The sequence below is a fragment of the Parambassis ranga genome, chromosome 19 (genome assembly GCF_900634625.1).
Source record: "Parambassis ranga chromosome 19, fParRan2.1, whole genome shotgun sequence".
Classification (NCBI taxonomy): domain Eukaryota; kingdom Metazoa; phylum Chordata; class Actinopteri; family Ambassidae; genus Parambassis; species Parambassis ranga.
Genome location: NC_041039.1, coordinates 5,231,127 through 5,340,535, shown reverse-complemented (window position 1 = coordinate 5,340,535; position 109,409 = coordinate 5,231,127). Strand labels below are relative to the sequence as shown.

At 40.7% G+C, this 109,409-nt stretch overlaps 8 protein-coding genes across 17 annotated transcripts; 5 read left to right on the top strand and 3 right to left on the bottom strand.

Moving 5' to 3' along the window:
- The first annotated feature begins 2,174 nt into the window (after positions 1–2,174).
- plekha1b (pleckstrin homology domain containing, family A (phosphoinositide binding specific) member 1b) lies at positions 2,175–12,645 on the top strand. 5 transcript variants are annotated; one of them, XR_003672270.1, is made up of 14 exons: positions 2,175–2,252; positions 3,167–3,354; positions 4,244–4,300; positions 4,484–4,529; positions 5,047–5,144; positions 5,435–5,560; positions 6,681–6,818; positions 6,906–6,974; positions 7,988–8,052; positions 8,133–8,196; positions 8,360–8,449; positions 9,359–9,432; positions 10,483–10,664; positions 11,108–11,244. XR_003672270.1 is itself a non-coding variant. In XM_028431891.1 (13 exons), the coding sequence occupies exons 2-13, from the start codon at positions 3,214–3,216 to the stop codon at positions 11,376–11,378; spliced, it is 1,239 nt and encodes a 412-aa protein (XP_028287692.1). In that variant the 5' UTR covers positions 2,175–2,252; positions 3,167–3,213; the 3' UTR covers positions 11,379–11,513. The 5 variants fall into 5 exon arrangements, 3 of the variants coding, with proteins under 3 accessions (XP_028287692.1, XP_028287691.1, XP_028287690.1); XR_003672271.1 differs by lacking the exon at positions 9,359–9,432; XM_028431891.1 differs by lacking the exon at positions 10,483–10,664 and having other exon boundaries at positions 11,108–11,513.
- Positions 12,646–19,702: 7,057 nt separating this feature from the next.
- On the top strand, positions 19,703–33,083 carry htra1b (HtrA serine peptidase 1b). Its single transcript, XM_028431861.1, has 10 exons — positions 19,703–20,162; positions 23,417–23,516; positions 23,628–23,742; positions 23,826–23,915; positions 28,889–29,083; positions 29,219–29,251; positions 29,659–29,773; positions 30,089–30,146; positions 31,207–31,302; positions 32,510–33,083. Exons 1-10 carry the CDS (start codon positions 19,703–19,705, stop codon positions 32,676–32,678), a joined length of 1,431 nt encoding a protein of 476 aa, XP_028287662.1. The 3' UTR covers positions 32,679–33,083.
- A 3,549-nt stretch (positions 33,084–36,632) lies between these two features.
- On the bottom strand, positions 36,633–43,036 carry c19h10orf88 (chromosome 19 C10orf88 homolog). 2 transcript variants are annotated; one of them, XM_028431796.1, is made up of 9 exons: positions 42,955–43,036; positions 41,641–41,814; positions 41,375–41,566; positions 41,156–41,225; positions 40,877–41,068; positions 40,583–40,711; positions 40,381–40,504; positions 40,091–40,298; positions 36,633–37,362 (listed from the first exon to the last, which is right to left on the bottom strand). In XM_028431796.1, exons 2-9 carry the CDS (start codon positions 41,781–41,783, stop codon positions 37,125–37,127), a joined length of 1,296 nt encoding a protein of 431 aa, XP_028287597.1. In that variant the 5' UTR covers positions 41,784–41,814; positions 42,955–43,036; the 3' UTR covers positions 36,633–37,124. The 2 variants fall into 2 exon arrangements, with proteins under 2 accessions (XP_028287597.1, XP_028287596.1); XM_028431795.1 differs by lacking the exon at positions 42,955–43,036 and adding an exon at positions 42,198–42,395.
- asb3 (ankyrin repeat and SOCS box containing 3) lies at positions 42,401–45,575 on the top strand. 2 transcript variants are annotated; one of them, XM_028431793.1, is made up of 10 exons: positions 42,401–42,465; positions 42,687–42,891; positions 43,001–43,168; positions 43,257–43,369; positions 43,453–43,585; positions 43,677–43,854; positions 43,995–44,213; positions 44,303–44,605; positions 44,708–44,841; positions 44,943–45,574. In XM_028431793.1, exons 2-10 carry the CDS (start codon positions 42,690–42,692, stop codon positions 45,173–45,175), a joined length of 1,683 nt encoding a protein of 560 aa, XP_028287594.1. In that variant the 5' UTR covers positions 42,401–42,465; positions 42,687–42,689; the 3' UTR covers positions 45,176–45,574. The 2 variants fall into 2 exon arrangements, with proteins under 2 accessions (XP_028287594.1, XP_028287595.1); XM_028431794.1 differs by lacking the exon at positions 42,401–42,465 and having other exon boundaries at positions 42,590–42,891; positions 44,943–45,575.
- A 97-nt stretch (positions 45,576–45,672) lies between these two features.
- On the top strand, positions 45,673–61,900 carry abca5 (ATP-binding cassette, sub-family A (ABC1), member 5). 3 transcript variants are annotated; one of them, XM_028430632.1, is made up of 38 exons: positions 45,673–45,801; positions 46,731–46,900; positions 47,766–47,952; positions 48,040–48,210; positions 48,463–48,560; positions 48,733–48,959; positions 49,032–49,173; positions 49,328–49,516; positions 49,643–49,790; positions 49,921–50,098; positions 50,407–50,465; positions 50,744–51,030; positions 51,186–51,305; positions 51,436–51,574; positions 52,060–52,150; positions 52,357–52,496; positions 52,995–53,114; positions 53,211–53,409; positions 53,525–53,691; positions 54,748–54,875; positions 55,060–55,197; positions 55,280–55,393; positions 55,469–55,639; positions 55,715–55,828; positions 55,915–56,046; positions 56,150–56,218; positions 56,316–56,407; positions 56,806–56,929; positions 57,006–57,123; positions 57,215–57,306; positions 57,408–57,583; positions 57,663–57,738; positions 57,963–58,057; positions 58,235–58,354; positions 58,442–58,594; positions 58,755–58,834; positions 58,923–58,978; positions 59,063–61,900. In XM_028430632.1, the coding sequence occupies exons 1-38, from the start codon at positions 45,789–45,791 to the stop codon at positions 59,201–59,203; spliced, it is 5,034 nt and encodes a 1,677-aa protein (XP_028286433.1). In that variant the 5' UTR covers positions 45,673–45,788; the 3' UTR covers positions 59,204–61,900. The 3 variants fall into 3 exon arrangements, with proteins under 3 accessions (XP_028286433.1, XP_028286435.1, XP_028286434.1); XM_028430634.1 differs by having other exon boundaries at positions 45,678–45,716; XM_028430633.1 differs by having other exon boundaries at positions 45,681–45,805.
- A 2,196-nt stretch (positions 61,901–64,096) lies between these two features.
- LOC114451852 (zinc finger protein OZF-like) lies at positions 64,097–66,548 on the bottom strand. The gene is made up of 2 exons (XM_028430786.1): positions 66,355–66,548; positions 64,097–65,749 (listed from the first exon to the last, which is right to left on the bottom strand). Exon 2 carries the CDS (start codon positions 65,701–65,703, stop codon positions 64,369–64,371), a length of 1,335 nt encoding a protein of 444 aa, XP_028286587.1. The 5' UTR covers positions 65,704–65,749; positions 66,355–66,548; the 3' UTR covers positions 64,097–64,368.
- Positions 66,549–68,488: 1,940 nt separating this feature from the next.
- LOC114451851 (zinc finger protein 19-like) lies at positions 68,489–72,009 on the top strand. The gene is made up of 2 exons (XM_028430785.1): positions 68,489–68,811; positions 70,023–72,009. Exons 1-2 carry the CDS (start codon positions 68,490–68,492, stop codon positions 71,288–71,290), a joined length of 1,590 nt encoding a protein of 529 aa, XP_028286586.1. The 5' UTR covers position 68,489; the 3' UTR covers positions 71,291–72,009.
- Positions 71,995–75,455, bottom strand: LOC114451854 (parvalbumin-like EF-hand-containing protein). 2 transcript variants are annotated; one of them, XM_028430789.1, is made up of 5 exons: positions 75,425–75,455; positions 73,395–73,539; positions 73,066–73,201; positions 72,871–72,986; positions 71,995–72,203 (listed from the first exon to the last, which is right to left on the bottom strand). In XM_028430789.1, the coding sequence occupies exons 2-5, from the start codon at positions 73,498–73,500 to the stop codon at positions 72,160–72,162; spliced, it is 402 nt and encodes a 133-aa protein (XP_028286590.1). In that variant the 5' UTR covers positions 73,501–73,539; positions 75,425–75,455; the 3' UTR covers positions 71,995–72,159. The 2 variants fall into 2 exon arrangements, with proteins under 2 accessions (XP_028286590.1, XP_028286589.1); XM_028430788.1 differs by lacking the exon at positions 71,995–72,203 and having other exon boundaries at positions 72,710–72,986.
- Between the last annotated feature and the right edge of the window lie 33,954 nt (positions 75,456–109,409).

Below are 109,409 nucleotides of genomic sequence, written 5' to 3'. Positions count from 1 at the left end.
GTGCTTGTCTCTTTCTTCAGGTCATCTTGGCAGCAGGCCTTTAGATGTCAAAAAAACTCTCTATGAGTTACTGCGGAGCTCTAAGCCTGGCTGAAATCCCTGTGTGGCATGCTGTGGCCCCTGTGCCAGCATCCACCTTCCTGCCAGCCATCAGACCAGCATTACTGTACCATGCAGGGAGGGGTTTGATATCCAGACAATAAGGAACAGATCTGAGTTTTTGACTGCAAAAGCTCCCCAAGTGGGAGACGGTTGTTGAGAACCTGGCAGAGCTTTGTGGCGGCACCTGGAGCGTCCAGGCGTCACATGGCTTCAAAGAATAAACCGGCACAGTGGCTGGCATCAGGGCTGGCAGGGCCTCCTTTAAAAAACAATTAGGCCTTTGCCATTCAGCAGATAGCAGCCGTAAACTGGCAAAGACAAAGCCAAGAGAAGCCAAGTGACTTACCACCCCCCTCCACCAGTCAACTTGCAGACGAGAGTGACCTCTGATTGGGTCCAATTCACTCTGTAGGCTACCAAAGAAAAGTCAGACTGTGAGGAATAAAATGACATTATCTACATAGAAAAAAGCCTTTTATTAGAGTGAACAGCATTCAAGTGCAAGAAGGTCACTCCAACCGCTTTCTGGAATCCGGCATCCCAATTATTTAAATGACTTCATTTCGAATAAAAAAAATATCTATATTGTAAACTTATGATTGAGCTGCATGTGAGAACATCTTCGATTTTGAAAGGTCACGGTAATTCAACCCACGAGAATGAGCCCTTTTCTCGCTCTGGCCTACCACTCCTTAGCCTTCCATCCTCCTTCTCATTCATTCATCCAGTCAAGCTTTTCCTCATTGTCCCTTTTGCTCAGCTTGCAGGCTCCCCACCACCTCCCGAATTCCATCTTCCACCAGTGGATTCAAGACTCCCTAATGGCGTCAGACCAAGACACCTTCCTGCAGAGCCCTTTAACAGTCTATCTGCTAACTCTGGTCAGCCCCGGTTACACCATTCGGAGCACCAGAATTTTTAATGCCTCATTTTCAAATCATTGTTAATCCTCCAGTCACTTATTATGTGGCAAAGTTTCTTCTGGTTGAATTATAAACCTCAAAACACATTTGAGTCAAGTTTTTTTCTGTGCTGCAGTATCTGTCTGTCACCACTAGATGTCAGAATGTATTAACAATAATTTCTGCTTCTTCCCTTCTCTTCCTTGCATTGCAATCTCATGATGACATCTACGTTTTTAACGTTATGTGGGTAACAGGCTAAAACACATGCAATAAATTGCACAAACTCAGAGAGGACTGCAAGATTGGTGCAAACTTTTAGAGGTTTTGTCAGTCTAATCTGCAATATTTAATAGTGACCCAATGACTTAGCAACAGTTTATCTAGGTTCAATAATATATGTCAGCTTGCGACTACATAATTAGCGGGAAAATCTGTGATTGTAAACTCTAAACAGATAAGCAGCTGGAACCACAACCCATCTGTCAGTCTATCTGCTAACTCTGCTCTGCCCTGATTTCTGTGGGTTTTTTTTAACCTTACAAAGAGCCACTATGCACACAAGGAAATGTCTCACTGATATGAACTGAAGTAGAAACAACACACACACTTACACTTACACACACAAGGCCAGATTTGCTCTGTGGGAAGTCCCCTGAAAGTTGCTATACCAGATGTTATTTCCTTGTCCAGAAGTGTTTCACTTCAAATAAGAAAGGTGTGTGTGTGTGTAAATGTATGTAAATAATGTTCAAATTTGTACACAAAATATCAAAATCCTCACCTCGGGGCAATGACACCCCAGTATGTGCATGTGAATCTGAATGATTCAAAAGGACTATATTTATCTATCTATATGAATACATTATAAACATTATGATATTGATTTTTTAAACGTATTTATAATAATTATGTCAGTAGAAAAAAGTGCTATGTAAGTACATAGCTGATAATTAGTAATTATTTGATTCATAATAAACACACCTTTATTACATAAAATGTAATGAGGTGTACTTGAATATTATTATTATATTATTATTCAGGTGGACACTGTTTTCAGTTATTTCAATTTAAGTCATTAAATTCAAAGAAAGTCACTGATTTTATTTTGAAGTCCGCGCGGAAGGATCGCCATTGTGAACTTTTATTTATTTAAGCATCAAACCGGAAGTCGATAGTGTTTTCCGCAAGTAACTTGACGCTGGTGCCGGACAGCTGCCACACTGGACTCGGACTGAGCCGAACTGTGTAAGTAAACCCTCAACCCGCCGCTTTCATAGGCTGAGTACCGACACACGGGCTACGCTGTGTGTCGGTACTCAGACGAATATCCTCCCGGTGAAGAATAATTCAGAAGTGCAGAGTGTCGAAGAGACGGCTAATGGAGGCGGGAGAGGAAATCGTTCGATGTTTTAGGCCTGTGACAACAGTTTAATCTCAACAGGGGAGGAATTGTCTGTAGTGACTGTTTAAATGGACCATAGTGTTGTTATAGTTGTAACACACACACACACACACACATATATATCTGGCTCTGAAGACTGAAAGTAAAATTAATGGCGACAGTCGTGTAATTAAACAGCTGTAATTCAATTACATGTGGTCCAGTATGATTAAATATGAGTGGTAGAATATGCCTTTCTCATATTTCATATTCATATCTTTATCTTTACAGTATCCTTGCGTCAGCTAGCACTGAGCAATATTGTAATCCTCCTATAAATGTCCTAATATATTTTATAGAGCTTTACAGTGATACAGTTATAAACGTGTAACGCCACATTAATTAAAAGTGACATTCTGTATTTTTATTTATATATATTTTTATAATGATCATACTTGTGTTATTGTTTTGTAATGAACTAACCTCTAAATTGAGTTAATTAAATAATTAAATTAAAATTGTTTCTTATTTTTAACAATTTTATTCACATACCTTTCGAATTTTTCCCCTCCTGAATTTTAGAGAATTTAATTGACATTAAGCTGCATTTGAAACAATATTGCTGAAGTCCATGTTTGACATTAATAATTGAAACAGACAAAATCTAAACATGAACCAATCAGCTATATCTAGAGCTAAAAAAAGGGCACAGATATCATAGAATTCCTCAGACTAAAGGAAAAAAAAAGATCCTACACTTTGTCCCGCCTCCCGGCAGACTTCCTGTGATGCCCCAGGACGGGCTGATCTGGTCGGAGGTTTGCGATGCCTTACGTGGACCGACAGAATCGCATCTGTGGCTTCCTGGACATCGAGGAGAATGAGAGCAGCGGCAGGTTCCTTCGCCGTTACTTCATCCTGGACACCCAACAGGGCAACCTGCTGTGGTACATGGACAACCCACAGGTAAGGCTCCATTTTAAGTGAGTTGCCAGTTTTGTAAACATCTGCTGCAAAAACACTTACTTTGATGGTTAGAACAAGTAACAACCTAGAGAACGATTACACATACCGGAATTTGTTTAGATGAAATAGAACCAGAGCTCTTTGGTCACAGAGATGTGGCCGTGGAGAGCTGTATAACTCAAAAAACATGATTCACACAGTCAAACATGGTGGTGGCAGTATGATGCTGTGGTGATGCCATGAGTCCATACCTGAAGACAGATCAAATCTGGAGGAGAACCAAAGAGGTCGGACAGGATTCGAACATAGCGAAAATTACACCATGTGTCAACAAAAAGGATACACAACTGTCTTATTAGCATATATCATTGGGGGGGTTGTATATACGTTTTGGGAATAATTTTGTATTAAGTATTAGCACAAACAAAAAAATCAACTCAAATTGTATACAAGCATTAAAAATATGACAAATAACACGAAAGACGTTACATATTTTAAGGTTATGTTTCACATAAGCCCTTATCAAACAAATCTGAGCCGTCTGATTGCTGCCAAAAAACAAACAAACAAAAAAGCACCCAAAATCAAGCCAATAAACAGGAACCAGAACAAAACATTTGTCAGGGTAGTAGTACATGAGGAGCATTAGGTTTCCCACAGTTGGGGAACTCAAAAACTGCAGCTTCATACAGAAAGCAGATACAAACCATCAAATGCGTGTCATATTTTGCAGCATTAACTTGTTTAAAATGTTTCTTTTTTGTTTGTTGAGGAAATAAGGTCAAACCAAAGCATATTGTACTACTGCTTTTACTTCTGCTTTTGTTTTACTTCAAATAACATCGAAAATAAAAGTTCTTTTCTTTTTTTCTAATTTGTTCCTGTTTAGAATCTGCCTAAAGGTGCAGACAAGGTGGGATCTCTTAAACTTACCTATATTTCTAAGGTAGGTTCTGCTCCAAAAAAATGTCTATAGTAACATCACATATTTACACTTTCTTCAGCATCATCGCTCATTTCTGATAGTTGTCTGTATATGTGTATATTCGACTACACTTATGCGATCCTTTATGATACAGTATGATGTGACCAGTTAACACATGTGGTTGACACGTACTCTCTCCGTCAGGTCAGTGATGCCACCAAACTCAGACCAAAGGCAGAGTTCTGCTTTGGTAAGTTCTCTCTGACTTTATTTTTGGTCTGTTTATATTAAATATTATATCTTTTACTGCATTACTACAATGTTGAAAACAATAGAGTGTTTCCAGAGGCCTAAAACCTTTCTCCTTCCTTGTTTCCTTCCTTCCTCGTCTTTCCTCCTTCTGCCCTAGCTCCATTTTTTTTTGTTTCCTCCCTCTTCCTCCCGCTTTTCCTCATCTGTTAGGTTTATTTCCTCTCTTTTGTCCCCTTTGCTACTTGTTGTTCCTCTACTGGCAAACAGTAGCTTGTGTCACTCAATAGGAGGAAACTGTACAATGATGATGACCTGACCTGTGTTTGTGTGTTTGTATGTGTGTGTGTCTGTGTATTTGCATCTGGATGGGATGTTAACACACACACACACACACACACACACACACACACACACACACACACACATCCTCTACCTCTGAGAAACATGTATATATTTTTAGATTTCTATGAAGCTGTGTTTCTCGTCTTCTATCAGTTTTTTTTGTCTCCCTGCAGTTATAAACGCTGGGATGAGGAAGTTTTATCTGCAGGCCAATGACCAGCAGGATTTAGTGGAATGGATCAGCGTACTCAACAATGCTACCAAGATTACTGTGAGCCTCACACACACACACATACATATACACATACACATATACAGATCAATAGGTGACCCTGTTTCTCCTGCTGTTGTTGTATGCCTCGGGCTACAGCAGATGGAAAATTACCCATCAGGCCAGAGAGATAGTTCAGAGAGTAAAGGGGCTTGTATGTCCACCTGCAGTTGTTGCAAGTATTCCTGACATGACTATATCCTGCTATGGAATGTGCTATGCTATGTGGCATCCTAACAGTTAAATCACGATATACTAATGTCTTTATGTGTATGTGCTTGTTTTTTTAGGTGCCAAAACCTGGAGAGGGTCACAGCGCCCAAGCTGAAACTCCTCAAGAAATACTTGGGGCTATGAAACAGGTCTCCTACAGGACGGAGATCATAGGAGGGGTCCCTATTATCACAGCTACACAGGTAACCGACTCACACATACCACTGTGTGTGGTATTAGCAGCAGCTCAGCAGGTCTAGTCCTGTCTGTGTTGGTATGCAGCCACAAATCTGAGCATGCAGGCACAAGAGTGACAGCGTGTTTGACGGCTGGTTTCTACGGCAGCTGCATTGTGACAAAACAAGGTTTGAGGGCTTGGACAAAAAAAAATGAATAGAATAAATGCAACATGATATCTCATCAAAGTTAAAAGGCTTATTGTAAAATATTATCTAGAAGAGTACTGCAATATCTCTTTTATATTATTATTTTAGTTTTTTAATTTAGACACATACATGGATGCAGATATATACACATCATTTATACACATGTAAAAAGAAAAGAAAAAAAAAGAAAATAGATTTCAGAATTCCCATAAAAAAACTAGTGCTGCAAAAGAAAAGAGAAGAGAAAAATAAAGGAGAAATAGAAAGTATAATGATAATAATAGCAATGAGCATACTATATCATTTATAGCGGCACCAGCACACCTGTCCATAGATTTTAACATTTCTTAGTGGTATGTTGTAAATTATGCATTTTCCCAGTGGAAGAAGGATAGTCTATGAATGTAACATGGCGACTGTGGGGACGTGTAAAACAGACCATCTTATATAGATTGTATACTGTGATTGGATGGATGAACGATGGAGAAGATGCATGTGAGAACAGTGCTCAGCCTTATCATTGAACTACAGTAAACGTCCAATTATCATAACAGATACAAATCAGATAGGATGTGTCTTATTTTGGTAATATTTGTCAGTGGGCAGAAGCAGAATAAGGTTCTGGTGTTCAAAGGTCAAATTATAGTTGAAAATGATGCCAAGGTTTTTGGCCACAGGTGTAAACATTTTTGTCATAGTGGGCCAAAAAAACTGGGTGGCTGCAGTGTTTAAAGCATTTAAATGCAGGAACTTAGATGACATTCAGCTTTGGACTGAGGTCATGCATTCATAGAGGAAGTATAGTTGTTTGGTTTGAAAAGTACATTTGAGTATCATCTGCATATCTTCGTAATCGATATTTTTGCACTCATCACCAACTGCTTTCAATTTTCAAATTGATTTCTTACATACAGAGATAAACTTATGTTTGTTTTAGGAGCAGGGGGAGGGGCAGAATGGTGCAGAACGTGGAGGTGTCAAGAGGGCTCAGAATCAGCTGCCATACTTCCTATCCAGAGGAGCTCAGGACCAGGCCGTTATCAAGGCCGGATACTGTGTTAAACAAGGAGCTGTGGTGAGACAACACCTCATACCTACTGTGCTGATTTGGTGCATTTCTTAGTCTGTTTTAACTTGCCACTGTTATCCTACTTTTTCACAGATGAAAAACTGGAAGAGGAGGTACTTCATGCTGGATGAAAATGCTGTCAGCTACTATAAATCAGACCTGGTGAGGAAATAGTTTTGGTTGTTTACAGGAAGTCAGCTCCTACCTTGGGTACACATACTGAATGTTATGTCCCATAAACTTTCCCACAACAATAAACCTGTTCTAGTGTTTGTTATTAGCAACAGTAAAGACAAACACTTAGAGAGCTCTGCAATACTTGGTCTGCGTCTCAACACGCAGCAGCATGCGTCCTGAATACCTCCTCATATGATCCACGTGTCGACAGATTAGTTTTAACCACAGCCTGTCTGTGCACATACATATGGACACACCCAGTGTGTATATATGTGTGTGTGTGCCTCAGTGTGTTGATGCCTTTGTAGGTATAAAATACATACTTTTAACGGTGCAGCTGTTGAAAAGTGTCCTTTCCTGATTCACAAAGACGTCAGAGCTGAGTGTGATCGCAAGCATACAGCGAGGTAAAAGGGATACAGGGAGGTGCTTCTGGTTTCAGAAGTATTTCTCCACCAAGTAAATTCAGTCAGCAGAGAGATAGTTGTCTGTATATATGTGTAGAGGGTCTAGTAAACATGTCATGTCAGGTCCGAAAGTTAGTACTCCCTCTTTTAATTCTTGTTTAAAAACATACAAATCAGCTGATCATAATGGGTCTCAGTATCAGGCAAATACCACTTCAGACAAACAACAAAATATAAATGTTGTCATAGTGCCACTTTTTTTTAACAAAAATGAAGCCAAAAAGAAAAAAAACATGTTCAATTGTGTCTTACTGCTTCCATAAATTACAAAAATTAGTTGAGCTGCAGCAGGTGTACAGACCTCTAAAAACAGACGTTTTTGACTGTTTGCACGGTGGTGCTTGACATCGTGTATAACTCCTCATGCACATCTTTGGAATGTGGAAAGAAGCCAGAAAAAAAGGCCTCAACTAGCTGGCAGGTTCAAACCTGGAACCTTGCTTGTTAGAGGACAGCGCCAGCCACTTCATCACAAGAAGATAAAAAGACATGACAGTCTATAATGATTGCCTCTCCTCTTGATTTTCACAGGAAAGGGAGGCACTGAGAGTCATCCCACTCAAGGAAATCCACAAAGTTCAGGAGTGTAAACAGAGGTCAGTTAGTTTCATTGTTAGCTGATGAATCTTCTTTCAGGGAACATACCATTATAGCACCTCTGTCTTGCCGTCTACAGTGAGCTGATGATGAGGGACAACCTGTTTGAGATGGTCACCAGCTCCAGAACCTTCTACATACAGGTAACACTGAGACACTGGATGTCATATCATCAAAGCAGTGTCAAATATGCAACCATCACATAGCAAACTGTGAAGCTAGCATTCCTGAAGGATAGACAGATTTATCATTGAAATACATTTAATTAATTACAGCAAATCAATTTACATCTCCTTCTCTTGTCAGGCTGACAGTCCAGAGAACATGCACAGTTGGATTAAGGCCATCTCGGGGGCGATCGTGGCCCAGCGCGGCCCGGGACGCTCTGCTAACACTGTAGGTATCCTATTAAGTATACTGTAGGTACCCAAGAGTTTTACATATACTTGGGGAAAAATACCTTTATATGGCACAATATTAGATTCATTTTTATTGACAGTTCACTGACATGAAGATATTTCTTTTTAATATTTGATATTTGGACACAACATGAACACAATTTTGACTGGTCTGTGAAGTCACTGAGACCCCATTACTTTATTATATTATATTATTATTATTATTATTATATAATATGATATTAATGGCGCTATTGCCTTTCATATTTAAGCCAGTTTAGTGCTGCCTGCTTGTGGCCATAGGACATTACTGCAGTACACAAAAAGAGATTTTATGCAGAAAAAGTTTACAATTTAATGGCAGGTAGGCGTTATTGAATATGTATGTATTTATATGTTCATTATATTAATGTAATCTACATGATATGTGACGAACACAGATATCTGATCAGTATTTTTTTTAACTTTTTCAGGAGTTTTACAAGCGATGATGATAATGATTGAAATGTTGCTGATTTTATTGCTCTCTCTCTCTCTCTCTCTCTCACTCACACACACACAAATGCACAGACACACATAACTTGCAATATTTATCCGTCTATGTCCGTCTTTTCTCTTTGTTTGAAGAGTTTTCTTCCAAAACTACACAATTGTCCACCAGAACAACAAAGTACCAAAATAAAAATAAGCTTAAAAGCATTTCAAGGCCACAACAGTAAGCTGCATATCTGTCTATAGACATATTTAAATATGCCTATTCCAATATTTAACGTCAGTGTTAAACAGCTGCAGCGTGTTCAACTAAAGTGACCCCGGGACGAACCTCGGTGGATGTGCTTGTGGTGTGTTTGGAAAGAAGCTTTTCACATCACCCGTACTGAGCTGTGCTGTAAACTGTTGTTTTCAGATCCGTCAGGCCAGAAGGCTGTCCAGCCCTTGTATACAGAGGTTTACACCATTCTGCAGTGGTGAATGCAGCACGTATGTGACCCCCCCAACCACCCCCACCCCACCCCTCCCAAAACCTGACGATTCACTGCAGCTTCTACCTTTAATAATCATCAACTCTGTGCTCCAAACATATTTTCTGGGTCCTTCCTGCATCTTTATTTTTAGTAGGCGGTACAAACGGCAGATTGTTGTTGTCTTCAGCTCAGTCTGAACCAGTGGGAAAAACCCTTTAAAATCACAGCTGGACACTGAAGTAACAGCACATGGAGACTTTGTTTGAGGGTTTTTCTCTTGAATATGGGCAAAACCTGACCTCTTTCTACCTACATCCAAATGTGATCTGAGCTCCACATTGCAGATGTGTGTGATATTAGCTTAATATCTTCAGTGATAATCATGTCAAGAGTGTGATGCTGATTCTTTGCAGCTACAGGAGAATGTTATAGAGTTTAAAACAAGGATTACAACCAGTAAAATTATGATAACACAGTAAAATTATCTGCGTTATCATCAATATGAATGTTAACATCACCAGAATTAATGGTGGAGTAAAAAATTAATAGCTAAATTTGGCTATAAAACGACCTTTTTAACAAGACATCTATCTGGTTGCTAGGGGTAACATAAAATACAAAAAATGTATAAAGCAATGATCGGTGTTGTTATCTAAAAACTCCCAGGGTGTAGTTTGATTTAGGTGGAAAACACTGTGCTGTACAAGTACTGCATGTGTGCTACATGAAGCAGGCCTGGAAGTTGACCTTTGACCCCAGAGTTAAGCTTATCATTTCATGCCTCATTTCTAAGTTTTGCTGTCAGCATCCTCACCCATGCAGGTGCCGTTGATTTCTTCCTGCTGTTCCTTTGACATCACAGCTCGTGCACAGCTTGTGCAAACATAACAACATAACACTACCCTCATTTCTTTATAACTTTCACAGCGTTCCTGATTCCCAGCAGGACAAAAACCAGATCCATCAAGAACCTTTTCTTTTCTTTTTTTTCCTGCTAACCCACTGTCATGTTTCTGTTTTTTCCTCTTTCCTGTTTGTGTGTGTGTGTGTACATGTGCTTTTTCAGAGAGTGAGGTGTGACAGTGACGTACTAACCTTCCCCAACAAATGAGCCCACGTCGCCTTCTTCCCGTCCCCTCCCTCTACTGCTCATCGTCCAGTCACCGAGCCCCACTGCCTCTCAGCTTCTTTAGCAACCGCTGCTTTGATCCTGTCCTGCTCCTTGGCAACTGCAGCATCACTTGTTTCGTACGTGTTGCCCGTAACTGCATGTTTTTTTTGTTCAAAGTCCGGATTGACGCCATTTTATTTCAAACACTGTAATCCCTCACATAATTTTATTTTAAACTCAGGTACAGTTTGTACATTTAAGCCTCCATTGTCATTGCTGTGACTTGCCTCTGGCTGCCATCTTGCAAAATATCATGTCTGTTTCATTTAATAAATAAATATTAATTGCATGTTTTGTGTTAAATTGCAGGTTAGAATTTAGAAGTTGAATGTTTCTTTGTTCACCAGCAAGTGAGGTGAACAAATTAATCTTAAACTTCCAGATTATAATCTGCAGATTAATGAGATGCCATCACCTTTTAGTCTCTATCCACCATCCATCCATCTGCCTCATCCATCCCTCACATCCACCTCCTCTTTGTCTCACACCTCCCCTCTGTTCTTCCTCTCTGTCTCTCCAGGAACGCAGCGACCACTCCCCTCCCTCCCCAACATCCACCTCCTCCACCTTCTACTACAGCCTCGATCAGGAATCGCAACACCCGCAGTCCTCCTCCTCCTCCTCAGGGACCACCTCAGCGGGTGCTCAGCCTAACGCTGGACACACACCGCCAGGACAACTTCCTGGGCCTCCTCCCATGGAGGCTAAGCGGCGTCCAGTCAGTGATGATGCCCCTGCCTTCGGCACGCTCCCGCCTCTCCCTGCAGGAGACGGTGCAACCTTCAAAGTGACAACGGAGGAGGAGGAGGAGGAGTTGCAGTGGGGAAGCCTCGTCAAAATCTCCCAGCTGGGGCTGGAGGAGGTGAACCGTCTCCCCACTGAGGATTCTGACATGCAGCTGACGCTGATCTGATGGCATTTCTATACAGTCCTCCATATGCTGAGGCTGCTTGGTGGGCTAAGTAGACGTCCTGTCTGGCCAAACAATCCTCCTAAAAAACATCCCGGGACCAGTTTTTTGTATGTTTGTGCACATGTGGGATTCTTCCTCCTGCTGTTTTCCTTCACTTTGTCTTCCTGTGTGTTTCTCCTGGCAAAAATCTGTACAGGGTTGCAGTGGTTGCGTAAAACATGGCGTGGCGGCCAGGTACTCAGGCGCCGTGTTTTACCAAGAATACAAAGTTTGCCATTTTTTGTTTGTTACAGCCAGTTACTTAGACATTACTGCAAGTGTCAGAAAAGTTCCTCAGTTTACTTTTGAAGACAATCCCGCTTCATAGTACAGACTCTTTATCCCATGTTCCCACCTGGAGGGCCGTCACTTCCTGGCTTCCCTACTCTCTGTGAGGTCATCTGTCAAACAGATTAGCACTGAGGTCCAGATTCACTAAAGTTGCATTCCAGCTATTCAAATTCACCAGCTGACAGTGTCTTTTTCATTACTGGATTTGAAATTAATTTTAAACACAGATTATATTAACAATGCAACTGTTATTTATTGTGGGTTTGGTTGTGCCTGCTAGCACACAGTTTGCTTCTGCTATTAGACCAAAGCCTCATTCCTAATTTTTACAACCTGCAGATAATCAGGGTGGATTGCTCATTTAAAGGTTTTAGTAAAATAATCCAGTTAAAAATACATAAAATGGTGAAAATCCATCAATAATATGACTCACTGTACTCGTTACTGTTACTCATTAACACATACCGTGATGTAATTTTTTTTCTAGTTATAAAAATGTGGTGTGACCAGATTATTAATCTGGAGCTGGAAACTGCCAGCACAAAGCCTGGTTGTGGGAGTTTTTTGATTATTATTATTATTTACAGTGATGAAAATATGTTGTTTACTGACTTTTATACACTAGTGTGCATGATTGCATGCACACACACACACACACCACTCCTTCACCCCTGTGTTCCCTGTTTAATATAAACTGGGTAAAGTGCCTGCATTGTTCTTTCTATAGAGTTAAAAAGATGAGCTGTTTTGACCCTTTTTATTGTGATTCTAAGACCATGTGCTCTATTTATTAAAAGAAATTAAAACATTTTAAATGGGCTGACTTTATATGCCGTGATCAAGCCTTGTCATGTGGGTGTGCGCCCACTAGGCGTCACCGATCCCTCCTTTCAGGCAGCTTGTGTGGATGGAGGAAGCCTACATTCTTCATGCTGCTGCGTCATTGGGTGGAGACTCTCCAAATAAACTCTTCTGAGGCTGTTGTTGGTCATTAGGTCATGATTGCTGGATGACGGCTGCACAGTATCAGTCTCACTGCTCTATAAAGTGCCGCAGTCACATCCCACAACATGTGGAGTTGCGTAAGAAGAACATAAACCAATGTGATTGAGACTTTTATCTGAGCATTGTAGAGAAACACTGACTAAAAAAACATTTGGTGCAACTTCCTGCATTCTTGTGCTAATGTATTTTGCTGTCAGCTATCATGTTTAACAATATAATAACATTTTATTATTATATTATTATTATAATATAGTAAATAAAAAATATGATAAGAAAATACAACATATTGCATTTTATTTAAAATACTATTTATTTTTAAAATAATATTTTACAATAAAATATGTTTATATATTATATTATTGTAAAATAATATTTTAAAAATAAATAGTATTTTACATTTTTCATTTTTTATATAAAATAAAAACAGGAGCATACAAAAAACTTACAACATTACATGTCACAAAAGCACATAAAATAGTTACAAAAATAAAATTTTATTTTAGTGCCCCACAAAAGCCAAGACTTCTGACCTAGCTGGAGGCAGGAGTAGGCCCACCCCACTGTTTCCATATCAACATAGAAATGTTTATTTTCAGTCAACCAGTTTTGACACAGGCTACAAAACTTTATGATAATTTGTAACATTTTGTTTTGATAATGTAAAGTCTATGTGATGACTTAAGGTTCACTTCAGGTCGGCCAGTTGGCTGAGCCAGGATCCAAAACCACAGGGCAGCATTGTAAATAGCTCCTTTGGAGCGAGGTGCTTCTGTCTCACTTGCGTGGATTGTTAAAGAAAAGCTTTTCCAGATGAAGTCTGGATGTTAGTTTGTCAGTGACAGACAAGAAATGTGATGCAGAAAAGCAACAGTGGCTTACATGAGTCACCTAGCTGACAATCCAGATGGATGCACTGCAAGGACCTACTTACAGTTGTCAGTCCTTTTCATCTCTCACATTCTGTCTTGTACCTCTACTTACAGTCAGGTTGCCCTGATCTGTGGCTGTCTTAATGTGAAATTAAGCTGACCCCCCCCCCCCCATTACACAACCTGCCATCTTGTGATTTAAGCTGTGGAGTTTTTTTTTTTACATTGAACTGTATTATTTAATGAAGCCACAACTGCTGTTCAGCACGAAACAAGAGAAATGGGAGCGAGGGATGAGGACATATTTTAAAATGGGCCCCTGCTAATGGACTTCAGAGGGAAAGGGCCATGTGTTCCTTCAGAGAAATAGAGAGAGAGAGAGAACATTTACATTATTATTAACCCCACCACCCACCCACCCACAAACACCAAAATTAAAAAAGAAGGAGCAGCAATCCTTCTGCTGTCAGTGTACATAGAACCTGTTTGATCCACCACTGGTTTCTGAATGATTCCAGATTCCTGGTCATGGGTTAGAAAAGTGTGCTCTATCCTCAGACGAGCTCCTACCAAACCATTCAGACTCTGCACCACATCAGTCCAACCCTGACCCAACATCTGGTTCTTCCTGGTCTTCCACATTATTAACTTTGCAGACCCAAACAAAACCTTGAGCAGAACAACAGTTGGTATTTTTCCAGCTACATATTTAGGCTCAAAAACAAACAAGGGAACAGAGAAATTTGGCATTAAAACAAAGAATATTAATCATCTGTGGAAGCTATAAAACACTAAAAACATCAGCCAATCCTCCGGGACGACCCTGCGCTCTAAAGAAAACTAGTGAGAGATGTGTCTAAAGAGCCGAGAACAACTGCAGAGACACTAGTGAAGGATTTAACCAGGTCTGGACCTGAAGAGTCAGAGAAGATATTCACTAGAGTCCTGCACAGGAATGGACTGTCAGGTTGAAGACCAAGCAGAAAGACACCTCCAACACCTTTGGAACTATACAGTCCCCACTGAAAGAGGTTCAGGTGGTAGATCTAAGAGAGATTCGACATCCAACACACTGCACAAAGCCTCGACTTAAACCTGATTGTGACGTCGTTGCCATTGTTTGTCCCGACTCTCACCGTCAGCATCAAAGCTCTGACGTGTTTAGAGGAGGACTTCACTGGACTGTTTGGACTGATGGAAGCGGTGCGAGCCTGAGTCATCTTCACAGACAAACACACATATACAAATACATTGGGACATGTATGCGCTCTACGCAGGCCAGACAGCTGCACGTACTCCAAGTCTTTTTCACGCTCTGTTTTTCACTTGGACACATATAAATCACAACATTACTGCTGACTGACTCAACTTGAGTGGAATTAGATTGATAGATTTTACACTCACACACACTCTGTGTGTGTGTGTTTCTGGGAAAAGCAAATTGTTTGAATGGCCTCCAGCAGTCTTCACATCATAAATAGGAATGATGAGCTGTCCAAGTGAAGCTGGAGCCAGAGAGTCAGGCAGACCAGGGACATTTCCACTCAGACATTTGTTTTATTTTATCTGTTTAATGTTAACATTGAAGCACTTTACATGCAACTATTTAAATAAAAAAAAGTATGCGTTCCAATGTTAGAGATTCCGGTGTGTTTTGTGATTGAACATAATCTAACTTCCTGCTTAATGTGCTTTGTTGTAAGGCTGAGATTCTATAAGAACCATCAAAATCCCTATACATGGATCCACCAATCTCTACCAAGACCTATAGCCTACTACTAAACTTGTCAAGAATGGTGAGTGTGAGGACCCAAATGCAGGACTAGATGCAGTAAGAGGTTAACATAGGTTTATTATTTCACAGTCAGGTGATCCATCTAAAACAGGCAAAAGTGCAGACTCAAAAAGGGCTAGACAAAGACGGAAAATGCAAAAGACCAAGTTGAGTTCATACCCAGGAAACTGAACCAAGATACTAAGGCTTGAAACACAAGATGGCCACACAAACCACACAAGATGGTCTGAGAGGAAAGCTCTGAAGGGAACACGATGAGACACAGGTGAAACACATTTGGGCGGGGCAGGCAATCAGAGGGAGGGAACACAAGAGGAAGTAAAACACATAGACACACAAGGGAACAGGGTTTTTTTTTTTAAAAAAAAAAGGAAATAGCAAATCAACCCAAGAAAAATACAACACAAAAATAACCAAAAGCTAAGATATAACTAGAAAACATGAACAACAAAAATACCAGATCATGACAAAGCTACTTTACTGACGATACCAGGCCTCCCAGAAACAAGCACAATTTTCCCTTTATGACCCATTGTTGGAATTTCTATAACCCAATCTTCCAACACATCCTCACAAAATACAATGCCACATTTGGTTGATAATACATGGTTATGTTTATACTAATGTAACATATGGACAGATTGCCTAACATCATCCAATCGTAGCACAGATATACCTGCAAAGGTCTGCATAAGGAGGTAGGGTTCAGGCCAGTGGGTGTACATGCAAAGTGGCATACTTTCATTCAAGTTGGTGAACACTTAGCTGCCAGAGAAATACACACACATACATTTTCAAGGACTGAAATATCAACCTTGTGTTGAGAAATCATTAGTCACCTGACATCTATATGGGCCATCTTAGAGCCCATCCTTGAAAGTAAACAGGACCACTCGGAATCAGACACCTCAATCATCAACTATGGGCTAACTTTATCAGTTTACACGAACTAAGGATGAAAGATGCTTTTTTAAAAGCCGAAAATCCCAAAACAAAACGTAAACACAAAGAGAAGAATATTCACAAACACAAAACAAAGCTCAAACGAAAGACAGAAACCTCAGACAAACAGTCAAAGACATAAGACAAGACAAGACAAGATAATCCTTTATTAGTCCCACAGAGGGGAAATTTCTTAGGTGAGAGTCAGATTATACAACCACCATTAAGACATTACCACCCTTTAAGGATCAGTGGAACCAAATGGTCTAATAGATTTCTCCCAGAACTCCTTCTTTAGCCGGTGAACCCTGATATAATCGATGCAGGTCTTCCCATTTCTATGGTGACGTGGGTGGCCACAGCAACACACACAAACAGTAAGAAAAGAAAGATGGATGAAAATCCCTTTCTTCTCCGGGACCAATGTGCTGCAGCGGGAGAAGCCGAGTGGCCCACTGGGTCCAAAGTCAGGAAGAAAAGTCATGAATCATCTGACAGGGCGATGGTCCACAAGCGTCTCTGCTGGCCTCCAGAGGCTGAGCCGCTCATTACACCACTCTCATGACTGATCACTGCATGCTATGCTTTTCCATTGTTCCTCCAGCACACTGTAGAGAATAAACATTACTTTATTTTTCTCTGGTAGAGTCATATTTACAGTTACAATGTGGATTTACAATGATACTATGAAGTCTATGCTTTAACTGAGCGACCCTGCAAGCATTTGATTAACACCTAAAAGTGAGGATTGGTATGTTGCAGCAGCACACAGACCAGGGTCCATTACAGGAATCCATCAAATCTGGAGGAGCATGACTATTCCTCAGTATTTGGCCTCAAAGTTATCAAGCAATAAGCATTAAAATATAACAAAAACACATTTTGTAGTTCCACAAGAAAAAAACTACTAACAGACAAGAGTTTTATGACAAGTTACATATTGTGTGGAAACATATAAAAAAAAATCAAATTCAGATTGTTAAAAGATGAAATATGAAGTGAGAATGATGAGGGTATGACATACAGCAATGATCCCTGGTTGGAAAGACACCAAGAACATTGTGGTCATTGTGGCACACACAAAACCACGTTCATAAAGAATGAGAGCACTATATCTGTTTGAAGCCACTTTTAAAAACATTCAAATCACTCACTTTGTCACATTTGTGGGTCTCACTCTCACCGTCTCTCTCCTCCCTTTATCAATAAGATTTATGGGTCACCAGCTTTAGTCCAACAAACACTTCAACACACACACACATACACACTCATTCTCTCTTTCTTTCTTCAGGGATCAAACTCTGGGTGTTTTCCTTTGGCTTCTTCCTGCATCAATAACTGGAAAGTCTGCAGCCGCTGGAGAAGTCTGACCCAAACAAAACAGCAGCAGCTCTGTGGTATAAGTTAAGTGGAACAAGAAGGAAAGGGAGCCGAGGGGAGGCAGTGCAGGAATATGCAGAGCTGATTGTTGGTCAATAATGTGTAAATATTTACCAATCAAAATACAAGTAAAAAATAAGGATGGATATTGTGGCTCCATTTACAGAAAAAAAATAAGCCAAGAAAAACACATGTACAACTCTATGTCCACACTTTCTGCTTCCATAGGATTTAATTGTGTGAGCTGCAGCAGGTGCTGCTGATCATCAGTCCTTATCAGCAGGTGTGCAGACCTCTATGTTTTGACAATTTATTCACAAGTGGAAAAATCATTCAAGACGGCTGTTTATCTTCACAGGAGTTTGTTTGAAGGGTTACCAGAAGAATGACTCTTCTGTCTAAAAAAGCACATGGAAGCAAGACTGAGGTTTACAAAACTGCATCTAAACAAAGACCAACACTTGAGGAACAATGTCCTATGGACACATGAGACCAAAGTGGAGTTGTTTGGTCTTAATGCTCACCACCATGTCTGCTGAAAACCAAACACAGCATTTCAGCAGAAACACCTCATACACACTGTCAAGCAGGGTGGTGGTGGAGGACTGATGGTTTGGACTTGTTTTACAGACACAGGACATGGACATCTTGCAGTCATGGAGTGGACCATGAAGTCTTCTGTACACCAGAGTGTTCTAGAGACAAATGTGAGTCCATCTGTCTGACAGTTAAAGCTGGGTGGAAATTGACTCATACAACAGAACAATGATCCAAAACACAGCAGCTAATCTACATCAGAATGACTGAAAATCAAAGAATCAAGGTTTTGGAATGGACTAGTCAAAGTCCAGACCTCAACCTGATTGTAATGCTGTGGTGGGACCTTAAGAGATTTGTGCATAAGAGAATGTCCAAATACCTCAATGAACTGAATCAATGTTGTGAAGAAGAATGGAGCAAAACTCTTCCACATTCATATGAGACACCATCAAGTCATACAGGAAACCATTACTGCAAGTTATTGCTGCTAAAAGTGGATTTACAAACTGTTGAATCATGGGGGAACTTAGCATTGTACACATGTTTTGTTTTGTTTTGCTTAGCCTATACAGTATGTCATGGTGGGAAAAATGCTGTTATTCGTCTGAGTAGAGAAAACAAATTAAAACAAAGAATACTAACTTTTAAACATGACTCTACAAGTGTCCCATACTGACTGAATGAACAGCATTGTGGCTTCATGCAAAAAGCTCTATTTTAAGATGAAGTAAGACCAAGCACACACCCCAGTCATTATTATTATAATACAGTCCCAAATGAAAACAAATGAACATTTCAGGACACAAATCACTGAGTCCAACAATGTTGCCTGCAGAGCATCAAGAATCCATTAGTTACCCTGTCAAATAATGACATAATGATCACATGACAGCTCGTATGATGTCACAGAAACTTGCATGGGCTCAGAACTATTGATTGTTTGGCATCAATGCTCTTCTCTACACAAATCAGTGAGCCGTTGTGCAACTTCACTATTTAGTTTAAGTTGCTAATGTGTGTGTTTACACACTTATTGGAAAAATCAATTGAATTCATGTATACAGTTATCTCGTCCGTGCACCTTTTTTAATCACAGACTTCCATCACCCCTCCCTCCCCCTTCTGTCACACGTCACACGGGTCCACCAATAGACTCCTCTGTTTATCCTGCAGCTTTTTATAACCCGGAGCAGCCAGAAAAGCGCCTCACTGCATCACTTTGTAAAGGTGCCGTGACCTCCACAGAGCTCAGGAGCGCACTTTAACTCCTCTAAGCCAGCACACAAACACTGAAACCTCAGCTTTCACCTTCTTCTTGAGTTTCTTCTGGACTGTGCCATCATGCGTCTTCGGTTCATCCTGTGCGTAACGGCCCTGTTCGCCGCTTCTTGCTCAGTGGTCAACGCGCGGATAGCGAAGCGCTTCGCCATCGGCTGCAAGGAGAAGTGCGACAAGTCTCAGTGCGCGCCGATCCCCGCTGATTGTCTTGCCGGAGACGTCCTGGACCAGTGCGACTGCTGTCCGGTGTGCGCATCCGGAGAGGGCGAGAAGTGCGGTGGCACCGAAGACAGAGAGTGCGCAGAGGGGATGGAGTGCGTGGTGACCGATGGTGTGGAGGTGTCAGCCACTATCAGGCGGAGGGCTAAATCGGGTGTGTGCGTGTGCACCAGCTCCGAGCCGGTGTGTGGCAGCGACGGTGTGTCGTACCGGAACATCTGTGAACTGAAACGCGTCAGTAACCGGGCCACGAAGCTGCAGCAACCGCCGGTGATTTTCATCCAGAGAGGAGCCTGCGGTAAAGGTGAGTGAAGACATACACTCTGAAGTGTGTTTTTGGATATGAACTTGAATGACCTTTGTAGCACCTAACACACACAGACGTACAACTCTGATATTATAAGATATTAAAATATATTATTATTCTATAATATTATTGTGTTTATCTCCTGATAAATGTTTATTCCTAGACAAATACATTAAAAATAAATATAATACGAATAACAAATAAAAAAATAAAACAATTCTGCTTAAAACAAAACACACATACACACAAAAACCTACAATAAAAGTCAATTAATTTTGAGTTACTGTCCTAAATTGCACTTCTCCTAATGGCCACTAGATGTCTCACCAAGCACCAACCCCTCCCTCTACATGTACATATTTGATATCTACACATCTTGTTGAGTCCATATTTGTTCACCTCTTGACTCCATGTGAAACATCATTAGACAGATTTAATTTTTTTCACATTGAAGGCACCAGCTAGCTTGTAAAGTATCTTTTATAATAAAATATTTGACATTTATTACATTATTATGAGCACAATTGCACTGAACTACCCCACACCTTTCACACAATCTCTCTGTCTCTCCCTCTCTCTCTCTCATTCACACACACACACATATATAAACTTGATGTTATCTTAACAAGGTCCTGCAATTAGGCCAGGATGTCCTGAGTGCCTGCCCTGTACTGCAACTACAACAAACAGTGGTCCCCTGTGAGAGTGACAGAGGCAGACACGCACTTTACCACAGTCACTCATGCAAACTGTGAAGTTACAGCTGTGAACACACCAACTTTATTCAGGCTTTTATTAGAGTTAAGTCAGGTCAGAGTCACTCATTTTAGTCCTTCTGTCCATCCATTTTTTCCCCTCATTCTCTGAAGCATTTTCTCCTTCCCTTCCCTTATCTCCTCCATCTTTGATCTCTTTTTTTTAACCAACAGGGATGGGCAAATTTTTCTTCTCTCTGGTGATTTGAACTTCTTTGGGGGAAAGAAATCTGGAAGCTGTCAAACTAACACACACACATGCGCAATATGTTACATCTTGGATGATTCATTTCTTGGATCTCATTGGTCAATTGTGTAACTTCCTAAACAGACACAGATCTAGGTCAAATATTCATTTAACCCAGATTTGAAGAAGATCATTATGTTGTGTGTGTGTGTTTTCCTTACATTGCATTTTGTATTTTTTCTGCTTCCTGTGCAGACTTGCGGGGCCGTCTGTCAGATTGACAGGCTTGGATACTGTGTCAACAAAACACTGTTGTTGCACGGTGACTCAACTCTTTTAGGAACTGGGGGAATTTCTTCCCAAATGATACCCCCTTAAAAAAACAAGGTGTCATTTGACTTTAAACATGGCACACTTTGTTTTCATTTTCATGTAAAACAAGAAACACATGGAAGTTTATTATTATTTGTTTCACTAATGTGCAGAAACCCTCTGCCGAAGTGCATTCAAGGACATCCGATCAGTCATCACTGCTGCTGCTGCGTAACGATTTTTAACCTCGCTATATGCAGCGCTGTTCCAGACACCTGTAGAGTGTTTGAGGTTGGGATGTTTCTCTTGCAAGTCTGACTGACTCCATTCAGTTAACTTCAAAGCTATAGCAGCTGGCAAACCACCAATCCTCTAGCCAATACACACACACACATCAGTGTGTTCCAGACTGTCAGCTGCAGCTGAGCTAGCAGTGAACACACACACGCACACACAGCAAACTGCTGCTCAGTGTGAAACTTGACAGCAGCCATTTGGGGGAGGTCCTCAGGAAAACTCATCAGTCACATAATCCTAATACTAATACTAAAATGTAACATTAACATGCCTGTACAATGAGAGCATTTCATTTGCAAGGTCCGTGTTTGATATGAAGCCACTGTAGACCAATCAGCTCGAAGGAGAAGCGATAAAAGAGAAAGAACTAATGGATTCTGCTCAGATAAGATCTGATGGCAGCTGAAATATGTGGATGGAATCAGCTGAGATATGGTACAGTATGAGCTGTGACCCGACCCGAGGACAAACAGAGACATGTCCTCACTGGTGTTTTCTGAAAATCTAAAGGTCTTATTTCAATGTGGCTTATTCATCATAATGGCAGAGTAGGTACTACATTGACTCTTCAGCCCCTCTTGCATGTGAAAACAGCCTACAGCTAGCGTGCACGTGTCATAATAACAGAAACATAACATGAGGTCCATATTTCAGTCCTTGAAAATGGAACATTTTAGAGGCAGCATCTCTATGCGGTTGTGCATGTTGGCACCTGTTGCTGTGGAAACTGAAAATAGCAATCGTGGAAAAGGACCAGGTTTTTATTGCCTAACCCCAACCTCGGGTGAAAACAAAACTTAAAACTGCAAGTGAAACCAAAACAGCTAATGGTGTCGGGGGGCCTGAACCTTGAACTTCTAGACGAAGGTCCACCATGCTATCATGGAGTCGGGCAATATATTTATATGTTCCCTTAGCATAAATGTGAAAAAAAACAAAAACAAACCCCTCAAAAAAAACAGCTACATAACTTAATAATGTCCTGTTGTGTTATAGACTTGCACTGCTATTGCAAGTCAAATAGCAGCCTTTTGGGGCCCTTTTAATAAAGTTTGATTACTTTTAATTGCATTATAAACGAGTTGAGTGAATGTCTTTATTGGCGTCTTAATGTCTCGTCCCACATGCTGCTTTTACGTCACACTAAATTAGGAAAATATGTTTACGATACAGACATGCAGACCGGGGCAAGGTGTTTAATAGTCCCAGCAGATCACAGTAGGGTTAGTAAGGGCTTAGCTATTAAACGGAAAGAGAAACGAAAGTCACGACAGATGTGGCAACGGCCTGTGGAGTTATGTAAGGTGACAATGATGGTCACACAGTTGATAGAAAAAAAACAACATTAATCTCCCTCCCCTGCTATCTCCCCATAACATTTAACTCAGTGAGTCATTTCCTTTGTTTTATAAGCATTAGTGGGAGCAATAGACAGTTTGCAGCTGCTCTAATAACCTACAGTTCATGTATAATTCACTCCACATCTGGGTTTACTTTAACAACAGCAGCTACGCTTTGGGTCTCATTGCACCACTCCGAACAAGTCACCGGGTTAAAGTCCGATAATGGATGACGATTGATGATTCTCTGACACCATAGCAAGCTTGTTATGCTTTTATGTAGTCGAACCTGGTCACACAAGCCTGCTACCCAAGTGGATAGGTAATACTCCACTTTAACAGCGTGTCTCCACTGTTTAGGTCAGCAGAACCCAGACAGTCTTCGCTACAAGTACAACTTCATCGCTGACGTGGTGGAGAAGATCGCACCTGCTGTCGTTCATATTGAACTCTACAGAAAGTAAGACCCAGCTATATCAACGCTTCCGTGTGAAAAACCTTTGAAAAATGTTGTTCCTGAAACTGTTTTCTTGAGTCATCGTCATGCCTCCTGTCTTTCTTTTTGCTTCAGGTTGATATTTTCTAAGCGGGAGGTGGCAGTAGCGAGCGGTTCTGGATTTGTTGTCTCCGAAGACGGACTCATCGTCACAAATGCCCATGTTGTGGCCAATAAGCACAGAGTAAAGGTGCGCAAAAAAATTAATTTATATAATACATCACATTTGGTTAAAAGTTGTCTAAGTTTGTGTTTTTGTAACTGGAACTCTAGGTGGAGCTGAAGAGCGGAGCCACGTTTGATGCAAAGATCAAAGATGTAGATGAGAAGGCCGACATCGCTCTGATAAAGATCGATACGCCGGTGAGCAGAAAGAGGAATGTGATGGGTGTTACTAATACCAGATTGTGTATTGTTCCTAATAGAAGTGTTTTTTCCCATGTTTTTGGAAATTCGTAGCTTTAAGGTGGAGTCAATAAGATGCAACAATAGGTGGCGCCACATGCACGTAGCACGTAAAAAGCGAGCATGCCCCTATGTAAACTAGTGAGTGTGCCCCTGCAAACTATGGTGCCAGTGAACTTCATAATGGCGAGTGTCCGTCCTGAACAAGTCAAGTGAACTAGCAATCGAGGTTATTGTGCAAACTTTAACCTCACGCTGATCATTCATCAAACAAGAAATAAGGTGTGTCAGAATGCTAACAGTTAAAGAAAAGCTACCTGCGGTCGCTCCAAAGATATTGACAGGGATGTGGGTCAGTACGAAGCCATCAAAAGGAATAAGGGGTGTCTGCCTGTAGGCAGAACCATTATCCAGCAGAAGGGCCAGGAGTTTTTGCTTTACATTAAAAAAGCATTCAGTTGCCTGAATGAATAACTTAGGGATCCAGATCAAGATCATCAGAGCTCTATCAAATGTCTCCTTCTATTTTAGGATGCTCCCCCCTCTCCTCTCCTCTCCTCTCCTCTCCTCTCCTCTCCTCCCTTTTTTTTTTTTCCCAAAACACGCTTTTGTAACACTTCCTGGAAGGTATGTCTGGTTTTAATTTTAGCTTTAGCACAGTGGGATTTTTGTGGCAAGACATCTCAAAATGACATAACAGCTTATGAAAGTAGGAGTAGGGTCAAGAAACACGGGAAATGACTGACCCGGAGGACAAGGTTTTATACAGGAAGTGAGATTTTCAGTAGAAAATAGTGGGGGAAAAATACCCAGATGTTTTGACCAGATACTGTCTGATATAAGCTGGTTAAAAACTGTAAAAATGCTTTTTTTCAGCTGAATCAGAGAAACCAGGCAATAAATTAGAGGAAATGAAGTCCAGCTGCTAATGCAGAAAACACTTGAGAAAGTTGAAACGTGGAGGATAAAATAATAAAAACTCACAATAATAAATGTGTTGGATACTGGCTAATACGATTAAATAAGACAGCTAGGAGGAACAACTTGTTTTGCATGCCAATCTATCAGAAGGGCAGGTTCAGACCTGCCGATGCCACCTATTTTGCCTCTTCTGATGACATCAGTGTTTTTTGAAGAGTTAGGAGGTAGAGCCCACACACAGGACGAATTAAATTTTACGCAACAAATCCCACAGAGGCCGATGCTGGAGCAGGACGTGCAGGTCAGACAATCTTGGGTTTTTTATTCACGGTGTGTTGGGGCGGCTAGTATAGGGCGTAACTGGAGCTTCGGGAGATGAAACTCAAGCATCAGTGGTTTGTGGTTTACTGCACTTTTCAACCCTCTCTTCTCAAAACACACGCACACGCACCTTATCATAACATGTTAAGCACCAGTCCCTTGATTGACATCTTCTGGCATTATAATTGCTTCTAGAATTTAGGTCTATGGTGTAATCATTGAAGGCAGTCCAAAACACCTAATCAGTGAGTGAGGGGAATTCCAGTGTCCAGTGAAGCAACGCTGGACACCTGCAGCTCAAATCACATCTTATATATCATTGACCTACTGTTGCTACTGAGGCTTCCAAAGCTAGGAGCGTGTGCAGACAGGAGCTGCCCAGATGTTGTTTGTTCTTAATCTTGATTCATTCAGTGAAGCCTCCCGGCGATATTCCACCTCAAACCAGTTCCGATCATTTTCCATGACACGTGTCCATGAGCAGTTCCTTCAAGCTGCTTTTATCTGATCAGCTTTAACAGGCCCGGACATCTGAAAGGCCAAGAGCAGTGTCTCATATGACTAAGTATGTATAATCACATCGCTTAAACTGATGATAAACCTGTTAATGTCTTCCAAAGAGTGAAAGAAGAAAATCATACTTTTATTTTATTAGTTTTCTTGCACAAAGCTTCAATTCGTTGGCATTATTTTTCAACTTTTAGCAGCACCTGCTGCAGCTCACCTAATTAAATACTATGGAAGCAGTAAGAGGGGATTGCAGTATTGAATGTATTGAATGCATGTTTTCTGGCTTGATTTTTGCTAAAAGAATAATGGCAGTTTTTTTTTATGATGTTTTTACACTAGAAACACAGAATTAAAAGAGTTGGGCAATGACTAACTAAAGGGAGAGCAGACAGAAGACAGGCAGTGGAAGCAGCAGCATATAATAAGAAGGTCAGAACAAACAATTAGAGAAGAGGGTGAATAAAACCACTGCTTTGTTGCACTCTGCTGTGTTGTCGTCTCTAAAATTACTACTACAACACGGGCCCCCTTTGGCTTTGTAATCGCACTCCGGACAAATGCTCCCCACCTGCAAACAACAGAGTGGGAAACATGGTCATTTTTTTTTTTTTTAACGGGTGGGCGGAGCTCGGCAGGCTGCGTGTCAGATGGTGGCTTCGAATGCTGTTTGTGGTTCAGTACAGGCGAACAGAGGAGGTTTATATTCAGCAGATGGAGTAAAACTCTGATTAGAACAGCTGAATGAATCCATTCATAACCAGCTTGTTTATGTCTATATAAGCTTCATGGTGTTATTTAGTTACTTAATAGGGATTGACCTCATTAGAAAAATTACCGTTTGGGTATAATTGTATGAGTATTTATGAGTTTTTTTTACTGAATATCTAGGACTATATAATTTATTCATACATTTCAGGTTATAAATTAATAAATTCATTGCAGTAATTAATGCACTCTTGGGCCTGTGTGTAGGGCTCTGTTTTTTAGTTTTGGTCACATACCATGAATGCTGATGCACAGACAGGATGTGTGTAGAGCATACCTGTGGGTTCAGGCATGCTTTTCCTACATGTCAATCAAACATACTTTTAAAAAAAAGTTTCACTGGTTGTATGGAAATGTCTTTATTTGCTGCTTCAATATGTAAAACTCATGCGGCACATGTGACTGCATCTGTTTCTCCTGCCCTCCACTTCACCTTGTTCCTCCTCCCCCCTCTCTCTCTCTCTTGATGTGTTTTCTGCGTCGTTGTTACTAAACCTTCCGAAAAGTGGGTCAGAGTCTTCGGGCTTGTTATTTAACAGAGGAAATGGGCTACATGTGTCTGTCAGCAGCTGGGAAACAAACTGCACGCGCACACGCACGCTGACAGACGAACAGACGTTTGTCATGCTCAGTTGAGTGTGGCATGGACCTAACATCATGGCTGCTTTACAGAATGTCTCAGTGTTTCTGTTACACGTCACTTCTGGGTCTTGAAGTAGGTTAGTAGGACAACGTGCAGCAAGCCTGTTCACGAATGGTCGGCCAAACGCCGAATTCTCCGAGTTTTTATGTATTGAAAGAACTGTGCAGTGATTCATTTACCTCTGGTGTCAGTTGGTCATAACTTTATAACCACAGAGATTCTATAAAACTGTTGGCAGGCAGTACAAGTCCTTCTATGAGGAGCCATGCAAGACATAGTTCATGAGAGTGAGAATGTATGTATGTGCAAGAAAAAATATATGTATGTGAGAATTTACAGTATGTACATAACTAACTAACTTATGGTCATGCAAGTTATAATTAAAATAAATATAATAAAATAAATACAAATTTTAATGGCCATGCAACGGCAACATAATATTATAGATTATATCTAGGAGGATTTGCATGTACAATCCTTCATGCATTATTCATAGACAGAAATGAGAGACATTAGCGAGCGACACTGAGCAAGACGGGGAGTAACAAAATCCCATTAAAGTCTGTTTAAAGAGATTATTACTCACATCCAACAGTGAAAAGTGCAGTGACGGGGATGGAAAAGCTAATATTTAGTGAGTGAACTCCTACTCAAAGCTTTACAAATATAGTACAAATACAAATCTGTTGCAATTACACACAGCTAAAAAAATTACCACTCAGCAACTTTATTTGTGTGTTTTAAGTGTAATTATTCTAAAGATTGGATTGTGTGTTGTAAGGAGGACACACAAAGAGAACATGTAACACTGGTTGTTCATGGTAAAAAGGAGGCTCCAGAGCTCAGATGTGTGATTTGCTGCTTTTGGGTTTGCTCAGTGTATTTTTTTGTTGTGCATGAAGAGAAGCCTCATTCAGTCATTCAGCTGACTCAGCTCTAAGCAGGAAATCCATGTCTGTCAGCAGCAGCTGAGAGACAAACAAACTGCTGTTTACCTCGGTGCAGATGCTCCTGGAGCCATCCCGCATCAGTTAATAGGAATTTACAATTTTCTCTTTATATATATATATATATATATATATATATATATATATATATATATATATATATACATATATACATATATACATATATTCTCACTTCTGAGAATATCTGTAATTGAAAGTGATAAATACATATGTTAGAGTGAGAATATACAGTATGCATACACTCCTCTTACACGTAACATGTACATATATTGTCATATACATAAAATATTCTCACTTTCACATACATGCACATGTAGAGAGACAAGTATTTTCCTTACATACACTTTCTTTACATAAATGTATTTGCACTCATTTTCATTTAAATGTATTCTCACTTTCACATGCATTCTGAGAATATATGTAATTGAAAGTGAGAGTTATGTTAGAGTGAGAATATATACAATAAGATTGTAATTTAGGAAGACGTTGCCTGGTTTGAATCTGCCTGGGGCCTTTTTGAGTGGGAGTTAACACGTTCCCACACGTGCCTGTGTGAGTCCCACATACCAGAGATGCAATTAGGGAGTCTAAAGTGATCGTAGGTGTAAGTGTGACCGGTAGTTTGTCTCTCTCTGATAGACTGGCGTCCCTCTTGCCAATTGACAACTGGGATAGGCTCCACACCCCCACCCCCATGACCATGTAATACAGAAGAAGTGTGAGATTAAGAATTGTAATTATTACTAAAGAAAATATATATTTCTCCTTGTCCCCCTCTCCCGTGTGTGTGTTTGGTGGAGCAGATTAAGCTGCCCGTCCTGCTGCTCGGTCGGTCTGCAGACCTGCGTCCAGGCGAGTTTGTGGTTGCCATAGGAAGCCCTTTCTCACTGCAGAACACAGTCACCACCGGCATCGTCAGCACCACCCAGAGGGGAGGCAAAGAGCTGGGCCTACGCAACTCCGACATGGATTACATTCAGACTGATGCCATCATCAATGTGAGAGAGTAAAAACTCATGACACAATCTGCTAATCTGCTTATTTTAACAGTAACCTCAGACAAATATATATATATATATATATATACATATATAAAGATTAACTCTTTGATAGCTGTTTTTTGTTTCTTGCAGTACGGCAACTCAGGAGGACCACTAGTCAATCTGGTAAGTGAAGAAACTGTATGCTTGATCCCAAAATTGAGAAAAAAAAAACTTTAAATAAAACAAAAAGAATACTGGAAGAGTTTAGAATGCTAGTCACACTCTGAGATTTGAGTTAATCTAATTGATACAGAATTGATGCAAAACAGAGATATATACGCAATCTCATATAAACAAGCAACCAGTACCTTATTAGGAAAGGTAAATAAAGAGAGATTAGCTAACGCAGGGCAAAAGCCCTCTAAGTTGACAGCTGACTCTGATTAAGAGTTTGTTTTCAGCCAGGCGTGTTACTAAACCGTGAACAATGTGGCGTCAGAAACGCTGTTTAACAAGCTTCATGTGGGAATTTGACTTTTACTGTTAGGAGAGTGGAAATTAATGTGTGTGTGTGTGTGTGTGTGCTGCAGGACGGGGAGGTGATTGGAATCAACACACTGAAGGTCACGGCAGGAATTTCCTTCGCCATCCCATCAGACAAGATCAGACAGTTCCTAGCAGAGTCACACGACAGACAGGCCAAAGGTTTGCTATCAGGGACAGAGACGGGGAGGGCTGGCGGGGAAGACAAGGACATGAAATAATCTTACATTTTTTATCAACCCAACAGTTTAAATACACAAATGGCTTTGTTTTATGGATTCTGCTAATTTCCTCACAATTTTGTTTCTTTAAAAAAAAATAGTCTATATGTTATGTTTCAAAGTTAAGACTGTTTCCAAGACAGATAAATGCATTTTTTATTGGACAAAACTCTTAATTATGCAAGTTTAATTGGTAAGTTGCATGAAAGAATAACATGGTAGTCCTTGTTTGAACTGCATTTCCTCCATTCTCCAGGTAAAACATCCCCGAAGAAGAAATACATTGGCGTCCGAATGATGACCCTCACTCCAACGTGAGTTTGTTTTTACATGTTCGCTTTTAGCTGCAGCAGGGGCTGCTGATAAATCTTGATCCTTGATGAGTTGATCATCAGCAGGTGGGCAGTGTTTTGTGGAAGTTCAGGAAGGACTCAAACGCAGACAAAGAAAAAACAAGTCCAATAAAAAAAGTGAGCTTTGTTCAAAATAAAAAAATACCTCATTGAAGGTGCAAGAAGAAAAAAAACAAAAGGTAAAAGGAACAAAACCACAAAAGACACACACAAACAAACTAGAGAAGCAGAGGGGGTTGCTACACACAGAAATCTGACAGTGACAACATGGTATAAATGGGAGCGCAAGACTTAAATACACAAAGGGTTAACAAGGCACAGGTGAATGCAATGAGGGAGAGACAGGCAATCAACAAGGAGGGGAACCACAGGAGGAAGTAAAGCACACACACACAAGGTGTTACATGAGGAAAACCAGAATTTCAAAACAAAACAGGAAATGAATCTAAAAAAAAGGAAAATATGGATCATGACCTCATGGCATTTTATTGACTTTAAACTGCATGACTGCATTTTAGAATATTGAAAAAAAAACAGGTGCCATGCTTTCTTGCTACTCATTTTGTTAAAATGGGTCTTTCTCAATCCCAACTTTCACACATAACAAGGGTGGTGATCATATCAAGACGCGTGACCTCAGCTTTTAGATACCTGCTGCCAAATGACCAGTTCAAACAGGAATGTTAGTCCTGCAGGTCAGAGTCAACGCCTAATCCACTCCTTTGGGGAAACCGCATCAGGAAACACCCCAAACCACTAAAACAGGATTATTAATTTTAATAATACCAGTGGGAATATTAAAAATTAACAGTCTCTGTATCACTTTACATGGTGACTGAATGATGCAGGTACTTTGTGGACCACCCAACAAGAAGACAATTAATAAAAGGAAAAGTTTTACATGTTGTGATTCAGTGTGACTCACATGCATCATCCTGTCTAATTTGATTAACATCAGTGTGTTGCTATCAGCTTTATTATTAAACGTTTGTGTGTGTTTTCTATGATTTTCTCAACTCAGGCTGGCTAAGGAGCTGAAGGAGAGGCAGTCAGACTTCCCAGATGTCACTTCTGGGGCGTATGTCATTGAGGTCATCAGCCGAACTCCCGCTGAGGCGTAAGTGTCTCTTCATCAAATGTGAACATTTATAATATTCATACAGCAACAGCAGATTGCTGTTTCTTCCAAGTGTGAAAAAAAAACAACCCTATGTTGCCTTGTCATGGTACGAACTAGCTGTGGAACTAGGATCAATGAGCCCCGATGGACTGAGCAGGCCCCGCCCACCAGTCTTCATCATCTCATATGTACACACCCACAAGTTCAAGAATAATCACTTTTATATTGTTAAAAAAGTATGAGACAAGTGTGTTGATACAGAATTAGATTTTTATTATATATATATATATATATATATATATGTACTCTTGCATACACGCATTCTCACTCTTACAAATCTCACTCTCATACATACGAGAGTATGTATATATATATATTCTCCATTAACGTACATAGTCTCATTCTCACATACATATATTCTCACTCTTACAGATACCTATATATCTTATGCATACATACATTCTTCTCTAGTGCACACATGCATTCTCACTTTTACATGCTCTGTTCTCTCTTACATACATACGGTCATACTTTGTCACTCTCATACATTCTTCTGAGAATACATGTATGCGTGACTATATATATATATATATATATATATATATATATATATATATATATATATATATATATATGTATTTGAGTCAGACTGTACACATGTGAGAGTAAGAATATAAATATGTGACAACAGCATGTATGTGAGAGTGAGATGGGTCACGATGAGCATTTCATTTCTCTGAAAGGACGTAGATTTTAACTGTATGTGAGAGTTCAGTTCTGATTTTTAAAACTGCTGTTTTGCTTTTGGAAGCGGCCTGAAAGCTGGCAGTGAAAAGAGAAGTATGAATGTTTCCCACCCAGACTGTCCAACTCTCTCTAACTACTTCAGTCAAACTGTAGTTGTGAGCAGATTTCTGCTTGGTTACACTTCAGCTGTGGAAGTGGAGCCTTTTACATTTAAAGAACTCCAGAGTCCACTTCACTAAAACACTGAACAACATTATAAAAAGTGATCCTCTGTTTTTTGAGCTAATACCCGTGAACACGTTTTTGACTGTCAAGTTTCAGATTCTGACTGAAAGATTATTGACAAGACTAGATTTTGGAGGACTTTATCGGTCAGATTACAGTGATCAAGATTACTGATGATGATATTTGTTGATTAGCAATAACTGATTATTCACGTCATTGTTTTTTCTAACAGAGCTGGCCTGCAGGAAAGTGACGTCATCATCAGTGTAAACGGCGAACGAATCACTTCAGCCAGTGATGTCAGTGCTGCCATAAAGCGGGACGACACACTGCAATTGGTGGTCAGGCGAGGCAATGAGGACGTCATGCTAAACATCGTCCCAGAAGAGATCGACCCTTGACCTCTCTACTGATGGAGCCACCAGTCTTTTTTTTCAACCAGTCATGAACTCTTCGAAAAACCCAAGCCACCATTAAGGGGCATGAGTGATGTCTTGGGGGGGGGGGGGGTCGCACGCACCTAGCACTTGTAATTGTTAGCACTGCTACCATGGAAACTCCAATTCTGTCATCATACTTTTCACATTAGCTTTAATTTCTCCTCTAATACACATTTACTTTCCATCATCACAGACCTTTTATGTTCAACTAACATCATCTGTCGCTACCAAGAGGTCACTGCAGGTTACCGTAGTTTCACTGTGTACTGTACGTTCAGGATGGAATATTTTGTAATAGTATTTTTTGTCTCTGTTTGAGGACGATGTTTTCAAAAAAAGGGAATAAAATTATTTTTTAAAAAAGTACTGCTGTGTTTGGTTTTCAGCAGACATGGTGGTGAGCATTAAGACCAAACAACTCCACTTTGGTCTCGTGTCCATAGGACATTGTTCCACAAGTGTTGTTCTTTGTTCAGATGCAGTTTAGTGAACCTCAGTCCTGCTTCCATGTGCTTTTTAGACAGAAGAGTCTTTCTCCTGGTAACCCTTCAAACAAACTCTACTTGTTCAGTCTTCTTCTAATTGTGCTGTCACATTAACACTGAGCATGCTCAGTGAGTTCTGACATGTAGCTCTTGGGGGTTTTGTATTTCTCTGATCTTGGGCTATACCAATAATTTGGCTTTGAAAGCCAAATGAGCAATACTTGGGTTTAGAATATTTTATTACATACACATAACACATACAGGAGTTATTGGATCTCAGCATCCATGTTCTGTTGTCATGGAAACAAAAACAAAACAAAAGAAATATTTTGTTCCCCTCTCTGTGACTCTGGTGTGTCCTCCCTATGTACCATGTAACACACACACACACACACAACCACATCATGACACAATCAGTGTGTGTATAAAGGCCCACTGGTGCAAAGTTGTTGTGTAACACTTGATACAGTCATAATATTCATCCTAATATGGTAATGTGGCCCTGTAGCCAAGTGACACTGCTACTTTACCTTCATAGGGCCCCTCAATCATATAACATGGGTTGTTTTTCTTCCCTGACACCTCAATGGGCCCCTCAATTAAATATCACATGGTATGTTATTACCACGTGTCTTATAGTGCCCCTCAATCAGGTAACCTGTGATATATTATGCCATATGTCTTGGTAAGACCTAAGTCATATGCCATGAGCCACTTGGCCAATTAGCCAAACAGTGGTCTTTAGAGGGCCCCATTCTATGATGTCTGGATGAGTTTTTGGTTGATGAGTCTGAGCTAAGGGGCCCATTAAACTTAAACTGCTGACATCAAACAAGAGGAGAAGGTGAGATGGGACCTTTTCTTTCATTTCACTGGGATAAGACGTGAATGGAACCAGTAACCTGATTTGTCCCCCCCCCCAGAACTATCCACTGCTGCTGAGTCACCATTTAACAAAACATCCACATGTTGATGTGCTCTGCTTATTTAATCTGCAACACATTTCATTTCTGAAGGTTCAGCTCACAGCTACCATTTGCATACCTTGGCAACAGCATTCTTCTATATTTTTCTTCATTTTTCTTTTGCTTGCATCGCATTAATGACTGCTTCAGTAACAATGGAGGACTTTCAGTGACCTTAGTGGTTTGTTTCTGACCTACTTATGAGTCAGCTGCTGGAAACATAGTGGGAAAAAATCAACTAAGTTGATTTTACATTTTGGAAAATTCTTAAGCAACATTTTCCTTTAACTACTCTTCTCTTCCACACAATGTAACCCTAAGTCAACATTGTCCAGTCCTTAGTCATATAATTAAGTTATAAAATGCTGCACTGGATCCCAAAGATACAAATCTAACTCACCCAAAATTTCCTGCTTGATATAGTTGTCTGAAACTTGCCTTACTTTCCCCCTTAAAGCCCGATAATGTTGTTTGACTTAGAGGTCTTTTTAATTGGTAAAGTGAACCCTCATTTCTTGCAGTCACCCTATGTCACATCCCAGATTTGCCAGTAGAGGAAGGGAAGCAATATAAATCCATATAGGTCAAACAATTAAAGATTTATTGTTGGTGAAATGACAAGGCAAAGCTTTCACATCAAGAGGTGGGGGTTTAGCAGCTGCTGCCAAAGGTAGAGATAACTCATACGCAGGTGGGAACAAAGGGCTAACTAAAATCAAACATAATGATCTATACGGAAAGAAAAGTGGATCTAAGGTAGCTAAACCTAGCTCCAGAACACTGCATGGAAACCATCAATACACAGAAACGCTATTTGTGAAATGGTCCTTATATAGAGGAGCTCCAGGTGACCAGGCAGCTGATTGGCCAGTGGATGAAGGCACCTGCCCATTGAGGGCTGCACTCCTACAGACCAATTGAGGGGAGGAGATGACACAATATGCATTGGCACAAGACTGTTACAGAGCAGGCAATATTTCTTCAGATTACCAGCTACAACTTTGGATATCACTTGGCGATCTCAAGCAGTTTGCATAATTTTGTATTTCTTTGTAAAATAATGTGTTCTGAAACAGAGTTATTCACCTCATCTGTTGTTTGGTTTTAAGCTCTGAGGAATTTGACATTTTCCATTTCCTCTTGTATTTTTCCACTTTTCGTAAAGCATCTTCAAGCTTCACTTCAAGCTTCACTAGCTTCAGTAGTTGCATGAAGATCTTTAGACCTTTTGCCCCTTCTCTGTGCACAGCAGACAGGAGGCGAGGTCAAAGCAAAACAACGGTCTTTTTATTCTCCGGCAGGAGTCAGAACACGGGTGGTCAGTCAGACAGAAACGACTGGAACGCTCGGTAGGAACACACAAGACGAACTGGCAGGGAGTGAAGGGAAGCACACACACATGATATACACAAGGGAGGGAGAGACCTGAGACACATTAGGGCGGGGCAGATAATCAACAAGGAGGGAAACACAGGAGGAAGTAAAACACACACAGATACACAAGGGGAACAGAGCCTTTCACAATAAAACAGGAAAAAACCGACACAATCCATGAAAATACAAATAAGGCCGACTATCAAAAATAATCAAAATACAATTATACTAAAATAACCAGTACATATTGTGTGTACAAATATTGTGTACACACAATATACATTGTTTGATGATGCAACACGACAATGTAATGTTCTTGGGGTTCTTGGTGGGGTAAGTTGAACTTTAAACCACAGCCACTATTTTGGAGAAAAAAAAAAACATTCTCTTCTGGCTAATCAAGCTAAACTTTAGCTGAATTATCGGCATGACCTAATACATTAGCTAATCATCAATGTTTATGACATATGTTTATAGACCTGGTTACATTTGCTTTGCATTTACACCTTTATAATTCACATGTACAAAAAAAACCATGAACTTCTCTCTTTCACATGGAACAGCAAATGAATAGTGATTGTAGAATTTATGGTCACATGAGGAGGGGTGGGTCAACGTCCTCCCTTCTCCCCTGTCTTACACATATTTACTTAAAATAGGGGATTTAAGTGTAATTTGTGCATATAGTTATTATTTGATTAAACTGAACTAAATATTATTATGATGGAATGAATGTCCAAAATCCAGTCATTCAAAATCATTATTTATACAATAAAAATAATTATTGATCTATAATTTACATTTTGTATGTTCCTCTTGGTGTCAAGTAAGTGTGGCAAAAATAAAAAAAGACTATTTTTTTTCTTCATTTCTGCCTGGGACACAATTTGTTCCAGCCACTTGTTGTTTTTACATTGGAGCTAATTTTTCTGATGTTCACCACTCGCATTACTAAAATGATTATATGGTTGTTAGGTTGTGTTGTTGCTATTAAGATGGGTTTGTAGAGCATTAGAAGCTTCAGACTAAGCTTGGTATGTAATCAACCAATCCATTGTAAAGCTTCAATTCTTCAAGAAAGCCTCATATAATTATTTGTATAAATATATTTTTATTTGCTATGAATGTCAGTGCATTTCAACATCACAGGTCAAAACAGGTCGTTTTAATATAGTTTACAGACATGTAGATAATTAAAAAAAAAACATTACAGTTCCATATTAAAAATACAGTTACACCTTCTATTTACACTTCTTTACCAGTATGTGGATGTGTACCAAGTGTCCATTCAGGTTTGAACTGAACCAAACAAGTCAGACTTGATGGACCAAACCCCTTCACATCAGATCTGTTTTCAAAAATGAAAAATCATGTTTGTTTTTTTTTGCAGAAATTGCCTGGTTTTAAGGAAATGTTAGACTGAGTCTGAAATAATTAGAGTGCTTATATTTCAATTTAAAGTGTGTATTCTGCTGGTGCATGTAGTTAAAAAAAAATCACTTCAGGTGTTATATGTTGAGCATTTAAATTAACAGACTCATTTCCCATTTCAGACAAGAGGAAATAAGGCCCATATTAGTCTTTTAGTTGTGAACTTGGTGCGTGGGAGATGTCGGGGTGATCTGCTGCTCCAATGGTACGGTGGTTTCCGCTCCTCCGCCTGAGGTGCTCATACCTCCGTGGTTCTGTGTGACGAGTGGCAAGACGCTCAGCAGGACCTTCTCCAGCTTCTGCTCCAGAGCATCGAGGCGACGGTCCATGTGCTCCTTCAGCTTCCTCTCCATCTCCACTAGGCGGTGCTCCATAGCTGCATCCAACTCCCTGTGGTGTGAAGGGAAAAGGGGGGGGGGGGCACTAGTTATACTCAATCGACACCCAGGTGCACAAATACTGGAACATTTGTTTTTGCTATTTGGGCTCTGTACACCACCAAATTGTGTTTATAATCAAACACTAAATATGCAAGCGAAGTCAAGATGTTCTGTTTTAAATCAAAGGTTTGGACAAAAGTGTGAGTGTGTGCCAGAAAATGCCTAAAAAAATCCTGCCCGGTTCTGAAATAAGATTCTTTAAACTGATAAAAAAAATACCAAGATGAAGCTGTACCAGAATGATGGCAGAGAAGTGTGGAGAAGAAAAGGAAATAGTTCATGATACAATGATAGTGGAGGTGGTGTTATGGCATTAACATGTATGTCTGCTTACAGAACAGGGTCACTGCTGTTTATTGATCATGTGACTGCTGACAGAAGTAGCAGGATGAATTCTAGAAAGTACAGACCTATACTCTCTGCTCAGACAAATGCTGCAGAACTTAAAGGACTTTTTTTGCAAACTCTAATCTGGTCTTGTTTTTTCAGATTATTGATGGCCCTCTCCACTTGTATAGATGCCTCTTTAGACTTCAGCGTTCCAGTGCACACCTACCAAATGCAAATAACACTCAGACCCACCTGCAGGACTCTGATCTGCTTCATTAGACATGGAGTAATGAGGAAACCTGCCACACCTGACAAACTGTGTGTCAGCCATTGCTGTTCCATTATAACACCAGGAAAGAAAGTGACGTAAATACTACTTTGAGAACCCTTGGATCGCTCAACAACGGTCAATGTATAATAACAGCTGTGTTTGACTTTTGCATATAAATCAGAGGTTGAACAGTGTTTGAAGGAGGAGGCAGAGAAGTGAGCTGTGACCCATTCATGAAAAACCAAAAGCAGACACAAAACCTCAAATATAAACACAGTTAAGAGTCTAAAAAGCTAAACCACCCACACAGTCACCGCTGACCATCATCCTCCCCCTAACCTCAAAATGCGGCTGTGTCAATCTTAAATAGATTTCTGTCTGTATGAAACTCCCACACAGCTGATTCCGTGTATGTTTTTGGATGAAACCACCCAGCCAAACAAATTCCAAAAACATTACTTGTTACCCTTAAGGATGTTGAAGATTTTTCAAACCACCTAAAATTATTGTTGGAGCCAGTCCTGCTTCCCTGGCAGTGTTGTTTTTAACTAGGGGAAATCCAAACTGCTGCCGCCGCTGTTGTTTGTTTGTTTGTTTGTTGTTTGTTTTTGTATGTTGTGGTTCATATCCGATAAAGTTTGGCTCTGATCCGTGCTGGCCATCTGAGCAACAATATGTATTTTATCATGGCTTCACAGCGAAATTTGTAGTCTGACTTGGTGTATTTTTGTCTTTGTCTTTCATCAGAATTTCTGATCCATTTTGGATGAGTTGGCTTACAGGTGTGACAAACACAGAAAGATAAGAGAGCGGCGAGTGGCGTGTTTGCTGAGCCACAAAAAAATCTCATAATGATAGACATCAGTTGCGTCATCTCTATATGTGACCAGATGATTGTGGGTACACAACACAACACCAAGTACACAAGATCCCTCTTGAATATTCTCTCTACAAAAGTTTTAACGCAAGCAAACCCTCAAGTAAGCTACATAAATTTGTAGAAATATATGTGAAGACGTACCACAGAGCTGCTCTCCTCTTGTGTTTGATGCGGAGTCACAGTGGTGTTCTGTCTCAGCCCACGTGTGCCGCTCAGCACTGACAAAGACTCTGATTTATCAAACTGCAGTTTGTGTCACAATGATGTGTTTCAATTTAATTTAGTGAATTTACTCAGCGGATACCCTAGGCTTTTTTTCAGTCCTGGCTAAAATAGATAAGTAATTCATTTTGGTTTGATGCAGGCTGTTTTAATCAATAACACATAGGAAAATGCTGATAAATGAACTCTATTGTCTTCCTCCCTGCACTGACTGTTACCAACCACTTCAGATAGACACAGATCTTTCTGTTAAAACTGTTTACCAACCACTTACAAACCTTGTTTTTGTCAGCACCAGTAACTTTATCATCATCTTAAACCAGCAGATGTCATGGCTTAAAAGGGCGTAACGATATCAGTGAAAATTCACCATGATGCTGTCGGAAATGTTCGGGCGTCTGCTTCCAGCAGCATAACATTACAAGCCAAAAATGCGACCTCAGACAAGCAGAAGTATTGTTTCCATTATAAATGAGTCTCTGTTTTATCCATGCGCTGTGTTTCAAACTATGCGACTCTGCTGATGATGCGGCTACATAAATGTTAACACAGTGAACAAATATGTAATGGTTTTTGCAGCTAAACCTCTGTTAAAATTTTAACAATAATTAAATTGTATATACAAGCGGACTATGTGCAAATATGTTTACTTCTCTTGCGATAGGACTAGACCTAATAAAAGGATATCTTGATTAATATAGTAGTATTACAATATAGTAGTATTACAATATTACAATATTGCTGTATATTAGTAATAGAACTGTTCACTCCCATGTCAACAGAATCCTAGCAGTACCATTTTATGGACACAAGGTGGAGCCAATACATCTAAGACCATACAACTGAATACAGTGGACTCTCAAGAAGCCCGGAAGAATGGGTTGATGTTTGTTTATGATATAAATGCTCAACCAGTTGAATTAGGAATATTATTGAAACTGCAGGTGAACAGGATGGAGTAAACGCTCCACTTACCATGTGCCATTTTTCATAATCTTCTCCTTCTCCGCTGCTGCAGCATCATCCAGTCTCAGCTGCGTCACCTGACCACAGACGTTCTGGAGCACGGTCAGAAGTTCGGGTCCTGTGTTTAGTGCTGGCCCATCCCCGTGCCATTGCAGGAGGTGTGACATCATCTGTGCCAGCTGGGTGTGGCTTGTCGGACTCCCGTTCTCACTGCTCGCTAGATGTTGTAGGGATATATTTTGTCAGATACATTTTGCTCTATGTCTCCCAAGATATTTTTGAGAAATGATTATCCTTACTTGTGTTATTACTGTTGACACTGGACAGCGATAAGTCTGGAGAAGAAGTAGTAGAGCCCTCTGACATCGCTCCATTCTGAGGCTGTGGAGCTATGTCTGCAGGCCGGGTAGCGCTGTCCAGAGACTTATGACAAACACAAAGCTTTATTAAACCATTTGACAATTTTTCAAACCTTGTTTTACTGACAAATAAAACTGTCACCATGGAGTCTGCTGGCTGGAGCAGACTGCTGATAGCTGCTGGAGAAACACTGACTCCTCTTGCAAAAGCCGAAAAAGCTCCGCTACCCATTAGGAGAGGCAGAAAACCACCCAGAGAGCCAGTCTGATTCTGCAGAAACACAATTCACCATTATTAATGCAGCCACTTTTCTGTTCCTTCATATTCAGATAACTCAAGAGGCATATCGGGAAAGAGAAAAAAGTCTTTTAGTAAAGCCATTATGATTCCCATCGCCACCCACGAGGCTCAGAGAAAAAGGAAATTTCCTCCCACCTTCTGCTGGAACTGCACCATGTCCATGAGGTTTTGGGCTCCCGGCGACAAACTTGTTCCCATCTCCTCAACTAAAGACTGCACCTGTTGCATATCTATGCCAGGTCCACGGACTGGACAGGACTGCAGTGACTGAAGGCCCACGATGACACGACACACTAAAACACTGGTTCTTCCACCCAGTGAAAGCAACTAGGAGAGAGACAACTTGTTAAAAATATATAACATTTTTTCTTTTCTGTTTACTTTTTTAGACTGATTTTACACGGAGCATCTCACCTTCACTTCACAGGCTGAAGATGGATTCTCAAGAATCAGCTGTTTCTTATAAAAAGGCCCTCGGTCTGCACTATAAGCCACAAAAAGAACAGGAAGCAGTGGTTTAACAGACAACACAACACATTAAATTTTTTTATATCAGAAACTGGATTTTGTAGAAATGTAATCAAATCAGAGGTTCATTTAGATATCTGGCAACCCAGCCTTTTGCATCTGTACCTCTCTGGCTGCGTGCTGTCATCCCTTGCCCCCCGTACTGTCCCGCAGTACTCTCCTATCTGGCTATACACCTCCATAGTTCGAGCCTCACTGATGACCAGCAGGCGGCTGATGGCAGCCTGGGAGGTGCAACACACCGTCAGGACACATGGGGAACCTTCCTCCATCTGCTCCAACAGCACTGGACCACTCCTGCGAGAAAGAGATAAACATGTTATTCATTCAAAAATGGCAAATATATAATGTCCAGCTTAAATGCTTCTTACCAGTTTGTGTCCTCTCTGTTTGACTGACTGAGCTCCTCTTCATCTTTGTTATTTAGGTGAACAGGGAGCAGGACATCAGTCAGGTGATGGCCATGAGAGTGACTGACCCAAGCGGCTGCGCTCTTCACATCGATGTCCACCATGATGCTGCAACAGGGACTGTAAACCTCCAAGCTAGAGAGACAAATTGGCCCATGACAGGGTTTAGTTTAATAATGATTAAAAATGTGACATATTAAAGATATTTGGGTAAACGCCCCTACTTTTGCCTAAATGTTTTAGGCAAATTTAGAAAACAGAGCAGGATATTCTAACGCAAATGTAATATCTACGAATATTATGACTAGTCTACTGGAGCTGTTATGCCAATGAAATCGTAGAACTTGGATATCTAGAGTAGAAATTTTGTTTACATATACGTATCAGGATACGAGAAAAAGCCTCACATATCTATATTATTCAGAACTTTTTAGGTGATACTTCATATATAACACAAGTCTTTGCCAATTGTATAAAGTACAATAGCTCGCTTTCTTTAAGCAAAAAGGCACAATTACCTTACAACCGCTGAAGATGAACCCTTTTGTAAGCTTCCGTATTATGATTTTCTTCGCATTTCTTCAGACGTATATTAAAATACAATGTAACTACAATTAAACGACCGTTAATAGTTCATTTCAAACTCAATTTAGCTAGCGCTAAATCCGAAGCCGAGAACCACAGCTGGCACGCGACGGGTAGTGACATGTTTTGGCGTGACGTCATCAAACGGCGACCCAACCTTCAGTGCATTATTTTTATTTTTATGGAGGCAACACTATTTGGGTATATAAGTTTAACTAAAAACCTGTCATTATCATTATTGTTTGGAAATTGAATTGCGTAGAATAATTTAATTTTCACAATACTGGGAATTCTGCTTACGCTGTGTTGTGTTTGCTAGCAACGTAGTTGTTTAGCATTGAACGTTAGCTTTGCGTATTATGTAGCGTTTGTTTGAAGACAGCAGTGGCATAATTAATGTATCTGACTTTTTTCTGGAATAGTTGATGGACTTCACAGAGTGCTACGGAGACACAGTCTCCAGTGTTGCCGCTGCTGCTCGTTCAGGTTGTAGAGACCGGGTGAGGACGTTGATAAAGAGAGACTACAGTGTGGACTGCAGAGACAACCGTGGTTGGAATGCCCTCCATGAGGCTTCGGCTGCTGGAAGTGTAGAGTGTGTGCAGGAAATTTTGTCTGCTGTTGGCGGTAAGAAGGGGTATTATACACGTCATCCTTTATAAATGAGATTCTATTTTAGATAGACTTCACCTTTCTTTTCGGTTTCTTTTTCCTCCATTTTCTCTGTGTACATCAGGCTCTTCCCGTCACGAGTCCGCCTATGTGAACTCTTTGACCCATGAGGGGGAATCTGCCTGTTACTTGGCAGCACAGCGTGGACACCTGGCAGTGGTTCGACTCCTCCTGAAAGCCCATGCCAATATCAACCAGCTAACTAATGACTTGTCATGTGCTTTATATGCAGGTAATCTGCGGACTTTATCAACTTTTACCTATTATATTGTTTTCCAACAAAACAATTTACCAGTTTATTAAAATTTATTTGACACCAGCTGTAGACAATAGACACAAGGATGTTGTAGAACTGCTGGTCAGTAAAGGTGCAGAGGTCAATAGAACACACACCCCATCCTGCTGGACCTGCCTTCATCAAGCTGTTTATAAGGTAACAATGAGATTCACAAATGCACACACACTGCTCTGTGAGGTGTATCGGAACCAGTAACAAACATATTGATCCTCCTTAAGGGTCACAGCGAAATAGTACGCATTCTTGTCAATGTATCCAACCTGGAGGCATTAGATGACCACAGGATTTCTCCACTATTTGTGGCTGCACAGTATGGACAAAAGGAATGCTTGGAAATACTTGTCAATGCTGGTAATACCATTTTTCCCTCACTGAGTCTGACTTCTCTGTTTTTTACTCCTCTCTGAAACAAGTCAAGTACAATGAGCTGTTACCATTTCAGGTGCCAACGTGAACACCCAAGCAGCTGATCTGGCAACACCGCTGCTGTTAGCCTCTCAAGAAGGTCACCAGGCTTGTGTGGATTTCCTCTTGGACAATGGTGCAGATCCTAACATAGCCTGCAGTCATGAGTGGCCACAGCTTCCCATTCATGCTGCAGCTGAGTTCGGCCACATCGGGTAATGACTCATTTGTTGACACATTTCTATATCTGTGTAGATTTATAAACCTGGTTTTCCACATCACTGTTATTCAGTAAACTACAATTAATGACTGAAATGGTCATATTTTCATTTGCTTTGTACCTGTGTCATTCCAGTATCCTCAGGAGGATGATAGCCGTTACAGATCGAGTATGTGACCACAACGATGGCATGGTGAGTCCCCTGTTTGTGGCTGTCCACAGTGATCAGACCAAGAGTATTGAATTGCTCTTGGAGGAAGGGTATAGCCCAGATGCTCAAGACTGCACAAATACCCTGGACTTCAGTTCACCCCTCTCTTTGGCCTTATGTCAGTCTTCCAACAAACCATATAGGTGAGTTAGAGGGCTGATTTCACCTTACATGATGGTACAGAAATTATAGTAACCCAGATGGATCTATCCCTAATTATGATCTTTTTCAGCGAATCTGTGAAATTGCTAGTAGCTGCAGGAGCGTGTTTGAGTGAGGAGGACTGGATGTATGCCTTAGCCACTGATAAAACAGATCTGCTACAACTGATACTTGAGCACAGATGGATCCCTCAACCGGAGACTTTTACCAGTGACTGCATCGAGCCACAGCATCATGGGAGAACTGTTTTAAAGCTGCAAGAATTGAGAGGACTGCTTTGTGTGGCATTGAACCAAGTGCGTTTTGCTGCCTGCTGGCTTTCTCCACTCCTGAAAGGAGGACTAGAACCATCTTTACTGTTCCAACCTCACATGTAAGCTGCCAAAATATTATCTAAGCTCTCAAAGTTTTGGATTTCCTGTTAGTTATCAATAAGCCGTACTCAATCAATTTCTCTGTCTGTTACGCTTTCTAGGTTGGAACAGGGGGACAGTGGGGTATTAAATTACCTCCTAGAGTTTGTAAACTGGTCGACTCTGCCTCCTTCCTTGAAACACATTCTGAATCAAAGGCGGGCTGAGAAATCGTGGGAACCCTTTCCACATTTTGGTGCAGTAACAGAATATGCCCTGTTTATTTTGTACATTTTACCAGTGTCTAGTAAACACTGAGTCAAGTGACGTTTTGCTTTTTCCTCTACCTCTCTTTAGACTCCGTTCCCTCTCTTTCCCATATCTGCCGGCTGAAGGTTAGGGCACTGCTGGGACCAGATCAACTGATGAGGACCAGTATAATCCAGCAGCTCCATGTGCCCTCTCCACTTTACGACTTCCTGAAATTTAGGGACATCCCAGAAGCTTCCTACACACACTCACCTCCATCACCAGCATTTAATCGAATACAAGAATATCGTAGTACACACCAGCACAGACATGTTCTTTAACATCATTCCTGTTATTTTGCTTTAGGCTTATTAACATCATTCTGTTTTACATTATTTGACAGCTTCCCATCTTGTTGCTGCTCATTGTTGAAGGTGTTTACTTGTACATCCCTCTATGGCTGCATGAAAATTCTTGTGTTAGAATGCATCATTTGATGTATATTTACTTAATATTCTGTATAGCAGTATTACTAGTGTAAGAGTTTAAGGTTTTAAAAAAATGACTCACTTAAAATGTTATGAGATTATTTTAGTTTTGTATAAATGTATTTTACTTATGTTTAAAGTTAGAGCCGATGACTCCAGTAGAGCCTAATTTAATGAACGTTTTTAATCTTTAAAATAGTGTCCGTTCGCCTCCGGTGTATTTGTATATGCTCCGTTTGTGATATGAAAATAAAAAACACTTGGTCTCATTCTGATTGGTGCAAACTGTTGTCATTAACTCTAAAGCAGACTGTGATTGGTCAACGTCACATTCTCTTGGTACTGTATTTGACAGGAGAAGGAAGTAGAGACGTGAGAAAGGAGGAGCTCTTCGGTACATATTTTGACATAAAGCAATCTGTAATGTAAGGCCACTTAATTACATGTCGAGAAAGGATATGTCTTAATGTATTTCATACGTGAGTATGTGAAATGTTTGTTTTTCCTCAGAGAATTTATGGTTTTGTTATGGGCATCGGCTGTGTTTGCTGTAGCTTGCTAGCTTGATGCTTTTGCTGGTGCGCACACACTAATGTTGACATACAACGCGTTAGCTCAGAAAATATAAGAAATTATTTTTTTTCTGTTAATTTCATTTACAGTCCATTGTATGTAGTCAGCTAAGCTGTTTTTAACTTACAAATAATGGAGGAAGAAAGCAGCAAATTCAAACGACTACTTATTTGTCAGCCCTGCAACAGACCCGAGCTAGCTTTTTTGAAAACTAGCTAAATGTAAGATGCGCAGGTTTCATATTTTTCTGCTTTATTTTAAGACTTTGCACGGAGTTGTCAACACTTTATTTGGTTTCTAGTTAACCGGTGGTCATCGTTTATTACATTGCTATAGAAAAAGCCAAGGCAGTGATGATGGTCTCTTGATTTGTACCTCATTCAATACATCACTGCAGCTGCAGTTGATGATCATTTTCTCGACATAATTTGTTTTCCTTTAGTGTCCCACTTAGCAGTATAGTGTCCAACGATATTTTATTGACGTTTAGATAATGCATAGGAAAACATCAAATTGCCACATTTGATAATGAAAGTATTGCCTATTAGTAATTAGTAATTAGTGGTTCGATCCCAACTCCTCCCTAGTCACTGTTGTGTGTTCTTGGGCAAGACACTTCACCCTAGCCTGTGGCGCGCCTTGCTAGCCATTGTATGACACTGCTTGGCAGCAGCCGTAAAGAATTTCCCTCTGGGATTAATACAGTATCTAAAATAAAAAAAATAAAAAAAAAATAATGCTGGCTATTATGAAGCACAGACTGATTCACTCTTACTGGCTGTGCTGTGATTTACATACCAAGTAATGTTCAGGAGTTCATTTGTTTGACTTGCAGCTGAGGCCAGGCTTAGTGAGAGGACCTCTCGTCCATACGTCATCCAAATGAGGAATACCGGGAACATGCAGCCCCTGTATAAGAGAGATGCTGGAGTCTGGCACCAAACAAAAAGTCTTCTCTACAAAAATCTGCTCATCAAATGGAGGACCAAACAACAGAGCCTTCAGGTGTGTCTATTGTGAATCTGTTTATGGTGCAAGTTTTGCTCTGCTGTACTTTTATTCATCTTAAATGGACCTTTTCTTTTCTTGCTTGCTTGTTTAATATATTGACTTAATATTTGTCATTATCCCCACTGATCCAGGTAAATACCTGTATGAAACATTTCAGTTCAAGTGTTTGTTGTTTTTAAAATGACAAACAATGATCTACATACCTTTCCATAAAGCTGGCACACTGTCACATGGGTGTATTCTGGCTGGATTCCTAAAAGTAAACTTTGAAGTCAATCCACGAAAGTTGTATCAGGTTTATAATGTTTATGATTGTGTGGTGTCAATTTGTATTCACATTCCTTAATTTTGGTACAATAGAAACTTGAATGTAGAATTAAATATGTGTCACTGTTTGTGACTTGCTTTCCATTTCTTTTTTGTTAGACACATGTATTTTTTATTTGGCTTTAAGAGTCCCTATGCATTTTTAATGTCACTGTGTATCAGTTTATCTGTTGAGGGATAGCTCTAAGGGATCCCCTCATCCTCAACAGTAGTTTATGTTGTTGTCACTCAAGCCCTGGATAACAATTTGTCCTGAGTTACTAGAAATGGAATTAATTCTTTAACATTGTGTTCTATAGGGAATTAGGGTGGTTTTGAACAAAACAACAGCTTTATTTGGGAGGACTACATTTCTATTAAATGAGAGTACAATTATGTTCTTGCAACTAGGGTTCCTAGATAGTCTTTTACAATGCACAATCAAGTCTTTCCGGTACAACAGTGTCAACCACAAGCCTTAAGTCACTGCTGACATTCCTGGGAAATCTCCATAGATTTATGAACAGTTTATTATGTGTGCTTGTTCATACAGGAGTTGATTCTTCCTCTCCTACTCTTGAGTTTGCTGATACTGATTAGCACCCTGAATCCTCACGTTTATTATGGAGGCATCAGCACAACAGAACTGGAGCCCGAGACCCACTTCATCAAAGGCCTGGGCTACACACCGATCACAAACATCACTAATCACATCATGGAAGAGGTGGCCCAGGAGATGCGTAAGTCTTAAAAGACCACAACAGTACTAGTATATGAGTCACTGGATACACATGGTTTATGGTGCTTTTATTATTTGTGTTTTTCAGCCTTGCAGGACCTGGAGATGTTTGCCAGCGAGGAGGATCTGGAAAACGCCAGCCTGTATGATCCCTCCGGCTATGTCGGTGTGGTGTTCTTGGACAGCTCTGCTACTTCCTACAGACTACGCTTCCCTTATAACCAGCTGCCCTTACCCAGCGATTACACAGAATCTATTGGTAAAGTCTAATATGATGATAATTTTTGTTATTGTATTTCTTTGTATTTTCTTATCCCCTGTCCTGCATGGGATACGTTTGATTTTGATCAAGCACTCAATAGTGCTTATTGATAAAATAAAAATAAATAATAATAAAGAAAAAGAGTAACATATGTATGCAAGATTGTCACCTTGTAGAGCTGAGATGTAAACTGTCAGGTATATTCAACTTAGACCTCATGTCTTTGTAATTCTGCTTGTTCTCCTCCAGCTAACTGTTTTGCCAGCTCAGTGAACTGCAGAGCTGCTAATTACTGGTACTCTGGCTTCATCCGCCTCCAGTCTCTGATCGATGCAGCCATCATTCAGGTAAAACAGACTTGAGACCTTCACTATGTCCTCCAGATTAATCCACCTGATACTAGAGAAGGAATTAAGATGCACTCTGTTGTAGAATAAAGCAAAACATCAATGCTGATTTAAAGTCTACAATGTTGATTTGAAGCATAAAGATTTGCTAAGTGCCTGTTTTTAAATTCAGATGCAGACAAAGCGTTCAGTGAGGAGTGAAATGAATCTGAAGGTGGTCATGATGGGTCAGCCGGGCTCTGTGGAGGTGCAGAAATTCCCCCATGCCCTCATCTCTATCTACCTTGTCCTGGCTTTCACACCTTTTGTCACCTTCCTCATTGTCAATGTGACCGCTGAGAAAGAACATCGCCTCAAAGACACTATGACGATGATGGGTCTTTACGACACCTCTTTCTGGTGAGGAAAAAGCCAAGCATTTAAATATGTTCAGTGTTCTTCATAATTAATGTTTTTTGTCTTGTATAACAGGCTGTCATGGGGACTCCTTTATGCTGCTCTGGTAACCACCATGTCGATCCTGATGGCCATCATCGCTACGTACACAGCGCTGTTCCCTAACAGTGACTTCTTTGTCGTATTTTTTCTTATCTTCCTCTATGGAATATCATCTGTAAGTAGTGATAGTGCAAAGATGTCCTTGTTAGCGAATGTTCTTTTTACCTAAATTTGGCATAGCTCTCACAGTACAGTGTATAAGGCATGAAAACATGATTCTGTCCTCTCATTCTGTCTTGGTTGGTCTTCAATCTTTTTCTCCTCTACAGATCTTTTTTTCCTTCATGCTGACCCCATTATTTAAGAAGCCCAAGTTTGCCAGCACAGTGGGTTCCATGCTGACAGTGGTGTTTGGCTGCCTGTCGCTGTTTACTGTGCTGATGAAGGACTTCCCACAGCCACTGGTCTGGCTTTTGTGTCTGCTCTCCCCCAGTGCCTTCTCAATCGGCATTGCACAGGTTACAAACACACTCTTGGTTATCTTGGAATTTATACAGTTTATTCACATCCAAGAGATTTTTTTATATTTACACTTTTCACACTGTTTCCGCAAATTAGTAAATGGCTCTCTATATATATTTTAGGTGGTTTACTTGGAGGCACAGGGAGACGGTGCTGTGTTTTCTTCCTTGGCCAATGGTCCTCATCCTTTATATGTCCCCTTGCTCATGCTGGTTTTGGACTGTGTCCTTTACCTTCTGCTGGCTATATACCTAGACCAGGTTGTACCTGGTAAGTACAAAAATATCACTTTTATATCAAGTCTGCAGTTTGCTTTAAAACCCTTCAAATGTGTTATTGTGTTCAGTATTTTTATGTTTTTTATAATTACATGATGTATGATGTATTGTTTGATCTACAGGTGAGTTTGGGATGAGGAGGTCCTTGCTATACTTCCTGAAGCCATCCTATTGGTCCAAACGCAGAAAGCGCTACGTTGAAGTGAGTTCTGTGTATGACACAGAGGTGAATGGGACTTCTGGTAGCGACGAGTCTATTGAGCCTGTATCACCGGAATTCAGAGGGAAAGAAGCCATCCGGTAAAATTCTATACTTGCTTAGAGATGCAGTCTGTTTTTTTCCAATCTAATTTTGAAAACATTTATAGCATACCACACACAAAATACATAGTATCTAAGATAAGCGTTGAGAGGAAAATAATTTTTCTTTAGAAAAATCAGCGTCAGGCTTAGTATTACATGCCTGTTCTGCTTTGGTGCCACCATTTTTTCATTAGCAGAAGAGAGCCTGTGGGACCAGCATGTAACCTGAGACCTGCTCTTCAATCTGACACTGCTTCTCTATTTACACTTCTCTCGTTTCTGTTTTATTTTCCAATGTCTGATAGCATCACCAACATCCGGAAAGTATACAAAGAAAAGGACAACATAGTGGAGGCTCTGAGAGGTAAGTCCCCAAAACTTCATTTTTGGTTGATTTCATTTTATATTAGGCAGAAATCATTTTATATAAGCCTTGTGATAGACTGGGGACCTGTCCAGGGTGTACCCTGCATCTTTCTTATTGATAGCTGGAATAGGCTCTAAACCCTCTGTACAGAATGAAGCCCATTAGAAGATAGATGGTTGGATGTTTTATGTTCTGTGTTACCCAGGTGTTTGTACTGCATTTTTGAATGATTTTTTAATGATGGCACCTATCTGTTTCTTTACTCTACTTCTCAGGTTTGACGTTTGACATTTATGAGGGCCAGATTACAGCCCTGCTTGGCCACAGTGGCGCTGGAAAGTCCACTCTCATGAACATCCTGTGCGGCATATGCCCACCCACCGATGGCTCTGCCACCATCTACGGCACCCCTGTAGCAGAGATAGCAGATGCATCAGAAATGAAGCAGCTGGTGGGAATCTGCCCACAGTTCAACATTATCTTTGATGTGCTCACTGTGGAGGAGCACCTCAGGATATTTGCTGCCATCAAAGGGATCCCACCAGCAGATATTGATGCAGAGGTAACAAAATGATCATTTAAATATGAAATTTTAAAAATTAATCTAGAGAGGATTATGTTTTGTGTTCAGTCTTTTTGGTATAATATGTTTCTTTCATATTATGTCTGAAATAATAATAAATGACCGTTGATCCTTGGTGTTTGTTTTTCTAATAGGTTAGCAAAGTGCTGAAGGATCTAGACTTGGAGAAGATTATGACAGCTCAGGCCAAGAATCTGAGTGGAGGCCAGAAGCGGAAGCTCTCTGTGGGCATTGCCATTCTAGGAGACCCCAAGGTACCTGAATGGACAAACACTCTTCTAATTTGTGTATATACTGTCTTTGACTTGTGTATGGAATTGCTTTACTCATGCCGGATTACGTCACTATGTTATTGTTATGAGCAATTTGCAACGTTTCTGTCAGATTCTGCTCTTGGATGAGCCCACAGCAGGCATGGATCCCTGCTCTAGGCATCAGGTCTGGTCTCTACTTAAGAATCGCCGAGCTGGCAGAGTCACTGTGCTCAGCACGCACTACATGGACGAGGCAGACATCCTCGCTGGTATGAACAATCCTGGTTACATAATGCACACAGACTTACAGGCACCAAACACATTAGGTAAATGTCACTCTGAATAAAAGGGGTATACATGGAATTAAGGGAGGTCAACAACAGGTCTTCTTTTAATACCCAAAATTAATTTTACTTCAGTGGCTTAAATATCTGATTAAGAGGATTTTATGCATTATACACATCTTCGTGATATGCTTATTTCTTTCAATGTTTTTTTGCAAGGTGTCAGAGGTCTGAGGTTTTTAATTCTGCTTTTACCACTTTTCAAGACCAATACTCAGTTAAAAATATATAAAGATTTAAATGTTTACTTCATTTTATATATACTATACTAAAAAAAAAACACTGTTGTCATCTGAGCTGGAGCAGTAGTTTGTCATTGAAGATGTCAGCTTCATGACATAGTTTCTGACTAACTGCAAATGCTGAATCCTGGATTCACTTATAATTTGTGTTTTTTTTTCCCCCTCCAGATCGCAAAGCTGTGATTTCTCACGGACAGCTAAAATGTGTTGGCTCCTCCATGTATCTTAAGATCAAATGCGGCGTAGGATATCACCTCAGGCAAGAACCACTTCCATCAACCATTAAATAAAAAAAAAAAGATTATACGTTAGAAGTTGCACAAACATTTATAGGCAAATCTGCAGGTTCAAATAAACCAGAAATCTCCTTTTACATATGTCAAATTTTCTACAATCCCCACAAGTTTTGTATTAACCGCTTGTCTTTATTTAACTAGTTTTAGATGTTCTTTTCATCTTATACAGAATGTCTATCAATGAGGGATGTGAAGCTGATAAGGTCACGTCATTGATCAAGAAGTATATTCCCAAATCAAAGTTATCCCGACAACATGAGGCAGAACTGACATTTACTCTGCCTTTTGAGAACATGGACACATTTCCAGGTAAGACACATAAATAGTTGTAACCATTCAGGAAAAACAGTCTCAATTCACACCACAGGTCAACAAAAAAACACACAAATTCTGGGAAGCTTCATAAACATAACAAAAATCTTGCATCAAATCTCAGGGACTTTCAAAAAGTACATGTTGCATGCAGCTTCGATGTGGTGTAACTCTCTTCTCACTTTGTTCCAGCAATCTACTGCAGATAAAGGGGGTAGAGTAATCAGTAAACACTCCCTCCTTCCTGGCCTTTTCCCTAAGCCACACCCACTTTCTGTCCCTCCTTGCAAACAAGCTCCTCCTTCACTGTGTTAAAGCCTTTTGTTTTTGTAAATGGTTTAATTTATTACTTCCGGTATCCAAAATCCTACATTTCCAGCCAGTTTTGAAAACAAAGTGTTCTTGCCTTGGAAACTAAAAACAGCTTGTCAAGTTATGACTCAGCTTTGACCGTAATAAGCAGTACACCAGTAGTGATTAATTTGTCTTTCATAGGATTGTTCTCCGAGCTCGACTCTCAACCCAATCTGGGAATAATCAACTATGGTGTTTCCATGACAACACTGGAAGATGTTTTTCTTCGATTGGAAGCAGAAACTGAGGTGGATCAAGCCGGTGAGCCTGTTTCTGAAACAATGATTCATTTAGTTAAATCCAGAAGTGCTCCTTATATGTGTAAAAACACAATGTTTTTCTGTTTCATGATTCCAGACTACAGCGTGTTTAATCGGGAGCAGGCAGAGGACGAATGTGATAATGCCTCCCTGGATGATACAGACCAGCGGCTGCTCACTTTTTCAGACAGCAAGTCAGACGTTTCGGGTCATGCCCTGTGGCGGCAGCAGTTCAGTGCTGTGGCCTGGCTGCACATGCTCAACATGCGTAGAGAGAGGAAGGCTTTTGTTTATACGTGAGTGATCAGATCAGTCAGCAAAAAAAAAAATGTCAATATTAGTGGTATCATATGAAAGAATATGTGTGGTTTTGACTTCTTAGTGGTCCATCTTTTCTCCCTTCTCTTGCAGCCTGGCCTTGTTTTTAGTGTTTCTGGTTGCTGTCCTCGTTCTGTCTCTGGTCACAGGAAACATTCAGATTCACTCCCCAGACCGCCAGTTTTCTCCCATTTACCTCCTAAAAAAGAATGAGGCACCCCGGAGATACGCGACAGGCCTTTTGGTTCAGAACTCTTCAGGTGACCTTTTTTTGATATGGATGATACAACAGATGAAATTTTGCATCCTAATGTCAGCTGTACAACTAACACCTACAGTGTGGCTTAAAAGTGTTTTTCAGTCTTTAGAATATTCTACATTTCAGCATAAATTTGCACAAAACATCAGAGGTTGTTTTGAAAGTAGACAGAGAACCCAATCAAACAATTAAAACAGATTGTTATATATATTGAACCCTTGTTTTTGGTAGCTTGTGCTTTGTGCAGCAATAACATCAATTTAATGTTTTTGCTGCTGACCACTTATATACAGCAGCATGAAGCTTGAAACTTGTGTGCTTGGGCTCGTTGTCCTTCTGCATGACCAGTGTCTCTTAAGATTCAGCTCACAGACAGATTTCCTGACATTTTCTCAAAGAATTTGCAAGTATAATGCAAAATTCATTGATCCATCAATTATGGTAAGCCATCCTGGCTCAGATGCAGCAAAGCAAGCACCATGTTTCAAGGATGGAATGAGGTTGAGATGCTGGAATGCAGTTTACATGGCGATCATCTTAAATCCCCTCCACCCGTACACATCCATCTGTCTGGATTTTGGAGTCCAAACTCTTCAGAGCTTGTTTTCTAACCTTATGCCATCATATACGTACATGTTGTGAAGATCAGACAAATCCCTGTTATAACGAGTCACTGAATGGCACCTGAGTCTCATTACATTGATTGGAAATGCTTTGGGGCAGATAGACTTTAATTTGTCCTTAAAATCCACATGAAATCTACTGATGTTTTGAATTATTTTAATACAGAGAATTCTGAAGGGTACAAATACTGTGTGTGTGTGTATTTTGTCTGAATGAGACTTAATATTTCCTTTTTGTCAGAAAGTGCTGCATGCTGTAAATATTGTGAGGGAATACTGACTGCTGTACAGCAGTCAAAGCTGTAATCAATAAGAACATCCCATGGGTGTAACTCTAACCGAACCCCTTGACAATACTGATGTGAATATGCCTTGCATTTTCCATTCCTGTCTTCTTACAGTGCATGAATTAGCTTTGCTTTTTCCCCCCACAGGCTCGGATATTTCTGACTTCATACATAACCTGGAATCGCAGGATATCAAAGTGGAAATGATGAAGCAGCAAGGCTACATGTCTGCGGCTCCCCACAGTGCTGCCATCAACGTAACAGGATCCAGCAAGGTCACTTCATTAATGTACAGATTGAATTTAATTTGGGATACCAGATATTTGATGAAATGTAAGCACCTCCACCTACACTTAATAAAGTGGTGGTGTTCTCGATCCTTTGTCCTTTGTTTGAAAGGCTGCTTTGTCCTCTGATGTGACACTATTATTAACTCTTTTGTTGCTGTTTTGCTAACAGGGTTTCCGATACAGCATTGCATTTAACAGCACCACAGTTCACTCCTTGCCCATGGCTGTCAATATACTGAGCAATGCTCTCCTAAGAGGTCTTAATGGTACAGGGCACATCCGAACGTGGACCAAACCATTTGATTATGTGAGTATCTGCTTTTGTATTGATTCATATGAGGTTAACTGTCATTTAATTATACTAAACCTTTCTATTGTGACATTCTCAGCAAATTCCGGATACCACATCCTACTTTCTGTTGTACATAGAGGCAATCATACTGGGAATGCTAGCAGCTGGAATGCCCGCATATTTTGCTATGGACCACACTCGAGACCGAGAGGTAACCACTAGATTATGATATGACATTTTCTTAAACAGATGATTTACTGCATTGCCTTTTTTCCCCTTTTTCAAGATCAAGTGCCGTTCAACACTGCGCATCTCTGGTCTGGTACCCTCAGCGTACTGGTGTGGCCAAGCAGCAGTGGACATCCCCTTCTACTACCTCATCCTGTCCTGCATGACTATTATCCTCTTCTCCTTCCACACTGGAAACCTGCTCACCTCCAGCAACCTCACCGCTGTGGTATGCATATACAAGTATACTTATTTTATTGTTCATAGTTACCACTTTAATGATTTCTCTTGTCCCCTCTCTTAGGTCCTCTGTATTGTTGGCTTCAGTCCAGCCATGATACTCTTCACGTATGTGTTTTCTTTCGGCTTTGCACGCGTCCAGAGCAACAGAGATTTCTTCTCTGTCATCTCCATGATGGTGAGATGTGAAGCCATGATTGTAAATATCATATTTGTTTTATGTAGGCATTTTTAAAATTACTAAATGAATGACTTTTCCCTCAGGTGTGTGTTGTATCAGCTTCAGTGGTTCAGTTGTCATTTGATTACCCTGGATTGACAAGAAACCTTCACAATGCCTTGTGTTTCTTCAACCCTTTGTACCCTCTCATGGGCTGTCTCAACTGCATCACCAAGGTATGAGCTCAGGCAACAATCCTCTTTTTTGTGTTAAATCTGCATAAAACTGTGACACTTAATATAAAGACAAGGCCTGACAAGCTTTTATCTTCCTTTACAGGCAACCTTCCTCCCTTCTTTCTATGAGGAGAACTTCCTGTGGAAAAACCTGCTTATTTCAGTAGTAGCTGTATGTATCTTGCATGTTCAAATAATGCGGCAAATTTTTGAGAAGAGGATAGCAGAAGATGTGCGTTAAACCATCTGTCTGTCTGTTTTGTGTTCAGCCATATCTCCAGTGCATCTTTCTGCTTTTCCTGCTTCGCTGGCTAGAGATCCATTATGGAGGGAGGACTATGAAAAATGATCAGTTCTGCAGGTGATGATCACATTACGGGTCATAACTCTGATTACAGGAAGCAGCAGTTCATTCATATGATTAACACTGACATGTATTGTTTTGTAGCTGTTACAATTATAGGCTCTTTAAACTTCAGTAAACCTCATTAGAGTCACATGTGGACAAACAGTTGTAAATATCTTGACAGGTTACTGTTTACAAAATTCTTGCATGTCACTGTACTTTGAAACATCTGCATCTGCAGCACCAACCTACAATATAATACCACGCTGCCATTTCTGATCCATGCAGCACGAGTATATATGCAGAAAAACTACACGGAAAACTGGAATTGACTGTGAAATATCAGATTCGAGTCACATGACCAGACCAAAATCAGGTGTTACTGATGTACTGAAGTTGTTTTTCTCAAACAGAATCTCATCCAAGGCAAAGCCCAAACTGGAAAGGAACCCAGAAGAAGAACTGAACGAGGATGAGGACGTTCGGATGGAGAGGGCCAGAGTAAAAGAGGCCCTCACTTGTCAGTCCTGTGAAGAGGTTAGTAGATGTTTTTATTATTTTTTAATTATAGTATGTGTGGTTAATTTGGTCCCTTTTTACTGTGTCCACTCAGAAAGCAGTTGTGGTTGTGAGTAACCTGAGAAAGCAATACAAAGGCAAGAGGGAAGGTTTTTCTTTTAGCAAGAAGAATAAAGTGGCTACAAATAACATCTCCTTCTGTGTTCGCAAAGGTACTTTTAGTCTTTTTAAATAGCAGACCTATAAGGTTTTTGAGTATCCCCAGTATTCAGACCGGCAAAACCCTTCCGACTGTTTCTCCAGGTGAAGTTCTTGGACTGTTGGGCCCCAACGGAGCAGGAAAGAGCACAATCATGCATATGTTGTCAGGTGACACAGACCCCACTTCAGGCCAGGTAGTCTGCTTCATGTGACATCTGTACACCACCATGCTGAATTATAAATGAAACATTCAAGATGCAAGCATAGTCAAGATTATGTATTTATCTTTGTTCAGGTCTTGATGGGGGATTACAGTACTGAGTTCCGCCCAGTGGAAAATCCTCTGGAGCATGTGGGTTACTGTCCACAGGTGAATCCTCTTTGGCCAAGGATCACCCTGCAGGAACACTTGGAAATCTATGCTGCCATTAAAGGTCTGAAAGGAGAGGATGTACCAGGGATCATCAAACGGTAAATCTCTACTGCTCGTTCACAGTACCCTGATGTTTTTTATTCGAAATTACATTTGTGCTTCTGTTTTTGTTGTCAGTGTTGTGAATGCTCTGGAGCTAAAGGACCACTTGGACAAACAAGCAAAGAGCCTGTCAGCTGGACTAAAGCGGAAGGTGAGAACAGTTTCAATGTTTGATACACTTTTCGTGCATCAAACGGTTTTTTTTTGTTGCTCTATTTAATATGTACTCTGTTTAATGTAATGTTGTTGTATTATCCAACACTATACAAAGACATCTGCTATCTTTTGAGCTTGCAGAATAAAGACTTTTTTTCTGCTGGAAGTCGATTGCTGATTTCTCTTTTCTCATAAAACACATATGTTTTTTGTTTCCAGTTGTGCTTTGCCTTGAGTATGATTGGGAATCCTCAGATTGTCTTGCTGGATGAACCGTCTTCAGGGATGGATCCCAAGTCGAAACAGCGCATGTGGTGAGATTATATTTAGACAACAACAACAAACCTTTAGTATATATTTGTTTTACATATGTATGAGCTGCAAAACTTGTCCTGAAAAAAATTATTTTATTTCTTCTTTTTTTTTTTTACTATATAATTCCTTCCTTTCCTGTTTTCTGCATGTCATATTTATGTCTCCTTGTTTTATAGGAGGGCCATACGCGCTGCATTAAAGAATCGTCAGAGAGGAGCCATCCTCACCACACACTACATGGAGGAAGCAGAGGCTGTGTGTGATCGTGTAGCCATCGTGGTTTCTGGCCAACTAAGGTTTAACAACTAACAACTTGATAGTTTTTCAAATCTTTTAACCACTGGATGCGACTGCTTAACGCTTTGTCTGTCTTTCTCTAACAGATGTATAGGCTCTATCCAGCATTTAAAAGGAAAATATGGTAGAAGTTACAGTTTAGAGGTGAAAATTAGAGAAGAGTTGACGGGGCTCCAGCAGGTGGCGCTTCTGCACAAGGAGATACTCCGAATCTTCCCTCACGCTGTCCGGCAAGAGAGGTGAGACCCCAATATGTGCATCTGTATTCAGCTGGGAAATGATCTCTGCTGTCCATCCACATCTGATCTTTCCCATAACACTAACAATGGGAAAGCTGTAGTCTGAAATCTTCTCACTTATCTGGTTTAATCTCACTCTCTGTTGATGCTGTATTTGCAGCTTTGCCACTCTGTTGGTTTATAAAGTCCCCATGGAGGATGTCACATCACTGGCCAAGTCTTTTTCTCAGTTAGAGAGCGGTGAGTCAGTGCTGTTGTTTCTATCACTCACGATATCAGAGACATTAATGCTAATCCAATCAGTGTAATTTCTTATCTTTGTCTTCAGCCAAGCAAACCTTCAACTTTGAAGAGTACAACTTCTCCCAGTCGACTTTAGAGCAGGTGAGAATAAGAGCAAACAACAGACACTACTTTTTTTAGCATTATATGTTATATCTTTCTCTCTTCTATTTCTTCATCCTCAAGGTGTTTCTGGAGTTTGCCAAGGAGCAGGAGCACGAGGAGGTCGAAGTTGGTACCCTCAGCACAACTTTTCAGTGGCAGCGGCTCCGCCAGGATGGATCTGGCCCAGCCAGTCACACAGACAGCATCGTGCACCAGCTTTGAGTTTCGCCTGAGAACGATCAGGCTGGCTAACTGACTGACCAGGACTGTCCAATCCGTCCGAAAGGGTTCAGCATCTGAGGGCCTCACATCAGCACTCACCCCGCTGCACGACGTCCTTCCACAGCCCTTAAAATGACCTGGGTGAGGGCACGCTTACGCTGGGGGGGCGACTGTGTGTATGTGTTTGGGCTTGGGGCTTTTAAAGCCTCACTCTGTGGGGCTGAAGCATGCATGTGAGTAACCCTCATCCACTGGTGCTCTGTGTTTTGTGAATCACACTTGACCGAGGGGTCTGTGGTCTTTCTCCACACACTGATGCGACACTCGCTCCTCTTTCTGATAATGTTTTTTATCTTCACAGGGAGTAAATGGAAAAAACTAAATCATATATATATAATATATGATATTTATGCTTTGTAATCCTTTTCATCTGTCCTTTTGAGCAGAAGGCATTTATGAGTGTCTGTTCTGATGTTTTTGTCCATTGTGTTTGTGAGAGATTTTTTTTTTTTTAAGCACTATAACTGGAATCCACCCATGAGCGTACCAAAGCGGCACATCTCCAAACCACACACCACCACACCTCTTCACATATTGACACTGAGAAGTACACTTTGTCTTTTAGTGTCAGTAGCATGTGCATAAATAGTGCTTTTATTGATGTGGGGCAGTTGCTGACACACTGGAGAAGTGATGCTACAGCTCTAAACACACTCTTTAGACCTTTAAAAGCCCCCTATTTGACAAACAGTAACTGTTTTTTTCCTCTCTGTCTCTGAGGTTTTCCTCATTTTACACCAGCATGCACTTCTTAACGTCCAGACCCACATACATTCTCCAGGACAGAAGTGTTTCAGCATGCACACTCAAAAAAGGTCAGTTACTTTGAAAATATGGCAGGCGGACGTTCAAATGAGGGTTTTGGATCGATGATGATATTTGCCCTCTGGCCTTCCTCTCTGCAGGTTGACTCCATAGCTTGGGAATGTAGTGTAGAATATGCACACCACTACATGTAGCACACACACATACACACACACACACATCGTTCCTTGTCAGACGTTAGCCAGGGCAGATGACCTCAGATAGGTAGATAAGCTCGTGGATCCAGATGGGTCTGTTGAATCGTTTTTAATCTCTCTGCCAGTTTTTCTGAAGATTTTTTGATAACAGATTTTTGAATGTACATTCAGCCTCCGGATTGAGGACGGTTTGTTACTCAGTGACCGCTCTGTGGAGCTGCTATCGTCACTGTTTACTCTTTGGTGCCACTTTTAAAATCATGCAGCAGTTTTGTTTTTGTTATCTAGATTAATTGGTGTGTGAGTTTGTCGTGCTGTAAATATATATATATATATATATATATGTATATATATATATATACTGTGTGTAGCTGCGGCTGTGTGCATAAACTTGTATTTGTACATGCAGGTGCGTTGTTGGTGCAATACCTATCAGCAAACCGAAAAATTGTAATTTCTTCATGACTTTCAGGTGAAATGACGTTTGACTTAAGGACATTTTGGACTTTGTTGTTGTTGATGAGGAGGAGGAGGGCTTATAAACATACCTGAGGGTTGACGTTTATTTGATTTTACTATATTGGCTACTTGATCGGGGGGGGTGGACAAAATAACAGGAATGTGTCTTATGCAACACAGCACAGCCACAACCTAACACTATAGGCTTCACAGTGTTGTTGCAGGGATTGCATTTAATTGAGGAGCTGTGTTATCTCATCACTTTTTTTGGTATTTTTCATATAGCAACCATGCAGCAGAAGCTTAGACATGATTTTAAAGACAAGCTTGATGAATCAAATATTTATTTACTTCCTGTCCAGAGTTAAGTGATGGGGTGTTTTCTCCCCAGTTCTACACAAGGCATCAGGGATAAGTTACCTTCATGTGTTTATGTATAATGTCACCACATTCCCATCTTTAATATGAGCAGATTTACCAAGTAAGGGTCATGTTTCGAATTGTGTGAGGTGCTTCACACAGCCATTGCACTTCATTACATACACTAAAAGATCCAGATTTACCTGTTCTTGACAAACATGAGTGCTCAGTGACTGCATTATGTCCTGTTTTTAAATGTGAAAACCCCCACACACACTACACACATGTAGCCTTGTTGTCTCTATTATAAACAAACACTGACTGCTTTAAGTCAAACATGTTGTGGTGGGTGGCATATACAGTGCTGTACATACATTTTTTTTCTCTTCATTTTCCTAAGTGCAATGTTAAATATATATTCGCAAAAAAAAAACATTTTTCTGCAACTATACACTGTGTGTGTTGTCAGTTTCAGTAACATGTAGCCATTCACAAAATGTCTGCTTTTTTTGCACTTTTTTCTAACCCACCCCTGCTTCCATAACAGAAATCATCATTTTTAAGTTTAAAAACAAAAAAACGAAAAAAAAACTACTTCATGGAAACAACCAAAATATTCTGTGAAAGGTTTAAGACAATTTGGCATTGGCAGTGGGTACGCGTTTCATTTTTATTTTCCTGGTGGTGGTAAAATTGCACTATTTCTGGGAAATTTTATAACCTTTCTTTATATTATGCAATCTTTGTAAGATTTGTGCACTGATTTTATTTTTTAAAAACTGTGGTTTAGCCGTGTGCTGTATTTCTCCCTGTTTGAATGAATGACCTTTTCATGAATAAATGTTACTCCAAATTATTTCTTGGTCTCCTTCTCTAATGTTAAAATTATTACTATTATTGAAAATGTTGTATGTACATAATTGAAATTACAATATAGGAGGTAGGAAATACAGCATGTGATGTAACACATGCACCATCAGCCGCAGAATATTGTCAGCCAAACTCAGGAGGGAAACCATGTAATTGCAACATGTGTGACAAAAGCTTTAAAATCTTGTTTCAGATTTAATACACTCAGAAGAGAAACCGTTTCCATGTCGGATTCGTCGACAAAAACTTCACGCATCATTATAATCTGGAGAGACAAATGAAAGAAAGCAATTAGCTGTGACGTGTGTGGGAAAAAGCTTTGCACTAGGAGTGACACTGACTCTGAAGAGACACATGAGAGGGAAACTGTTTGGATGTAATGCGTGTAGTAAAAGGTTTACACAGAAAATACATATCTCATGTGAAAATTTACACCGAAAAGCCATTCTGTGGCAAAAGACTTACAGAGAAGACACACATAAAAGTCCACATAGCAGATAAACTATTTCTGTATTTAAAGAAGAAAACAAGTGCGTATTATGTATAGAAACAGACCTCCAGGAGGTCTGTACACCTGCTGATGATCAGTTCATCAAGGACTGATCATCAGCAGCACCTGCTGCAGCTCACACATTTAAACCCTATGGAAGCAGTAAAAGAGGACGCAATATTGAACATGTGTTTTTCTCTTTGGCTTCGTTTGTGCTAAATAATGTCACTGTGAAAAAAAGTTATAATTTGTGGTTCACCTGAGGTTGTATTTGCCCAATACTAAGACCCACTATGATCAGATGATTTTTATACACAAAAAAAATATTAAGCCTATTAGTTAGAATAGGAGGCTAACTTTTATGTGTATAGTGGTTCTTGATTCCATGCACTGAAGTAGCAAATATCACACTTCCATACAGTGTATATATGTTGCAGAAGCTAGAGGTTCAGGCCAGCAACACAGCAACCGGAGGAAGGAGAACCTTCCTGCTGACAGTTGGCTGGGTAGAGGGGGAGAAGAAGAGGTAGACAGGACAGAGAGGATGAAGGATAGAGAGACAGAGAGAGAGAGAGAGAGAGAGAGAGAGAGAGACCCCTAATTTAGATAATCATGTCAGGCATCACTGTTATTCCCTCCACTGGTCTATATTTATGTTTACTTAGCACCTTATATCTCCATATTTGTATCCATGTATCATATATTGTGCTCATACTGTGTACTGTACTGATTTGGATTATAGTGACACTTACACTCATACTCTGTACTTAACTGCATTTAATGTAACTTGATACCTCTGGCACAAAAATTTCCTTCGGGATTAATAAAGTTTTATCTTATCTTAATTTACCACCATCTACAAAAAGAACCAAAAAAGGCCTGACTGGCTTAGCTAATAAGGATTCTTAAAATAACAAAATACAGGGGGTGGCACCAACCAATAAACCTAGTGTTCTAACAGAAGAAGTCCTACATGAATAAATGTAGGGAGTATCCCAGCCGACCTGTCATCACTTCCCCTCCCCAGTCACATAATTCAAAAAGTTAACAACATGCAGACCCACACACTCCATCAGCAGCCAAGACAAAAGAAAGCACGCTCAATGCTGTCCTTCCTTTTATCTTGGCTCCTGGGACAATGACTGGTTAAATCCAGCCCCGCCCAGGCCTGGATCGCACAGGTGAGCCTACCAGGCAATCTCCACCTGGAGCAGAGGGGGAGGGGAGAAGAGAAGGGAGAGCAGGCTACCCTAACACCTGATTTACACCAGTCATGAAACATAAGCAGCATGTTTTCAGCTCGACATGAATTCCCACCAAACATGTTTCTGAAGCGTTGCATATCCATGCATATGTTACAAGTTCCCGTGAGATTCACAAAATCACATAATCTGCCTGTTTACCTGATGGGCCTACAGAGCATGTCGCATGTTATATGATATATAAATGTTGTTTCTCTACTTCTAAATCTTTCCTCGTACATGGCTGTGTTTTTTGCCTTTTGATGTTAAATCAGCAAGACTGTTTCGGGCTGACAGACAAATCAGGATCATGATAGATGTAGTTTATATTCAAAACACGGATGTACCAGAATCCAGGATGGTGCCTCAGTCATTCAAAATAAATTCATTCAATGCATACAAAATATCTTTATTTATAGATTTTAGATACATGTAGACATTTGGACAGACTGAAAAATGCATTATGAATAACAAAAGACTGGGGTAAATAAATAAAGAGGTATAATTAATTTATTCCATATGAAATGAACACTTGTTTTGAATGAGCGATGAATTACTGTTCCAAACAAAAAACAGGAATTCCTTAATTTATTAGAATGACCTCTCTGATGAGCAAGCAGTGGCCACAATCAAGGCACAGATGAAGAGGTCAAAGTGCTATCCATCTTGTTGACACATATAAATTTGAAATGTTGTCACAGCAACTGTGCAATTATACGGTCTCTACACTGTGTGGCTCTTCAAGTGTCGGTTAAGACTTCCCTGTTGGGTAAATGTTTTACCGCAACTCGCACAACCGAACGCTTTCTCTCCTGTGTGAACGTTCATGTGTCTCTTCAGACTTCCCTGTTGAGTAAATCTCTTTTCACAAACATCGCAGCTGAAGTGTTTCTCTCCGGTGTGAACTATCAAGTGTGTCTTAAGATCATGTTGATGTGCAAACTTCTTCCCACACATGTCACAGTCGTGCGGCTTCTCTCCCGTGTGGACCTTCATGTGGGTTCTGAGGTGCGTCTCCCGGTTGAACCTCTTCTCGCAAACATCGCAACCAAATGGTTTCTCTCCCGTGTGGACTCTCAGGTGTGTTTTCAGATGTGCTTTGCGGCTAAACTTTTTACTGCATACATCACAAGCAAACAATCTCTCTCCTGTGTGGACTCTCATGTGCGACTTAAAATGGGTTTTCAGGTTGTATCTTTTGCCACAAAGATCACAACCGAACGTTTTTTCTCTCGAGTGGATCCTCATGTGTCGTTTCAGAACTCCTTGCTGTGTGAACCTTTTACCACAAACACCACAACCAAAAGGTTTTTCCCCAGTGTGAACCCTCATGTGTCTCATGAGATTTTGCTGCTGTGTAAATCTCTCACTACAAATACCACAAACAAATGGCTTCTCTCCCGTATGGGTTCTGATGTGTGCCTTAAAACTGTAGTGATGTCGGAATTGTTTTCCACATGAATCACAATGAAACGGTTTCTCTCCAGTGTGAACGCGCATGTGTGTTTTCAGGTTTTGCTTGTGTGTAAATCTTTTACCACAAACACCACAACTAAATGGCGTCTCACCTGTTTGGACTCTCGCCTGCGGATCTACATTTTGTTTCACTATACACAACATTTCTCTTGAATGACATGTCATGTGTCTCTGAAGTGATTTCAGGATGTCCGCATGAGAGTCAAATGTCTGCTGACTACTGTCACTGTCCTCAATATCTGGTCCAGGATCTGATAAAGGTTCTTTCCATTCATCATCATCATCATTATTACTGACATCAGTCTCAGAGGAGTCTGAAGCTTTTTCACCATAGTTTGGTGGTTGAAAATGACTCTTTGGATCTAGGTTCTTGTCTAGTTCTGGTCCTCCACAGTCCTTTTCATCAGGTTCTGTTTTTATTTCTTTAGGTGTGAAGCTGCTTGGAGGCTCTTCATCATCTTCACTCTTCACATGAACAGTAGTGAGTGTGAACCTGGTGATATCAGCCTCCTCCTCCTCCTCCTGATCCCCTTTCAGACTGGTCCCGAGTTCCTCCTGTTCTTCCTTTATGTGTAGAGGCATTGAATCCTGCTTGTCCAGGTTTCAGGGAACTCTTTAATCACCAACACTGAAACATAAACATATGTTTATTATAGAAAGGTAAAACATTACATACAGCTATAGACACAATATTAGGTATAAATAAAGATTTAAATTAAATATAAAAAATAAAAAACACATGCGTAAAAAAAAGAAAAATAATTTAGTCAGAAAAATATTTTATGCTGCAAATAAATATACAGTTAAAACCCGGACTGTTTTCTTTATATAAAGTAGTAACAAAATACTCCATTTTCGTCTTTAAGAGCTTATTTATTTATTTATTTTTAAATTAAATAAACATAACTTTATTTCTCTATGAAGCGCTACCGGCTGCTTTCTCACTTGTTGTGTGCGCGCTGTACACCGTCCGGGTGCTACACTATGCCTTGTCAGAGTAGTTCCGCCTTTTTAAATACCGACAAAACTAAGCTGTTCATTACGAAAACGCAGTCTAGGGTTGTGTGTCCGTGTGCGTGCGTGCATGTGTGCGCGTGTTGTAATTATGAAGCTGTTATAACACAGATAATAGAAGTGTACACGTGAATCCGTTATTCCGAGCAATCCATACAACAAGCTAGCAGTTAGCCGTCCCCTCATGCAGAAACACATTCAATAAGCGACTATTCTTACCTGTTTGGTTGATAAGAACATCCTGCGGCTGGCAGACACTGATCCGTTTAATGTTCGTTTTCTTTTCAAAAGGCAGTTTCGTGCTTTTGTTGTTAATCTACTTCGTTCATGATGTCCGCACAAACAGGAGGCTCGCTGAAGAAGAGCCAGTCCTACAAAATAGACGACAGACGATCACTGAATGACGCATAATGATTATTTCTTTCATATTGATATACTGTATTACACAAGGTGTTTATAGACTCAAACAGGGCGCCCAGACTTTACGGTTATTTTGTAAGATTATTGAAGATGTATTAAAGTCCGCTGCATTTTTTACAGGCATCTGTGGAGACACCTACAACCTCCTTATTAACACATTCATACATTGATTAAAATTTAGATTTTAGGTTTAATGTATTTATTCATTGACATAGGCTATTGTTTAGGAAAATAAATAAACAGAACAAATATCACAATTTTTGCTGTAAATCTGGTTGAAAAAAAATGCTTCAATGTTTTGGAGGTAAATGTTTGACTTTTTAGAGTGTGCTGCTTTTCAATCCACAACCCACACTGCATCATTTATTTATTTTTTTCTTTACAGGCTGTGCATGTTTTATCAGTCAATAGTTGCAAGGCACCCTGGCAGCTGCTCGTTTACACAGCGCTGCATCATTCAGCAGTTTTGAACTGAAGGATACTGAAAGTATTCACCTGGTAACTAAGCAAAAGTCAGTTTTTTTCAGAACACTGTGCAGGTTTTATTACATACAGCATGTATATTTTAAAGCCTGCAACTAACAGAGGAACCCTGAAGAACGAGGGACACAGAGGCTAAATACACAACGCAGGAGCGACAAGACACAGGTCATCATGCTCACACTCATTAGACAGACTCTTATTCCTGCAAAAAGGAAAATTCTAACAGAAGCATTATTTATATGCATTTTTTTTAGCAGTGAGGAACCTCACGTTTGGTGAACGCAGCCCGTGGATGGTCCTCACAGGGGTCTGTGCCAACAAAACACAACAGAGGTATTTATGATTGTGTAGTGTCTCTGAGACGCAGACACACACACACACACACACACACAGATATGAAGTAGATTTGCACAGTCACAGGTAAGCTACAGATAAATACAAAAAAATGATGTTATATCTACACATACATAAACTATGAGATGGACATAAAAGACTCCTCCTTCAGGTCAAGGTTTTTAGTTGGCATTAGAATCATCTTTAATTTCACATTATGTATGTTGACTGATATGTATTTATTGTAAACAATACATGAATATCTACACAGATGGTGTCAAACTCAAGGCCCGTGGTCCACAACCAGCTCGCTGCCCCCTCTATCTGGCATATTTAGCATATTTCTGGAGGATTTTATCAAAATTAAACATTTTAATATGCAAAATTTTAATACCGCATGTATGTTTAAAAAACAACACAGCCAGTGTACTGAGGCTGTAACAGAGTTGAAAAGAAGTGAGGAAAACTTAAAGACACAAAGCAGGAGAGACAACAAGACACTGGTGAGTCACATCAGTGAAGAGCATGTAATCCCACAGGTGGACAAATGTGGACATTATTAAAAATGACTGCCCTGGTAATGCAAAGAGAGGGAGCATGCGGCTGCATTTTCCTGAACCAGAGATTCTTCCTGATGAAAGAACAAAATTGTAAAAGCAATTAGATCTAATAAAGGTATTACAAAGATCCAAAGAAAAGAGAAAGGCTGAGACATTTCCCTCACAGAAGACATACAAAACTGGAAAAAGCTTCAATACAGAAAACTAACAGAACCAAGATGTTCTTCGTTGTTGATGACACATCTAACAAATATGGACACTGCCAAGCAACAGTGGAGAACGACGTTAATAAAGGTAATAAATAAAATATTTCTGTTTCATTTGTTTGATTGGGTTGTTATTTCTACTTTCAGGACTTGTAGATCACATTTATTAATTCTAAAAGGTTCACAAACTTTTAAGCAGCACTTTACTTCACAGCTATCTACAAACAAAGGTGATCACCACACAAACTTTTTATTACTGTATAATAAACTCAAAGGACCAAAAAGCCTAAATTTCCTGGCCCATTCAGCGGTGGTGAAAATTATAGGTGTCTCTGCAGACGCCTGCATAGAAATGCAGGCCACGTCAAAACCATCGCTAAGAAATTATTGCACAAAGTGGACGCACCATTTGAGTCTGTATACTCCTACACAGACGTGTATCGATCTGAAAGAAATAATATATTATGCATCCTGCAGCGATCTGCTGTCATCGAGTCTGCGCAAGACTGTCATCTACAGCGACCCTCCATTTTGTTTTAATGAAAAGAGTGCGGCCATGAACAAAGTGAATTATCTACAACAGCGTCAAACCGAAAGTTTGCCTTTTGAAGCGAACCCGGACATTAAACGGCTCAGTGTCTATCAACCACAGGATGCTTTTAGAAACCAAACTGGTAAGAATAATCACTGGTTTGATGTGTTCTAGAGGAGGAAACGGCTCCTAGCTTGTTCTGGCAGTAGGTGGGAGTAAAGGATTTTACATATACTTCCATATACTCTCTGTTAGATGTAGCATCATAAACGCATAAAACTAACAGAGGAAGTATTTTTAGTGAAAGGATTTGTGTCGTCAGAAAAAAAAAAAATGCGGAACTACTCTGACGGCGCACGGCGCAGTACCCGGACGGCTTACAGCGCGCACACAACAAAGTTCCAAAACAGCTGGCTGAGCGTCAAAACAATGAAAAGTGACGCGTTGAGATACATTTGGATTTCATCATTCACTACAAAGTTTCCAAGACCACGAAGTATGTGAATACTTGATCTAAGCTAAATGTCTCTGATGAGGAGCCAGATCAGGGCCAAACAATTTGCGACATTCATTCAAAAACTACAATTTGAAACTGAATCTGAAACTTTAGGTTTTGATTTTATTTATTTGATCTTATTTACTGTTGCTGTTGTTGCTCACACACCCAGCATAGGCCAATAGTCAACAATGCTAACAACAGATATATATCCCAAAGGGAATATTTAATTAATGCATATTAAACAACAGACTTTGCAGCAGTACTGTGCTAAATTGGCTGGCTGTAGCCACAGTAGATCACAGCTAGATCACTAACAAGACAGCTTACTTTGGAACAAACGTCAGTGTTCTTACTTAGTAATGGTTCTTTGGGAGGAGTTTTCGTAGGGTGAATTGAATCTTTAAAAAAATCTGACACTGAAAAGATAAGACCTCAAATATGAAAATATGTATTGAAGTGAAACCCTTTATAATTTATAAAAGAATAAATAATGTAGCAATTAAGCCAAAAATCATTTGAAGTGGGACAAAAATAGACATTTAGTTTTGTTTCGGTTTCAAATTTTAGCTTTTGAATCAATTTTTTTTTTTTAATAATACTTTTGTCCCTGGCCTGGCATGTTTTTGACCAAATAAGACAATTTAGTCCAAGGATTTACTTCACTAAAGCTGTGAGATGCAGGATACATGTTTAAAGGTGCTATATTTGCGCATTTTATTATAAACCATTATGTGTTTCTAACAAGGTACCCTTACTCATCCTGTCTCCAGATTCCTTTGATTGTTGGACAGCAAGGCAAATGTTTAGTTCTGTGTAATACTGTATGTTAAGTCACAGATGTCTGTGTGTTTCAGTGTTGCCTCCAGATGTCCAGCAGGTGTTGGTCATTAAAGAAGAGGTTCCATGGAGTCCCAGTTTGGATGATGATGACCCAGAGCCACTACACCTAAATGAGGAAGAGGAGGAGGAGCACTGGACCAGTCAGGAGGAGGAGGAGGAGCAGCAGGAGGAGGAGGAGGAGGAGGAGGGTGATATCACCAGGTTTACATTCACTGGTGTAAAAAGTGAATATGACACAGAGGAACATCAGTTATCGCCATTTTATCAATGCAAAAGTGAAGAACCGGTGGAACTCTGGACCAGACGTCAGGAAGAGCACCTTCATGAGCAGGAGGAGGCTGATTTCACCAGGTTCCTATTTACTGCTGTGAACAGTGAAGCAACCAGCAGCTCAGCTAAAGAGATAAAAATAGAACTTGATGAAGAGGACAGTGAAGGAGCAGACCAAGCCAGGAACTTATCATATTTACAGTTACAAACAAATCCTGATGGAAAGACTTCAGACTCTTCCGAGACTGAAGTCAGTGACGATGGCGATGAATGGCAGGAACCAGTGTCAGGATCTGGATCTGAAACTAAAGAGACTGACAGAGCAGCACCTTTCAGCTGCTCCGAGTGCAGTAAGCAATTTTTCTATAAGCAGTCCCTTAAGAGACATTTGAAACATCATTCAGGAGAAAGTTCCAGAAGTTTGGTTAATTTTGTCTGTGACGTTTGCGGCAAAATATTTACATATCATCATAATCTTAAGACGCACATGAGACTCCACACCGGAGAGAAGCCTTTTATATGTAACATCTGTGGTAAGAAAGTTAGGCTACAGACAAATCTTAAGGCACACATGAGCGTCCACAGTGGCGAGAAACCCTTCGGTTGTGACTTGTGCGGTAAAAGATTTAAACGTAAGACATATCTTGCTACTCACATGGCAATCCACAAAGGAGAGAAGCCCTTCGGCTGCGACGTTTGCGGTAAAAGCTTTAAACGGAAGGGTCACCTGACAATACACATGACGGTGCACAAAGGAGAGAAACCGTTCAGCTGCGACGTTTGCGGCAAAGCGTTTAACCGGAAAACGCACCTGGCTTCACACTCGGCGGTCCACACGGGAGACAAACCTTTTGGCTGTGACATTTGCGGGAAGAAATTCAACAGGAAAACACACCTGGAAACACACATCACAGTTCACACAGGAGAGAAACCTTTTTACTGTGGGGTTTGTGGTCAAGAATTTACCCAACAGGGTAGTTTAAATAGACACATGAGATTCCATTTAGGGTAGGGATTACAAATTTTGGCATGAATTTCACAAAAATCAAGAAATAATCCTTTCATATTACAAAATAGCTTTGATCAATTTGACTGTTTACAACTTTATTTGGTATGCATGGTAAACAAATATGTCCCTGTCCCTGCTTCGAGTCAATGTTAAAAAACTGATTTCCATGAAAAATAATTCCTATATATTTTAGAACCGCTTAGATGTACTATACGTTACATCTTTTGGCATGCATGAAATATGAATATGCAAATCAGCACCCTGCTTCTGTCTTCACCCACCTCTTTGTCAGTCCTCTCTTGGTCCATCATTTTTGCTTATCTTTAATTTTAATTTTTTTTGCTTATCTTTAATTAAATTAAGGCTACATCAACACGAAGACAAAAACATTTTCCGTAAACAGTATAGTTGGAACTTTAAAGGATTTTGTCAGAGCATAAATGTTGTAGAGGTCAGCAACACTGCACTTTAAAATTTATGTTGGCTTCAAGCCTTTTTGATTTATTGTCATAGTCCAGCAGATGGCGATGGTGGACTTATAAAAATAAAATCAGTGATTGAGTGAGATCACTTTCTATGCACTATATTTGTATTGTTAATCTCACAGACCTTTATTTAATAAACACATTATTAACACATCAAAATAATATTGCTATGTTTATGTACAATGCCAAAGATGAATTGAAATTACTTTAATAATAAACTTTTTTTCCCCATGTTCACAGTTTGTTTTGTTGTTTGTTACTTTTGCTTAAGACAGGAAAAAAAGGTGAATTGTGTTGTAAATGTGATCAAGTCCAAAGTCCAGCGTCTCTCACAGTCTGCGTCAATAACAGCAGTTATCACTGTGAATGTCCACCGTCACATGACCTCTACTTCCTGGGTCTCTTCTCCATCTTTACCATATCCGAGAACTCTGCGAAGCGAGGCGGCAGACGCAGAGCCAGTATCAGTATCTCCACTGTAAATTAGCATGTCTGCACTCCAGTATTACATTCCATGCTAACTACTGCTTTTCCTGTTTCACATCACGCTGAGCTCACCTCCCACACAACAGGGCAATGAGCACATTTCTGCAATGTTTACTGTGCAGAAAGTAAATGTCAATGAAATACAGTTATGTTCATAAATCATCTGATGTAGTGGGTTTTAGTGTTAGGTGAATAAAACCTCAAATGGTGCTTCTCTAACACCATTGTTTATGTCTTTCTCTCTTGTCATTGTGTTAACACACACCTGAATGTTCCAGAGCAGCAAACTGTCAAAAATGTCTGTTTTTATAGAGGTCTGTACACCTGGTGATGATCAATTCATCAAGGACTGATGATCAGCAGCACCTGCTGCAGCTCAAACTATTAAATCCTATGGAAGCAGTGAGAGGGGACGCAGTAATAAAATGTGTTTTTTTTGTGTTTGGGTTAAATTCTAAATAATGTTAAGTTAGTGTTGGTCTGAAGTTGTATTTCCCTAATACCAAGACCCACTATAATCAGATGATTTTGATTATGATCAGAGACTAACTGCTGACTCTCAGTGGTGATAAGAGGCCACTGCACCACACGCACCGCAGTGTGAGCCTTCACCTTTGTAGTCGATGCGTCCATCTCCATCTGTGTCTGCAGCCTGAATCACGGCGTCTGCTTCCTCATCAGAGAGGGGAGCTGACGGGGTGATGGTCGGTACAGCAGAAAGGATGTATCTGTGACAAGAAAAAGCCATCAGTGTTTTAGACTCTTTATGTTGATAAAGCATTGATTGATTTGTTTATCTTTTTTAACTTGATCTCGTTCCACTCGATGTAGCCGCTGCCGTCTTTGTCAAGCATTTCAAAGGCCTTCTTGATGGCCTCCTCTTGTTGCTCTGAGGTTTTGAACTGCTTCATGTACTCTAGAAACCTGCTGTAGTTGAAGTTTCCTAACACAAGAGGTGACATCAGATAGTGAAATCATCTCCATGACTCACACATGAGCTACTCTCACTCATCACGTAGGTCACTTTTGCTTGCTTCATCCTTACATCAAGCTTTAACCCTCAAATGTAACAGTTTATATTACCGGGACCTTGCTCCCTTCATTTTAAAAGGACAAAAACACACACAGATTCTCACCATCTGTTCTCATCTCCCGTGGCATGCAGGCGATGTCCTGCTCTGTGAGGGAAGCACCCATGGCCACAGTCACCTTCTTCATCTGGGGCCGAAAATCGTCCTCCATATTTTACAGGTGTCCTAAACTGTGGATTTGTAATTGCAGCTGGATATGGTATAAAAATAAATACAGATTAAGGTTATGCATTAAAAACAGGGTAAGGGATCATCCTAAAACTACTATTAAGTCCCAGCCCTCGTTAACACATAGAGATGCAGCCGAAGAAAAACACTCAAATGTTTCTTTTTGAAGGACTGAAATATCAACCTCATATTATGTTTTCCTGGTGAGGACATGCTGTTTATTTTGCTTTCTGTTAGATCTCGACCGATTATCAACCTGGCTGATGTTTTTACGGCCGATATGATCTATTTGCCGTATCGGACATATTACATCAGACAAATATAAAGTTTAAAAAAAGAAAAACATCGTTTAACACAAGCCTGCGAAAGCTGTGCAGAGCAGCTCGCTGTGGCTTAGCATGTGCTTAGCATGTGCATGCTAGCTCCTGGCTAGACCTTGATGGCATTCCGTTCTCCAGCCGCTCGCCTACAGTTTAGTACAAGCAATCTGACGGTGAGTTGCTGGAGAGCGAAACGGACACAAAGCACATGTGGCCTAGCCCAGAGCTAGCAGATGCTAACCCAATGCGAGCGGCTCCCTAATGGTAACACCATCGGGCCTCTGCTAGGCTTTTGAAAATAAAAGTTTACATTTAACTTTAATTTTAAGCTTATCCCTAGTATATATTGGCCGATATATCAGACTTTTACATCCCAAATATTGGCATCGTATAAGTATTGGCCTCAAATTTCCTATATTGGTCAAGCTGTACTTTCTGTCAGACAAAAAGGGGAAGGTATACACTACCATTCAAAAGTTTGGGGTCACCAGGCCAGTTCTATAGCTTCTCTGATCAGCATAACAGTTTAGCTGTGCTAACATAATTTCACAAGAGTTTTGTAATCATCAATCAGCCATTTTAACATGATTAGCTAACACAATGTATCATTAGAACACAGGAGTGATGGTTGCTGGAAAAGGGCCTCTATATACCTATGTATATATTCCATTAAAAATCAGCCTTTTCTGACTAGAACAGTCATTTGCCACATTAACAATGTCTACACTGTATGTCTGATTACATTTCCATGTATGTTAGAGTTATATGCTGATATTTTAGGAGATATTCTTATTTGGCAGGAGCTAGTTAGCTTAGACTAGCACAACAACTGGATATGGTAAAACAACTTGTCTCCATCTAAACTAAAAACAAATAATCCAAAAGTTTAAACTGACCTTTAATTTTGTTCCATATTTGCTTCAACTCCTTATTTTTCTACTGCCAGCCATCAGACACTATGTACTTACACCCACCAAGGCTGCTGGGAAAATAAGTATCTTTCCGGCTATATTTTGAATTCATCTATTGACATGCAGCTGTTTGTTGTGTTGTCTTGTGTTGTCTTGTTTGTTGTTTTTTGTGTGTGAATCATTGATGGCATCACTCCACATCCATTCAACATCAATTACCCAGTTAACTGTTAAGTCACTGTTGGTGTAAGTGTAATAGGTGTGAGTTATTAAGAAGAGACTGTGGGTTAATACCAGTTGACTAAACAGCATGCGAAGTACAGCAGAGATTTAAGTCAACGTAAAGCAGAGTATTGCTGCCCCATTTCATCACTCCTGCCCCCCTAATTTAAACTCCTCATCATTTGCACTTCAAGAAGTCTCGCATCAAGACGAACGTGTGCCTTTTCTCATTGGCCGGAGGTTATAAAGACAGCATAGATCAAACAAGAACAGAAAAATCCACAGACTGTTCAGTAGTTTGACAAATTAAGAGCATGAAAGCAAAAAAAAAAAAAACAAAAAAAAAAACAGGTTGACATATTGGAAATCATTATCAGTTACTGAGTCTAAGGACCAGTCAGCAGGTCCATCCTATTAACCATTTCCTGCTCTAAACATGTCTTGTGCTACTTACAGTTTCAAGGTTTCCTACTAACAGCCAAGCCTGCCCTCCCCCTTTCTTCTTCCCGAGTCTCTTATATACGGGAAGGATGAAGCCACCAGTGGCCTTGCACCTGTCTCTCTTCACCCCCTACCCCCCTCCCCCAGTGAAGTCATTCTCCATTAAAGCCTTTGGCTCCTGCTGCTGCAGACAGGATGCCTCTCTCTCTCTCCTGGTGTGCTGGTTAAAAGACCCCACATTAGGGCATTTGGTTGGGGTTGAACTGGAGGCCAGATAGCCCTTTAGAGGGGTGGGGTGTTAAAGCAGAGGCCGGCAGTGCTTCGAGATTACTCCATAGCGCAGTGGAACAGGGCAGGGATATTTCTGCAGTGGAAAACTTTTGTGCAAGTTTCAAGTTCATAAATAAAGAAACACAGTTCAGGAACATCCTAACAGCCAGCTCACAGAGAGAGATGTTATTTATATATGTATTTGAGTCAAGGCTTTTACCTGCACAGTCATTTTTAACAAAGGATCTTTGGCTTCTTCTCTCAAGGTTAGCTGTCATATAAATACACTGGTACAAGACTAAACCGGAGCCAGCATGCACATCTGGTAGAAAATAACTGTCTTTAAAAGTATGGCAAAAAGTCAGAATAACTCAAAATGGCTCTGTGAAAAGCCCTTTTTCCTGTATATCTTAAACATATACAAATCACACGATTGTAGTCGGTAGCATCGGTCATACATCGAGTCTTTATCAGTGTCTGTTAGGAAGTGTTCTTCATAACATTGCTTCAGTTCAGGTTTTTGGACAGACTTTCTAATGTCCCACCCAAGAGGCCACCATCGGGCTCAGACTTGTAGCTCATGCGGAAGTGTCAAAACTTGTAGTTCAAGCCTTAACCACTGGGGAGCTGGCTCCAGAAGCAAGTAATTTCCCATAGACTACCATGTTAAAATGTCCGACTTCACAGCAGAAATGAACATGTTTACAGCCTGGTACAAAAAAACATTCTGGTCTCAAATGATAAGTTCTCTTCTAGTGTCAATTGTACATTGTACATATAACTGACTCATTTTAATTATATTCAGACTTAAAGTTACACATAATTATGGGCGTTGCTACTTTGAGTGACAGGCGGTTGCCGTTTCACAGCGCGAGTTTCCTACATCCGCGATCGTCTGACCTCAACTCCGCTCATGCTCCATGTTTTGGCAGACTGTGATGCTGCCAACATGGCGCGCGGTTGGAGCGCCCCGGAATCTCCCACCGAGCCTCAAAACAGCTCTTCAGAAACAAACGGGTGATGTCACGGAAGCTCTGTCCATGCATAGCATGTTGTCTTATTTGACTGATTGGTATATTTTTTTGTCAACAGGTACCCTCCTAATTTGATATGTTAGGTTAAAAGTAATGTTTTACTATGTGTGTGTGTCAGGAGCAGTAGAGAGGACCCGGGCGCAGGCAGAGAGTTCAGATAACAAGGTGATTTTTTTTATTGTAAATAAAACACAAAAAACCCCAAACCAAAGAAATACAAAAACTAAAACCAAATCCAATGAAAAAACAATCCAAACAAACCCACAAGAACCCAGGAAAATGTAAGTCAAGCAAGGAGATGACAAAGGGGAACACAAGACTTAAATAGACAGGGGACAAGACAGGTGAAACACATTAGGGCAGGGCAAGCAATCACAAAAGGCAGGAACACAGGGGAAGTAAAACACATGGACAAGCACAAGGGAGACAAGACTTTCAAAATAAAACAGGAAACAAGACCGAACCAAAAGGAACATAACACAGACAGCCAGAATACAGGACAACACATGACAACACCAGAAAAACCCCAAAACTACCAAAATAATAAAGCAACAATTAAAAGACAGTTATTAAAACTGTTTACATCTGTTGCTCTCCTTCAATGGAGAGGAAATGGCCTTTCCAGAGAAGTCTGCTCCACACGGCACCAGAAATCAGTGCTATGGTGATGAATCATTTCTGGACAACAGACCGGGCTCCCTGCCAGCATCACAACAGGCAGGTAATCAGGTTTTCTACCTATTTGACACACACACACACACTTTATCACACATCACACATCAGAAGAGACTCAAGTGACTGAACGAGAGTGAATTTATTGAAATACAACAAATTAGAATGTGTTTTTGAAATTTTAGACCACAACGTGATGTCCTCATCAAAAGGGGGGAGGGGAGGAAGCGCAGGAGGAGAGGCCAATGAAATTAGATGTCCTACTCGAACCGTTGGTGGAGAGACAAAGGGCAGAGTGGAGCAGGGTTGCCAAAAGGATCTGAAAGACAGCTGGAGGTTGAGACAAAAGCTTTCGAATTTTGCAAGTTGAGCGACGGGGTGACAGTTGATTGATGAGCATCATCACTGCGTGTGTGTGTGTGTAAATGTGTTCCACAGAGGCATTGAAGGCACAGAGACTTGAAGCTTCTCAGGCAGCATCTTTGTGTTTGATTCCTGCTGCTGTGTATTGATCCACAGAATTTGATATCACAGATTGCCTGAGCGCATCTGCAGTCTGCATCAATGATCTGTGAATCCGTTTGGAGAAGAGTTAGAGACATATTTTATTGCACATGTAGGATATACAACAATATAGGACATTAAGGAGAAGAGCAGGTTTAAACAAACAAGTTGTGGAGATTTTAAGGCATTGTTCTGAAAACAAGTGTCTCCATTGTCTTTATGTGATACTTTGAAGCAACACAAACAGTGTTTCACTTCTTCTGCAATGTTAATGTTTTATAGCAACTGCATTTCCAAAAGGATGTTGGCAATACTGCTTCCATAGGATTTAATTGTTGAGCTGCAGAAGGTGCTGCTGATCATCAGTCCTTGATGAATTGATCATCAGCAGGTGTACAGACCTCAGAGAAGCAACTGTTGCTGCACATCAATCTGGAAAGACTTATGAAACCATTTCAAACAAAAATTTGGTTTAACGTTCTACAACCAATCAGCATTTCAGCAGGAACACCTCATACACACTGTCAAGCATGGTGGTGGAGGACTGAGGAAGTTTTATCGGGTCACACGCAGCTACTTAGAATACAGACGTGAAGATATATTTTCATTATTTTTTTAACTTAAAAAATGAATCCTTTCATCCCCTCTTTTTCTTTTCTTTTCTATTTTTTTTTTTTAAAAAAAAAAAACATTTTAGACATGAAAAGTGGTAATTAATCCCATTAAAGTCACTGAATCAGGCATTTATAAAAGGGCCTCATCCGACTAGCCTCGGAGCCTAATTGAAATTGACTCCATAAAGACCTATTCAGCTGAGGCGTCACATTTAACGTACACACATTAGCGTGGCGGATTAGCGCACCAGATTCTTGCAGACAACCTCCTAATGATGTGTGAACATGCAAGTCTATATCCCACTGCAGTGTATGTGCACTGCCAGCCCCTCTGTCACAAACCTGGGAGTCAAATTCAATCCCCAGCTCACCTTTGAAACTCATATTAACCAAATATGCAAAACCTCCTTCTTCCACCTCCATAATATCGCTACACTCCGCCCCTCCCTTTCACGCCCAGCTGCAGAGAGGCTTGTCCATGCCTTTGTCTCCTCCAGGCTGGACTACAGCAACGCACTCCTCATCGGGATTCCTGGCAAGAGCTTACAAAAGCTACAATATGTACAAAACAGCGCTGCCAGGATCCTGATGAGGGTGCGAAAACACGAACACATTACCCCCATTCTGCACACACTCCATTGGCTCAGACAGTTTTATGTTGGTTTTTATGCTGGTTTTCTTTCTGCTTTTTCTTCTTTTGTTCTTTTAACCCCTATTTATTGATTAGTTTTATAATGTTGCCTTGCTAATTTTACTGACTAGTGTACACTGCTGCCTTGCTGATTTTATGTAGCACTTTGAGATTTGTTCACAAATGTAAAGTGCATTACAAATAAAATGTAGTATTATTATTATTATTATTATTATTATTATGTGACACCACGGCGCTGAGATGCGTGTGCATGCGAGACAGCAAGACAGTGAGGAGGAAGGAGGATTCTGTATTTTTTTAAATCAAATTATAAACTAATGATTTGATTTATCTGAAAGTTATGAAATAACATCTTTAAATTGCTATTTCCCATAAGACATTACCCATTTATTCTCCTTGAAAAGAAATGCTCTTCTGCACACTGTATTTGATGTCAAAACAGGAAGTCGCAATCATCCAAAAACCAATCAGGCCTCAGGTAAGGGCACATGTTTGTAAGAAGAGGCGGGACCAGTTAAGAATTTAACCTGATTGGTCAGATTTGGCTGCCAGGTCCCTGTATGACCGGAGCAGAAGTTTGGTTCGCATTGCCGGCAGTAAGTCACACCTTTTTCCGGTGCATGTTTTACTCCGGCAGGGCTGCCCTTTGTCACCAGTTCTGTTCATAATTTTTATGGACAGAATTTCTAGGCGCAGTGAGGGACCAGAGGGGATCTGGTTCAGGAACCCCAGGATTTCATCTCTGCTTTTGCAGATGATGTTGTCCTGTTGGCTTCATCGAGCCAGGACCTCCAGTGTGCACTGGGGCGGTTTGCAGCCGAGTGTGAAGCGGCTGGGATGAGAATCAGCACCTCCAAATCTGAGCCCATGGTTCTCGACTGGAAAAAGGTGGCTTGTCCCCTCTGGGTGGGAGGAGAGCTCCTGTCCCAAGTGGAGGAGTTTATGTATCTCGGGGTCTCGTTCACAAGTGAGGGAATAATGGAGTGGGAGATTGACAGGCGGATCGGTGCGGCCTCCGCAGTAATGCGGTCGCTGTACCGGACTGTCATGGTGAAGAAGGAGCTGAGCCGAAAGGCGAGGCTCTCGATTTACGAGTCAATCTATGTTCCTACCCTCACCTATGGTCATGAGCTCTGGGTAATGACGATTACCCAGAGCTGAATGAATGAAAGAATGAGATCGCGAATCGAGGCCGGTTCTAGGCAGGGGCAAGAGGGGGCAGTGCCCCCTCAAATAAATGTCTTGCCCCCTCAAATCAAATTTTTAGACGTTGAGAAAGCACATGTTAATACTCACAACACGCGTTGACAAAATGATCATCGGTAACGGAAAAATCCGACAAGAAGTGGCACTTTTTATTAGCGTGTCTGTCCGTCAACTGTGTGTATTCACAGGCTGCAGCGCACACACACACACACACACCCTGAGTAAAAATCCAATCAGCGTCCATATGCAAATGAGTCAGGACGTAGTCTAACGGTGTAGTGACAGGTTTCAGTGTGGTTACGGAGAGGAAAGGCATTGAAGAATCTGCACACACGCATCTCGGGGAGTGTGAATACTCCGCGCCGAAATGAACTTTGTTCTTGTTCTTGCCACCTCGGGAGCGAGGAGAAAGTTCTTTGTTCTCGTGGAGCATGCTCCCAGCTCTACAACAAGCACAGAGACATGTCCATGTCCGCTGAATGTGACAGACTGAAGACAAATGACCACTGTCTGACAGAGCCCTACTAAAGCCCCGCCTCAGACTGTAGTTCTACACTGTTCTGTTTCAGATCACCACTGCAGTTTCTACAAAGCCAGCTTACTTAATTTCCACTCCAGCTCTAGCAGGACACAGACACTGCAATGCATCCATTTTATATGAAAGTTTTTGCAAAGGGAAATAGGAGACTGTGGTTGTAAAGTGGACAGGAGTAGAGTGCTTTAAAAAATACAAATGAAACAAATAATAAAAAAGAGAAAACATTACATGATCTATAGCCTATCTGCTGTGCTTTATTTATTTTAGTGTTACTTTTATTCATAAGACCTTTTAGGTTTGTAAACTTAAACTTACTTTAGATTACATGTTTTTGAGAATGAGACCATCCAGATAAATGTTATGTTGTTGATTAATAAAATATGGATTAAGGATATTTTATTTATTCATTCCCCTGAGGGATCGCCACCTTATAGTGGTCAGGGGGATTGCGTACCTCAGTGCTATCCCAGCAGAAGCTTAGTCTTCAGGTGGGAATCACAAGTTGGACAGGTCTGAAGATAAAGGCCTGACAAAGTGCAATCCACTTCTCCAGGCTGGCTTTTGACACAGCTAACAATCCAATTCAGCAAGGAACATATTGTCACTATAAGACCAGAGGAAAAAAGTGCTTTAACATGAAGTGTACACATGATGCCCCCTTCACATTTCTAACTGCCCCCTCATACATGCCTGTCTAGAACCGGCCCTGTCGCGAATACAAGCGGCCAAAATGAGTTTCCTTCAAAGGGTGGCTGGGCACTCCCTTAGAGATAGGGTGAGAAGCTTGGTCACCTGAGAGGAGCTCGGAGTAGAGCCGCTGCTCCTCCACATCGAGAGGAGTCAGCTGAGGTGGCTCAGGCATCTGTTTCAGATGCCTCCTGGACGCCTCCCTGGGGAAGTGTTCCGGGCATGTCCCACTGGGAGGAGACCCTGGGGAAGACCCAGGACCCGGTGGAGAGACTATGTCTCTCGGCTGGCCTGGGATTCCCCCAGAAGAGCTGGAGGAAGTGTCCGGTGAGAGGAAAGTGTCCCTGCTTAGACTGCTGCCCCCGCGACCCGACTCCGGATGGTAGAAGATGGATGGATGGATGGTCAGATTTTTCTTTCTAATTGTCAATTTAGATGTGATATTACACATGTCAGTGCAGCGCAGGAACTGGTGATGTTCGTGCTAAAGTGAATGGATGCCTGTAGCATGTGAGCAAACACAACATTTGTTGTGGTGCGGTATAAATTATAACAATAACAATCTGCTGTTTTTCAGAAGCAACACAGCAATATTGCTTTTCGAGTGACCTGTTGGGTTGTTATCTGTTTCCCAGCAGTCAGAGTGATCCCGTTTTTTTTTCCTACAGGGTTGGTTACTCTATGTCTGTGACTTAATCACTTTGTCTTCCCTGTGGATGATGTTTCTGCTCTGCAGCACTAAGAGGTAACTCAAGCACACACACAGATGCGCACCAAACAAACATTTAGACTTCCTAATTACTCTCCCTGTCTGTCCTCTAATTATTTTGCCCATGCAGGAGCAGGGGAAGGAAATTGTAAAATGAATGGTCTCAACCAGCCTGGTGCGGAAGCTCTCTCCTCTCTCTTTGCAGATGTATTATTGGCAACCAGCGTGCAAACCTTTTCACCAGTGCCTCATCTTACTAACTTGTGTCAGTTTCTCGCAGTATAGAAGCCATTCCATTATATTTTTAATGGTAAAAAAACACTTAACACTGTCAGTGAAGCAGGATTAACGTGAAGGCAATTTTCTTTACACATTTGTAATGATGGCAACATCACTGAATGCACCTTATCGCCATAGTTTATTGAGTTGGACCCACTGTACCAGCAAGTCTGACATGGCTCTCTCTGCGTTTGACTTTACCTCCTGCAAGCCTGAGTGTAAATCTGATCATCCTGACTGCTGGCGAGAGCACTGCTGACCAGCTATTGCTAACAGCTAATAGAGTCAGAAGTCTTAAACCTGGCTTGTTTTCAACTCCCTATATAGGGTCTTCACCATTTTGTAGTGCTGTTATATTCAAAAGTTTTTTTCCAAGTGAGTTCACTATATAGTGCCCCAAACACTGAACTTCCTATATAAGGAGAAAGGAGTGAGTGGGTGATTCCAGGCACAAGCTTGGTCTTCCTAGAGTAAAAAGTTAAATCACATCAGACAGCTGTTGCTGCAAATGCTAGCATTGCTGCTAACTGGACGGCTATCTCTTTTTAGAAGAAAGTGATGGTCAAGGCAAAATTGGACTGCTGGGTGAAGGCCTATTATGAGCTGAAGCCGTCCATTGAGTCTAATCAGTTTTATTATGTAACCATTCCCCATAATAGGATGAGACCAAGTTGACTTTGCCTTGGTTGTTTTATTGTAAAAGCTGTCACTGCCTGTTAGCTGATGCTTGCTATTGTCAGACTTCCACACAAACTAACCCAGTAATGTCACCCATCGCCGCCAGAACACATACAGAATACATGTTGGGAAATATGTACCGGTAAATTAAATTTTTTTTTTTGCCCTTTAAGGCTGAATTGGCTTTTTTATGCAATAGGATTCCCTCTGTGATGAAGAAGAATGTATAGAAAGTCTACATATCGTCTATGCGGAGCTCCCGCCTGATGAAGGTAGAAGTGTTGCGCTTTGATGCAGCATGGTGCTTGTCTGAATAGAGAAGTAGTTCATGAAATGAATAATTCTGTTTGCTCGCCTCAGTCTTCAAACGGCTGAGAAGGCTTTTCAGCTCTGCCTGCGTGTGTGTGTGTGTGTGTGATGGGGGGGTTGTGGTTGCTGTTCACTTGTCTGGAGGAGGCTGTGAGTCGGAGGTTAAAGGCAGAGAATAAAAGTCTGAGTGTGCAGTAAACACAGATAAAGATGAGAGGCTGTAAAATGACTGACTTCATTCTGTTGCTGTTTTTACTCCACTATCTTTGCTTTCAGTATCATCTGTGAACTCTTTGTTCAGCAACATTAGTTGCTGATGAGGTGTCCACCATGACTCGTAGTCCATTCTTTTAAAACAGAAAAGCTACAATCTGACATGTTGGTGGTTTCTTTACATGAACTGTTTGTTTCAGGAGCTTCAACAACATTTAAGTTGGAATAAAGTCAGAACTTTGACTTTGCCATCATGCACTGTGACCCAGACAGACACAACCAGCATCACAGACCTAATGCTGGTTGCACAGTACTTGAGTCTGCACCGCCTGTGGCATCCACTCCACTGCATGACCAGTCAGCCATTCCCCTCTGTCCCCACTGTCAGCATCTCCACGGCCAACGAAGAGGAAGCGAATTAGCCCACAATCCCTGGATTGTGAAGGCGCTTATGTTGTCCTGAAAAAAAAGGAGTGAACAGGAAGCAGTGAGGGAGGCTGGACGGCAGAGAAGGGACGCCATGCTGCAAATGATGGACCTCTGTGGCAGATTTTATGGGGACCACCAGAAATGCTCACTAATTTCTAATGGCAGTTGTAGAAAATCATGCATGAGACAGAGCTGAAAGTTTCCAAGCTTGTGCGAGACAATGCAGAAATAGAAGGCTGCAATTTATATCTGCTGGTACTCCTTTTACGCAACTTTTTAATTATTAATAAATGTATGTTTTCAGAGGAAAAGGTCACAAGACACATGTGAGAACAATCAAGGCGGGGCATGCAATCAAGAGAGGGAAAACAAGAGGAAGTAAGCAAAATAAAGATACTCACATAAACTAGAAATACAGGGAAAACTAATTTCAAAATATAGCAGTGTTCTTTTCAGAGAGCAGTGACTTTCTCCTTGCAACTCTGACATGAGAGAGAGGCCTTTAGCTGCTTACAGGTTACCCTGTGTTCCTTTGTAACCTTGCAGCCTGTTACATGACTGGTTTTTGGAGTGATCTTTGTTGATAGATCACTCCTGTGGAGGTAACAGTGGACTTGAATTTCCTCCATTTGTACACAGTCTGTCTGTCTGTCTGTCTGTGGATTTGTAGGGTCCAAACTCTTTAGAGATGCTTGTGTAACCTTTTCCAGCCACAACTGTTTGTATGAGGTCCTCAGAAATGTCCTCCTTATGTCATTATACACTTCTACAAACACATGTTGTGTTAAGGTGAAGTTTGAAACAAAAAAATGCAGACAGGCAAACTGCAAAAGGTGTCGCAAAAGAGCAGCACTGGGATTAAATAGACAACAAGTAAGGGGTAACAAGACACAAGTGAGAACAATCAGGGTGGGGCATGCAATCAGTATGGAGGGAAAACAAGAGAAAGCAAAGCAGACAGAGAAACACAAGGAAACTAGATCCTTCAAAATAAAACAGGTGGTGAAAGACACAGTGAAAAATAAACCACAACCAAAACATAAAAACGAGGAATCAGAACTGACCGACAGAGATCATAACATGTTGTGCAGTTTGGATTTTGATGGATTTTGTGTTATTTATGCAGAAATATAGACAATTCTAAAGGTTAACTGTCTTCAAACTGCTTTACGTTTTTATACGCCCCACAGTGAAACCAGAGCTGCTGAGCAGTTGCCCCAGTGCAGAGTGATCAAGGCTCCTGGGGGACCCTTTAAAGCTGGGCCCTAAAGCTATCATCCCCTCTCATGTGTCCTCTAGGACATCTCTGAATTAGTCAGGGTGAAGATGGAGGCAGACGGGATGTTTTGAATTCCATCAGTAAAATTTAATTTCCAACCTTCCACAAAACAGAATGCATAAACTCATCGTCACGATCTGATCCGATAATGCTAATCACAAAACAAACGGTACAGTGTTAAGCTAAGATTCATATTAGAAGTCAAATATGATTTAAAAGCACTATCTTCTGTGCCGGCGTTTCACCCTTAGAAATCCATCTTTATCCTCGCCTTTCTGTTTCCAGGGAAACGGCAGACATGCAACAACCAGTGTATCAGAGAGTAGAATATGACGTGATGAGACAGTGAAACAAGAGAAGAAGAAAGAAGAAGAAGTGAAAAGATTCAGGAGGAATGTTCCAGTCTGTGAAATAAATTGTTCTAAAAAGGATGATAAACTGTGTCCTCTTCATATCGACATGTAAATGGGTCATGCTCCTATTTGTAAATGCATTACAAAAAGGAATGGACGAGGCCCGTTCTTCTTTGGTGAGTCTCTCAAACTCCTCCAGATTTGATGGTTCTCCTATAGCATGGGTCCTGGTCTTCAGTACATTCCACAGATCTGCACTTAGATTTAAGTCAATACCTTCACTTTGCTTTCTTGGAGCTAGTTCTACAGTAGAAAGACATGTGTTTGTGGTTGTTGTCATGTTGGAAAAGAAAACTACAACCAAGACCCAGATTTGCTGCAGACTGCTTTGGCTTTTCTTTCAAGATATTTAGATAGTCTACTTCTTTTTTCATGATTCCTTCCACCCTGACAAGATTCCCAGTTGCAGACACCCTGAAGCATCCCCCATGGCATTATACTGCCACCACAGTGTTTGATTGTGGGAACTACGTTCTTTGGGTTACACCCCTCTGCTTTCTTTCACCAAAAAAGTCAACATCTCTGTGACCAAAGAGATAATGAGACACTTCCAGTCTGTGTAATCAGCAGGTTGTCTCTAGCATACTTCGATCTGGCTTGGCTTCCACATGTTTCTCTTCCTCTGTCAGTCTTGTTCTGTTTGACTCTCTTTGAACTTCTTGATAATACACACATGGACAAATGTCTCAGGGGTGGTTGAAAAGGATTCAAGGTGCAGACAAAGGATTTAGTTTGCCGGGTGAGTTTTTATTGAAAAAACAAAACAAAACCCAAACCCCCAAAAATACAAAACTAAATAAAAAAACAACAACTATGAAACAAGTCAAACAAATGTACAACAACACAGGAAACAAACAGAAACAAACCAGGAAACAACTAGTTAACAAGGTAACAAGATAGCAAGATGATCCGGCAAAGACAAAGGGGAATAAATAGACACAGGGATGACAAATGACCTAAAACACCAAATCATCACAAAATGTGTCGGTACCCTCGTGAGACAACTCTCTCCATGGCTTTCTGTTGTCCACACACCATGAGACCAAGCACCAGATTGACTTCTCACCCTTTACATAGACAGACTGACTGATGGCAAGATTGAAGACACCTGTGATGCTAATAAGAGGACACATCTTAGTTGAACATATGGTCACATTATTGTCACTCTTTTCTAGAGGCACTATCACTTTTGTCCATATACATTTAAAAGCCTTTGTGTACTTAGAATAAATGAGCGATCGCTCTGATGTTCTCATACGTTACATGTTGCTTCTTTAAGACGTCTGTTTGATCTTGGCAGCACTTTAACTGAGGCTATACTAGAATAGCTTGTTCAAATAGAAAAAAAAATTCAGACTACATGTCTATTAATAATAAATGATATACATTACATAACTATTCCGCCATGCAAAAACAAAGAGCAGGGTGCACAACAAGACTGTCGGTAATCAGACAAAGGCTGGATTTGTGCTTAGATCTTTGTCACTCTCTTTTTTTTTGGCAGGTCAGCCTGTGCCTTTTTTTTTGTTCTTTTGCGGCTCAGTGTGGGTGAAGAATTACAATCATAGTAAGCATGTAAGAAGCACAAAGAAAAGTTGTGACTCCCTCTGCTGAAAGGAATCCAGTGTGATGGAGAAGAGAACATGAGGGATGGGAAGGAGGAGAGATAATTGGGAGGTAGATGAATGCTGTCGGGTGAGGGGGAAGGGGAAGGGAGGAGTGGGTGAGGGTGGTGGTGGTGGTGGGGGGGCTTGGTGGTGTTGCTCTCATCCAACATGTATGAACAGTAGGATTATAGAATGGGAATAGTCTACACAGAGCCAAATCCTTCCTGCTGTGTACCTTTCCCCCAGTGTTACATCAAACGTCTGTCCATGGGAGATTTTATTATATATATATATATATATATATATATATATATATATATATATATATATATATATATATATATAGCACAAATATTTAAAACTGAGCTTTTAAAAAAAGAAACAATGATGCAGTTTCATCCTCCACATCCCCTATTTACACCGACATCAGTCCTCTACTGTATATTTCAGTCAGCAGCACAGTAGCCTATCCACAGCCTCCACAATCACCCCTCCCCCTTTGCAGACAAGGCGCCATAAGAAAAAAAAAAAGCTCCATAAATTCTATTTGGACGCATTACTGAGCAAGATGGCGCTCTCCCTGTCAGCACCTTGGACAACTCCGGCAGCGCTATAACATAAAAACTGTTGTTTTTATTTATTTGGCAGAGGTGTGTGTGTGTGTATATATATATATATATATATATATATATATAGAGAGAGAGAGAGAGAGAGGTGTGTGTGTGTCATCTCAGATGATGTGACTGCATCTAGGTGTCTCGGGAAGCTAAAAGAAAAAGGAAAAATTGGGGACAATTAAATACCGGATCAACTTAAACAAGACTTTGATTCCTCCTCCTCCTCTTGCTCATCACTTTATCTTCATCATCATCTTCCTCCACCACCTTCTCCTCTGCAGCTTCAGGAAAACACACACACACAGACACAAAAGGGACTTTAAAAAACGTGTGTCCGTCAGCATCAAGAGAAGAGAAATGGAGGGACGCGTTGCGAAATCAGCGGTTCGGAATGGAGAAATGAAGCTGCGTTCAAGAAATTGTGTTGCCTAGTTTTGTACCAGTCGCAGCCCTCCAGTTTTTCTCTATCGGTTTTCCAGCGCCGGTGATGAAGATGTTGGTTATCCTTGTGTCTTCAGCATTTTTCAGCTCCAGCTTTGCCCTCAGCTCCCATTTCAGCGCAGGTGAGGCTACATTCCAATTTAATTCCAATATAACGTTAATCTTTGTGTATAATCTACTCCCTATAAACACGATTTGAAACAATCTATAAAATCGAGTAGAAGTGATGTAATCTTTATTAATCCTACATGTGGGATTTGACATGGAAAAAAAGGCGCAGTAAGGTAAAGAGAAATATCCAGCTGTATATATCAAGGCCATTTTAAAGTCTCTTGTGTGTGTGTGTGTGTGTATGTAGGTCAGCTGTGCAGTTCAAAAAGGTGAAAAGGAATTGTAGGAGCAGCAGCTTCCTTCCTTCCTTTAATTGGAGGAGGTGTCCAATCCAATTAGGAGAATTTTTTTTCTTTTTTGCTTCTTGCTCATCATCATGATGAATTAAATTCTATGAAATTCTTGTCTTTTGTGTGCATATGCGTGTGTCATGCAGCGTAAGCATAGGCAGGAACTAGCTTGTCATTTAGGTGGTTTCTATGGTAACCAATAGGTGCAGCAATCTGTAGCTTTCCCATTTTGTTTCTTCCTACAGTGGGTAATAAATAGGTTGCACTCCCACAGTCACATTTGTGTGTGTATGTGTGCATCATAAAACTGAATTTTGGCTTTATTTATTTTCTTATGGTGGTTGCATTGGTTTCATAGGATAATTCTCCCCTTCCTTTTCAAAATACATTAACTCAAATGCATATACCCCCCCCCCCAACGCCATCCATTTCAATCATCAAACAGCAATTGTTGTTGTATTTTACCAAAGTGTTGTTTTTGTGGCTTTAATACTAAATACTAAAAAAAATAGCAGTTGTCATGGAGCTGACCAGGGTGCTGAAATCCCTGTAGCACACAGTACGCTACATTAGGCTGCACTTGTATAATATTTGAAGGAACATGCCACAATGTTATGACATTGGACTGGACATGGATTATTCACCTAAAATAAGTGTGCAAATTCATTTTTGTGTCATGTGCATGCATCGTCTTGGTCTAGCAGTGCCATCACTAGCTTAGTTAACATGTCATGAACAAAAAAACGTATTTTTTTTCTTATTACAGTACTTCTTGTGACAATGAGTATAAATGGTAGTATAGATTAACATGAGACAATCTCCATATTTTGATGAAGCATTGTTAAATGCACAGTTCTGTGTACACTCCAGTCTGGTGGTGGTAGTGATGCATTAAGTAATGGTTCTGGCTTGTGATGGTGTGAGACATCATCCTCTTCGGCTCTCACAGCCACGTTCCTCTATTCACTGTGCCTATTGTTGGAAAAATACTAGTACACTTTTGGTCTCAGCATTCTAGTTGGATTCTACTTTAGATTCCATTGGCTATGCTAAGCTAAACCAACTGTCAACTGTCAGTCAAAGACTGACAAAATAAACACAAACATGGCAACTTATCTATCTCTATAGGGGAGACGGTGTATGTCATGAAATGGTGGCATGCTCCTTTAAAAGTACTTGCATTGTTGGCTTACTGTTCCATATATTGGTTAATTTTCTGGTAACATGATTAGCAACAATAATATAGTAAATTAAAAGAAATTGCATATGGGATGGCCTACATCCTGTTCATTTGGATCAAAATTCTTTGGGATGCTACCACTAGCTAGCAAGAATGCTAACAGCATATATATCCATTATTTAAATGGATGGATGATGGTTGGAAATTGGAGCAGAGCATGACAAAGTGGTGAATGTGACAAAGATTAAAGAAGGACAAAGGGAAAGAGAAAATGACGTTCCTAACTGAGATGACCGCTGCAAAAGGGGGGCATATATACATATACAGGAGAGGCAGGAGAGGGCCAATTTTAACGGCAGTTGCTGGCTGCTTTCCCAGGCCGCAGGTTATCCATTTCATATTTCTCAGTGGACTCTCCTGGCTGAGCATACAGCAGCAGCACAGTCTAATTATATTGATGCAAAAAAGGAAACAAAAGGAAAACAGAAGGGACATGGTGTGTTTGAAGGCCCAGCGGACCTTTCCTCTCTCTCCAGGCTATCGCGAAAAAATACCATGTGAAGGAGGATGCGGACAGGGTGCTGTTGACCGGTGGGGTTGGAGAAGGGGCTCAATTTAAAGCTGAGTGTTGCTGATCTTTGGTCTCCACACAGAGACATAAAAAAGTAGGTTACAATCAAAGTACAGTAAGCACCAATATGAAGAGATAGAAGGCCTGCGGATGTCTTAGGTTGTGATCATGTGGCAGCAGGAGTTTACTTTTCTATTGTGGAGACTGGCTGGTTTAAAACATCATGTCTGCCGCAGACATGCCTCAGATTACTCATGGTGTCTGTGCTCGGAGAGATGCTTCTTTGTTTGTTTGTAAGCATCCTAAAAGAATAATCACTTCTGATTGCATGAAAACAGACTTTCTCCTTAGCTGTTGTGGTTGGTGAATTCCTTTCAGGTGATATATAAAAAGAAAAACATCTATAGGTTTCAGTGAATGCACGCACACACAAATTCGCATTGAGCTTGAATTTAATAATTTCATTATTATTATTATTATTAACATGACTGCAATTCATAGATTATTGATTTTGTAAAATGTGTCAAATTAGCAAAAACGCTACATAAAAGCAGCATGTCATTACATCTAAGAGGATTGTGAAAAATTGCTATAAGATTTTGTGTTGATCAACTGATTAAATTAAATTAATTAGCAGTTAAAAAAACCCCAAAGACTTCCCATTACATTCTTTATAATAGTTTCTTCTATTCCAGTGTAATGATGTTCTTGTCTTTGCCTCGCACCCCTCAGCTTTTCCTTCTGCAGTTTTAGCTGACACATTGTATTAAATATTAAACTGACAGACAATGCTCCGCTAGCACATTTGGATTATAATAATATTAAGCGATAAAAAAGTGATTCTTCATTTATCACTTTTTTTTAACTATCTAACTGCAAGGAAAGTATTCCTTTCCTTGCAGTATATAAGATAGCAGACAGTAGCTAACTAATGAAGCTAACTAACAAGCAGCATAAATCCACAGCGTGCATAACAACACTTTCACTTCTTCATCCCCATCCAGACTCTGAACTACAATTTATAGACAATTGTCTCTTTTTTGGACAGATACCTGTCCACATTGCAGCAGAAGGATTCTGGGTCATGCTTTTATTTTGAAAATTAGGATATCTAATGTGACCAAAGCTTTAGTTTTGCTACAGCAGGAGCATTTCCCGTCTTCATCCTCTCATTTACTGGTTGCCACACGGGCAGCTGCTCTGCTCTCTGCTCTGCAGTGGTGCCCTTGAGCAAGCTTTACTGGACTACCTCTCTCACGTTGCTCTGCTGTAGGCCTGAATAATAGGACAAATGATGGAGTGTGACACCTGTCACCTGTTCGGATGCGCATCATCCAACCTCAGTCTCTGCAGCTCCTGATGAGATCCTTTAAATTTTGTAGTAAAAGTCATGTTTGATCAGAGGCTGTTCTGTTGTTGTTGTTGTCTAAAGACATTGGCAGGGCTAATGGCTTCTCTGCCCTCAGAGACGGCTGAAACAGAAGTATGTATAATAACAGGGAGTGCCTGCTTGTCTTTTGGCACCTGAGATCAGCACACTGGACAGCTCCCATTATGACAACAAACATACAGTAGCAGCAGCTCTTCCGTAGCATTTTTAGCTACTGAAGAGCTGCTGTTTTCTTACACAGACATGAATCTATGTACCAACTGAAATTAACAACAATGTACTAAATCATTGATGGAAACTAACAGTAACTTCTTATAGTCTTAAGGCTTAACAAATATATTAAGTGTATCTCCTCATAAACAGCTTTGATCTTGACCGTATTTGCTCCCATTCCCTGACAATTGCTGCATTTCTTGACAGTATCTAGAAGAATAGTGTGAAGCTGTTGGCAGGGCGTGCTTGTGCGTGTACATATCCAATAGTCCCATTAGGTACAAAAGTAGTGCCCTGTTTTTTTTTTTTTATTAATCTCAGCTCTTTTTGAAACAAATCCTGCCTGTTATCTTTCCTCCAGTGAACAAAAATCCACTCTGACAGCCTCGACCCTATAGTGCTGCCTCGCTCATCACACCAATGTTCTTTTTTTTTTATGAGATGAGTTCTCTGGATGAAAATGTTGCAGCTATCATTTCTGTTATTACCTCTTCGATGAGTGCGCTATTAGAATAATTCCATTTCCTGTTTCATTTTTAGAAGGTCTCCTGTGGCATTAATTGATTCAATGCAATAGAGTGAAAGTCTGTCAGAGAGACACATCCAGCTATTGTCTTTGCTCTGTTTGTGCAAGAGACGCTGATCAGTACACTCCAGGAGTCAACAACATGAGCGGAGTTCTGCACTGGCTGTGAAGCATTTGCATTTGATTCGGTCTATCACTCTCATACCTGCATCTGTATGTGTGTGTGTTTTCACTTTTTCTCCCCCATTTCTGTCTCTTTTTCTCCAAATCTCTCTTCATCTCGCTATGAATCATGCCATGGAAGTCCTCACAGTCCCTGCAGTGTCACAGCAGGCTGTTAAAGCCTGTGATTTAGAGGGATTCATCATCGGCCACGCTTAGCTGGCTGAGAAATGGGGTGACTGGTTTCAGACTCAAGTGTGCCCTTATGAAGAGAGAGAGAGAGAGGAAAAGACAAGATCAACACGATAGAAGGCTGCAGAATGGCTCTAAATCTCTTGGTAGATGAAGGAAGACGTTAAAGCTTTACCTTCGTAATTTGGGTCAAAAATGCGGACTAGCTTGGTAAAAATACATAACATATGTAACAACTCTAAGCTCTATACATCACATGCTTTCTGATCTATTTGGACACATGGTGTTTGACCTGAGTTGGGTGCCACAGACCACTCCTGGCCCACATGCATATCTGTCAGACGGTTTCTATGGCAACACATTTCAAAGAATCTATGTTTTCATTCATCACAGGTTCAATTCAACATTTTCAGAAGTCATTACCAATCAAGGTCTGAACAAGAGAAGAAAATGTCTCTCCACTTTTCTTCTGTCTCACTCATGCAATTGTAATTTGCACGTGAGCGGGCGGACGTCACACGTGAAGCTGCTGCTGCAGCAGCCGGACTGCTTTGGATGTTATGATGAGGAGTGACAGTGAGAAGTAAAGGAGATTCCATCTTGTCTCTGTTTTATAATGTGCCTTTGCCGGTGGCTGTAAGGGTGTGTGTGTGTGTGTGTGTGTTTGTTTGTGTAGAAACATCTTTAAAAATGTGTGTAGTTGTTGTGTAAGTTTATGCGCCATGTGTGACATCATTTGCTCCAGTTTCTGGTCTTGGTCATTGCCACTTTCCCCCCGCTTCTCGATCACAGATGAGCTCATCCAATATTTAGAACATCAGTCACTCTTATCAGGATCAGTATTCATAGCCAGTCCAGATCCATAGCAAATCCTCTGTTTCGAGCGCACAAAACATGTAGAGGTAAACAGTCATGGCGGTGTAACACTTTATGGTATGTGAGTAACTACTGAGGAAAGAGTGAGTCATGAATCAGGAGGAACCTGATGATAGTTAATGATTTTTTAATCAGGATGACTTACTATATAACATTACATTAATAAGCTATTACTCATTTTTAAAAATATGTTTAGTTTTTTTTTGTTATTTTTAGTATTTACTTGAAAAAGCACCACACACACCATATTTACTACGCTAGGTTGTTTCTTTTTTTTTTTTTAGTCTCTCCATACTGACAAGATTCCCAGTTCCAGACACATGGAAGCATCCCCACAGCATTATACTGCCACCGCTGTGTTTGACTGTAGGGAACCATGTTCTTTGGGTTATATACCTCTCCTTTCTTTCTTCAAACAAAGGCGACATCTCTGTGACCAAAGAGGTCTAGTTTAGTTTGATCTGATCAAATGAGACACTTCTAGTCTGTGTACTCTGTCTCCAGGTTGTCTCTAGCATACTTCAGTCTGGCTTGGAGGTGTCTTCCTCCAAGCCGGTGTCTTCAACCTGACTGTCCATTCCTGTGCAGGACTCTAGTGACGGTCTTCTATGACTCTTCAGGTCCAGACCTGGTTAAATCCTTCACTAGTGTCTCTGCAGTTGTTTTCAGCTCTTTAGACTCATCCCTCACTAGTTTTCTTTCCAGAACCTTCCACATGTTTCTCTTCCTTTGTCAGTCTGGTTCCATGTGACTCTCTTTTGACATCTTGATAAAACCACTTACAGCAGTTCTTATAACTTGAAGCTCTTTGTAGATCGATTTGTAGATCTCCTGCTTTGTAAATTACCCTTTTTCTCAACTCTAAACTTATTTCTTTCTTGTTATGATGCTTTTCTTCTTTTTACTTATCAATAACCAATAATTTGTAAATTGGCTAAACTAAGAGGACAGTTCTTAAAGGTGTTGTGCAATACTTTCGTCTGTACATTCCAACAATGGCCAATCATGTCTGTAAAAAATATACATGTCAGTGAGCATTTACTTGAGTTATGTAAGACAACAATCGAGCCAGTGGACATGTGATGTATAAAAACAAGTGTATACATTCTGTATGTTGTGTAACCTTTTTGCAGTAGTGTTCATTAGTCTGTTTTCAATCCAGAAGCTCCATACAAGTTCCTGTGTTACATTATTTGTACACACACACACACACACACACACATTTCTTCTGCCTGAGCATGGAAGCAGATCATCCCAGTTATATAAAGCATCCCCTACACGTTTATCACATGTTCCCTCTTATTCCTGCTTTGAGCAGGTAATGCTGCATTCAGGTGCCAGAAGCACTTTAGAAACATAATGTTCCCAACCTATAAAGCTATTTCACACACACAGCCACACTCTAAAAAAAAGGCAGATATACTAAATGCATCTCCATGGCAACCCTGCTTCGAAATCTGCGCACAACGGGAGGGCCACTTTAGAGAGTGTCCGCTCCCTGTGATCATGCATAATCATGGTGGACGCATATCACAAACGTAGCCAGCATCGCTCTTTAATACTTAGAAAAAAAGACACTGCAGCCTGTGAAGGGATGTTTCACAGTCTCTGTGTGCTTCATACTTCTGGGCTTGATTAGTTAAAAACTGGCTTTTATAGTGATGTGTGGATTTAAGTAAACATGCCACCATGTTTGAACACATCTGTAATTCTGATGTTTGAAATGTATAATTTAATATTACTTCACCTGCTTTATATTCCAAACAACCTTTGTATCATTTTTGCTTTTATTGGTTAAAACACTATTTTTAATTGGCTATAGTACATATAAATTATAATTAGCAAATGAATAATAATTATTAAATCACATTTTTTTCTTAATTTAGAATTTTTATATGTGTGTGTGTAATAACCAGCTTCTTTGAGGAGCCTGTGTTTGTGAGCATGTTATGTAATAGCCTCCAAGATATGATGTCACATCTGAGCAGTCGGTGCCAGCAGCGGAGGAGGGCAGAAATAAGAGATTGACTATGCCTCACTGGGTTTTCCAGATCCGTCCACAAACAGACAAAGACAGGGCGACAGAGAGAAAGAGAGGTGAAAATAAAAATCTGTGGGTGAGTTTATAAAAAAAACAAAAACCAAAAACATAAACAAACAGGAAGTGGAGGAATCTCTCCGGGGAGACAGGAGAGAGAAAGGAGGAAGTCGGAGATTAGACAGATGTAAGAAGAGGAGGAACAAATAAACATGGAGAAATAACGGCGCTCCGCAGTTTGATGTGTCATGATGGGTATTTTCTGTGCTCCATTGAGTCTTAACAACCGTGATGACTCATCCAGATAAGAAGCACAAACGACGGGACGTGTTCACACTCAAGTGAACCGTCGAATGTTCCCGACTTTCCTGTGTCAGACATTTCTCTTCACTTTAACAGAACTTGTGTGTGCGTATATACATGGAGGCTTGTTGTGTTTTCATGCTTCACTGGCATCCACGAAGCCCAGCTACACGCGAAAGTCATGCACCAAGAGACCCATAATTCCCTGCTCCTGTGCTGCTACAACAACTTGATAAAAGCAAGGCTTTTGTTACTACATATAACACTGAATAATATTCTGTTGTCCCGGGCTAGCTGTTCTCTCACCACTTCCCTTGCATCTGTGGTGCAGACAAAAACATGGCTGTGCCATTGCGTCACCTGTATCCCCTATTGTGGCCAACCTTTACATGGAAGTGGTGGAGGCTAGGTCTCTATCTTCCTTCCCAGGAACAGCTCCATCCCACTGGTTCAGATATGTGGATGACACATGGGTGAAGATCCGAGCTAGTGAAGTGGAGCACTTCACCAAAATGCATATAAATGTCCACATAAATGCAGTGGACAAAAACATCCAATTCACTCGGGAGGATGTCAAAGACAAGCATTTCTGTCTTTGACATCCTCCCGAGTGCATTTCTTGACTGCCTTGTTCACACTGAAGCAGACAGGGGCCTAAGCATTGAGGTCTACAGGAAACCAACCAACACTGACCAATATCTACTTTTTGACTCACACCACCCACTAGAGCATAAGCTGGGGGTCACCGGGCACAAACAATACCCACAGAGACAGAAGGTAGAACCAAGGAGCAAAAACCAGTAAACACAGCTCTCAGAACTTGTGGCTGCCCAAACTGGGCCCTGGTGAAAGCTGGCAAAAGGAAAGAACAGCAGACAGCCCAACCAGACCAGTCACACTGGAAAAACATTGTCATCCCATATCAGGAGTTTCTAAGAAACTATGAAGGATTTTCAATACACATCAGATCCCAGTACACTTTAAGCCCAGCTCTACACTAAGACAAAAACTGGTCCCCCCCAAGGACAAAACTCCCAGGGACAGACAGAGCAATGTAATCTATGCAGTTCAGTGCAGTGAGGAATGCTCTGATCTCTATATTGGTGAAAACAAACAACCACTACACAGTAGGATGGCACAGCACAGGAGAGCCACCTCCTCAGGACAAAACTCAGCAGTTCACCTTCACCACAAAGAGAGTGGCCATTCCTTTGAGGATAATAATGTCCAACTTCTAGACAGGGAGGACAGATGGTATGAAAGAGGAGACAAAGAAGCCATCTATGTGAAATTGAAAAAAACCCTCTCTAAACAGAGGAGGAGGGCTGAGGCATCAGCTCTCACCTGTGTACAACTCTGTCCCTTCATCCCTTCCGAGCAGACTTCATTAGCATTCAAACTTTAACGATGGGCCATCAACTAGTCCTGCACATGACCCAGACACAGTTTCTGGTCGTTAACTGACCATTAACCAACTATAGGGATCATAGTCATGTGAGTTCCTGCAAGATCCACCCACAGAGGTCCTGAACACATAAAACTCAGATCCCCAACCAGAATAGTTGCAGAACTGAAGAAGCCACTTGGGTGGTGAAACGTCTTCAAAAAACAATCCTTGAGTCCAGTTGCCTCGATTTAAACTCTTGGAAATGATTATGACCTGGATGAATGAGAGCATCCACAGATAAATCTGAGTCTGAGTCAAATGGACGCTCCCACTCAGACACATATAGTCATAAATGCAATGAAAGTTTATCCCACTTATCCAGGGTTTGGGTCTTGGGGAAGCAGGAAAACCCAGATCTCCATCTCCCCAGCAACCCTTTCCAGCTCATATAGTGGGATGCTAAGGCATTCCGAAGGCTAGCTAAGAGATATAATCCCTGTACCATGTCTTGGGTGCATCCCAGGGCCTCCTCCCTTGGAGTTAGGTGTTCATGGGCACCAAAAATCACCTCAAGTGGCTCCTCTCAAGCTCCTCCCAAATGCCTGAGCTCCTCACCCTATAAGGTTGGTGTTACGTCCACTGGGGTGTTCGTTTTTTTGGTTGGTTCTGTGCTTTGTTTCAGATGCCCAATCAACAGGGACCTTCTACTGATCAGCTGCACCTGGTCATCTGCTGAGGGTATAAGAAGGCCCTTCCTCCACTCTTCACTCTCTCTCTCTCTCAGCCAGCAGGAGCAGAGCCACACCACACCACCTTGTTTATTTTGTTAGTTCTGTTGTAAATTAATTTGTAAATAAATGTAAATCTTATTTTAAACCACTTGCTGTGCTGTCATGTTGCTACCCCCCTGAGCCAGGGTCGTAACAAATGGGGGCTCGTCCAGGATTTCCTACTGAGGGAGAGTTCCAGCAAGGTCTCGGTGACTATGTAGCTTTGTTGTATGCTTAGACTTTCGTGAGTTTCTCTGCTGTGGGCAGAGGTGTTGCCGGGCGTGATTTGTGGTGCTGCCGGCCATAGTAGTGGCTGTGGCGGTAGCGTGTGTGGCCATGTGGCCTGTGATTCCATTAATGCAAAGGCAGAACTGGTTCTCTGGGCAGGACTTTCTGTTTCGTGTAATGGGATCACTTCGTATGTGTTAACCCTCTAGTTGGCAAACCAGGGGTTTGCTTTTATGGGAGGGGGTGTTACGTGCCGGTACTTGTGTGTATGTCTGTCTTTGCTTTCTGTGCAGGTTCCCAATGCTTCCAGTGGACCAAGTGGATGATCCACACCTGAGTCCACTTGGTCCTCATCAGCAGAAGTATATCAGCTGGAGGTGTGCACATGGCCGGGGCCAGTGTGGGCCAACTTGTGGACGCACCCACCATGCGTCTTTGCTCCATCCAGAGGGACTAGAGCATGATAATCAGCGCTGATCTTTTTAGTTTTGCTTTTGTGTTTAATTTATTATTTTGTTATTTGTTTAAGTTAATAAATTTAATAGTCACTGTTTCCGACTGCTGTCTCTTTCTCAGGCCTGGGTAACATTATTGTTGCTTCCCCTCATCCCCTGGACTAACTGGGGAACGTAACAAATGGGGGGCTCGAAGCTTCCCAATATACTCTGTAGCACTGACGTTTAAGCGAGGCGCCGACAGAAATTCCTATTTTAGGGCTTTCAGCGGGCTGCGCAGGTTATGTCCAAACACTAATTCAGCTGGACTAAACCCTAAAGACTCCTGCACAGCCTCACGTGCCGCGAAGACGGCGTATGAAATACCATCGTCCCAATCTTTCTGTGTTTCGTAACAGAACTTCTTCAACATGGATTTTAATGTCTGGTGCCACCGCTCTAAAGCCCCTTGCGATTCGGGATGATACGGGCTACTCGACACATGTTGTATTTTCAGTGCTTGAAGTACCTGTTTGAACAACCTGGACATGAAATTCGCACCCTGGTCAGTTTGGATCACTTTGGGTAAGGTGCATTATGGGTAGTGGGCAGGGACCCTGGTGTTAACGATGCTCTGCTGCATCAAGAATCTGCAGTCTGTTGCTTTTTCTTTTTTTTTCTTGCTCAGTGAAACTGAAGCAAACTGACGAGGCTTAACGCATCATTAGGCCATGAATGTCAAATGCGGAGACAGCACAAATCTCATCTTCCCAGCATATTTACATTAATATTCACATCCATGTCATATTATCAGCCAGCACAGCAGCATAATCTGCCCCAGACCGCATCTTTTGTTTATTCCAAGTTAAACTCTCACAGCGGGCTGCTTGTTTCTCCTCACTATGACAAAGCAAACCCACAGAGAACAACACAACTGCTGTTTATCTCCATACAGAATAAAATCGCAAAGCTTTTAGCTGTTTTAAGTGCATGGAACCCACACACACAGACACACATCCCATCATCCCGAAGGATGGTGATGCATTAAGATGGAGAGAAAAGAGCAGAAAAGATGATGGCAAACACAGTGGTGACATTCTTGTTTGTTGTGACGGGAGGTCAGAGCGAGGGGTTCACACCGCTGCTTTTATCAATGTTGTGACCTTTAACAGATCACACACACACACACACAGTCACACAACATGTGGTTGCACATTCAGATGAATGGCTAACTCTACAGTGATGTTTCAAAGTTAGTTACTTTATTTTATTGTAAAAACATCAAAATCATTTAATTGCAGTGGGTCCTAAGAACAAGTGCTTTGGATCATTGTTCTGTTGTATGAGCCAACTTCCACCAAGCTTTAACTGTCAGACAGATGGATTCACATTTGTCTCTAGAACACTCTGGTATACAGAGGACTTCATGGTCCACTCAATGACTGCAAGGTGTCCAGGTCCTCTGGCTGTAAAACAAGTCCAAACCATCAGTCCTCTACCACCGTGCTTGACAGTGTGTATGAGGTATTTCTACTGAAATGCTGTGTTTGGTTTTCAGCAGACATGGTGGTGAGCATTAAGACAAAACAACTCCACTTTGGTCTCATGTGTTCATAGGACATTGTTCCACAAGTGTTGTTCTTTGTTCAGATACAGTTTAGTGAACCTCAGTCCTGATTCCATGTGCTTTTTAGACAGATGGAGTATTTCTCCTGGTAACCCTTCAAACAAACTCTACTTGTTCAGTCTGTATTATGTAATGTATTATGATTTTACACAAAAACATATAACATATAACATTAATAAATAAAATGTAAAGAGTTTAAAAAGTGGAAATGACAAAAGTTGAATGAAAAAAAAGATAATAGAAAATAGAAATAAAGGGCTAAAAGAAAAGCAGATGGAGCAGAGTATCTTTCACTGCCAGACCTCCTGCTGATGTGCCCGTCGGCCCCTCTAGGGAGATTTGTGCTGAATAAACCAGACGAGGCTGAGGTGTTCCTGGCAACTGGGAGAGAGGAGGGAGAGGGGACGAGAGCCTCAGGTGGAGGCCGCCAGAGAGTCATGGATGCATTCAGCAGTACTGAAGTGTAGCTCTGTAAGATCAAAAACATCCACACACAACCTGAAATAAACACACTGCTAACGGCAGAAGTGCCGACGCAGACGACACATAGAACTATTGTCTTATTTGTACAGAGTTGCTGAACAGAGGTAATATGGCTGCTCCGGGGAGATGCGGTTAGTAGCTTCGAATTACAGCTTCCTGTGTAATTAGGTTACAGTACGTGGGTTGCTTGCTTTACAAGGGTGGAAGGCACATGATGTAAATCCTGCAAATCCTATAGCATGACTGCTCTACTAGAGGGTCTGACATGGTGTCTGAGGGCAGCAGGAGGAAGAGGCTTTCATGAAGGGAAGTGAAAATTGTCAAATTCCTGCACAGGAAGCAGATTGTTATGTTGACACATAAGAGACACACAGAGATAAGTGAAAATGTATTGTTATTTATTATGATGTTTTTCTTCTTCTGTGGTGTTTCAATGGAGCCCTTGGGCCCTCTAAATGCTAGACTCGTACACATATTATAATTATAGTTGTAGTTAACAGTAGTTGTATTTAACAATGACCATAATGTTATCACAGTAAAGTTAGCATCTCATGCTACATGAAATATGTATTTTGTTGTTGATGTTTTGAGTGAGAATCAAGGGGAGGGCATTTGAATAAAGCAGCAGAAGAAGAATGTCGCCATGGAAACCAGCTGATTTTCATTCATTTTTAATCCTTCCGCAACCTGTTCTTGAGTCAAAAGTCTCAGCAGCTGTTCGCTAACATTTGGTCGTGTTTACATTCACACTGGCAAACCAAACACACAACTTGTCTATATGTCTGTGTGTCTGTCTGTCTGCATGGAGCACTGCATTGTTTTTTTTGTGCACCAGCAGATGTACTGCAGATTGATTTAGTCTTTGCACTCTAACAGATTGTTCTTGACCAGATCATCAGATTCATACATGTATGTGTTGGGGCTTGTTTTAACCATCCCCTCCACCCATCTGCTCTTCCTCCTGTCAGCATCATCACCTCCTCTGTTGTTGTTGTTGTTGTTGTTTTTTTTAAAAGAAAAGATGAGTCTTCCCGATGTCATCCTGCCCTCCATCTCTGTCCCTTTCAGGTTCTTATGGAAGTATGATGTCAGCAGAGGTAGTAGTGTTGCAGGGTAGGAATAAGAGAGGAGAGTAGGGTAGGTGGGGGGGAGGGGATCTTTTATTTTATCAGCGCAAGTATTTTTTTTGATACAGTGGCTCTGAGGGCAGAAGCTTAGTCTCTGTCACCGGTCTAGCACACTTATGCATATCTTCCTCTTCTTCAATTGTTTGTATCCATTCCTACACGCTCGGCCCTCGAGGTCCTTTTTAGATATTTTTCTCTATCTATTCACAGTTAAAAATAACACAGAATAAATATTTTCATGCAGAAAAAAACCCGTAAGGCCACTTACCCAGACAGAAGTGAAGATCTAATTGTTGCTTATGCACCTCAGTCTGCACTTACAATGCTAATTGAGGGTCTTAATGATGTCTGGGTGAATGGACTGTCCCCTTTATGCTGTTCAGAGCATATGAAACGATTACAATTATAATCATATATTTTTTGTGTTTATTTTATCCTTGCGTTTCATAAGATGTTTTTTTTTGCTTACTTAACGTTAAAAGTCAATGTTTGCTGTGTGGAAAATGTCAACACCTGCATCTTGCAGCACTTGTGTGTGTGTGTGTTTATCTTGATACCTTTTGTGTAATTGATGGTATAAAAGCTTTTTAATCATGACCTACAAGACTGACTGAATAACCTCCTAAACTATGTCTCATGGAGGAGAAAACATTAGAAGACATATTAGCATGCACAGTATCATCTAACACCTTACCCTTGGTTTTAAATACCAAATCTAGCCATGATTAAAACCTAAACCTAACTGTGTAAAAACAAAACAGATTGTGGTGTCAGGGGGTCTCAAACCTCAGACTCCCAGACTAAAAGTTTGCTGCTACCCCTTTCCGTCCTCCACTGCATTGGTCCCATGTTCAATCGGTCTACATGTTCTTTTAGCATAAATACATCTTTTAGCATAATCATATCTGGCTGATGTATTACTGACCAATTGTGGCTTTGTTTGTGAGGACAACGCAAAGATTTATCTGAATAGAGAGACACGTATTCTGCATGTAGGCCTGTATTTTTCTGCAGGAATATGAAGCTATTCATATGCAGTCGTGCATTTTGTAACAGCTCGAGTTGTCCACAGTTTCATGCACGTGTAGGACAGTGACCTTTAGAAGACGCTGTAGGGCACATTTGCATTAAACACAAAGTGCTCTTTGTGTCTTGATGTGGTTTTCATATTTACTTATGCACTGTGTGGGATACTCTCTGATTCATATTTCATTTTTTTCCCATCAAAAGTACTTGTGTGAAAAGTTGGACGACTACTGATACAGTCTGACAGGCAGATGTCCAGAGATGATTTGAAATAAACAGTTAAAATGGACAGAATTTTTAAAATCGGGATCACTCTGCAAAGTCTTTGGTTTCTGGTCCGTTTCCAGCCCTTCTGTTGCTCTCACCTTTCCATCCTTTAGATAACACCATTCAGGTAATGATGGGTGAATGGTGTCAGCGGTCCCTCGATAGGATTCCTGCTGATACCTCTGGAATGGATGGAAGAGAGCCAGGGCAGCACTGTGACCATCATTTAGCTTGGAAAGTGTCAGCTGCTGGGCATCATGTGCCCTATGGTTGTGGCTCAAAACACCCCCTTTACACATCAGAGCCTGGTCAGCATTTTATAATGCTGTCCAAATGCCAAATGTGAAGTAGTGTACAAGTGATAAATCAGTGGTCACTACATATATATGCATTGTGCACGATATTTGTCAGGCCGTGTCTCTACATGGTCATGTGGGCTCATCATGAGAGTAGATAAAAATGTGCAACCATGCGACGGGAGCACGCGTGACCCACACTTTTAACTGTGGGTGAAACAGCAAGTGAAAACAAATCAGCTTGTGGTGTCAGGGGGACCCGAACCCCAGATTCCTGAGTGATCCCATGATTGCATGACATTGGGCAATGTTTTGTTAGAGTAAACATGACATAATATCACGTCAGGCAATACGTCCATATTTTTTGCTAGCCTCAACATGTTGTCATATATGGAGGATGATATTGATCAAATATGGCATTTTTTTTGCAAGAGATATATATAGATATAATAGAGAGCACCACGTCCCGGATGATAGCTAGGATATGATGTGGAAAAGGTTAAGAGCTGGGATTTGACTCAGTCTGTCATCTTGAAACTAAAGGTCTAGCATGGCAGCCTCACTTTAGTCTCATACCTGCACTGTATACAGCTCAGCTGGTTATTGTTTGGTTTACTTCAGAAAACAGCATACATATTAACTTTTGCCATTGCTGTGTGTCACTAAAGTCTGAAGCCCAGGTGGATCCAAGCAGACTCAGTGGTGATAGAATTGTGTCACAATCGTCTCGTTGAGAAGTGTAAAAATGTGAGGCTTGTGTGTGTGTGTGTGTCCTAAATTTAAAAATAAATCTACCTACCAGCCTTGAAAGTTAGATCTTGTGAGTTGGTGCAGCGTAGTCTTACACCGTGAGGTTGCCAGGCAACCAGCATAGGCTAAGCTAAGCTAAGACACTGCTGTGTGTGACTCCATTTTTATCTTAAAGACATGACATTAGCATCAGTACTCTCATCTAAGTCAAACCATTCCTCTAAATCTCCCCTGGCTGTGTGGACTATAGGACTTGGTAGTGTAGCAGTGCATTGTGGGATTTCAAACTGCAGAAGCTGTCAGTGTCACAGATCTACAGCTAATTTATAAAGCTGCAAAAACACTTCTCATCCGACTCTGTTGCTGCGAAGGCAGAACTAACCTGTGAGGTTGTCAGATAGACTCTAGTCTTTACTGAACACTGCAAGTTTCTGGCTCCCAGTTAGACTCAGAGCTGCTGCTCTTCAGTTCGCCGACTGCAGAGTACACAGCTCTTTTTGTCTTTCACAGATTTTTTTCCCTCTCTCTCCTCAACCTCACTCTCTTTTCACCAACCTGTGCTTCAGCTTTCTGTGCTTTAGGAAGCTAAAAATGGCTACCACTTCTGAGTATAGCTGAGAGCTGTATGGTGCTCATGCTCAAGGAAAACTGCAGCATCTTCAAAAATGTCAATGTGCTTTTTTTTCTTCCTCCTGTTAATGTACTTAATGAAGTTCTCCATGGGGATTTGTCTGTGTAAGCGACCTTTAGCAGAAGACATTTGTCTTTTTGGATCTGGCCCTCATTACAGCTAACAAGAAGGAGAATTCTTTCTATTCCATTAGAATCTGTGGTCAATACCATTGATTTTACACAGCCTGGGGGGGGGGGGCACTATTTTTTTGTGTTTCTGAAAAGGTACAAAGACAGGATGTAGATTACCTGCCAAATATGATGGTTGTACAGCTCATATATATATATATGCTTATAGATATGAAAAGAGATTCTTAATACATGGCACTGTTTACGTTTTTTGTCGCATGGAATGGAAGCGCAGTCGCACCCCGTTTAGTTTTAAGCCTTGGGACGACCAGTAGACCCATCCCAGATGTCCTGAGCGTCTGATGTGTGTTAGAAGAAATTTGTACACATAGGTAGCAAAGTCCAATTAGAACATGTACATGGTACAATTAAATTTAAAAGAAATCTCAAACTGTGCAACTTAATAAAAAATAGCTATGTAAAACCATACATCCAATAAGAACAAAAGGTAGAGGTATACATCATTTTGCTTATGATATCTGTGACTGTCATCTTAAGTATTCTGTTTTCATTCCAGCCACACGTGTACTGCAGTGTGTTCATGCAATATTAATACTGCCGCTGTTCCCAGTCACACCCTCCCACTCAAAGCTGGAGGGTGGAGGGTGGGGGGGGGGGGGGATCAGATATGTCAGCAAGGGAGTTTTAAACAACGCACAACAGAGTTAGAATGAGCCTCAGTAATTATTCCCCCTGATATATTAAGAGTAATGAAATCTGAATTGTCTTGACTGTTTTTGTTTGTTTACATCATATTGCACTTTTTAATGGACACTGTCTGAAAAAAAATCTAATCTGTGCCTAATCTGGCCAGCTAATCCTACATTTAACTGTTAAATTTGCATGTGCTTGTTTTCCTACTGTCCTCTTCCTACATTCTGCCAAACAGCCTCCTAAGAACAGTGTTCACTCTATGTCCAATTATACTAAGAGCCTGATACCCTGCAAGAGCCAGTCGCAGCAGCTTTCAGAGGATCAGCACAAACTGGCAGCAGAAAATGACTCTCTGTGCTCTGTTTATTATGTACTGTGTGTGTGTAGAGCTGGGTGACACTGCTGTTGGCAGGAATCAGTGAGAGATTTACAGCTGATGGCAATCCTGCATTGCTGTCCGTCCAATCTGTTTCCGTGGTAACCGTTGCATTTTGGAAGCCATCGCAAAATGAGGGGAGAGAAAATTGGTTAAAACAAAAATGGGAAAAAAATAGCAGGTACAGATATGCAAAAACACTTTCATATCAATAATGATATGCACTGATTTGTTTAATTACATTATAAACTGGCCTTGTTTTTTTTCTATGTAAATTGATCAAAAAAGACATCTTGTGTAGAGTTACAAATTTAATTAGGGGACAAAAGCAAGGGTGCAGAGTTTCCTCAAATACATTTCAGTGTTTGTATTTAACACACCAGGCAGTGTTGCGTATTATAAGTGTGTTTCTGGGGCACTGCAGTGAAGCAGTGGCACCAAAAAGAAAGTTTAATCTACCTCCCCCTTTATTTATATACATACATACATATATTTAAAAATGCCCTTTTTATTTGGTTGGAACAAATAACAGTTAAATTTCTACAATTGCATATCACCCATCACAGCAGCGCCTCGCACCATATGAAAACATAATTAAATTTAAATGTGCTCTTTCATGCTGTGCAGAGGTGCACTGTGGTTCACTGTGTGCATTTCATTTCCAGCGAAGACTTGGATGCTATGAAAAAAAGCTATGATTTATTAGCTTCCCTGTATATTAGAAAATGCACTTCATCATTTGTGTTTCTCCTTGTTTCCCCTTGTGTCCTGCAGATGGCGCTCCACTGAGTGAGCTGTCCTGGTTGTCGTCCCTGGCTGTGGTGGCCATCTCGTTCTCGGGTCTCTTCACCTTCGTCTTCCTCATGCTGGCCTGTCTCTGCTGCAAGAAGGGAAAAATGGGCTTTAAGGTGCAGCTGATGTGCAGCGCGCACACACACACACACACACACACAAGTATTCATGGAGTCTATGGAGATATGCACTCTCCCTCTCTGCCTATGAGCGTTACTGCAAATGGCCTGGACATTCCTCGCAGCCTCTCATTAACGTCCATTATATTCATCACACAAGGTCTTTGGCTATTTATACACAGATATGTTGATGGGAAGAAAGAAGAGCAGACAAAGGTTTGAAGAGTTTATAGAGAGGCGGGAGGCCTGCAGATTTTCAGGTCCATCCTGTGTCGTTATAAAAACCCCATTTGTGAACAGCAGGCTGAAATGGGTCAAGGCACTGGCAAAAAAAAAAGAATAGGACAGGGAACGAGGAAGATAGTAAGCGTGTGTGTTCAAGGAATGCTGGGACTATGCAGTTAATGCAATCTAATCACTCTGTACCAGTATTTTGAGACGTGCTGCTGATTGATATTTAAGATTTACATCATGTCTCTCTCTTTTTTTTTTTTTAAATCTGTAGCTATATTACATAACATCCTGTCTTAAACACTGCCTGTGTTTATATATGCATGTTGAGCTGTATGAAAGGAACAGTCATCTAGTGAAGATACATAGTGTGTGATGTAAGATGCGTTGTGTGTGATGTGCCTGGTGTCTGGTTTGTGTCTCGCTGGTCAGACCACCCGGCTCGGACCTGTCGGGGTGCATATTGAAGAGTTGGAAGAAGGGCGGGGGGACTGAGAGGGCGCAAGGGCGTGAGGAAGGCCGTACCCATGAGCCCACAGTGCATCCGGCCTCGGGGCCCCATCTGGAATTAGAAACAGCCTCTCCCAAAGAAGGAAAAGGGAATTTCACAGAGAGAGAGAGAGAGAGAGAGAGAGAGAGAGAGAGGGGAGAGAGGGAGGTGAGAGGGGTGGGGGGGGGGTTCTTTATAGGAACGCTCTCTGTGTTTTACAAACGATGATATAGGGAATCGATATCACTAAAACTCAACCTGCTCTGGTGAATATAACCAACATCTGGTTGATGCAGCTAAGCTACAGTACAGCTTGTTGACTCAGCTTAGGTTGTGTGTTTGCCAACGCAGCAAAATCCTATATGTGGATGTAGTAGTGTATGAGTATGAGAGGCCTATGACAGGCCATTTGAAACATGCCTTCCCTTACATTTATTATCATAAATAAGAGTGTGTCTGTGTGTGTGTGTGGCAGAAAAACAAGAGGAAGCAAGCAGACAGAGACACATGGAATTTCAAAATAAAACAAGAAACCAGACAAATAAGACCCTCTAAGAAATAAACAGAAAAGTAAAAGAAAAGAAAAAAAGAGAAGAAAGACACAGATGATGAAAGTCAAGTCAAAATGTTCGAAGATGAGCTTTGCTTGAATAAGGCCAAAATTCTCAAAAGGCAAGACTAACAAAACCCCCAAAATAAATAAATGAGAAATATAACAAAAACAAAGAAATAACAGAAAGAACACAGGGCAGCGACACAGAGAACAAACATAAAGGCGAGCACATGACTTAAATACACAAACGATAACGAGACACAGGTGAGAACAGTTAGGGCAGGGCTGGCAATCAAAAATGGAGGGAACACAAGAGGAAGTAAAACAGACAGAGACACACAAGGAAACAGGAGTTTCAAAATAAAACAGGAAATACAAGGAAAACAAATATCAAAAAGCAAGAAACCAAAAAAAGTTAAAATCCTTAATCATTATTGAAATGGGCAGAAAAACAACATTTGTTTAAGAAGGGTTTAGTGTTTATATACTTATAATCCCTCTCTGTATTCACTCATATTCAACATGTTTACAATTACTTTTAAGTCAGGGGTTATGGTGAGAGTTTGGTTACGTCAGTGTAGTGA

Excerpts from the sequence above, each read along its gene's own strand:
- plekha1b (XM_028431889.1), top strand. The coding sequence starts at position 3,214 with ATGCCTTACGTGGACCGACAGAATCGCATCTGTGGCTTCCTGGACATC. Across the intron at positions 6,819-6,905 it reads GTGTTAAACAAGGAGCTGTG|ATGAAAAACTGGAAGAGGAG; the intron begins GTGAGACAACAC and ends ACTTTTTCACAG. Across the intron at positions 6,975-7,987 it reads GCTACTATAAATCAGACCTG|GAAAGGGAGGCACTGAGAGT; the intron begins GTGAGGAAATAG and ends TGATTTTCACAG.
- htra1b (XM_028431861.1), top strand. The coding sequence starts at position 19,703 with ATGCGTCTTCGGTTCATCCTGTGCGTAACGGCCCTGTTCGCCGCTTCT. Across the intron at positions 29,084-29,218 it reads AGACTGATGCCATCATCAAT|TACGGCAACTCAGGAGGACC; the intron begins GTGAGAGAGTAA and ends TGTTTCTTGCAG. Across the intron at positions 30,147-31,206 it reads ATGATGACCCTCACTCCAAC|GCTGGCTAAGGAGCTGAAGG; the intron begins GTGAGTTTGTTT and ends TTCTCAACTCAG.
- c19h10orf88 (XM_028431796.1), bottom strand. The coding sequence starts at position 41,783 with ATGGTGGACATCGATGTGAAGAGCGCAGCCGCTTGGGTCAGTCACTCT. Across the intron at positions 41,567-41,640 it reads AACAGAGAGGACACAAACTG|GAGTGGTCCAGTGCTGTTGG; the intron begins GTAAGAAGCATT and ends TCTTTCTCGCAG. Across the intron at positions 40,505-40,582 it reads TCCAGCCAGCAGACTCCATG|TCTCTGGACAGCGCTACCCG; the intron begins GTGACAGTTTTA and ends GTTTGTCATAAG.
- asb3 (XM_028431794.1), top strand. The coding sequence starts at position 42,690 with ATGGACTTCACAGAGTGCTACGGAGACACAGTCTCCAGTGTTGCCGCT. Across the intron at positions 43,586-43,676 it reads GGAAATACTTGTCAATGCTG|GTGCCAACGTGAACACCCAA; the intron begins GTAATACCATTT and ends TTACCATTTCAG. Across the intron at positions 44,214-44,302 it reads TCTTCCAACAAACCATATAG|CGAATCTGTGAAATTGCTAG; the intron begins GTGAGTTAGAGG and ends GATCTTTTTCAG.
- abca5 (XM_028430632.1), top strand. Across the intron at positions 48,561-48,732 it reads TCGATGCAGCCATCATTCAG|ATGCAGACAAAGCGTTCAGT; the intron begins GTAAAACAGACT and ends TTTTAAATTCAG. Across the intron at positions 56,047-56,149 it reads GTCTCAACTGCATCACCAAG|GCAACCTTCCTCCCTTCTTT; the intron begins GTATGAGCTCAG and ends CTTCCTTTACAG.
- LOC114451852 (XM_028430786.1), bottom strand. The coding sequence starts at position 65,703 with ATGCCTCTACACATAAAGGAAGAACAGGAGGAACTCGGGACCAGTCTG.
- LOC114451851 (XM_028430785.1), top strand. The coding sequence starts at position 68,490 with ATGCAGGCCACGTCAAAACCATCGCTAAGAAATTATTGCACAAAGTGG. Across the intron at positions 68,812-70,022 it reads TGCTTTTAGAAACCAAACTG|TGTTGCCTCCAGATGTCCAG; the intron begins GTAAGAATAATC and ends TGTGTGTTTCAG.
- LOC114451854 (XM_028430788.1), bottom strand. The coding sequence starts at position 73,500 with ATGGAGGACGATTTTCGGCCCCAGATGAAGAAGGTGACTGTGGCCATG. Across the intron at positions 73,202-73,394 it reads ACGGGAGATGAGAACAGATG|GAAACTTCAACTACAGCAGG; the intron begins GTGAGAATCTGT and ends CTCTTGTGTTAG. Across the intron at positions 72,987-73,065 it reads ATCGAGTGGAACGAGATCAA|ATACATCCTTTCTGCTGTAC; the intron begins GTTAAAAAAGAT and ends TTCTTGTCACAG.